Source organism: Drosophila montana, unplaced genomic scaffold, assembly GCF_035044405.1.
Source record: "Drosophila montana isolate Dmon_TW-CO22-7 unplaced genomic scaffold, ASM3504440v1 contig_1505_1, whole genome shotgun sequence".
In the NCBI taxonomy this organism is placed as follows: Eukaryota; Metazoa; Arthropoda; class Insecta; order Diptera; family Drosophilidae; genus Drosophila; species Drosophila montana.
In genome coordinates, this window is record NW_026996452.1 from 2116210 (window position 1) to 2252347 (window position 136138).

At 39.7% G+C, this 136138-nt stretch overlaps 23 protein-coding genes and 2 long non-coding RNA genes across 37 annotated transcripts; 10 read left to right on the forward strand and 15 right to left on the reverse strand.

The window, feature by feature from the left end:
- Positions 1-8332: 8332 nt before the first annotated feature.
- pch2 (pachytene checkpoint 2 protein) lies at positions 8333-10117 on the reverse strand. Its single transcript, XM_064689779.1, has 3 exons — positions 9961-10117; positions 9532-9904; positions 8333-9474 (listed from the first exon to the last, which is right to left on the reverse strand). Exons 1-3 carry the CDS (start codon positions 10020-10022, stop codon positions 8626-8628), a joined length of 1284 nt encoding a protein of 427 aa, XP_064545849.1. The 5' UTR covers positions 10023-10117; the 3' UTR covers positions 8333-8625.
- Positions 10118-10166: 49 nt separating this feature from the next.
- On the reverse strand, positions 10167-10841 carry mRpS18A (mitochondrial ribosomal protein S18A). Its single transcript, XM_064689875.1, has 2 exons — positions 10665-10841; positions 10167-10581 (listed from the first exon to the last, which is right to left on the reverse strand). Exons 1-2 carry the CDS (start codon positions 10759-10761, stop codon positions 10211-10213), a joined length of 468 nt encoding a protein of 155 aa, XP_064545945.1. The 5' UTR covers positions 10762-10841; the 3' UTR covers positions 10167-10210.
- On the forward strand, positions 10823-11547 carry LOC135433710 (protein KRTCAP2 homolog). Its single transcript, XM_064689898.1, has 3 exons — positions 10823-10935; positions 11000-11300; positions 11358-11547. The coding sequence occupies exons 1-3, from the start codon at positions 10932-10934 to the stop codon at positions 11473-11475; spliced, it is 423 nt and encodes a 140-aa protein (XP_064545968.1). The 5' UTR covers positions 10823-10931; the 3' UTR covers positions 11476-11547.
- LOC135433653 (uncharacterized) lies at positions 11497-12798 on the reverse strand. Of its 2 annotated transcripts, none has more exons than XR_010437125.1 (4): positions 12486-12798; positions 12035-12427; positions 11712-11977; positions 11497-11651 (listed from the first exon to the last, which is right to left on the reverse strand). XR_010437125.1 is itself a non-coding variant. In XM_064689816.1 (4 exons), the coding sequence occupies exons 1-4, from the start codon at positions 12615-12617 to the stop codon at positions 11541-11543; spliced, it is 912 nt and encodes a 303-aa protein (XP_064545886.1). In that variant the 5' UTR covers positions 12618-12785; the 3' UTR covers positions 11497-11540. The 2 variants fall into 2 exon arrangements, 1 of the variants encoding a protein (XP_064545886.1); XM_064689816.1 differs by having other exon boundaries at positions 11712-11987; positions 12486-12785.
- kra (basic leucine zipper and W2 domain-containing protein kra) lies at positions 12742-18056 on the forward strand. Of its 3 annotated transcripts, none has more exons than XM_064689790.1 (9): positions 12742-12830; positions 14562-14633; positions 14701-14877; positions 14941-15041; positions 15474-15612; positions 15879-16044; positions 16276-16519; positions 16588-16930; positions 17653-18056. In XM_064689790.1, exons 2-9 carry the CDS (start codon positions 14573-14575, stop codon positions 17688-17690), a joined length of 1269 nt encoding a protein of 422 aa, XP_064545860.1. In that variant the 5' UTR covers positions 12742-12830; positions 14562-14572; the 3' UTR covers positions 17691-18056. The 3 variants fall into 3 exon arrangements, with proteins under 3 accessions (XP_064545860.1, XP_064545868.1, XP_064545876.1); XM_064689798.1 differs by lacking the exon at positions 12742-12830 and adding an exon at positions 13447-13585; XM_064689806.1 differs by lacking the exon at positions 12742-12830 and adding an exon at positions 13670-13879.
- A 2164-nt stretch (positions 18057-20220) lies between these two features.
- Positions 20221-22187, reverse strand: Vha26 (V-type proton ATPase subunit Vha26). Of its 2 annotated transcripts, none has more exons than XM_064689846.1 (5): positions 22084-22187; positions 21864-21974; positions 20917-21129; positions 20515-20841; positions 20221-20451 (listed from the first exon to the last, which is right to left on the reverse strand). In XM_064689846.1, exons 2-5 carry the CDS (start codon positions 21894-21896, stop codon positions 20344-20346), a joined length of 681 nt encoding a protein of 226 aa, XP_064545916.1. In that variant the 5' UTR covers positions 21897-21974; positions 22084-22187; the 3' UTR covers positions 20221-20343. The 2 variants fall into 2 exon arrangements, with proteins under 2 accessions (XP_064545916.1, XP_064545921.1); XM_064689851.1 differs by having other exon boundaries at positions 22035-22168.
- An 87-nt stretch (positions 22188-22274) lies between these two features.
- noi (splicing factor 3a subunit 3 noi) lies at positions 22275-23982 on the forward strand. 2 transcript variants are annotated; one of them, XM_064689763.1, is made up of 2 exons: positions 22275-22331; positions 22406-23982. In XM_064689763.1, the coding sequence occupies exon 2, from the start codon at positions 22410-22412 to the stop codon at positions 23919-23921; it is 1512 nt and encodes a 503-aa protein (XP_064545833.1). In that variant the 5' UTR covers positions 22275-22331; positions 22406-22409; the 3' UTR covers positions 23922-23982. The 2 variants fall into 2 exon arrangements, with proteins under 2 accessions (XP_064545833.1, XP_064545838.1); XM_064689768.1 differs by having other exon boundaries at positions 22317-22335.
- On the reverse strand, positions 23913-24622 carry PolZ2 (DNA polymerase zeta subunit 2). The gene has a single exon (XM_064689864.1). It carries the CDS (start codon positions 24573-24575, stop codon positions 23979-23981), a length of 597 nt encoding a protein of 198 aa, XP_064545934.1. The 5' UTR covers positions 24576-24622; the 3' UTR covers positions 23913-23978.
- Positions 24623-24932: 310 nt separating this feature from the next.
- Positions 24933-25874, reverse strand: LOC135433701 (small ribosomal subunit protein uS15). Its single transcript, XM_064689886.1, has 3 exons — positions 25716-25874; positions 25371-25498; positions 24933-25307 (listed from the first exon to the last, which is right to left on the reverse strand). Exons 1-3 carry the CDS (start codon positions 25736-25738, stop codon positions 25003-25005), a joined length of 456 nt encoding a protein of 151 aa, XP_064545956.1. The 5' UTR covers positions 25739-25874; the 3' UTR covers positions 24933-25002.
- Positions 25875-26210: 336 nt separating this feature from the next.
- Cap-H2 (Chromosome associated protein H2) lies at positions 26211-32361 on the forward strand. 4 transcript variants are annotated; one of them, XM_064689750.1, is made up of 11 exons: positions 26211-26326; positions 26395-26567; positions 26696-26895; positions 27277-27485; positions 27564-27757; positions 28173-29188; positions 29366-29676; positions 29745-29901; positions 29966-30453; positions 30824-31021; positions 31081-31544. In XM_064689750.1, exons 3-11 carry the CDS (start codon positions 26874-26876, stop codon positions 31444-31446), a joined length of 2961 nt encoding a protein of 986 aa, XP_064545820.1. In that variant the 5' UTR covers positions 26211-26326; positions 26395-26567; positions 26696-26873; the 3' UTR covers positions 31447-31544. The 4 variants fall into 4 exon arrangements, with proteins under 4 accessions (XP_064545820.1, XP_064545811.1, XP_064545795.1 ...); XM_064689741.1 differs by lacking the exons at positions 26211-26326; positions 26395-26567; positions 26696-26895 and adding exons at positions 27056-27172; positions 31654-32361 and having other exon boundaries at positions 31081-31326; XM_064689725.1 differs by lacking the exons at positions 26211-26326; positions 26395-26567; positions 26696-26895 and adding an exon at positions 27056-27172.
- A 119-nt stretch (positions 32362-32480) lies between these two features.
- On the reverse strand, positions 32481-33601 carry TfIIFbeta (transcription factor TFIIFbeta). The gene is made up of 2 exons (XM_064689833.1): positions 32960-33601; positions 32481-32904 (listed from the first exon to the last, which is right to left on the reverse strand). The coding sequence occupies exons 1-2, from the start codon at positions 33518-33520 to the stop codon at positions 32605-32607; spliced, it is 861 nt and encodes a 286-aa protein (XP_064545903.1). The 5' UTR covers positions 33521-33601; the 3' UTR covers positions 32481-32604.
- A 303-nt stretch (positions 33602-33904) lies between these two features.
- Positions 33905-36372, forward strand: Alg9 (alpha-1,2-mannosyltransferase Alg9). Its single transcript, XM_064689910.1, has 4 exons — positions 33905-34139; positions 34202-34576; positions 34635-35112; positions 35171-36372. Exons 1-4 carry the CDS (start codon positions 33994-33996, stop codon positions 36041-36043), a joined length of 1872 nt encoding a protein of 623 aa, XP_064545980.1. The 5' UTR covers positions 33905-33993; the 3' UTR covers positions 36044-36372.
- Positions 36373-36860: 488 nt separating this feature from the next.
- Cad96Cb (protocadherin Fat 4-like Cad96Ca) lies at positions 36861-44945 on the reverse strand. Of its 2 annotated transcripts, none has more exons than XM_064695307.1 (5): positions 44470-44945; positions 40930-41231; positions 38229-39275; positions 37443-38163; positions 36861-37380 (listed from the first exon to the last, which is right to left on the reverse strand). In XM_064695307.1, exons 1-5 carry the CDS (start codon positions 44528-44530, stop codon positions 37097-37099), a joined length of 2415 nt encoding a protein of 804 aa, XP_064551377.1. In that variant the 5' UTR covers positions 44531-44945; the 3' UTR covers positions 36861-37096. The 2 variants fall into 2 exon arrangements, with proteins under 2 accessions (XP_064551377.1, XP_064551368.1); XM_064695298.1 differs by lacking the exon at positions 44470-44945 and adding an exon at positions 41462-41813 and having other exon boundaries at positions 36862-37368.
- Positions 44946-47286: 2341 nt separating this feature from the next.
- Positions 47287-49020, reverse strand: Sil1 (Sil1 nucleotide exchange factor). Its single transcript, XM_064694473.1, has 2 exons — positions 48801-49020; positions 47287-48744 (listed from the first exon to the last, which is right to left on the reverse strand). Exons 1-2 carry the CDS (start codon positions 48931-48933, stop codon positions 47603-47605), a joined length of 1275 nt encoding a protein of 424 aa, XP_064550543.1. The 5' UTR covers positions 48934-49020; the 3' UTR covers positions 47287-47602.
- A 2305-nt stretch (positions 49021-51325) lies between these two features.
- On the reverse strand, positions 51326-52315 carry LOC135435539 (uncharacterized). The gene is made up of 2 exons (XR_010437378.1): positions 52138-52315; positions 51326-51954 (listed from the first exon to the last, which is right to left on the reverse strand). It is a non-coding gene; the product is annotated as an uncharacterized LOC135435539 (long non-coding RNA).
- On the forward strand, positions 51449-52715 carry Jhbp7 (Juvenile hormone binding protein 7). The gene is made up of 4 exons (XM_064692637.1): positions 51449-51620; positions 51688-51925; positions 52000-52245; positions 52309-52715. The coding sequence occupies exons 1-4, from the start codon at positions 51548-51550 to the stop codon at positions 52508-52510; spliced, it is 759 nt and encodes a 252-aa protein (XP_064548707.1). The 5' UTR covers positions 51449-51547; the 3' UTR covers positions 52511-52715.
- A 1929-nt stretch (positions 52716-54644) lies between these two features.
- to (takeout) lies at positions 54645-59878 on the forward strand. Its single transcript, XM_064689033.1, has 7 exons — positions 54645-54802; positions 54860-55097; positions 55167-55306; positions 55369-55668; positions 59020-59257; positions 59319-59458; positions 59522-59878. The coding sequence occupies exons 1-7, from the start codon at positions 54739-54741 to the stop codon at positions 59821-59823; spliced, it is 1422 nt and encodes a 473-aa protein (XP_064545103.1). The 5' UTR covers positions 54645-54738; the 3' UTR covers positions 59824-59878.
- A 2536-nt stretch (positions 59879-62414) lies between these two features.
- LOC135435333 (protein takeout) lies at positions 62415-63546 on the forward strand. The gene is made up of 4 exons (XM_064692342.1): positions 62415-62568; positions 62628-62865; positions 62944-63083; positions 63144-63546. The coding sequence occupies exons 1-4, from the start codon at positions 62487-62489 to the stop codon at positions 63449-63451; spliced, it is 768 nt and encodes a 255-aa protein (XP_064548412.1). The 5' UTR covers positions 62415-62486; the 3' UTR covers positions 63452-63546.
- A 245-nt stretch (positions 63547-63791) lies between these two features.
- bam (bag of marbles) lies at positions 63792-65605 on the reverse strand. Its single transcript, XM_064691790.1, has 3 exons — positions 64998-65605; positions 64567-64937; positions 63792-64510 (listed from the first exon to the last, which is right to left on the reverse strand). Exons 1-3 carry the CDS (start codon positions 65417-65419, stop codon positions 63999-64001), a joined length of 1305 nt encoding a protein of 434 aa, XP_064547860.1. The 5' UTR covers positions 65420-65605; the 3' UTR covers positions 63792-63998.
- A 319-nt stretch (positions 65606-65924) lies between these two features.
- Positions 65925-103889, reverse strand: LOC135434070 (uncharacterized). 2 transcript variants are annotated; one of them, XM_064690444.1, is made up of 10 exons: positions 103575-103889; positions 76085-76642; positions 72904-73020; positions 72403-72838; positions 72084-72332; positions 71757-72016; positions 71536-71680; positions 70609-70758; positions 70368-70539; positions 65925-70311 (listed from the first exon to the last, which is right to left on the reverse strand). In XM_064690444.1, exons 2-10 carry the CDS (start codon positions 76627-76629, stop codon positions 67763-67765), a joined length of 4623 nt encoding a protein of 1540 aa, XP_064546514.1. In that variant the 5' UTR covers positions 76630-76642; positions 103575-103889; the 3' UTR covers positions 65925-67762. The 2 variants fall into 2 exon arrangements, with proteins under 2 accessions (XP_064546514.1, XP_064546505.1); XM_064690435.1 differs by having other exon boundaries at positions 70368-70545; positions 103575-103887.
- Positions 103890-104186: 297 nt separating this feature from the next.
- LOC135434749 (mucin-2) lies at positions 104187-106163 on the reverse strand. The gene is made up of 6 exons (XM_064691430.1): positions 105894-106163; positions 105771-105840; positions 105582-105713; positions 105416-105523; positions 104525-105358; positions 104187-104460 (listed from the first exon to the last, which is right to left on the reverse strand). The coding sequence occupies exons 1-6, from the start codon at positions 106002-106004 to the stop codon at positions 104267-104269; spliced, it is 1449 nt and encodes a 482-aa protein (XP_064547500.1). The 5' UTR covers positions 106005-106163; the 3' UTR covers positions 104187-104266.
- Positions 106164-106787: 624 nt separating this feature from the next.
- LOC135433087 (mucin-2) lies at positions 106788-108102 on the forward strand (the record flags this gene model as incomplete). The annotated part of the gene is made up of 2 exons (XM_064689046.1): positions 106788-107748; positions 107825-108102. Coding segments are annotated over 2 exons (1137 nt in total), but the record flags the coding sequence as incomplete, so codon positions are not given.
- Positions 108103-109093: 991 nt separating this feature from the next.
- Positions 109094-110767, forward strand: LOC135436970 (uncharacterized). The gene is made up of 2 exons (XM_064694755.1): positions 109094-109205; positions 109297-110767. The coding sequence occupies exons 1-2, from the start codon at positions 109200-109202 to the stop codon at positions 110617-110619; spliced, it is 1329 nt and encodes a 442-aa protein (XP_064550825.1). The 5' UTR covers positions 109094-109199; the 3' UTR covers positions 110620-110767.
- Positions 110768-111849: 1082 nt separating this feature from the next.
- On the reverse strand, positions 111850-117733 carry GlyS (glycogen [starch] synthase). 2 transcript variants are annotated; one of them, XM_064690425.1, is made up of 5 exons: positions 117650-117733; positions 114310-115283; positions 113385-114252; positions 113190-113325; positions 111850-112672 (listed from the first exon to the last, which is right to left on the reverse strand). In XM_064690425.1, the coding sequence occupies exons 2-5, from the start codon at positions 115281-115283 to the stop codon at positions 112581-112583; spliced, it is 2070 nt and encodes a 689-aa protein (XP_064546495.1). In that variant the 5' UTR covers positions 117650-117733; the 3' UTR covers positions 111850-112580. The 2 variants fall into 2 exon arrangements, with proteins under 2 accessions (XP_064546495.1, XP_064546486.1); XM_064690416.1 differs by lacking the exon at positions 117650-117733 and adding an exon at positions 115365-115521.
- Positions 117734-118585: 852 nt separating this feature from the next.
- Positions 118586-119343, reverse strand: LOC135436195 (uncharacterized). Of its 2 annotated transcripts, none has more exons than XR_010437494.1 (3): positions 119225-119343; positions 118897-119145; positions 118586-118834 (listed from the first exon to the last, which is right to left on the reverse strand). It is a non-coding gene; the product is annotated as an uncharacterized LOC135436195 (long non-coding RNA). The 2 variants fall into 2 exon arrangements; XR_010437495.1 differs by having other exon boundaries at positions 118897-119033; positions 119225-119337.
- Between the last annotated feature and the right edge of the window lie 16795 nt (positions 119344-136138).

The window sequence follows — 136138 nt, forward strand, 5'->3', positions numbered from 1 at the left end:
TGTCTAGGAATCAGGGATCTATAAATTTATGTGCGGCGAAATTGTGCCTGATCGGTTCTATCTTTAAACAGTTAAACTTTGTGCGAAAAAAAAAACTCTCAACACTTTACCTGCGATTACACTTATATCAAAAGCATGGAGTCTCTAGCTTCAAGAGTTTCCAGAATAGAGGAAATTGCACACACGTTGACATTAAAAAAAAGTGGATCTGCTTTCTGTCAAAAGAAGTTGCATTTCCTCTATACTTCTTAAAGAAGTCGTAATAGCAAAGTGCGTTAAAATGTGAGACAAACACGATTAACAATTTTACTATTAAATTGTAAATGATTTTTGATGTTGATAAAATAATTTACAGAGTGTTTACTTTATAATTTGCATATTATTAGTTTTTTTTATTATGAAAACAACTTCAATTAAATTTATATGAAAATTTACAATACTTCTGAGTCTACTTTTAAGTCTAATATAAAATTAACAAAGTTAGGGTGACTATATAAATCGATCTGGGAGATCGATGGGGTGAGGCCTCCGCAATCTCCTCCGCGTTCGGACTCCTCAAATTTTACGCCTCTTTAGATGGCGTCTAGCCAGATAGTTTGCAGCCTATATGGTTTTTCATATAATATTAAGGAAGTAAGTAAATGTCACGTTTCTTGTCCACTGTACGGTGGCAGATGAAACCCATGAAACAGCGTACAGCTGGCATTAGACGTGGCTAAGTAACCACAAAGGCTATGATTAATTATCGCCCTTTCGTTTGCACAAAACGCGCGTGAAATGCAAGACAAATCTTTGACGTTGGTCTTAAATTAGCGGAGCGGTCAGCGCATCAACTGTACAGTCCTTTTATTAAAAATGTGCCGCCATTCTAATTAAAGTTGTAAGTGCAACACGAACAGAGAGAGACAGGGACAGGGACGCGATTGGCATTTAGGCGCGGCGCCTGAACTTATGCAACACTTAAAATTAATTGCAAAATTGGCTGGCAAATTGCATTTTTATGACTGTAAAATTGAAAAGCTGACATAACACTCACTCACATTGAGCAGTCTAACAGAAGTTGGAAAGAGTGCGCACAAGAAAAAGTATAGCCCCTGAACGTGGCTAATTACATTTCTACGGCTGTCTGAGTTGAGCCTGGACGGGCGTGGCTAAAGCCCAGTCAGATGGATGGCAAAATTGAAGAATTTTTTCAATTAAAATTAGCAAAAAGGCGGCAGCAAAAAGAATGCGCAACTCCTCGCACATCCAAATGGCAATCACAGCCCTCGACGGACAACTTGAATAGTGGGCGTGGCTGGCTGTTAGGCCGACCTAATCTAATTAGAAATACGCGCGTCACGAACTTGACTTGAACGACTCCCCAATGTGCAACATGGCGTATGGCCAAATAGTTTCGACTAATTTCATTTGTATTTGCCGCTTTCATTTGCAAAAGTTGTAAAAACTTCAGCCGCCCACCAAACCCAACCCCAATCCCAATCACAGTCGGCTGTCCGATAGGGGCCAAACCACAGGCGTATTTCCATTCGATGCCAAGCCGCAGGTGTGTCTTTTAGCTGGACTTTCGTCTTAAGCCTTTAACAGCATATTGTGGTGCGTTGCAAGTAGGTTAAAGCGGCTCTTACGTGACATAAAAGACTCCCATGCGAATAATGCAATTACTAAGCAATATATATATAGCTATATCAATTGCATACAGTTAGCTAATTTTTTTCTTAAAATAATATTTTTGATTTTAAGATATTATCACGAAATATGTTATATGGTAAGATAGACAATAAAGAGCTTAGTAAATATATATTGCCTTGTTTGTCTATTCCTATACAGTCTATCATTTTATTAATATATTTTTAAAGATTTCTTTTAACTGCAAGCAATACATAAAAGAATTTCGAGTTAAGCCGGATATATAATGTAGGTGCTTGAGAAAAACCTTTTTTATTTTAAACTTACATAGGTTTTAAAAATGTTGATAAGTATGTTAACCTGATCAGACCCACTTTTGATCTAGTTTCTACGTTTTTAATCTATACCTTTAGTTGGCAAAGATCTGTCTTTATGGCAAGCATTATATGTGACAGACTATCATATCATATAAATGTCAAGGAAAGGTTGCAAATCAATTATTGATACAAATGCTTAAAGGGTAATTAAAGTAATTAGTTAAAGTAATTAACCAGTTGCCAGAACGACTGACCCACTCGATTGCCAACGACTATCATAAAAATTCACTACTTAACTCTTTATATATCTAGTTTAAATTTATTTACTTTATTAATTAGAAAATTGTGTATTCTAATTAGGATTTTAGCAATTTATTTTTATAATGTCTGTACAATGTATTGAATAATTAGGAAGACACTTGTTTTTGTCGACCATGTAATAAATAAATGAAATTGTATTATATTTTCAACACTTTATCAATCTTCTATCGTCGGCGGATTACCCATTAAAAAAAGCTAGCATACAGCAAATCTGTGCAAAATACCTATTCAAATATTTTCAAACAATTTTTAAAATTAATATCTAACAAATCAACTCTGTATTGTACAATTTTAAATATATATTTTTAGGTACCATTCCATACCAGAAAAGTACGTGAAGCGCAATCCACATTTAATTCCACGAGACACAGAAAAGCAACAATGGCAACGAAGAAAAAAAAATCAAACTTCAATGATATTTATGTATGGAGACATATTGGGCGAATAAATTAATTCGGAATACAAAGTTTAAATATGTATGGCCAAAGTTTTGCTGCCCCAAATCAGTAAGCAGTGCAATTCGATGCTTCCAAGGATATATTGACTTATAAAAACGTCAATATCCAAGCAACTGGCAATGGGACGCATTGTGCGCCAAGAAAATTGCGATTGCAGCCAGAGTTTTTTTTTCGCAGCATCGTGTCGCTCGTTGAGAAATTGTATTTCATTTCATCAAATGAAGAGAAATCGTACATTTTTATAAGGTCAGCTCAGTGAACGTATGTGGATTGCTGGCAGCCTAGTGGGCCAATGCATTGTCGAGTCGAGTCGAGTCCTTGGCGCCGCTTTAGCTGCACGTCACTTTGTCGCACACTTATTGAATTTGACATGCGAGTGTGTACAGTGTACATACCTACATATATATACATATATACTGGTGTGTTGGGTTTTTTTTTTTTTGGAATGAGAAAAGGGAACGGATTACAACCAATGCCAATTTTGAAGCATTTTTCATATGACTTAAGCTTGTCGCTTGACCTCCGACTAGGACGACTTCCGGGCGGAGTAACCCTCAATCCCTCTAAGGCCAACATTCGCAATGACTGCATTTGTCAATTCTCACTTAGTTCATTTGAGTAAACACATTTGCTGCATTTCATATTTCCAGTCACGTTCTTAGCATAAATAACCAACACACACACACACACGCACACACGCGGTAGATGACTGCATACATAACATATTGTTGTGCATATTTCTTAGACTTGAATAAGTCAGCTTAAATTGTAAAGTCGTATTACAGTGCACTATAAGTTTTGCCTAAGCTTATTTTAGCTTAAACATAAAAGCTGCTTTATTATTTCACAAATATAAGCAATACGACAATTTCCTGTTTATTCGATTTCTCTTTTTCATCTTTACCTACATTTTTCTGGTGCAAAATAAGAAATCAACTTATCTCCCTTGTAACAACAATCAAACACTAATGCCATATTTTTTTAAGTTTGAAAATAATTACAGGGCATCAAACATCTAGATAAATAATAAATATTGACAGAACGTGCTCATTCTTTTAAAATTTATTAACCGCATTGTACATACATTCATGTACCTTTATTGAAGAGGACTTTTCTTAATACTCAAACAACTAAACACAAATAAAGCAAAATCATAGAAAACTTTCAATTTAAATACATATAAAAACAAAGATATAATACTGTATTTTCTTTTCATATTGTAAATGTCACTTTAATCCTTATTTACATTAATTCTTATTTTGATCTTACTTTATGTGTACAGTTTACATATTTATTCAAGTTTACTTCCCTTTTTGACAATGTCCAGTGTGGGCAGTGTACAAATGCCATTCAAAAAATTCAATTTTTGAATATTGCCTTACTCTGCGATTCTCATGAATTCAAGTAACAAGTTGCAACTCCTACTCTCCCCTTAATTTAGTCTCTTGCACACTATATCTTTCTTTATCTCTCTCTGTCTCTGTCTTTCTATTTGTCTCTCAATTCCTCTGTCTCCGTCTTCCTCTTTGTGTGTCTCTCTCTCATTTCATTCCTACTCTTATGAAAAAAAATTAAATCAATCAATCAGTCAGAACAAACAGTTTTATATATACAGATAAATAGAAAACAAGCAAACACTTATTTAAGTGTCCAAGCGTAAATTTATCTGTAAATTTGTCGAACATTTTCAGGTACTTAAAATTGTTTGCTGGAACTTTTTCAGCATTTTCACAAAGATATACAATTGTTCAAAAAAGATTTGTTTTTATCTCTTTGCTCGGCCTGCGGGGCAAAGCAAACAAAAGAAATTAAATTTGAATTTTACTGAAATCGATTTATTTACAGAAACTTCGCACGCTTTTTGTCGTGGTTTCTCTATAATGTTGTTGTTATTTATTTAGTCAGATAAATACCCAAAAATATTTTCATCAAATATATGCTGTTGTGCCACAGGCTTCGGCCATGATATAAAAACTAAACAATTTAAGGCCTCTCCGCAAGAAATTTATAATAACCGCGAAATAAACAAAATCCGCGAACGCTACCGCAGGAATTTAAATTAAACGAAAATCGAGCCAAAGGCGTTTCGCAGCGTAAAGCCAAAATTAAAAGTTTTACAGCATAAGCTTAAATTTAACAAAGCGTATTTTAGTAAATCATTTTTGTTTGGGGAACAGGAATACTATGTCTATGTTTTTTTTTATGTGAAAATTTAAATTAAGAAAGGTAATTCTATTTAAAAATGGGTACAAATAAACCGCATAAGCCTTAAATTTATACTTTACATGCATTAATTTTAACTATTTTTTTTAATATTCTATGTTATAAAATCAATATTTTGCAATATTTGTTTTTCCGCACAAATTTATTTTGCGTTATTTAATTAGGAATAAGAAAAAAGTAAACCTTTGCCACATCCTGTTTGATGTGGGATCTTATGAGAAATCGTTGGATTGTTATTTTTACATTTAGCCTGTTGTCAATCTCAGTTTCCTTTCACAAATTTATTTTACCATCAGCTAATTTTTTACCTTTACTTTTACCTAGTGTCAAAACACAGTATTCCCTCACATTTTGATATTAAACAATACTTAAATGTGTTCACATATTGTTTAAATACTTAAATTAAAAAGATCTTCGAAACTTTACTCAAATCTAAGCAATTTCGAAAGAACTTTTTTTTTGTTGACTCACATTTAAAATCTTTAGATACTTCATTAGTTCCAGTTATTTCTTGGCTTTCATTTTCAGCAAATATATTGTCGTTGTGGTCTTTTTCGGATTGGTACATTTTGGCACGGTAGAATTAGAAATCCAAACAATAAACATGAAACAATAACATTACAGAATTGTTCCTAGAAGCACACACACGCATACGTACACACACACACGCACACACTTTAAATAGTTCGGCAACAACAACAATTTCTGAGAGAATAACAATGCGAGCATGTACTAGTTCCATATTGCTGGAATGCAATCGCAAAACGCTGCTTACAGGCTTCGCCAACAAGCACAAATACACATGAGCCACAGCTCAAACATACATACACAGTCACGCAGACACACTCACACTCACACTCACTCACACAGACACAGACACAGACACAGAACAAAACATAAATAAACGTAAGCATCAATAGTTGTTGTACAATTTTCAACTGTTTTGCATCGGAGCGTACGGCACATTTATTTTGCAATTTATCCAAGGGATTCTGTCCGGCTTTCATATTGCCCATACGCACCGTGCGCCCGGCTACTCTAGACGGACACGCTGCTATTTACAAATACTTTACGCTACTCAAAAAATCGAGTGCACACAATCATAAACAATCAAATAAATAACAATACTCGTTGCATCAAGCCCTCTAACACAATACATACGTATGTGAATAAGGACAATTCAACAGCCATACGTCAATAAGGAAAAAGGTTTAGGGATGCATATAACAGGTACTACTTTAATCTATTTTGCATCTTTAGTGTTACAATTTATTTATGTGTGCAAATATGTGTATATATATACAGAGGTGTGTATGTATGTTCTTTTACACCCAACGCTGGGTAGATTTTGCCCTACTCTGCGATTCTCATGAATTCAAGTAAGACTTCATGCTTTCTTGCGTTGATTAATTGCCAACCTAATAAGCTGCATCTCGGCTTATACCCTCGTGATCTCAGACACTAAAAAAAATCTGCTTGAATTCCACTATAAGCTAATTATTTAATAATTAATAATTAAGCATTAAGATATACACATATGTATAATAAACTAGTTGATTTGCACAATTGCGGGTGAAATTTCTAAAAATGATTAAATACGTATGCATTTAACTCTTAAAATAGTTTTAAAAATAAGTTTGAAGCTAATCGAACAAAACTTAAAACTTTGACCTATGTATCTATTCCCCATTTTCCACAGATCAGGCTTAGGATTTGCGAAAAGTGTGAAATATGTTATAAATAAATTTTCATAAGGATCCTTGAAATTGAATTTGATCCACCAATTACTGCACCTCCATTTCCACCAAGGAGGCATACATTTTCAGAAAAGTGTGAAACTCCTCTCGAATGTAGATCGAATGGTAAGCAAAAAAGTTTTTTACATTCTCTGTTTGCGATTTTGGTTGGATTTTCCCAAAATCCCGTCTCCCATAAAATGACTGCAGTAAAAATGTAAGCTTCATCTTACAGCTTGGGCTGTTCGTTTATCGCCAATTAGGACAGATAGTTGCAAGGAAATTGCTTGTTTTTTTTTTTTAATATAAACAAAAGCTATAATGGTCGGAAATTATTTTATAAGTAATTTCCAAGTGCACAACTCTTAGCTCAAAGAAATCGAATTGTTTTTCTGCTCTGTGCACTTGATCGACATATTATGTAGAAGGCTTTGAAAATGTTATATGTTTTATATCTATATATAGATATTATACAACTTATAAGAAAACATTAAAATTTACCAAATTAAGTGTTGTATTAAAACTGTTTACAAAATGAACGTACAAGAATCAATTAGCAGATTAGACAGCGACGAGGCATTGGATATATATAATGAAGACGCAGCTAAGCTACCTCCAGAGGTGGCGCCACAGCTGAAGCTGTCCCTCAGTGAGAATATCCGGCGTGAGGTGGCCGCCCTCTTGACGGCACCCAACTTTATGCGCGAAATGGCCCAAGAGTTAATGTTACTAAGTGCGCCCGCAAAACCAAGCTCAGAAACCGAATACGTAAAGCTCGACGATCTCAAGGAGATTGTTGGGAAGCTCATGGCCCGCAACGTTGTTGGCCAGAGTTTGGCGACGCTGGAGGAAAACAGCAAACAGTTTGGTACGATGATACGCCACGTGGAGGAGCAGTTGCTGCAGCTCAACAAGCGCGTGGACCAGCTGACACGTGATTTGCTGGAGATCACTTTATGCGAGGAACCTCAACAACCCAACAAAAATGTGAAATGCGAGGAATCGGAAGCAACGGACAAAAATGTGAAATTGTCCGAGTCGTCGCCAATTCGATTAAGCGGCGGCGCTATAACACCGTCGGCCTACTTTTGTGACGAAGAACCAGATATGGTTAATTACAGCCACCTGGAGGAAATGTTTGCCAAACCAGAAAAGTTGCGCATCTATAATGATCTCATCTGCAAATACCACAAACAGTTAAATAAAGCTTCATCCAGCGAGACGTCCGCGCATTCTAGCAGCGTTTCCAAAAGTATCGCACTTGTGACACCACACACCAAATCGAAAGCAGACCAAATGTGGGATTCACCTTCGCCATTCGAGTCCAGGGTAGACTGTGCGCAGCTCCGGAACGATGTTGAGCGACATGCAGCGGAACGACGTCAGTTTGAAACCAATATGCTGATGTACCGCAAGTCGCAGTTCAGTCTTCAGCTGAACAGTCGCATTGATAAGTTCTCCTTCACGCTGTGGAATCGAGTCAATCCAGCCAAGGACTGCAAACAGCCGCAGAAATTTGAGTAACATACAACGCCAGCATTGTAGGATTAGTCCAGCTAGACAAACACAATCCGATTGGCGCATCCATTTAAATCAATATGACATCCACCTAAATAAATAATACATTAAGAAAACAAAATGCCGACAGTCATTTTTGACAGGTAATTTTATTAACCCTTGGAGTAATGATGAGTTATGGGGATATGCATAGTGAGAAAGAATTTTCGCATGCATTTCACATATTCAAGGGAAACAGAAAGAAGTGTGTATGTAAAACTGGGAAAAATTAAAAATCTGTATGGTGTGCAAATGAAAAGGGTTTGCAAAAGTATATCCTGAGGATGAACACATCGAGTCATCGTACAGCATTGTTTTTAGTAAAAGCATCACATTTAATGGATACGGGACTTATAGGGAGTCAATTGCTTAACCAATTTCTCGTCATGCCATTTCATTCACATTTGTATCTATCTTTAAGTGTCGTTGTTCAGCTAGTAACTGCTCCAAGGCTAGTAGCATTGCGTCCAGGAAATCCGATAGGGTTATCTTTTGGTTAAGCTCAAAGAGATCTCGGCTCGTGTGATGAGCGTGAGCCAGCAGCGGCAACTTGCGCAGCGTGCGCCCACTTAGACCAACACTACGTTCGGCCAGATTAGTCAGCAGATCCTCAGAGTCCTCTTGATTGCCTTCCAAGTCCTCTGTTCTCACAATGCCCCTCGCCATCAATTCGGCCAGCATTGACTTGTAAATGGAGCCTATGGCTGCTATAGCCGGCAAGCCAATAAACTGACGTATATCTGCGCGATCCAAAAAGGCCAAATCAATGCATTGCGCCAAGTTCGAAGTTGCCAAAATGAGCACATTTGGACAGGCCTTTATATCATCCAGCTGGGTAAGCACCGCATTAACCACTCGCATGGCATCTCGCGGCTCATTGCTGCTCATAGCACTTCGTTGATACGCCAGGGATTCCACCTCGTCAATAAGCACGCAGACCAAATTGTTTTTGTCCGCCACAAGCTCACCGATTTTGCCAAAGAGACGCGCGACCAATTTGCCACTCTCCGAGAACCACTTTGAAAACAGACTGTGGCTGTTGATCTCCACGAGATGGGTGTAGGCGAAACTGCTTTGTGTCCTTATGGCCAGCTTCTGAGCGAGCGCCTTGCACAGACTAGTCTTGCCAGTGCCAGGTGGACCATGCAGTAGCAACAAGCGGTTGCAAGCAATTACATTAGTGTCCACACTATGTTGCGAGAAACTCAAAGCTGACAATGCGAATTTAAGCAGCTGCAAAATGCATAATAACTACATGCATATACTATATATACATTTGGTAAAACATACCTTTTCCTTCAGTCCTTCCTCGTAAATCAAATTATCCCAGAGGCCAACAAACTCAGTGGCAGGTAGCAGGACATGATTAGCAGCTATCACACTGTCCAGGCTATCGGAATTGCCATCGCCTTCACCGTCAAATAGCCCACCAGCTGATCGCACCTCGGGACGATGCGTCGTGTAGAAATGATAGCAAAATTTCAATCTATTATGATCCGGCTTTACGGTTCCATTTTCGCCGTTGTCTTTCTCCAGCAGAATACTCTCAACAGATTGAAGTTTGGTGTCCGGAGCGAATGCAACATTCCAGCGCAACGTTTTTAATGATTTTAAATATGCGTCAAGTTGTGGCTCGATTGCCGCTCGAAGCGTCTGCATCCGCCTGTGAGCAAAAATCATTTCAGCCAACCTTATATTATTGCAAAACTGTTTACTCACTGCTCGCTGCGCAGCACACGCACTTCCACGTGCACCGTATTGTTATTGCTTAAAAAATTCATTTGTGTTTAGAAACGCGCCGAATTAAATGAAAATTTTAAAGAATGCCAATGACAATGTGACCGAACACTTTTGTTGGCAAAATATTTGGCAGACGATAATAATCGATACCTATGCTAAAACGCCGGTTCATAAACTTCAACATATAAAATGGAAAACATTTACATTTATTATTGTGTTATAACTAGCTTTAGTATTTAATCGTCGACTCCAAAAAATACTTGTTAAACTTGCGCCATCCAAATCTTTTCTTTGGGTCCTTTTTGCTCCAAGACGGCGCAAGGTTCGGCATTAGGCCAGCCTTTTGAGCCATGGTAACGAGTGTGCCCATCTTCTTTTGCTGCCGATGACACAATCCTGTTATACGTCTAGGCAACATGCAGCCATCAGAACGGACGTATTGCGATAAAATTAGCACGTCCGTGTGCTTAATGTCCAAACCCAACGTGCACTCTGGGCAAAAGGTGCTGGAACAGGCCGGTTTCAGCATATTTTCTGAACGTTGTGATACCACATTTACGCCCTCAAAGACCAGTGCATTGTTTTCCAGTTTCTCATGTACTTAAAATACGACAATATTTGTTTTCAATACAAACTCAGCAAGGTTATGAAACATCCCGTTGTGTGCCAGGCATTGTACTTACTTTCTTTTATAAACAATGGTGTGCTTGTTGCAATTCTACGTGACTGCCAGAACGTTCCTCGAAACGTGCTGGTGGCTGCTTTTAACAAAGTTGCCATGTTTTCATTAATAATTTAATTGTTAAACGCAATTTCTGCTATTTACAATGGTCCCTCTCTGACTTATCTTCGATAGATATCGATATTTGTAAACTTTCACCATATATATATGCAGCTATCGATAGCTTTTCGCTTGTAGTGCAGATAGCGATTGAATCTCTAGCTTAAAAATGTGTAAGTTTTTATTTTCGCGAAATAATGCGGTAGATGTAATTGTAATAATAAATATAATTTGCAGCCGCCTCAATCACAACCAAAAGCACTCTGATCTCTACAATTATCTCTGGCATACTGAGCTTGGTTATTTTTGCAACGCTGCGTTTCTATGCCCAATGGTTTAATGATTCCCAACTAAACATTTTGTTTGGCGGCTATCTGTTTTCTTGGTTGTTTATATTAAGCCTCACATGTTTATCAAATGCTGAAATGCTAATATTCGGGCCTGATTTTCAGGCCAAACTTGTGCCAGAGATTTTATTGTGTTTATCGTTAACAGCGGCTGCTGCGGGCGTTGTTCATCGCGTCTGTGCAACAACCAGGTAAGTGAATGCCGACGCCTACGCAGAAATCGAAATAAACTATTGTTTTTCTTTTAGTATTCTATTCTCCCTGGTGGGATTGTATTTTCTTAATCGAATCTCTTCTAACTATTACAACAGTGTAGTGGTGCCCGTCGATGTGCCTTTGCGGAAAAGCGGAAAAAAGTATAAGTAATTTTGGCTTAAAGCATAAATGTGTGTGTTATATGTAACATGATAAATATATGTATATTGTACAACCTAAAAACTTATTCTTTTGTCATGCACCACTTCGTTTCCAGGCTCTGAAGCTATTTCATTTCCAGCTTCCGGTAAAAGGTTCAGTATGTTAAAGTCAATGAAGCGTACCAACTGCGAAAATGGATATTTAGCTTAAAGTATTATTATTGAAATTTAGGCAAGGCCTTATACCATCAAGCCTGCTTTGCATTTGTCTGTCTTGTGCTTCTCTTCCAGCTTGTTTCTGAGGATCTTGAACCAATCCGAAATTTCAGTCCCAGTCTCTGCTTGGGGCAACTCAAAGCCCCGGTATCCGGCTTGCTTCAATGCCGCGTTGTTACTGTTAAGCGCAGCTGTTGCCAATATTAATGCAAAGCTCTTCACCAATGTGTATATTTTTTTGAGTGACCATTCGTCTAATATTGTCTCCGCCTTTAGGGTTTTAATCATTTGCCAGACTTCTGAAATCTTTCAAACAAAAGTAAACACGAATATTCGCTTTTTGCTTGACTTACATTTCGATATATATGCATGACAACTGGTCCCGAATTCGCCAACTCGGCTATAAAAGCGCGCAAAAGGCCCAGTGATATCATTTTTCCCGTTTCACTTGCTGTGATTATATGCGGTATTGCCCATAATAAATAAAGCATATAATCATACTCAGTATGGTTCTCAGCAAGGCTTGCAGCGAATTTTAAGTTATCAATTAATTCACGAGTAGCATAGTCAATCATTGTTGGCTTTAACATGTCTGAATAATTGAAACAATCGTTCAAGAGTTCGAGGCGCTGGTTTTGTATTTCAGGATCCCCTAGTATAAGCAACATAATGGCAGCGGAATATAACGATGTTATTTCCTCAAGGCTCAAATCTTTTTTAAGTGCCTTTAAAAAGTCTCCACAAATCTGAATTGGAGGAATAGAGCTAAAAACAATATTTACATACAAATCAAATCTACTGCACCTTTTGCACATCTTCCTGTGTCTTGAACGTATTTTTATGCCCGTTATAATCATAGTACTGTTCAAGGGGTCGTAATTTAAATAGTACTTGGTGCAACTGCATATATTTAAAATTCTTAAAATTCGAATCCATATTTATCACTATATTGTGATAGCAGCAAATAATATATCAGCTGTGTATCGGCGTCTTTGATTTTAGCGATAGTATCGAACACTGATGATATCGATAAAATATAACCATCGTTGATATTGCCGCTATCGCAGCACTGCATTAGTGTTTTTCGCACGCTCGTACACGGACTAACAGCTCAATTTCTTCAGCAAAACAGCTTTTTTTGTTTTAATCGTAAGTACATAATACAATTTAGTGAAAATATTTCAAAGTATAATTTAGTATATTACTACGCATGTTAGTTATGTGTGATTTCTGATCAATTGCGCAATTCTATGAAAGATTGCGCGCAATAAGGCCTCAAGTCTTAGTCATTTATGTATGCTTGTGTGTATTAGTGCATGCATACATACTTGCGTATTGTCTGTACATATAATTTTTAAGAAAGGTTATGATGTACATGCATTATGTGTATGTGGGCTTATTTGTAAAAACGGAACCCCATATTGAAGCTACAGTGATTCATAATCGTTGCAAATAATCAATTGCTTTTATAACATACTATACACAACATACTGTATAACGACTGTACACTCATAATTAAATAAGTGCCACGAAATACGCGTTCACAATTTTCTAATGGCGGAAGAGAAAGCATTCATTGTGAATGAGTCGTTGAATTTTCAACGGCATTCGCAAAAGAGCTGGTTCATTATTGCATTGGCAAAGCCCAGACAAATAGAACCTCGAAATTGATGTGCACACAGACGAAATACATGGACAGACATGTATATATGTACATGTGTGTGAGCTGTTTGAATGCCAATGTATTGCTACAAAATGGCGCCGACCACATGTCGTCGTGTCGTTATCGTCGGCATTCAACGAAATGTGTGTGTCATTTGCTTTCTGAATTTCGTTTAACAAAGTGGTGTGCGCAGAAGAGGCGCTCGAACGTCAAAAACACATTAACAGCAAAGAATACGCATGTATGTATATAGTAGCCGATTGTGATATTTAATAAAAATAGAATTTTTGACATACACTGAATTTAAAAGCAACAAAATTGTTAAAGTTAATATTTAAACAGAAAACACAATCGGCAGAAATTTCTGCAGGTTTTTCTCTCTTCCTCTCTCAACTTTTGAGTGTCTCTGTGTGTGCGTGCGTGTCAATTTTGCAGTTAAAATTAAAGTAGACGAAAATTTGGGAAAAACAAAGCACTAAGGAAACTCATTACGTCCATTTTGATTTCACTGAGCTTATTGTCCAGCTAGTCCAAGGTAAAAATTCTTAGAGGCTTTGCGAGAATTTTCAAAACTAACGGCCTGTTAAACTCACACATGCATGCACCTATGTGTATGCACATCTAACCTCCTAGAAACACGCTCGCGCGTTCACATTTAAGTACGATACAATAAGGAACGAACGCTGAAGCAAAATCATTGGCAAATTTAAATCCGTTAAGTGAAAGTGTAAGTTTAATTTCTTGCAATTAAAACTGGCTAAAAATTAAGTTCGACAACAAAGCCTTTGTGTATATACATACATACGTATTAAGTATACATTGACCTCGTTTGCAAGCGCGCTCCCAGTAACAAAGTCAACGTGCTTATGTACATATTTTCAAAAATTTCACTTTATTCTGATGTTTCTTTGCTCGCTTCTTCTTTAGGCGAGCTCTCACAGTTCGCCTTTCATTGGCCGTTCAGCATTATCAAACTGTAAGAGATTATACGCATGTATATATGTATGTGTGTTTGCGTATGTGAGGCACACACGATCAAGTAATTTTTTTTAGGTTAGATAGCATTGGCACACGATTTGATTCAACGTGTTAGCGTTTTCACACATACAGAACCTAGTAACCTTGTATATCACGTCATATATATATATTTACTGTAAAAAAGAAAATACAAATTTACTAAAAAAAAAAAATTGATTGTCTCTACTTCATTTCTGCAGCAATTTATTGTATGAGTCAAAAAACTGAAAGACCAGTGCTATCGGGTCAACGCATCAAGACCAGAAAAAGAGGTAAGCCTTTAGCTAAAATTAATAGTGTTCAAATATTTCTGAACATATTACCGTTGTTTCGGATTAGATGAAAGAGAAAAATATGACCCAACGGGATTCCGTGATGCGGTCATTGCTGGTCTCGAAAAAACTGAAGGCGACCTGGAACAAATCTCTAAGTTTCTAGACAGCGCGGGCAACAAGCTCGATTATCGTCGTTACGGTGAAGTGCTGTTTGATATATTGATTGCGGGTGGTCTATTAGGTGAGTGGAAATATCTATTTAAAATACCGCCTCAGCTAATATTTAAATGAAATAACATCTTAGTGCCTGGCGGTTCTATATCTCAGGATGGCGAAAAGCCACGCACAAGTTTTTGCATTTTCGATGCACCCGAGGATATGGAGTCAATGCGCAACCATGAGCAGGTTAGTAAATCGTTGACACAATGCTGCGTGCATATTATTAGAACCGGTTATTGGTCGATGCAGATAATCGGTGTCATTATATGCCAAATGAAACGCCTCATTTTACTTGTCTTTATTTTGTATAGAAATAATTACAACAATCTAAAGATTTCTAATGTTGCGACAAACCAGTCGAGTCATGTTTATACACATCTGTGTATTATTGTAAACCTTAGCCGCATATTATTAGAACTGGTTATTAATTACTTGTATTATAATCGGTGTCAAAATTATGCAAAATGAAACGCCACATTTTACTTGTCTTTAATTTTTCGCAAAACTCGATTCTTAAAGATTTCTAATGTTGCGACAATATAAATTTTTAATTACATTATCGAATATGCCCAAATTTAATTATGCCTCATAACTAATGTAAAAATTAAATGTTTACAGGTGTTTGTTAAACTCATTAGACGGTACAAGTACCTTGAGAAAATGTTCGAAGAGGAAATGGGTAAAGTTTTGTTATTCGTAAAGGGCTTTACGCCAAGTGAACGCATTAAGCTTGCGCGCATGACTGCGCTCTGGTTAGGTAAGCATATTTAATTAATTTAATTACATATCAATAAATATATTGAAGTCATCTGTTATATTATATGAGTTGTGAGCAAACGATCATACACTCGTACTACAGTTGGCTAATATTAAATTTATAGTCTTGGTATACTGACTCTTGCATGTAAAAATATAAGCCTAATGCAAAAGCCACGAGCCCAAGCACATTTTTGGCCATGTCTCAAAAACTTTGCTGGGTTTTTGAATACCGTTCTAAAAGGGGGTTTTCATTGTAATTTGCAGTTAATGGCTCTGTGCCGCCAAATGTATTGCTGGTACTAAACAATGAGCATCTGATTAAGGATGGCATTGCACTCGAGTTTTTATTGGAGCTGTTTTTGACGTTCAAGCAAGAGAAGGGCATTGCATATCTTATTCAGGCGCTTAAAAAGGGTGGACTGGAAAGCAAGTAAGTTGCAACACATTTTTGTAAATTTTTGGAATGTTTTCAGGAAGATCTACATGCATATCTTGTTAATCTTTAATTAACATTCCTAGAGTAATCACTTACACGGAATTTAATGCATGTCGCAAATAAACTAGCTTTATTTGGGTGCCCATTTCATTTCGTACATTTGCACACCGTAACGAATTTTACGTGCAACATGTAGAACTATAACGAATGTAATTTTTGTTGCAGACTTATGGACTTTTTCCCACTAAACAAACGTACTGAGGAATATTTTAAACAAGTTTTTCTTGACAAAGAACTCAATGAGATCATCAAATTGCATAAGGCTCAGGCCAGCCAAGAGGCCAAACGTGAACTGCAGCAGACCCTCATCGATGATATTAACGATGAGAAGGCACATAATGAAATAACTGCAGACATCAAAGAGTTTGCACTACGTACCAACATTCCTGATCATGAGATAATTGTTATTGTAAGTGGTTGGGTTTCTATGCATGCTTAACTGTTTTTCTTATATTCCATTTAAACTTGATTTATTAGATTTGGTCCACAATCATGTCGTTGGGAGAATGGAACAAAAAGGAGGAGCTTGTCACCGATCAAGCGGTGCGTCATCTAAAGACATACTGCACCCTCTTGCAGGCGTTTGCCTCAACAGATCGTTCAGAATTGGCATTGATATTAAAAGTGCAGGAGTTCTGTTACGAAAATATGAATTTCATGAAAGCGTTCCAAAAGATCATCTTGTTGTTCTACAAGACCGAGGTATTGTCCGAGGAGATCATCTTGCGCTGGTACAAGGACGGACACTCTAACAAGGGCAAAATGCATTTCCTTGAACAAATGCGCAAATTCGCCGAATGGCTCCAATCTGCCGAGGAAGGTTAGTATATAAGAAACGATGTTATTGTGAAGACCATTAATTATAAGGCTGGCAATTTTTGAGAATGGAATTGCCTTTTTCTTTGGCAATTTCAGTGTACAAATTTGCAAGAGCATTTGGGTTTTTTGCTTGCCTCGTTGTTTAAAAACTATAGAACAACGCAGGCCAATGAAAACCTGGACATCCGATGAAATAATGCTGCATGTTTTCTAATCAACTTTTTAAGTCGTACAAAGTCTTAAAAAGCTCATGTAAAATATGCAAGAGCAAAAGAATGATTGGGTGTCCATATAACTAAACATAGTTACATTTGGCCAATAATCGTTCGGACAAGCATTCAAACTTGGTTCTTTTCCAGTTATAAGGCTGGCAATTTTTGAGAATGGAATTGCCTTTTTCTTTGGCAATTTCAGTGTACAAATTTGCAAGAGCATTTGGGTTTTTTGCTTGCCTCGTTGTTTAAAAACTATAGAACAACGCAGGCCAATGAAAACCTGGACATCCGATGAAATAATGCTGCATGTTTTCTTATCAACTTTTTAAGTTTCACAAAATCTTAAAAAGCTCATGTAAAATATGCAAGAGCAAAAGAATGATTGGGTGTCCATATAACTAAACATAGTTACATTTGGCCAATAATCGTTCGGACAAATTGAACTTGTTATTCATTTGGGAATAGTAAACTAATATACATATATATATTGCCTACTTTTTACTTTTAGAATCTGAATCGGAGGATGAGCAAAAGTTAGGCGACTAACAAATATATTAGGCGCAGTCCATTATCTCGGCATTAAAGCAACTGCAACTATACGGAGTCGCCATCATCATCATATATATGCATATGTATATATATATATATTTCGCATTACCAACAGCCAACCGAACTACACTCCCCTTTGGAAATTTCCTAGATGTTAACAAGACCCATGGACTTTGCAACGTAAAGAGAGAGGAGAGAGCCAAGCCGCAAAATTCGAAATTTACTGTACACAATTTAATAGTTTTTCTAAACTACTTTCTACATTTCAAAATGTGCACTTAAAATTGTTAAATTTATTCATTATGAGCAATACTTCAGTGAATTTCAAAACAAACAAAAAATGAAAAAGATACAAACACAAAACTTGAAAAATTGTTTATAAATATGTATGCAAACAAAAAAAAAAGCCCGGAAAAATCTTGTTATAATTAAGTTGCATCTGAAAACAAAAACAAACACATTCAATATAATTCTCTTATTTAAAAGTCAGCAAATGATTTTAAGTAATAACTGGTCACGACTTTTAGGAAAAATAGTAAATGCAAATTATGCAGTTAGACATCGACACACAATTTATGTATATTTGAATGATTAACAAAGACAAGCTTAATCGGCCATCTTAAAACAGATGAAAAACATACAAACATGTCTTGGGAAACCACATCTCAAATGAAAATGGGGCAAAATTAATTGAAAAGGCGATTGCATGGATGAAAAAAATATACATATATTAATATATACAATTAAAGTAAACAAATTTAAAACAATAAATCGTATTTTATTTCACTCATGGCTGAAAAAACAGAAGCGTTCCAATAAACTTAATATGGGATTGATCGAATAACTGAACAAATTATTGCGACGAGTAGAAACTCCTCCCAGAGCAGTTTTAACAAATTTTACATTCTTGGACGTTTTAAATAATCTTGAAATGCAAATTTGTCTCAAATTTTGGAAAAACCCTTATTTCACTGTACCATATTATAAAAACTTTCATGACCAAGGTTAAAAATTGCACTATACTTATACACGGCTCGAAATTTTTATTTGACAACTAACCATTTTAAGTCAAATCTGACTACTATATCATGTTTTCAGTGAAATAACCGATTGGAGATTGAGTTTATTCTAAACTACGGCAAGTTCTTAACTCTCTAATATTGTTATCTACTTTGGATAAGATTATACCCCAAGGATGGCTGTTTGTTTATTTTGTTATATACAAAGCCCTATATACACATAAAAGAGCCGTAACCCATCCAATCTTAGGTTCGGATAATTTTTACTTCGCGGGTAAGACTCCAATTGGTTTTTGTTTTAAGGATTTCTACGGCCTACATGTGTTAGCGGCTTTTTAAATGCAGTCGAATTATAGAAAGTGCGAAATTTGTTGATTGTTTTTTGTTTTTGGAAATACTGTTTTTATTCAACATAAATTTTGTTTAAGTTTAAAAGTAAGTTTGTTGCATTTGTATTTCATTTTAATCGATGTTATATAATAATGCATATGCTATTGATTTTATTGTATGCTAAATTTGTAGTTATTTTTCGTGAACACGCAAACATTAAAATACAATTATTCTGTGTGTACTTGTTTAGAGACAGATATGAACGTGCGTCTATAAAGCAATTGTGCGGCAGCAGCGGCAGCCATATAAATTGCGACTTATAATTTCCATTTTTTTTTTTTCAATTTTACTTTTAAGTATATATATATTATATGTATTATATGATTTGGAATTGGAAGCAGGTAAAATATGGGGGCTTTTATATGTTTTAACAAATTTAGCTACTTGGCCACTTGGCAATACTTCGTTAACTGCGCGTGCGTTAGGGTAACTGTGTATTCGTATTTAACTTGTTCAACAACAGACATTCGATGATTATTTATGGCCTATAAAATGTGCCAGTTGCAAGGACGCCGGCGCACATTGTCCTCGAGCCAGCGAAATGCGTCTGAATGTATTTCGGTGGCAAGCGGACAATAATGCTGAGTGTGCACGCGTGCGGCCTGCAAGTGGCACATACATTGATAATTATCAATTATAATAATATTCAATGATAATTGAAAATTGTTGCCGCTGTGACGCACATTGCAATTGAATAACATGGCTAAAGAAAATGGGATAACAATAATGAACAAACAGTAATTAAATAAAAATGTACAACAAAATTTACAGACAAGGGCAAAACAAAAAGAATTTTACAAAAATTATATAGGCGTAGTTGAATCGCCAGAACAAAAAACGGATCGCAAAGTATTGAGGAATGTTATTATAATTAGCTTATATTGTTAACGCCGGTTAGTTCATAGAAAACAAACTTTAACAAACTCTTTTACGGATTTGAATGCACTTAGAACTTTGTTTATCTGTTGAAATATACTCGAATATATCATAATTGGCAAATATGTAAGTACTTTTAACACATAATTGTTGCCTACATATTTGACCAACGTTTTTTGTTTTTCTCAGTTTGACTATAAAAAGACAACGGCAATAATAATAATAATAATTAATAGACACAATTTTGTTAAATGAGTTCAAGAGTATGAGTTTTCTTCTTCCATTATTAAGTGGTTGTTTTTTTCTTGTTGTTGTTGTTGTTATAAGCTTGAACTGTTTTGTTTTTTTTTCACTTAAAGAAAATTTTAATCGGTGAATTTGCGATTAACATTGCGGCCGAACAGGGCGTTACGGATTTCTGGCACAAGTTGCTGTGAAATCAATTCTAATCTGGACTCCAGGGTATTTGGCACCTGCAAAGTGAACATTGGGTTATTAATAAAATTGCTGGAGCATTAAATTTTTTAGGAACGCACCTTGATGCGTCCATTCAAAGCCAACAGCTCAACACCACCACAGGTATTGGCTGACAGATACTCTTTCTCATCTATATGAAACTCAACATCCTGTTTCATTGCGGCTTTGTACTGCTCAATAGCTGAGGGGAGTACTGCCCTGACGAGGGGCACATCGACTTGACGGCAGCGTAGGGTTACTTTAGGTTCCATAACCTGATACAGGCCTTGAACAATTAGTTTGTCTAGAACGGTCTTGTATTCGGATTCGTTCTGGGTGACTTCGCCGAGACGTTTGCGTGCATCATCCAGCACACTGCCAACATGATCCTCGCGCACTTTAAGCACCTGTAAGTGTCAAGAAAAACCAGTCGAATTTTTTTTTTTTTGAAAAGTACAACTAGTTTGCATAAAAAAACCGACCTTCAGGCGAGCCTGATTGAGCATATTTGAGGATTGAATTTTCTTCTGCAGCTCAACTTGCTTTTCCTTTTTCTCATAGTACTCCATAATCTTGAGACGCTGTTGTTGGACGAGACGTCCCTTCTCAATATTGAACTCTTCTTCGGCTTTGGCATCGATCTCCTCGGCTTTTTCATTGGCCTCCTGCTCAATGAATGCCATCATATGTTTGATCTGTAAAGGAAAAGTATTAAATTAGCTTTGATAATACAAATCTATTAAAGTGTAGATAAAACAGTGGGTGATGGATAGAACAGACCTAAAGCCAATCACATGATTAGGCACCTATATATCACATTTGTGTAGCTCAAACATTTGCTGCTCAGCTACTTCATTACCAGCTGTCGCCCGGCGCTCCGTTACGTTGGCCAAAAGTAAATATTCATTTATTTTATATATTTCATTTTCAGAAAAAAAAAACTATCCAATGGCATTGATAAGGCACGGCAAGTTCATTTACAGCGCAGTCGTGTGACAGTGTTCGCACTAATGTATTGGCTGCGCTAGTCGTCTCCCTTTAACACATTGCTCAAGTGTAGTGCGTGTCACATGACCAATAAGCATTTTGGTTTTTTGCCTAAAACTTTGAACAATATTTTTTTCCACCAACAACAGATTCAAAACGCATTTTTAATTTACTCAAAAACTTATATAGTCGCTGTCTTATATGCACATAATACACTTTGTGTCAACCCAGATTAAATATTTTAATGTATAGTGACTGAAAAAGTTGCACGCAAAATTCACATGACTACGGCGAGAATCCCATGACTTCGTCATCTTTCTCGTTGCCCGAATCCGTGGCTTTGAAATTATTGTTCAATTAGAAAAACATTTCTGTTTAACATGTTTAACTTAACTAAATACTTTCATAATAGATTGTTTTTCGTTATACACATGTTATTTACCTGTTTTTGTACATCAGCATCGCTCAAAGCCATCTTGACTGATTTTTCTCACTTGCCACAAAATCGAAATAGAAATTCAATAGTTCCGAAGGAATTCACGTACTACCGTGCCTGTAATGGTTTTAACTTTATAATAAATTTCTTAATTATACAACACGAAAGGAAAATTACAAAATAAAACTCCATATAACACGAGACAAAAACGGAATTGAAAATTTACTTGCAGTGTGTGTGCCTTCTGCCCGTCGTCTGAAATTTTCACTACCTCCAATCGATCATATGATTTTACTTCGTGATGCGCAGTGTTGTTAAATGCCGAAAAGCGAATCAAACTTAAGGCGATAGTATCGAGTAAGGCTGCAAAATAGTCTTGATATTCTAATCGATGTTTGCTAGTAAGTACTATCGATGATCGTTCGTATTCGAAGCTACCATCACTATTATCGATACTGACAGTACAGCTCTAATGTACGTATGTACACACGCTATTTTGTGAAAATTTGTTTTTCGTTCGCAAATAAACAATTCTTTTAAATAATCAGCATAATGGAGACGCTACTGGAGCAGCAGCGTCGGTATCACGAAGAGCGCGAGCGTCTAGTCAAACTTATGGTCGATGAGCATGCAACCAAGAAGCCCGGCGAAAAAGAGCGCATTCACAGTGAGCACCGGCTAAAGTACTTAATGGAACTGCACCTCCACGCCACCACACAGCTGCGCGATCTGTACGAAGACAAGGACAATGAGCGAAAGGCTGAAATTGCGGCGCTATCTGGACCAAATGAGTTCAATGAATTCTATGCCCGTTTGAAGCAGATTAAACAGTTCTACAAATCTCATCCGGCCGAAGTCAGTGTTCCGCTTTCCGTTGAATTTGAAGAAATGATAAAGGTCTACAGTAATCCCGATGAAATGGGCGCTCTGGTTGAGTTCACCGACGAGGAGGGTGGCGGCCGCTACTTGGATTTGAACGAGTGTTATGAGCTTTACTTAAATTTGCGCGGCGTTGAAAAATTGGACTACATTTCGTACCTCATGTCCTTCGACCATGTCTTTGACATACCACGTGAGCGTAAAAATCGCGAGTACCGCAAGTATATTGAGACGCTTAACAATTATCTACACAGCTTTATTCTGCGCATTCAACCGCTGCTCGACCTTGAGGGCGAGCTGGTTAAGGTTGAGCTCGATTTCCAGCGCCAATGGCTGCAAGGCGCATTCCCTGGCTGGTCATTGAAGGAGACCGAATCGGCGCTCGCAAATACGGGCGCGCATTTAGATTTATCAGCTTTCTCAAGCTGGGAGGAGCTGGCCTCTTTGGGCTTGGATCGTCTCAAGTCCGGGTTGGTCGCCTTGGGCCTGAAGTGTGGCGGCACTTTGGAGGAGCGGGCGCAACGTCTGTTCACCACGAAAGGCAAGAGTACCTTGGACCCGGCTCTAATGGCCAAGAAACCAACAACAAAAAGCGCCAATGCACAGACGCGCGAGAATGAACGAAATAAGGAAATCGCGCAGTTGGAGGCGCTGCTCTATAAATACGCCGAGCTGCTCTCCGAACAACGTGCGGCAACCAAGGAGAATGTCCAGCGTAAACAGGCACGAACTGGGGGCGAGCGCGATGACAGCGACATTGAAGCTAGCGAGTCAGATAACGACGATGATCCGGATGCGGATGATGTTCCGTTCAATCCCAAGAATTTGCCATTGGGCTGGGACGGCAAACCCATACCCTACTGGCTGTACAAGCTGCATGGATTGAATATCAGCTATAACTGCGAAATTTGCGGCAACTTCACCTATAAGGGTCCCAAGGCGTTTCAGCGTCACTTTGCCGAGTGGCGACACGCGCACGGAATGAGATGCCTGGGCATACCGAATACGGCGCATTTTGCGAATGTGACACAGATCGAAGATGCGATCACGTTGTGGGAGAAACTCAAGTCACAAAAGCAGAGCGAACGCTGGGTAGCCGACCAGGAAGAGGAGTTCGAGGACTCCCTGGGCAATGTGGTCAATCGCAAGACATTCGAGGATTTGAAACGACAAGGATTGCTCTAAAAAGTAGTTTTTATATGTCTCATGTAAAATGTAATGCTTAATATACAATTTTTAAACCTAACTACATATATGCGCATCCATTTTCAAGCCCACCTTGTCAACTGTTGCCAGGGGTAGCAGGGAAAATTTACGCGGCTCCAACTGCTGCGGATTGCCACTTGCTTGCAGCCAGGGAAACTCCTGGTATTGTGCATCATGGCTGAGCTGTGTAAAGGCCGTTTGTGTTGTATGAATATGCACCTTAAATTTTGCATTTTGACCTAGTTTCGGTAAATGTTTTACGCGGTCCGCCAGTTTGTAAAGAGCAGCGCTTAGTTGTTGTTCGTACTCTATTAAATATTGATCCTGCGGGTGATCGGATTGAACCGGTTGCATTTCCAACAAGTAGCTTTCCATGTGCTCCGGATCATTTCCATATATAATTACTTCTAGCTTCAATTGTTGCGCGGGATTCTGCAGCAATTGCTGCACAGTTCTTAGCACATTAGCTAGGTAAGAATTTAAAGTCGGAAATGCGACTATAAAGACAGGCGTGTTGTAAACGCGACGTTTCTTAAAGATTTGTGCAGGATAAACACCACGAACGTATAGTATATGATTTAAAATTACTTCAATTGCTTCCACATGTATTGCTGCAATATCATCTGACTCCATTATAATTTAAATCAAGTAAAATATTTCATTATCTGTTGTAAACATGCGCAGCTATGTATTAAAATATACCAAAAATAAAACGGTAAGTCCGGTCACACTTTTCTTTTCGAATTTTGAAACGAATTATGTTGATTGTTGACTTAATTCTTAAACGGATCGATTTAGTTACAAATAAATTGTGGACATTTATAATTTCTTTACTTTTACCAAGATAGTCAATACTATCAGTCAAAGGCGAGGACAAATTAAAATCCGCCTCATTCAAATATCTCAAAAAAAAATACACCTGCAGAACGTAAATTCAGCATAAAATTGCAGAACTCAAATATAAACATGATTTTATAATGCTCAAAACCGTTTAAAAAGTAAACAAAACTCGTTTGTTTTGGTGTTTATTTAGTTTGCGTAAAAGAATTGCGTAGCCAATTTAAGCAACCAGAGCGGATGCTGTGCTGGATTCGTATTTCCAGTTCGGTGGCAGTACGCTCTTTGTTTTGTAGTAGCGCGCCAGGCGGTGAATTCTGGACTCAACCAGAATCAAACGGAACTTGCCATCCTTATCCTTGCGACTGCGCTCCAAATGCTTACGGATGGCCACTGCCTTCTTGATCATGTGGTACAAATCCTCGGGAATGTCGGGCTTGAGACCAACCGACTTCATAATGCGCAGAATTTTGTTGCCATTAACAAAGCGTACTTGGGCCACTCCATGAGAATCACGCAAAATGATACCTGAAATTGTTGACGAGAGTTCAATTAACCTAACCTCAAACCGTAAACACAAACAATAAATACCAATTTTGGAGGGTGTCAGGCCCTTCTTGCCAAGTTTCTTGATCTGCTCCTTGACATCCTCGGCGTTAAGTTTCAGCCATGATGGCACTGTGCGTCTGTACGGTAGAGCGGACTGGGAAATACCCTTGCTGTAAATAAAAAGTATCGTTTGAGTCGCTTGCAAGGGACAATAGGAGCGGCAAGTGTTTTCGTTTGCAACATGTGCTTGCCTTCATGGCCTTTTTTTCTTTGGTACATTTTTCGCGTTAGGAGTGTACAACAAATATTGCAAAGGCTTACGTGCATTACGCAGGCACATTTTACAAGAACTCTTGCTCATTACAACAATCGAAATGTGTATTTTACCCTGGAGCGTGCATACGACCCATGTTGAGCGCTTAGTTTTTGATACCGAAAAGAAAGTGGAGACTTGTCAAATGCCAAGTTGAGTAAAAATTCTACACACAATGATACATTGCCAGAGTTGATTTAATTCTGTAGTCGTCTCCAAATCCAAAACACCTATCGATAACTAGTTAAAAACGTTACTGGCATAAAATGTCAGGACAGTTTGAATTTGCTTTATTTTTTAGAGCGCTTGTTGTCAATAACTACGCTAAAGTAAATTGGAACAACTAATAACTGAAAATAATTAATGCGTTTCGGTCTTACGGTGCGCATAATATAATTGGGTAAATTTGGTGTTCTCGGATACGCTTTCCGATCATTCGGCGCGTTTTATGGACAACTTGCATATTGGCCACTTTCAAAACAGAAGAGAATTTGGCCTGCATGTGTATGAGCACTTTCCCTTTCTGGTCGTTTAATAAATCACTTTAACCCTCTGCGTCTGCAAATAATTTCAGGCAAGCAAAAAGTCTTTATATCATAACACGTTGCATTTTAAAAGCGGCAAACAACTTAAGAGAATCGGAACTACAAAACACGAAACACAATGTTTCGCTATGTATTTACTAGTATGTACAGAATGCTAACAGCGGTTTCTGATTTTGGTTTTGAATTTGAATAATGATTTTTTTTAAAGCGATAAATTTATATTTCTTAATCAAGTGTGACCAGCTCGGCACGAAAATACTATCGTTATGGCCTATCGTGTACTTCACTAGTTCATTCCATTTTTGTGCGGCTTCAGATACATACCACTTCAGCCCTGTGAGAAAATTTCTGCGCCTAAAATTGAGAGAGCAAAACAAAATCGTAAGTACATAAATGCATACAGAGCTAATTGGGAAGAAAACACGGTTCGCGCCATTTAAAAATTCCCAAATAATAAATAAAAGTTGTATTCCACATGTGTTAATATTAGCTTCCGTGTTTAACTGCAGGTAAACAATTTTGGTGCCACCATTTTTGTTGCTCAGACGCTTGGCGTGCCCCATGTCAATGTGTATTATTTGTATGAATGTATGTACTCCTCAAAACATGCACACAGTTTCGCGAAGTATATACAAACTGTGATTGTTTGTTTAAAGATTCACGTTACGTCGTTAAAGAAACAGTAAAATGGATGCAGATACAGAAGAAGGTAAGTGTTCCCTAGAAATTTACATTGGTGGCGCCATCTACGCATTACATACATATGTATGTACATACATTGGTGTAGGCTTCACAGATATTTATCTGCTCGTGTATAGTCGCATGTGTGTATGTATAGGTGCGAGTGTGCCTATACACGTGTTGTTGTTAGTGCGTTATGTATGATGATCGCTTTGAGTCTGCTCAGTTGGTCAGTTGCTTCTTTGCTCTCGCCATGGACAGCTCTCATCGCCGGTGGCCAAGCGGGGACGGGCACACATTTTACGGTGATTAAGTCAGCGCTATTTTAATTTGAACACAGCTCGCTTAAAAAATAAACGAAATGTGCTTCGCTCCAAACACTAAACAAAAAATTGATGTATGATTACAGAATGGGCCAGTAGCAGCAGCAACAGATCCAGTTCCAGTGATGTAATAAAAAACCTACTGGAAATCGCCAACAGCAGGCCGGGCACCAATGTGGCCAAGGCAATCGTTGCGTACCATGAGTTTCCTGGCTTCTCAACGCTGCTTCTGCTCCTGGAGGAGGTATCGAAAAATACAGATTTTTCAACCGATCTGCGCTTGTCGCTTTCCTATGTAAGTGATACCCAAAATGTCCTTTAAAATTAACTAAAATTATTTGTTCTTTTTATTATGGACTCTCGCTTCCTTTAGTACATGGATGAATTTTTGCGGCAAGTATCCGGTGCGAGTGTGCCGCGACGCTCGGTTATTGCCGCCGCCGGCAGCGTGCTTCAATACTGCAGCAAAATCTATGGTGACAGGGTGGAGCTCATGTACCAGGTTGTGGAGCATCAGATCGAGGCGCTGCTCATAGCTGATCCCAAAAAGGATGAGACCAGCAATCGGTGAGTAAAACTCCAGTCGCACCGCGGCTGCCATGTGGTTAGTCATTCAGTTAGAATAACAAGCTCTGTCGCCATGCTGTCTGCTTCAATTTCTTATCATGTGGTCGCTTATCGGCTCATCTGTCATTCTCTTCACATTCGCCGGTTCCACTTCCTTTTGCACAGTCGGCTGAGCCATCCACATGCTCCAATGCTTTAGATAAAATGAATATGATAAAATATATATTATTTATATATATTTTATTATTTATTTTAAAGACTAAGAAAACGATATTTAAAAGTGTGAGTCAGAAAAATCTGTTTCTTAATGTTTTACATAGAAATATTTAAATTTTAGAAAGTATGAAATAATGTTTATTATCCTGAAGCCGATCATTAAAATAATATAAAAACTTTCTTACGCTTTTTTTTTTAGAAAAAAAGATGCTAGCAAGCCGGAGGAGCCGCGTAAGCGTCGCATTAAGAAACTCACCCAAAAGGAATTCGATCCGTTTTCGTATAACATGGAACCAAAAAAGTTCAAAATAATGTCCGATGAGAAACGCTTCAGTCGCGTTGGATTCGAAACGAATAAAAACAGAAATCGTACAATTGAACACATGTATCAGGATCATACGCCGTCCCATCTTTGGACGCATGCGTCTATCGTGGATCCAGCGAATCCCTACGAGCAGGATGAGAAAAAGAACTATAAGGTGTTTACATACCATCCGGAGCCCAGATACAATACGCTTCTGCCAGACATTCAATTTGATCGTCTGAATTTGATCAAGGAATACGTGCATTCAAATCAAGTGGATGTATCCGAAACTCTAAATAAGAACATGAGTAATAAGGAATATTTAGACGAGTACATAGCGCTAGAGAACCAAATGCTTGCCTCTCGCTATGGGGAAAAAACAGTGCTGAAACGCACCCTGACTGTCGAAGAGGATGAACAGGCCAAGCGTCTGCGCCTGGAACTGCAGAAACGATTGCTGGAATTCACTGATGAGAGCTCAAAACGTAGAAGGCTAACTGAGGAGATGGACGATAATCGTGATAGGAATCTGCAGACTGACGAAAGTGGAGCTCAGCGATCGCAAACCTCTATGGACTCAGTACTAGGAGAATCGCTGAGAACTTTGACGCTGACAGATACATCAGAAGTACAACTTAATGGAAGCCAGATAGAAGCACCGCCCTTAAGCAGCACGTTGGAAATGAATGACGCTAGCTGCTTGGACAGCACGCGTTTGGATCTCCAGCAGTTAGAATCTGTAAAGGAAGAGTCGCAACAGGAGTCTCAGACGCAGCAGGATTCACAACAGAAGTCCCAACTGGAATCGCAATTGGAACTCTCCACTGGCAAGGGTGATGATAGCAATGAGCAATCGTTGCAAATTGATTCAGGCATTGGCATGGATGATGTGTGCGATACGCTGCCGACAGGTAAACTAAAATGCACTCTGTTTATGTAGACTCGTGTTGCACCAACAGATCAGGCTAAGATTTTTGTTAATCCTTTCTTTGTAGACAGATTTGACTCACATTCTTTGTTTACTTTTTATTTTATTTACGTATGTATTTCGTTTGCTGTGCTGCTGCCTGCATCCAAATATTGTGCAGCTCAATCTTTTGATGATGAGGGTGTTGTTCTTACAGATCTTATAGACGAGCAGCGTCTGCAGTCGCTATCGCCCAAGGTAATGGTACGGGACATACTTCCCGGTGTGCCCGACAAAGCCAACCTGAGCGTGCGCGTTGACGCCGAAATGCTGGCCCTGAGCGGCATCAATGAAACGCTCGAGGAGATTGTTAATGTGCCACGTGAAGTGCACTATTCAATCGAGCGGAATTTGCTGCAGCTACCAGAAAAGAGGCTACGCAAAGGTTCTCTCTTCAAGCTACCCAAAGAATTTGATTTATTTAAAAAAGCGGTAAGCATACCCGCCGACAAGTACTTTCCTTTAAACAAAAATGTAAATACCCTTTAATTATGTTATAGCGCACACCAGCCAAGCGACAGGCTGAACCCAAGGCGCCCGGTGCTCCCAGAGCCTTGCCTGGCGCATCGCCTGTTGCTTCGCCTACGCATTCCGTATCGTCGCTTGACAAATTTCCGGCATTGCCATTGGATCAAATGGAATTTGATTCGGAGCTAAGTATGTGAAAATAATAGAATACAGTTAATGCAGCTGCCTAACTTATGATTTTTTTATTTCACAGATTTTCGCGGTTTCAGGCGTCCTACTTATGATTCAGGTATTGATCAGGAAGAGATTAGATTGGCCAACTCGCCAGCAGATGACGGCATTATCGTTGACGTGGGCTCCGAAGAACCATCGGATTTGAATGCAGTAGAAAATCCGCCGCTGTCAGATGTAATTCAAGAAGCTAGAGCTTCTGGGCAAACAGAGAAGGACTTGACATTGCCTGAAATTTCATTGGGCGCTACAGAATTAAATGAAACGCAACCAAATGATGTACAACATACACAAGCAGATGGCATAAGAGCCCAGGATATCACCGAAGAGGACATAAGAGTCCCCGATACCACAGCAGAGAACACAACACGACTAGAGAGTGAATTGAATGCAACGCCTATGGATTTGGCCACAAACGACATAGAGTTGGACCCAGACTGGGATGCAGAGGAAAGCGATTCGAGTGTTCAAGACAACTGTAATAGCATAGATGCAGAAACTGATGCCAAGGTAAGAAATGTGGTTTTTAACCCGTTTTGATGGTAGAAACAAGTTAAGAGTAAGATTAGATCGAGAAACTTCGTTGAGTATGCCATTTGAGGCACTAGTGGATACGGTTAAAAAGCATATTCCAACAACTGCAAGGCGTAAGCCAAAAGTCGATATTGTATAGCTAAAACACGTCATGCAACTAGAAGTTAGTCGGGAAATTATTAGGCCGAGTGATCCTAGCCACGTCGAATACTTTCTCTATACACTACGTACATCTAATGTGTTCAAAATTAGGGGTTTTCGTTTAGCACTAGAGTCGTAGAGTGCCAAACACGGCGACATTTATATCGTTTATATTAAAATTGTAATTATTTTTTGTGCTTTGCAGATTATTGACTGGCATCGTCGACTGGCACCCACATTAGAAGCGGCGCATGCGCGTCAAAACTTTAGCATACAGCACCTAAATGACGAGATTATAGCCAAATGCCAAGAAAATGAGAGAGGAGAGGCAACACTAGCCGATGTTGTAGAGGATAAGGATCCAACCAAACTATGTTGCTATATGCTCTCCTCACTACTGCTGGTAAGTGCATCAATGATATTCCAGCAATGTGTACAACTTAATATTACTTTGCCTTGCAGACAAACCAGAGAAACGTGGAGCTTCAAATCGATAAGCATGATAAGAGCAAGCCAATTGATATGAATCGGTTTAAGATGAAATTGATTAGCACCGAAAGGAAACAAGTGAATCCCGAGGATGACATTGGCAATATGAACAGTTCCAATCGGCGGAGCAACCAAACAGCACCACAAGAAACAACGCAATCTGCTAAAGCCACGCATCGCAAGGTGCAGGAGCAACGTCACACACTTGATGCAATTAATGTAAAAACAGTGCGCCTTATAAAACCTGTGCCCAAGGCAAGCGCACGGCCAGAGGATGCTGACTCTGGCATATCATCGCTGCCGGCATCCTTAATGTCTGTGTGGCCGGCTGACATGTAGCGGAGGCCGTAGCAGTTGTTGGTGCCTAGTGCTAAATGTGTGCCTCTGTCTTTAGTTTTATGTAAATAGATGGTTAAGTCGCAGGGTTGACGTTCGTATATATGTGTGTACAATTCGATTCTCGTCCAGTAACCTTAGATTGTATATATTTTTGTGTGTGTGTTATGCGAATTTAAAATTTAATCTAATGAGAATTATTCCTTGCAGCCGATCATATTGCACCGGGGGCTGCCCTTTTCACAGGCTTACGTCAAAATTAAGAGGCTGCGCTGGCCGCGCAACTGACAAATGCATTAATGCACAATCCTTTTTTTTTTGTTTTTTTTTTTTTTGACAATGTACAAATTCTAGTTTTAAGAGAGCTTTTAACATGAGATGCAATTTTTAGTTTTATTCAACTTTATGCTGCCAGTTTTTAGTTCTTTATGTTATGTAGTGTAAGCCAAAATTGAACCAGTATTATTTAAGCTCGATTTCCTTACGTTTGAACAAGTTTTTCAAATTTCATTTTTCTTATCATTTTCAATTCTTTTGTCATTTTTTTTTCTTTTCTTTCTAATATTCTTTACATTTTATTTTCATTTTAAATTTATTTTTCACTTTTTTTGCATTTATCTTTTGTTTTCTATTTTTTTTTTTATAGTTTTTCAAAAATTTCTTCATTTATGATTTTTATTTTGCCATTTATTCATTTTTCTCAAATTAAAAACTCTTTCAGAAACGCAAGTCGTTAAAATAATAATGAAATCAAGATCACCCAGAGACACATATTGTGGAAATCGTATAGAGCTGATAGTACTACAAAAATCAAGTACCTGATCTCCTAGTGTGTAAAAATTTTTTTTCCAACTTTTAAAGACGGTTTATCTATTTACATATATATTACATACATATGAATGTGCAAAACAAAGATAATTTTTTTTTTTAGTTATCTAAGAAAGCATCTAAATGCAATGAAAAAGTCAAAGAAACTAAAAAATAGTTGTTGAAAATTACTGGAAAATCGGGTAATGAATATTTTAATATTTCGAGAATTGTGATAAAATTGTGCAGAAAATCTGCTGGATTTACTTTTTGCTTAGATGAGAGTAAGTGATTACATTGGAAAATTGTACATACATATGTGTATATACAGGTAATAAAATCAAGATCCTACGACTATTCAGTATCGCTGCCGTCCGATTTGGCCTTTTCCTCGTCCTTTTGTTCGTCAGTCTTGTAGTGGCGATATTCTTTCTTGAGTTCCCACATGTTTTTGTGCGGATTTTTCATGTTGTAGTCGCAGACATCCTTAAGTATCTCCTTCAGGTAGCTAATTGGCTGATTGGTTATTTTGACCAGATCCTTAATATTATAGTACTGATGCTTTTCAAAGGCATGGAAAAGCATATCCATCACAGCATTCTTGTCGTCGCGTGCTTTCTTGCCTTCCGCCTTCTTACGTTCCCGATACTCAATCTAAAAATATGAGAAATTTTAAACAAACACCAAAAACAAGCGCAGTTAATCTTACATTATGTGCATGATCCTTCACTGGCTTGTAGTTCTGTACGATCTTGTCGATCGGCTGCACTCGACGTTGTGGCTCCGATGCCTTGCGTATAGACTCGAGCTTCAACTTCATGTAACAAGTGTCGGCAATGGGACGGCATTCGAGCTTTTGGACGATGCGACCTTCCATGTACAGCTTTTCACTATCTGGCGTCGCTGAAGCGGCACCTGTCCCATTTTCCTTACCGTTGCTGGCGACGGCCGCCGCCTCTGTGGGTGCCATGTGGGAGAAAACGCCAAGTGTCTGTTTCGTCACCTGTGACACGTCAAGCACATGCTCTGTGGGTATCTTCTCATCCGGATCCAGTGCGAGCACAGCAGGCGTCAGTGAAAGTGAGACCTGCGCCTTCTGGCCAGGCGTCTTGCTGATACGCAGCTTACCAACATCCATATTTGATGGCGCCTTTTCCCATTTCTGTGCAATGTATTTGGGTACTTTGACTAACCAAACGCCACGTCCGGCATTGGATAGATCCAAGTCCTTGTCGATGATTTGCACTTTGTCCTTGTCATCCTTAGACATGTTTTTGTTTAAAATTTATTAATGCAACCGCACGTAAAATATGCAATTGCAAAATGTAAATTGCACAGCTGAGGCGACAGAGCTGCCACCATGGTACAAAATTAAAACGCCAGCATGATTGCACAATATGACAAGGTTGCGCAGAGAAACTCGCGACTGCAACTGCGTTGAATGCGTGACGTCATATGTTACATTTCTAGGGGTTGCTAGAAAAAATTATATATTTGCTTGTCATCTTTTGGTATTAATGGCATAAGCTAGCGAAGGTCAACTAGTGAACTTAAATGTTTTCTTTTTTATTGCTTATCAGATCTAATCATTATGTCCATCTCTTAATTTAATTTCATAAAAAATGCATGGCTGCCAACTCGATTTATTATACAGCACTGCATCAGCTGTTGCAAGTTTCACACGCTGGCTTATTACTGCGGTAAATTGTGTGGAAAAAAACTTTAAAAACATCGGACTAGAAAATGGCACCGCCTGCAGCACGGGCGCGTTACAATGCCAATAAGGCTGACAACCAGATACTCACCAAGAAACCACCGAAACGATTAAATGGCAACAAAGACATTGCCGGCGACATCGTAGCCGGCAACAAAAAAGAGAAGAAGAAGAAGTACGTACACTGTCGCATAATAAAATACCAATAACATTAACTATGCATATTTTTTTTTTTAGCAAACAATCGACGTCCGCTGCGAACTCCGCGGAAAAGACACAGTCTAGCCCCAATCCCATTATGCCCAGCGTCCACACTGCCTTCAAGACATTCGTGAGCGCGCGCCTTTGCAGCGCCATTTGGGCGTACATTTCTGACTGTGATGAGACTTTCAACTACTGGGAACCGTTGCATTACATAATTAATGGACATGGTTTGCAGACCTGGGAGTATAGTCCGCAATTTGGGTTACGCTCCTATACATATCTACTCCTGCAAGGTGTGCCCGGTTGGATCTATCAAAAGCTGTTTAATCCGAGTCCCATTCTCATCTTCTACATGGTACGATGCATGTTGGGCTTTGGCTGTGCGGTCATGGAGCGCTTCATGTACAAGTGAGTACACCTGGTCAACTTTAAGCGATCGTAATTCGATAGCTGGCTTGTCTTGCAGATCCATATGCCAGGAGTTTGGCATACATGTTGGACGTCTGTGGCTTATTTTCCAGCTGTTTAGCGTGGGCATGTTTGTATCCAGCACCGCACTGTTGCCCTCCTCGTTCTCCATGTATTTTGGCTGCTCTGCTTTGGCCGCCTGGTGGCAGCAACGCTATAGTTTGGCCATCTTTTTTACGGCCATTTCGGCGCTGCTGGGCTGGCCATTTGCGGCGTTAATTGGTGTACCGCTGGTGTTGGAGCTGCTGCTACGCCAGCGCGACTGGCGTACTTTTGTACAGTGGACGTTGATATCCGGCGCAACCATTGCACTGCCCATGATTGCCATTGATACAAGTTACTTTGGCAAACTGACTTTTGCGCCGCTCAACATTGTCTGGTATAATGTGTTCACTAGCCACGGGCCCAATATCTTTGGCACCGAACCTCTGAGCTACTACATCGTCAATGGTTTCCTGAATTTTAATATTATTTGGGTATGTTACTGGGTATACTAAAACTATGGACCATTCCTAATTGTTATCATATTTTTAGCTGTTGGCCCTGCAACTGCCCATAATGCTGGTCATGGACTATCTAATTGTTCCCGCCAAATTCAAGTCGACGCTTAATTTTCCGCGCTATATATCACTGGCGCCCCTCTATCTTTGGTTGTTGGTGTTCTTTGCACAGCCGCATAAGGAGGAGCGCTTTCTGTTTCCGGTATATCCGCTGATCTCATTGTGCGGCGCCATTACAGTAGACGTTTATCAGCGCATCTATTTCCGCATCAAGTCGCTTATCTTTAAAATCAAGTCGGGAATTCACTATTTGGATCACAGCATGTTCATTGCCATTATCGTAATGGTGACCAGCACTTTGCTGGGCCTTTCGCGCGTCTTTGCGCTTTATCGCAACTATCATGCGCCAATGGATCTGATGCTGGAGCTCAACCAGTTTAAGACAACGCCACAATATCGTGCAGATGAAATTTATAATGTATGCGTTGGCAAGGACTGGTATCGGTATCCGGGCAGCTTCTTTTTCCCAGCTCGCAATTTCCGTTTGCGTTTCCTCAAATCCGAATTCCAAGGCATGTTGCCTGCCTACTATGTGAACGGCCCGAATGCCACCAAGGTGGTCAATCCGTATTTTAATGACCAGAATTTGGAGAACGAGCACATGTACTTCGATTACGACCAGTGTCATTTTCTAATGGACTTTGATGAGGGCAAATATACAACACTGGAGCCGAGCTATTCCAGACGCACAAAGGACTGGTCCATTATGAAGACTCTGCCCTTCCTCATACCGGAAAAATCACACAAAGTGCTACGCGCCTTCTATGTGCCATTCGTCACCGACAATCACATAAAATACGGCGATTTCAATCTACTTAAGCGCAAAAAGTCGCGCAATGGTAGCTAGAAGCAGGAGTAACACGAGGCCAACCCATGACCATGCAATCCAAAGCAATTTTTAAATGCAGCTGTAATTAAAGAAATTAATATTTAATTTATAAAACCCAAATAAGTATTGGTTGTGTTCCTTTCTGTTTCCTGTTTTGTATTTGATGCAAGTGAAAAAGTCTTTTAAAATTACCTGATTTTAGTTTGTAAGTTCATCACCGAATTGTTTAACTAAATTTGCCCATTATTCGTTTTTCTATTTTAATCAAGCCAAAGCTGTAAACATTATGCTGAATCGAACTAGAGTTTAAGATCAACGAAAATAAAAGCAATGAGATTTTTAAGGTATGGATTAATACATGCAATTAAGAAGTTGTTCAGGTGCTGTGAGGTTGTGTTGGGATTTTATAGTCAGTTGCGACGATGATAAAACCGCAACTATTTTAAATATCAATTCGATTACTCTAAGATTAAATGAAAGCAATAATGTATAACTTTATTATAATATAATATACAGATATGTTAATACGATTGGCCTGATTCCAAGCATATTTCAGCGTTTGTTCCTAAACAATGGTAACTCAGAAAAAATCGAACTTGTTAGCCATCTCAGACACCTATAGACATTTCTGCAAAAGATTCGAATACGAGGAAAAGTTCAGCGTCCAAGAACAAAGGGCTAGAGCTTCCAGACATTCTTTTCTTCGCAGCGTAGAATAAGCTCGGGCTTCACCAAAGTAAAGCCCAAAGGCGATATCAAGCCTAATCTTAAATCTGTTAACAAAACCACCATTCACCTTTTACAATGAATAACTCTGCCCAGTTACCGATTAGTTCAATAGAGTTTATTCTTAAGCTTGTCGTTAAAGTATCGTAAAAAGTGGGAAGCAAAATTGTACAGTGGAATTCGCTTGCTTAGACTACAAGTGCTGGATGTTTACAATGCTATATTTGGTCTACTACATTTACATTGGGCCTAGAACCTAAACGCGACTTAGACTTAGACCTAGTGAATTAATATTAAGCTGCTAGGCCAGCAATATTTACAAGTTGAGAACAGCGTTGAGCTGTCCTAGAAGTAGACTGTCAAATTGTTTTCGGATGAGCCCATCGTATCGGAGGCGGCCATAAGGTTGGAACCAACTCCGGCTGCACTGCCATTGGCCGTCGTTGAGATGGTTGTCACGCCGCCTGCAACAGCAGCCAACGTCTTGCGATTATTGTTCTCCGGCGTCGTCTGCTGTTGCTGCTGCTGCAGCTGTTGGCCCTGCTGCGAGAGGGAGTCGTGCTCGATTTCGTCCTCCTCGTAGAGCTGTCCGTTGGCAGAGGCGCGCGATACGATGCCTGGTAAGAAGACTATTTATAGTGAATGCCCTGGGCTTCTGGGGATAACGGGGTGATAATTAGACACAACTTACTGCGCACCGTTGCCGCGTAGCTTTCCCGTTGTCGCTCCCGCTCCCGTTCGCGCTCCCGCTCCAACAAGTTGCTGGCACTACTGAGCGCCATGCTGCTGCTGGCGCCGCTGGCCACATGATGCAGCCCGTTGTTGATTGGATTTGCCATTGTGATGCTGTTGCTGGGATGCTTCATATGCAGCACGGAGACACCACCGCTGGTGACGCTGGCGCCATTGCCGTTGCCCGCCAGCTTTTCGTGCGTCACTAGATTCGCCGAGGAGACGCTACTGTGCGCTTGGCTATGCACACGATTGCGTCCCAGGCTCAGGCCGCCCGGGCTGCGCTTGCGCTGCTTCTTAGAGCGCACAATATAGCAACTGAGTGCCATGATGATCAACAGAAACAGGCCGACAATCATTCCAAACATGCCCAGCATGCTGTTGTTCCAGGCCGAGTGGGCGAGAGTAAGTCCCTCCATGGTAACGCTCACAGGCACCGAGGTGCTTCTCGGCGGTACACCCGAATCCGTGGCAATGGCAATCAGATGGACCGTGGACTCGTTGAGACTTTGCAGCTGCTCCGGGCGCATATAAATGTTGCCCGTCGCATCGATCTCGAAGAGACCCGCATGCTGCCCACGAAGCGATAGCTCCAGTTTGTCATTGCGATCTCCGTCTGCCGCCTCCACCTTGCCAATTAGTACGCCCTCAAAGGAGTCTGTGCGTGACTGCAGCGACTGCTGGAATCGAAAATTGAAATTGAATGTTAAATTGTTAAAGTGCATCACTTAGATCTCTAACTTACGCTTTTGGGCACCATGAACTCGTAGTGTGTCTCCCGGAAGCGCGGTTCCCAGTCGTTGACATCAATCACTTCCAGTGTGACATCAGCGGAGGTGCTGTTGGTCAGGCCATCGCTGGCTATGACCTGGAACTCATGTTTGGTCATCTTTTCATAGTCCAGTGGCTTGGCCAGCACCAGTTCACCCAGGGAGCCGACGCTAAAGAACTGCGAATTGATTGGATCGGCAATGGTGTACTTCAGATGTTTCCCAGGTTTGTTGGTGGGCAGTGCCAGGATGCGATTACCCACGGCCGTGTCCTCGCGTATGCGCATCACAAAACGCTTCTGGACAAAGGCGAGTGTGCTCAGATCGCTGTGTGTGCCGGGCCGGGTTAGCTGCACTGTGGTCAAAGCGTACCGATCCGGATTGTCTATCTGGGTGGCCTTCACCACCAGAGTGGCGCCGTGCGTAAGATCTGCATAGCCAATGGGCGCGAGCAGCGTGATGATGCCGTTGTGCGGATGTACGCGAAAGTATTTCGCGTCCTGCGATTGCACAATGTTGTACTGAATGGGCGCACAGATGCCCTCGTCCTGATCGATGGCTTTCAGTGGTTCGGGGCGCATGCGCAGCTCGCCGGCGCGACCATCGGCGGGCAGCTCAGCGCTATAGGATTCACGCAGAAACTTCGGATTCTGATCATCCGCATCGGTGATGACCACGCGCAGCAGTGTATCCGAATGTCGTGGTGGTGTGCCCTGATCCTGGGCACGCAACTTAACTGTGAAATTTTGCAGCTGCTCATAGTCTAGTGCCTTTTTCAGCACCAGTGTGCCCTCGAGAGGATTGAGAAACTGCACCAGCTCCGCATATGGACCGGGCAGAACCTGATACTCCACCGTAGAGAACGGTCCCGGCTGATCGGCATCCTCGGCACGGGCGCCCTGCAGTATGCGTGTGCCCGGCACCGTCACCTCGGATAGGGTCAGCGTGTAGGGTGTGCCAATCCATTGTGGTGCATTATCATTGACGTCCGTGACACGAACATTGACGGGAACAACGAAGCTCTGCAACAAAGAACAAAGCCAGCGATTTGATTGAGAGCTGGGGCCGAGGCAAAGATAAACACCTTCAGAGGCAAACAATAGGCAAGTGCTGGTCAGTGACCCCCAAGGCGAGTTCAAAGCGCCAACAGCTAAGGACCAAGGATTCCGGTGCTCCCCTTTACATTGCCCGCCCATAAAACACTGCATATATTTGCATGTTTAGAGCTCTCGAAGCAACCCCCAAAGAACTCCGGAAGTACTAATGGCTAATTTATGGCCACTGCCTGGGCCCAGACGTCGTCCTCGCCCGTCGTCCGACGTCCTCGTCAGCACGAAGTGCAAGTAAAAGTTAAGTTGGTTTCTGTTTTGTTGATTCTCAAAATTGAAATAGGCGTCGTTGTCTAAAAAGTTTTCAATTGTTTATAGAGTACAAGAAATAGCCGCAACTTTTGTATATACCTACCCAACGCCAGCACCCCCCCCCCCCCCCCCCCCATGGTTCCCGTAATATGGCTATATGCGAGTGTGAACATTCCGAATTGTGTTTACCCAATTTCATTTAACAACCTCACTTGTACTTGTACTTCGAGATTACGCCCCTTCTGCGGCGTCTCACAGCACACGCACACCCAACGTCCAGAGGGGGGAAAAAGTGGAGGAGCCGGCTTCGATATAGGTTAATTGGTTGGCCATTACGAATTGGTCGAGTGCACCGCACGAACGAAAGTTCTGCAGGTGCTGAATGCGGCTAAGAAGTTGATTCCAAGAACAGCCGGAGAGCACCCGAAGCCAACCTTTGGTTGGGGCTAATTAAAATGGTCACTAGGTTTGATTGAACGAAACCTTTCGTAAATTTTTTTGGATCTAACGAAGCATTGGCTGTGGGACACCCTCTTATCCTAAAAATAAATAATCTATACCTAAGATCGAAAAATTTCCTTGATTTAAATATTACTTGTTATGTTTATGTTTTAATAAACGATTTGAGCATGGTTATTTTGATTTCATGGATATGTAAAATAGTATCTTCCAAATATATAATAATCGTTCAAAGTTCGGGGTATACAATCTACGTATGTTTCCTAATGTTGGGCATGGGGAGCAGGTCAAGAGCTTATTTCATATTTTTCTATATCCAGTACATAAATGTTCCTGTAAGTACGTATATATCCGTACGTTCCCTTATACCAAACGAAGCCTAAATTTTATTAACATTTTTGATAACTTCCCCCGCTGCGCAGCAAACAAAATTTAATTTAAGCCTAAATTTTATTAACATTTTTGATAACTTCCCCCGCTGCGCAGCAAACAAAATATAACGTAATTCTCGATATCGCCTTACTATGCGATTCTCATGAATTCAAGTAAGACTTGCGGCTTTTAAATGTGTGTGTGTGTTAACAATCTAATAAACTTTATCTTTGCCTATACTATTTTTCTTTTGCATTCTCTCCATTTCTTTATCTATTTTTCATTTTATTTCTGTTATTATTGCTTCTGCTCTTAGTAGCCGTCGAATAGATACAATTAATATGTTGGGATATTTACAATAAAACAATTTAAAACATGTAGATTTAAGGTGTCAAATGCATTAAGATCTGGGAAATTCTAACCAGAAGAGTATGATTTTTCAAGTCTATACGTATCTTGAGTAACTGTTGCTGATCCAACTTACCGGATCCGTTGAGCGTCTTCGTATACATATGACATTAACATAGATCGACGAGGGTCCTTTCAGACCCTCCTTGTCCAGCTCTACGGATAAAGCCAAATCTTTGGTGCCCGCCACAATCTCCACGGGAGCATTCTTCTCTCTTAGCGACAGATTGATGTCACCAGTGTCGGCGTTGGGATCGCCATTTATGCGCAATTTACCAATTATGGAGCCCACCGCCAGATCTTCAGTAGCTAGGAAACTCTCCGCCGAACCACCTCCCTCCAGATAACATCTGGAGTCGAGTATCGCTCCTTTTGCGGCTGCAACGAAAATAAAAATAGAACAAAGTGAAAATGTGCAATTCGCATTCTACTCTCTCCCTTTCAGCTTTGCTCCATTTTCTTGTTCGCAAGCAATTTGCGAGCCTAAAGTAAATTGTAACAAAATCGCATCAGACCAGATCCAGTGTGTTACACTGTCCAGCGGCGGACATGTTTGTTCGTACTTTCGATGCGCTCTACTAAGCTTCCGTTTATCTCTCACTCTTTACCAAACGGTTCGCTGCAATTTGGATGTGGCGGCTGTCTGCCAAATCCGAGCGATGTTGGCAGGCATGTTTTTGGTTTGTTTTGAAGACCGCCACCTGCCAGTCCGAGTAGATATACGACTACAAATGTGTAGATTTTGAGCTGACCGCCCGGCAACTGCATGAATCATGGACTGAGGATGCGCTTGCTTTGCCGCTGTCTCTGTCTTTGCCTTTGCATTTCCGGTCAAGCTCCAGTCTTTAATTGTGTTACTGTGCATTGAGTTCATTCAGCAAATTCCATATTTATTTGCTTTCATATAAATTGCTTTTGTCCAAGTCTTTTTTAGTCTATATGCAGTTTAATCGTGGGCTCGTGTCTTAATTAGGTAAATCGCGTGGCAACGCCAGTTCAATAAGTTGGCGGCGCCACTTAAGAAATTCTGTATATGCAAAAATAACTGTCAATTGTTTTAGTTGCGTTTGTAAACAAACAATGTTCGGCGTTGCCATATGATATGCATTGGCATGCAAAAACTAAACAGTTAGATGGCCTGCAGAAAATTTGTTGCGTATGGCAAACTATTAAAAGTGTTAATTGATTTAAGCTTGTGGAAACTGTTTTGAGTTTATTAAAATGCATGTGAGTTTAAAATTTGATCTTTAACTAACAATACTAGTATATAATTCATATTATATGTACATTCCATATTTCATATCAACTCTTTTTGGTTAATTTGTATGTTTGTACATTTACGAAACGGTATGTATGCATGTATGTATGTTCGAGAACATGACATAACACCTTTTCGTAATTACAACTTACGAAAATTAATTAAAAGAAAAATACCAGAGCTGTGCAGTTGTTTCTCATAAAGTGTTCCGGTTATTTGGAACGGGCCCCCCGTTCCTTAAAAACTAGTTCCTCCGCCTTGGTAAATACAGATGTGTTATGTTTTTGAACAAAAACGTTCTGGTTAATGGTTTCAAGAGCAAAATGCTAAGGTTCAGCATGTGACCCTGGCGAGAATTTCTCTTTATATACGTATGTATGTATGTACAAAAGCTGTGGACACATCTGAGTGGTGGCGGATGATATACTGACAGCTGTGGTGAAATCTTCTAGCTCGTTTTTGTCTCATGTCAGTTTCAAGATCTTTATTGTAGGTTAATTGTTATGGCATTGGGCAATGCATACGATAATATCGTATGTAGACTTTCTTTGACAATAAAATATTTTGTTAATCAGTTTAATTGTCAGTTGAAGTTAAATTTTCAGATTTATTTTAAATAAGTTGAGGTTTAAAGATATCATGATAAATCACGTTTGCCCAATTCACTTCCCTAAGAAAATGGAAAGTGCAGCTTATAGATTTCGCCTTTATAGGCAATACGTGTGCCTATTTTCAATCTTATTTAATATCATTATCATGAAATGTGTAGAGAAAGTCTTTAAGTTCTCCGCCAATCCCCCAATTAAGATAAGACCATTAAACTGATACAATATAGGATAGAACCATTTGTAAAAAAGGAATTGGATTTTGTTTTAGCTTTAGATAAACTACAGATATTTTAGTTTTTAATTAGTACCTCGTAAGAGTTGCATAACTGCAAGTTGGACCCATTAATTAGTTATACATTTTGCATTAAGCAAAACTAATTGGAGTCGCCACAAAAACATCAGTAACTCCACCATAGGGTTCAAATATCTGAAGCGTAAATCCGCGAAAGCAGTTGGATGATATAAAATCGAGACTAAACACATGAGCATTTTCATTGCCCGAAAAGTCATTACATAAACTTCAAGAGCTTGTTTGTTTTTTTTCGCAAACAGTAACTAAACGAAAGTGACTACAAAATAAATAAAACAAACAAATTTGGACAAGTATGTATGTATGTGAAAAGCCGCCTACAACAAATATTATGAATACATTTGCGCATAAAGCAACCGAAAGAGAGAGAGAGAGAGAGAGAGAGAGATAGAAGAGTTTTAGTACTAGAGAAAGAGACACACTTGGTTAGATGGGCAGGGAAAAGTTTCAAAGTTAAAAGAAAAAAAAAACAAAATAACAAAGTTCAAAAAACAAATTTGTTGTATGCAATCGGTTTTGTTTTGGTTTTCCTTGATGAATTTTCGTTCAGCTTGATGATTTTGATGAAAAATGAAATGTTTCGCTCGACGTATATTCGAAACTGACTTTTTGGATTTGAATGTAACTCGTGGTGTTGTTGTGGCTGAAATTGCCGTAATCGTAATCTTGTAGCTGTCTCTGATTGTCGACGCAACTCTTTAAGCTCTCTATAAGTTCTATGCGGTTAAACAACATAAGCATCTTTGGCATACGCAAATTTCGCAATCAATTTGTGGCACAGGTCAAGCCGACGAACCGGCAAAGACAAAGACTGTGACAATGCCATTAAAGAATTTGTAGACTGGCCGAGATTCTTCCGAGTTCTTCGCAATCGGTGATGTATGACAATGTAATGAACCGAAATTAATGCACTGAATAGAACTGAAAAAAAAAAACTGGAACAGTTGGTAAATAACTTTAAGAACTACCTAATGCCCGCTCCAGTGGCCGAATTGTGTTCGAGGAGGAGGAGGAGCGCTGCTCCAGAAAAGGCAAACGCTATTTGCATAGTCGTAGACCCCCCATTGAAGAGCTCTGTTTACGTTTCGTTTATCCGTAAGTCACGTAAATAGTTTTATTCGTCATAAATCGTTGGACCAGAACGCCGTTGACGTGTTTTCAGAGTCTTTAGTTTTTCTTGTGTAGCTTTTCTCTGCTGTACATTTATAGAGTCTGCACGACGTCATTTTCCATTTGGAATTTCACTATTTTTCAGTTTGTTAGTTTTTTACTTATAAGGTTACATGCGGCTAATTGCTTTGTTTGTACGGAAAACAAGAGTAACGCACAAATTCCAGCAATCAACAACAGAAATGTCAAAAAAAAACTAAAAAGAATTTGCTGCTTATTTTGAAAATGAGACCACTTAAAATATGATTTCTTTACAAGTTGTCAACTTACCACAAGCGATCCAAGAAATTCCATAAATTGCAAAGTATAAGGAATAAAGTTTTATCCACATTTTGTGCGCCGGTCTCGTACTGAACTTTCAAATCGAATTTTATATATATTTGAATATCTTAAAGCACCATAACCGAAACTTCTTGGATCATACGGGTCTTTCCTTAAATTTGCTCAGCTTATAATTGAGCATAATTCAGGCAATTTCGAGGGGCTTTATATTATATATATATACATATATGTTTGATTATAGTTATGTTTATGAACTTCACACTTTTACTGCTTTCTGCTATTTATATGCATGTAATACTTGTTGTTATTTGCCTTTTTTGTTCACATTGTTTATTTGCTTTGTTGTTGTTTATGTTCTTTTTTCACACGAGTTCTTTTTCAGTCCCTTGACTGCTTTATAATTCCATATCACCGATGTGCCATAAACGTTTTACATGTGGAATTTATGCGCAGTTCGTTTTTGTTTCCGCACCTGCGATGATTACCAAGGTACTATATATATAAATTGGGTCTGTAAGGTGATATGACCCACAAAGTGTGGGAGGGTTACGCTAAACGTTTGTCAGTCTGCCGGATAGATAGAGTTGGAGAGAGAGAAACGTCTAGATTATTACAAGATTATTAGCCAGACAAAACATTTTAGCACAGAAACCAAAGCAACTGGAACATTAGCCGACCTCCCAACCGCCCAACAGCCCAACAGCCCAACAGTTCTTCTTGGCTTGTGCCACAAATGTCGCACACATGTCAACCGTGTTGTTCTTGGTTTTTGATGGTGTTTCTCTTGGTTGGTTGCCACCACATTGGCTTTGTTGTTTGCAGTCGCAATTGGCGGCATTTTACCTAACAGTCACTTATTGTCTGGCATTTGTTGCTGTTTCCTTGGTTCCGGCATGCTCGCATATTTCTGCGGCATGTACGAAACATTTTTGCCGCCACTCGGCACCCAACTGGAGGCGCTTCCTTATGCCACCTGACCGTTGTGTGCCGGCTGGTATCTCAGCCAGATTTATGGCATGCCAGGAGGACGCCACCAAAACTGTGGCTGGAAATAACTCGCTAGCCGTTGGCCGTTGGCAGTTTAGGCGAAAATGAAAACGCTTTTGACCGGAAGTCGCGGAAGCGCACGTTAAGAGTCATTCACCTGTGTAAAAACCTATTTGCATTTTCCAATATATGCAGCGGGACCCTGGCCAAAAACATGATTTCAGGTGGTGTCCAAAGGAATGCATTGAATTTAGCATAGGAATTAGTTGTGGCAGGCGAGCGTGAAAGAGTTTGGAAACTTTATTTTGACAACACGATTAAAAATCAAGCACAAAAGTTGACAAAGAATTTAAAGCACTTTTTGTATATCTATTTGGCCACTGTTGAGTCGAAGGACTGGAAGGATTTCTAAGTTCTCTACAAGCAACTGGTCTGTCATCTTTAGAAGAAATTTGAAATTTACTCATCATTTTTATGTAGAATGTTGAAAATATGTAAAAAAATATGAATTTACTCGCAATTATTTCGAAAGATGCATTTGTATTTTAAATTGCTTTAACTCAAGAGTTATTATAATTGTTTTATTTCACACTCATTATTATGATTTGCATTCCTGCTTCAATTATTGTATACACTTTTTTATATATTTTGTATTTAGATACAAATAAGGCTTTATATACAGAGTTATTCGCTGCGTTGCGTTTCGCGTTTTTGATACTCGTACTACACATGCGGCCACATCACGCTCCGAACACAAACTGATTTTCCATAATGTTGCCAAAGCAGGGAATGCCCCCTAACAACCGGGCAGAGGCAACATACAACAGCAACAGCAACAGCCTGTAATGCCGGTGCGTTTGCCTCAGTTGCTCAGTTGTTGTTGGCCAAATACCCTATACTATGAGGAGTACATACATATGTATATGATGAGCGTCAGTTGCGTCTGACGACTCTCTGGGTCTGGGTTGTATGTTGTATTGTTGCATTGTTGCTGTTGCTTTTACTCGATTTAGCTGTTGTTGCTAGTGTGTTGAAAATGTTTCCACATCACTCGTCAAGCGTTTCCATTTGAGCTCTTCATAAAAAACTAAAAAAAAACGTAACGAAAAAAACAACAACAACAACAAGAAATGTTGGCTGGCAGTGGTTGAAAGCAGATACTATGACTACCATGGCGACTACGCGCACGCGCCCATGCTCAAATGCCCAAATGCCCAAATGCCCAAATTGCGACGCTCAATGGGCCAGTCTGTATGGAGCTGGGAGTTGGGATTGCTGGCTTATAGAGGGCACGAGCTCGCACTTCTTTTCGCTGTCTGTTAGCTTCTTTGGTGCTCGACTAACCCTTAGTTTCGGATTCACCTGTATCTTCCGTTGTCAAATAAACCGCTGCGTTACGCTTGACTGAGCCGGCACTTGGAACCCCTCTGACCAGGGAGAGGGCTTTGCGACTGGCTCTCTGTTGACATTGCAATATCTCGCCTTGGCAACCAAGGCGTCCTGGCCATTCCCGAGCCGGTGTGTTGCTCCTTTATGTGCATGTGCCATGACTCAGTGACATTGCATTTGCATTTGCATGCCGTTAATTGCCGTAATTCGAACTGGACGACGCCGACGGGTTCTCCACACATAATTGCGTTGGCTGCGAGCTCCCCTTTAGGCAGTTATTTATTTTTTTTTATGTCCAAAGGAACGTTTTCCTGTACAGTTTCGTGTTGGCTTTACATAGTTTTAAGTGGTTTTTGGGCCATGCTTTCATTCGATTGTTCTCAACGGTTTTTGCTTTCCTCGAGCAGAGTGACAGGCAACACTTGTGACTTACTTTATGGCTAGCGGGTCGATTATGCTTGCTTTATTGAGCTTTAAATAAGTATTTCTGGAATTTTTAACATGTCAAAGGTTTTAAGGGTTGTGCAAGACACTTTACACTTACATGAGTGGACTGTTTGTGCTTAGTAGATCACATCTATACATATTTATTTAAAGTGCTTTTAATTTAAGAATAATTTTTGGCACTTGCACATTAAAGGATTTTGGCTTAAATTGGTACTCAATTCAACTTATGTATTAGAATCAGTTCAATACTTTAAAATCTTTACTTAACTATTAATTTAGCTAAATTTCATATGCTTCTCTAGAGCTCTGTGTGGCTGTGCTTGTTGTATAAACGCTCACAGAGCCGCGAAAGAGCCAGCGATACTTCCAACCGATACTCATCCTGGCTGTGTGCGAATCTGTTGCGCATGGTGAGCAGTGCATGTCGCAGAGCCGCACTTTGTGACCAGAGTGGTTGGCACAGACTGTCGGTGTTCTCTAGCGCATCTGTAAATTGTTCCACGACCTCCGGTTGGTCCAGCAACTGCACATAATCCGTGCTGAGCACTGCCTCTAGGGTGGCACAATAACCGTGTGATGGTAGCCAGGACTCGAACTCTATAAGCACATATTGCGCCAAAGTTGAGACGGCATCCGACGACTCTTTGCTAGCATCGATCACATATCGCTTTTCTAGCACCAAGTCGCTTATCAATGTAACCACTTTGGCCTTATTGCGTAGTTCTATCTCTGTGCTGCGCAGGACACCAATCAGTGCCTGTGTGCCCGAGGTGGACAGAATGCGCTGCTGAGCCAATGGAAACTTGCGCAATAGCGCACCAAACGCATGCATAGCCGAAGAGATTTCAGAACTACTGGTCGAAGTCATTAGTATTTGTGCCAGATGTGAACCGAAATTGCGCTCAAAGACCTTAATTTGCGCCTTCGGATTGTTGCCGGCTAGGGCGCCCAAAACACGCATTGCAGAAACGCGCAGATCTGTGTTGGTATCGTTCACCACAATCGGCAGGAGGACATCGTCCAGCCCACCACTATCAATAAAAACGAGCGCATTGTCAATCTGATGCAGCAGATACTCAAGATTCTCCAAAGTATTCAGCTTGGCCTTCAGCTCCGACTCTAGGGGCGCTTTGCTAAAATTCCGATATTGTTCTATCATCTGCACGATCAGCTCGCCGTCAGTGCGAAAATTCTTTTGGAAATCCTTATAGGTTTTGCGCAGCTCCGCATAGCTGCGATGTTCCTTCACCTTGCGCACCGACTCCTCAATAATGTCCGCCTTGTACTCCAGCGACAGCGGTTCATTTGCCGATCCTGCTTCGTCGTCGCCGGATTGGCTCTGAATCGCAGTACTACGTTCGCTTTCATCCAGTAACTTGGCTTCCTTAAGGCCTGTCTGCAGATTAATGCGCACGTGTAGTCCCTTCGGTATGGCCTGCCCTGAAAGGTTATTGCCATTAATGGTAGTCCAACTGATTGGTACACGTAATAAAAACCTTCGGCTATCACCTGCCATTCATCTGTGGCAATGAATTCGGCGGTTTTGTTTACAACCTCTGATGATGACACTTGCAGGCAACCGAGCGCCAATACAGCAGCTATCGTTGTGTATACAGTGGAAATGTGCATTTCTGCTGCTTCTAATATATATACCTTATTCCTGATTATAATCTCGACTAACTATTCTGCGGTTATTCCGGCTTTCGTAAAACGTCGACATGCTGACAGTGTTGTATAGTGAGATGTCTGAAGCTGATGTATCGATGGCAGTGTTATCGATGTGCCAGCGTGACTTCTTTTTAACAATCTGGCTACGCTATGGCTGCCTTCAAGTATTTTTCTTAACAGTCTTGCCAATCCATGTTTGATTTCCGTTATAATTCAAATCGTTTGATTTGCATACAAACCAGGCATTTAGATTCACACTTTATTTGTGTATATAGTATATCAATTAATTACCATGTCATAGTCATGACAACTAATTAGAAAAACACATTTTTACAATTATTGCTTAGCGTCAGTTTTTATTTGTTCCCAATGTGCTTAAACTGGTTTTCTTTGGTACTATAAAAGTAAATCATTCATTCTGTAAGTACGTCACTAGCATATAGTATTAATATTAATAGCTTCTCTCATACTATAAAGTTATGCAAATGTATGCATATGTCGAGCGCCAATATCAATAAAATACGCGCGACTTTACATAAATGATTTGACAAATTTTTGTTTTGTTTTCATGTCTATTAATTGTAATCGACGATCCCATCAAATTGAAACTACGAAAGCGTCTCGGAATTTATTCCCCAAACAAAACAAATGCCAAAAAACTGGAAAAATATATGTGTATTTATATTTATTCAAATTCGTATGCATATGAAGTCATATGGCTGTGGCGCCAATTGGAGGTGTAAATAAACAAATTGCAGGCCATGTTCTCATACTCTCAACTGGCTACAGGTGTACAATATGCTAAATACCGATGACGAATGGTCGAAGACTTCAGCAATATTTGCCAAACGTGTGCGGGGACTTTATGTTTAAACGTCGCAGGCCAATAGTTTGAAAGTGAGGCCATAAAATTCACAAGTTGTGCGACAACTTTTTATTTTTTTTCGTGCTTGCTAAATTTGCCAAACCAGTCTGTCACCCACTATCGTTAATGATTATATTTATATCTAATTGCTGCTGACGGTGGGGAGTGCGGTCTTCGAAATAGATCTGCTCTTTGATGATGATGATGATGATGATCACTCGAAACGGAAATTCCTCGACTTGTCTGCAATTTGGCCATTGTTAAAATAGCTAATCACCTTGAGCTGTTACGAGCACACGTTTTGTTAGTTTTCTGCATGTTTAGATTTAGCAAATGATTAGCTGATAAATAGCTAATAGAGTCTTAAGCTGGTTCCATCTAATGACTTCTTGAAACTAGAATGCTCTGCATGATCTCAGCTTAATTAACTCTAGAAAAAAAGCATTTAACATGCATGCCAAAGCATTTAACACTTGCCAAATTTCGGCTGAAACCCCAGGTGAGCCTCTCACCGTATCCCTTGTCCGAAATGCATCGCTGATGTCAACGCAAATACTTAAAATAAACACACATATATGCATATACTTATATAGTATGTGATTTATTTGTGTTTTGCCATTGTCGTTCTTTGGAACAATGCAAATGACAGACAATAATATTGACATTTATAGATCTTCATGTACTTATATATAACAATTGGTATATTGTTATTCTATATCATGTTTATCAAACATGTCAAATCTTTATAAGGTAGCTGTAATTGTAAACTATTTAATTGCAAATTAATTGTTGCAGAATAAAATTTGAATAAACAGCGCACGTTACTTTGCTTTATTTAGAGTTTTTAAAAATGATAAATAATGTATAGTTTTTTATTAAATTTAATTTGCCTTTGAATTTCGTACATTTAATATTTCCTGAGAGTCTTGTCTAAAGAGGATAATAAAAATGTATAAAATAAGTTAAATCGATTTAATAAATAATTATTAAAATAATTTACTTATACTTAGCTTCAATATGGATGTTATAATTTACATTGAACAATCGAATATAATTGATAGAAATGTTTTTGTGAAAAATATAAAAACATTTGAAGCAAGTGTTGATTGATGAGAATTTCTTGTTCCTTCTCTTGTTAAAGCAGGGTATTAGCAGTTCGTCGTTAACAACTAAAGCCTTTAAAGACATTTAAAACTAGACAGCGAAACGGGCATTAAAATGTACAAAATCACTTTTGATTTTGTCGCTGTTTTGTTTGTTCTTATGACACTGCGGGACCTGTTAATAATATTAATTATTAATATTCTTGTCATCGTTGATATTGTTGTTGTTGTTGTTGTTGTTGTAGTTGTCGCCGCCAGCGCGTCGAACTGCGAATTCTCTATGATGACGATGAGAAGCCCGAAACCAAAAGCCACAACGACAAAAACAACAACAACAACAAGAATGAGAAAAACAAATAAAAAAGCGAGGCGAAGCGAGACAAGCTAAGAATGAATAAACTATTTAATGTATTGGCTGAATCTGACCGGTGGCCGCTTCAGAGCGAGCTCTGAAAAAAAGTCTATAAATGGCTGCGTTTGTCCAGAGCCAATTTACAGTTTAGCATTGAACTTGGTCGGGAGTTCGCGGAAAGCAGCGCGCCCGCGTCTTAGCCGCCAAATAATTTATTTCTGAGATTTGTAAGCGTCCGTTTCGCATAGTAAAAAAATGATGCTCCTGTCGCTGTGCTCCGTTTTGCTGCTCGGCCTGGCACTTGGTGCCAGTGGCGCCTCCAATTTCCGTGAGTCCCGCACGAGTGCGCCAGTGCGTCGAATAAGTTTTGATTTCGCTTTGGCATTTTAATTTAGCTGCTGAGCTGCCCCGCTGTCATTATGGCGACACCGACTGCATCATCAATGTATCGCACAGGCTGATCCGTCAATATGCGCGCACGGGCTATGCGCCCGCGGCCTTTCCGCAGGTGGAGCCGTTCCTGGTCAAGCGCTTTGACATCTCGGATGGACGCGCCGGCTCGCTGAGCCTGAAGCTCAACTTCCGCGATGTCAACGTGGAGGGATTGTCCGGCGTTAAGTTCGACAGGGCCGTGTAAGTAGCCGAGCATGTCATTTTTGTAGCTATATATAATTGTTCTGATTATATATTATTTTAAAAAAACGTAGCGGATTTGGCACAAATCCGGCCAGCAGCAAGTTTGAAATGTACGGCTCCTTCCCCAAGATTGTGCTGCGTGGCAAGTACCTTGCCGATGGACGCATTCTAATCCTGCCCATACGCGGCGATGGCGATGCTGATATTACCCTGCACAATCCCAAGTTTTCGGTCAAGTTCAAGCCGGCCACACAGTCGCGCAACGGACGCACCTACCTGAGCGTGGACAAGCTCAAGGTGCTCGTCGAGCCACAGAAGTAAGTTGAGAGCAGCTCAAAGGTTATACGTGATTAAATTGAAAATTGTGTGATCCTTGCCAGAATGAACATAAAGCTGACCAATCTCTTCAATGGCGACCAAGCGTTGGGCAACAATCTGAACCAGTTCCTGAACGAGAACTGGTCCGAAGTCTGGAGCGAGCTGCAGCCCTCGGTGCATGTGGCCATATCAGATATTATGAAAAACATTCTGGCCACACTGTTCAAGCGTTTCGCCTACGAGGATCTGTTTTTGGAGGACTAAAGCGTCGCAGTGCGCCGCGAATGTGACAGACCCTAAATATAGACGTAGATCTAAGTCTTTAGCTATTAACGTGTACGTGTACGAGTATTTTTCTTCACAAACATATTATCCGATGGACTGTTTGCTGCTCAGGCAACACTTAAATACTTAAGTCAAGATTTTAGCTTAACAATTAATTAATAAACAAACTCAATAATTGACATTAGCAACATTGTCTGGGGTCAAAGGGCTAAGAATTAGTTGTTCAAATGATTAATATGTATATTTAGCCGACTATTATATTTAGCATTCAACTCGGAGACTGGAGGACCTGCTCAACCAGAAGCAAATCGAGTTCATCTTTGATCTTTGACATTCTTCCATTCGTCTTCCCCTTATTTCTCACACAAAGCGAATTTTCTCTGTTATTTGGCATGCATATACACAATTTTATATAGTGCGGAGCATTTTTACCTGTTTGGTTTTTGTTTTGACCAAACATTTCCGCAAAGCTGTCGCATAAATTTGGCCAAAGATTTGGGAGCCAATTCACGTGATTGGCCACATTTGCATACAAAAATACGACGACAACATTTCAATTTAAATCTCAACCCAGTTGACGTCAAGTTTTCACAATTTTGTTTTTTATTTATTTATTTATATTTTTTTTTGCGTGCAATCTCGCTGAGCTGCACTTGTAGGCAATCCGTCGGCTGGCTATAAATATAGATGCGTATAAATAAAAGATACAAAACACAAAAACCGCGGCCAAGTTCAAGTGCAGGCAACGGTAAACGGCCAAAGTTGGGGCAACTGATAGCCGGTTAACCTTGGGCCCATACGCAAAATCTTCCATGTAAGCCGCCCGAGTCAGTCAACTGTTCGACGGATACTTATTATATGTATGCATGTAAGTGTGCAAGTGTGTACTAGAATCAAGTTGAGCAGCTTTTCTTATTGTCGTTTACGACAATGTTGTTTGGGATCAGGAGGCTGGTTCGAGCTCAAAGGTTAACTGAACAATCGAGTGGACTATATATTTAGCTCTGCCTTAGTCTATGTAGAATTTAAAAAGAAATAAGCTTTTTTTGATGATCACTTCCATTGCCGAAGGGGCAACTGCCCCCCACAAAAAGTTGCCTCGTCATGCTGTGAGGCTACTTAATGCGAAACTCGTTTAAGTTTTATGTCGGGATGATATAGACACAAAATGGGAAGTGTTTGTACATGTTGTACATAAAAAAGTGAGTTAAGTTCTTGTTTTACAATTTTCAAGTACTTTGATCTATTCATCTGGCTGGACTTTTGCAAGCACAATTAAGAGATCTACACCTTAATGTTTACTGCTAAGTATGACAAAGTTTTTACCAAGCGTATCTTCAATTCAGGCATATAAACAGTTGGAAAATAAGTCGCAAATATTTGTATATTATCTTAAAAGTAATAAGGAAATATATTTCACGAACCTCCGATGTTGACTGCCATTTGCTGACTAATATTGGGGCGATGTTAGAGGAACTCCTTAAATGATTGACAAGCCTCGTGCTTTAAATGCATCAATTATATTCAATTAAATAATTAAGGCATTAGTTTACAGTATGTAATAGTACACTGAACGATTTTTATTTATTTTTTAAACATTATTATTATTTTTATTTAAAATTTAACTTGCAGTTAAGACAAATATTTAATTTCTTGCATTCGATATTTTCTCTTTCTTTTTACAGTGCGTTAAGAATCGTGTTAATGGAAATTTACGTTTTTAAATGACTTCTAATTTTAGCTTAAAATATAAGCAAAGTAATACCAAAGCCAAAAAATAAAATAATTATAATAGTTACTGAAACTTCGGGGGAATTCTTTTTGACTCGAGCTCTTCTCGAAGTGTGTTTTTGATTAAAAATGAGCCCATTAAAATGCTGATACTACCATGGCTGTCAATAGGACTTAATGTTAGTAAATTAATCTTTAGATCGCCCTTAACAGCTCCAAATACGAATACTATATAATCACTATATAGTATGTGATTTGAACAGGTTATATTTGTTTACGGGATTGGAATAACTGGAGAAACTCGAGATGCTTTATGCATGTCATATTATAATATGTTGTGTAATATATTTCGGTTAATGTGCTACAATTGACTTAGGAACTGTGCTAGTATAAAAGCTAAGAAACACCCGAGAAATCATTTAGTTGCTGCTTTGAGTTCATTTGAATAAGTTAACAAATTTGATTGCATTGTGAAAATGTCGCGAATTTTTTTAAACGTCATCGTACTTTGTTCAGTTCTCGCTGTGCAGGCCGAGTTCCGTAAGCAAGGATCATTTATTCCCAAATGATTCCTTATTAATTTTACCAAATCCATAGCCAATGATCCGAAGCCTTGTAAATATGCCGATTCCGGTTGCATCGTCAAGATGATCAACTATTTGATCAGGGAAAAGGCAATGCAGGGCGATCGTGAGTTTAATTTGGTGAAACTTGATCCTCTGCCAGTGGCCAAGATGAACATAAAACAGGGCGCGGAAAGTCCAGTCAACATTGATTTAACGTTTAAGGATAACCAACTTCGCGGTATAAGCACAATGAAGTTCCGTAAAGTCAAGTAAGCCGAGAACGCAATTATAGAACTTATGAAATCCAAGTAAACAGCAACGCATTATTTCCAACGCAGAGGTTTCGGTAAGGATATTGCCAAAAAACACGAAATTCTGTTGAATGCGGGCAAACTATCCCTGGTAGGACCCTACAACATCAAGGGCAAGGTCCTGATACTACCCATTAGCGGTACTGGTGAGAGCAACATGACTTTGGGTGAGTTTCATTAGATAAGAAATACAACAGACAAATAAAATAATAATTAATGCTCTCATTAGTCAACTGTGATGTTGTGCTAGGCTTTACGGGCAAACCGTTTGAGAAGAATGGCGAGACCTACATGGAGGCGTCCAATCTGAAAATTACAACCAAGCCCGAGCGCATGCATTACTACTTCACCAATCTGTTCAATGGCGATAAGGCCCTGGGCGATAATATGAACGCGTTCCTCAACGATAACTGGGAAGCCATCTTTTTGGAGGTGAAGCAGTCGATGGAATCGGCATTCGCGGATATATTTCAAACAATTATTACGGATGTCTTCTCAAAGTATCCCTACGCTAAGTTCTTTGCGGAATGAATGCCATTTTAGCACCTAAGTTTGTTGTTCAGTTTTTTTTGTGTATATAGTTAAAGAGAATTATAATATAACAATAAATCCTGTCGTTGATTTAATTGCAACGATCCGCTAACATTGAATTACTCGGCGACAATTGTTGACCTAGATGTGAAATATAATTGACAACCTTAGATTCATTCATGGCAAAGATGAAAATAAATATTTAAACAAATTGCAGGTAAACAACTCAGGAATTAATTAGTTGCAATTATCATTTATCGCCTTTTGAATTATGGCTATTGAGTTAACTGAACGATTCACTAATTGAGCTGTAGTTCCACCCTGGGATAGTCTATATATCCAGTTATTTTCAGTGCTGCCAGCTTTTGAGAGCCAAAAATAGCTAGTTTCAGCTGGAGAATCGGAAGCTCAATTCTTAAGAAGCTTTAAAAGTATTGAGATCTCATTGTTTTCGAGATTGGCTAACTTTTTACTCTTGAATTATTTAGTTAAATATATTTTTAATGCTGCTCAATCTAGTTTTAACCGTTTAAAAGTATGCCAAAATAATCGATTCGTATATATCTAGAGTTAGCTAAAAGTGATGTCGTTTTGCCTGTAACATATTGGAGAAAAGCCGACATATTTTCCTAAATCAGCATTAATCAATCAAGATCGAGTAAAAAGCTAAATTGGCAACACAGTTTTATTTATGACTTAATCGCCAGTCTGTCAACGAAAATAATTGGCAAAGGTTATTTAAAATGAATGTCGAGTATTCTCAACTTGAGATATTTGAAATTCATGCATATTATATGAAGCGAAATTAATCTTCGTACTTGCAATGCTCATGAATTATAATAATTTGCATTAGAAACTAAATAATATTATGGAAATATCAAGATCAGGGCAAAGCGTGAGTCATTCAGATATCGTGGAAAGTCAAGCATTTTTTTAATATATATTTATGAATCCAGGAAAGTGGATCACGCTCAATAGTATTGCATAATTCTATCATTTTATTTATATTCTTACCGACTTTGTAAATTCCTGTTGCCTATTTCTGTGGTGCCTGATTAAAAGGTCGAAAATATTAAATGCCGCCCGAAATAATGCTGTGAATTTAAAAATTGAGGCTTCTCAAAAAAGCTTTGATAAACAAGTAAGTAAGACAAAATTCGAATAATCAGGAATATTTTATATAGTCGGCTCGCGAATTACTTTCATACAATTTGATTCTGAAACCAAGAAAATAAAAATATAAATTTGGTGGCCTAATTCTTTGATAAACCAGGACAATGCTGATTCGATACTTTGACTATGACTGTAAAAGGAATTAAACAATAAAGAGTGCCCTAGCCGGGAGGGTCCGACTACCAAATATCCTGGCATAAATATGTCATTTCAACATGTGTAATTACGAATGGTCAAGATTATACTAGATCTAAAATTGATTTCTTTAGATTTGTTGGAGAATGGGAAAGGTATCCAAAAAGTTAAATATTCTGGATCTCTCTCTCTCTCTCTCTCTCTCTATATATATATATATATATATATATATATATACTAAACGAGAGTCTACTTAGCAAAGTAAGTGTCTCCGAGATATTCTAAAAAAAAACAACAGGATTTTGATATCGATTCTTATCGATTTTATGAGAACAGGGCAAGTTATCGATCATTTGAGATCGGCGCGCACAAATATATGGACGGAGAGACGGGCAGCCAGAAAGACGGACATGTCCAGATGGATCGGCTATAAATGCTGAGTTAGAATCTATATAATTTATATATATACTCCTTGATCTGTTCACAAAACCAATTTAGCCTTTTTACCCGTCTTCAAGGTTCGTTAATTATGAATAAATATTCTCGTTTAATAAAACAATAAATTACACTCACAGTATTACGAAATGTTAAACTATTAAATGCAAAATTGATCAGAAATATTGAAATGTTAATCCTAATGTGATATATACGAATATCTCTTTGCGCCGATTGCACTCTTTCCAGAACCTCCGATATCGACTGCTGCTTGCCAACTGAAATTAGTGTGATGCTAGAGAAACTCCTTCGATAATTATTGAATTGGTAACTGGGTGCTGTAAACACATCAATTAGATTCAATTAAAGAATTATCGCGCTAGACGAGAGTAGTTTTCATTCGACTCGCCTAGACCATAATTGGTCTCCTGTTTTTCTGGAACCCATAACAACGATAGAGGAAGCATTTAGTTCCTACCCAAGGCACGGAGGCAGTCTATCTAAAGCGGATCCCTGAAACTTTTGCGAAATCCCATTCTTGTGGGAAACTTTTTTGTTTACCATCCGATCGTCCTCAAACTTTTTATCAAAGATCTTCTTGTACAAATTAACTTGAGGAACTATTTCACACTTTTTTGTTAAATCCATTCTTCCTTGTTGGAAATTCGGGGCAAAAGGTTTAGTGGGTAAATATTCGGGTTCAAATGAATTTCAAAGGTTCTTTTTGAAAAATCATTTAATACGTGTTTTAAATTTTTTCGCAGAGTACAAGCTTATTCGGTGCAAAATGCGATCGAATGATTTTTTGGGTGAAGTTTTGTCCGATCGACCTTAAACTTATTTTTAAAGCCCTACTTAAGAAATTAATAATTACGTTTTTTCGGCTTCAAACTCATTTTCAAAGATCTTTGTGAAAGTTTATTTGATAAGTTATTTTTTTTGCAAAATTGAGTCCAACATTCGATTCCTTATACACGATGGACTTGAAACTTATTTTTAAATATCTATGTAGAATTTAATTTAATTATTATAATTTAAAAATGCAGTTCGGGTTAGTATCAGTAGATTTAAATTTTATTCCGCCAAGAATTGTAAAGTTTTATATAAAATGTAAAGCATAAAACTTGGCACGGGCAAGGCCGGGAAATATGCGATAGATTATAAGAAAAATAGTTGAAATAAAATGATGCCATTAAATTAGTGCAACTACTTTTTACCAGACTGTCAATAAAATTAAGTGCTAGTAAAATAATCCAAAGACCAAATACGAGTACTATATGCGGTTATATAATATATGATTAAAACAGGTTCTATTTGTTTACGGTGTAAGTTATTCATAATGCTCAAAGCATCTAATTTTGTTAATGTGCCACAATTGACTTAGTTACAGTCCAACTAGTATAAAAGCTAAGAAACACTCGAGCAATAACTTAGTTGTTTCCGTACATTCATTTGAATACGTCTTTAAGTTGTGTATTATATTGTGAAAATGTCGCAAGTTGTTTTAATTGTCGTACTTTGTACAGTTCTCGCTGTGAGAGCCGATTTCCGTAAGCAGGGCTCATTAAATCCTAAATGATCTCTTGTTAATTTTACCAATCTATAGCTGATGATCCAAAGCCTTGTAAATATTCTGATGCCAAGTGCATCGTGAAGTTGGTCAACGAGCTGATCAGCAAGAAGGCAACGAAAGGCGCTCCTGATTTCAATCTGATGAAACTCGATCCTCTGCCAGTGCCCACGACGAATGTGAAACAGGGCGAGGACAGTCCAGTCAACATTGATTTAACGTTCAAGGATAACAAAGTCCACGGTATAAGCACAATGAAGATCCGTGAAGTCAAGTAAGAATGAGATGAAATCATAAATATCACTTGCTAGCGCACATTATTATTTCAAATGCAGAGGTTTCGGCAAGGATATGACTCATAAGCACGAGCTGCTTTTAAATGCGGGTAAAGTATCCCTGGTGGGACCCTACACAATCAAGGGCAAGGTCCTTATACTGCCCATCAACGGCGATGGCTTGAGCAACATGACATTGGGTGAGTTTCATTAGAAAAGAAAGACAACAGACAAATACTTATAATAATTAATGCTCTCATTAGTCAACTGTGATATTGCGCTGAGCTTTACGGGCAAACCGTTTGAGAAGAATGGCGAGACCTACATGAAGATAGCCAATCTGAGACTTACGGCCAAGCCCGAGCGTTTGTATTACCACTTCAGTAATCTGTACAATGGCGATAAGGCCCTGGGCGATAATATGAACGCGTTCCTCAACGATAACTGGGAAGCCATCTTTTTGGAGGTGCGACAGTCGATGGAATCGGCATTCGCGGAAATATTTCGAACAATTATCACGAGCGTCTTCTCAAAGTATCCCTACGCTAAGTTCTTTGAGGAATGAATGCCATTTAAGTACCTAAGTTTGTTGTTCTCTTTTATTAAATCGATCAAATCTAGCCAGCGAAATTTTGAATAGATAAATGTAAAAATAAATCATAATTACTAGAATAATTACAGATATCTATTACTATTTAATTACTCCGCGACAATTGTTGACCTAGCTGTGATATATACTTGACAATCTTAGATTCATTCATTGGAAAGAGGAAAATAAATATTATTTCATCGAATTGCAGATAAGTAACTCAGGAATTAATTAATAACAATTATCTGCGTCTGGTGAGTTATCGCCGCATCATTATTATTACAGGTTATGTCTTGAGCTTTAATCGAACAAATACTGTTAAATATCTTTTATATCTGTTAAGTTATTATATAAATAAATTAGATACATTTTAGCTGATACACAGTTCATAGCTTCAAGATAATGATAATTTAACTTCTTGCATGTGCGTGTCAGAAAGCCAAACATATTTTTAAAATAAAATGCGAATTGGCAGCACTGATAAAAAGTGTTGCCAACTGCCGCTGCAAGAAATTAGTTGGCAAGGTGGTCCGTTAGGATTCGAAAGGCGGACGGCTGTTGGAAAGGTCAAATTTTTGTTTTTATCAATTATTTTGCGTTTACACTTGAAATAGCTAAAAAAAAAAAATGATCAATTTTCATGCAGTGCTTGAACTCTGGATTATCCATCCAAGTAACCCGAAGCTTCTATACATTTATTTATTTATTAACCAATGGTAGCTTTCAGGTTATCTTAAATTAAATAATATTATCTTAAACAGAAAATAAACACCAAATATGAAAGTAACCCGAAGCTTATGCCTATATTAAATAATTTATTTTACTGGCTACCGAATATTTTTTCGACATAACTTAAATAAAATCACTTTGGATTTAGCTAGAAAACAGCTGAAATTACAGCACTGCTCATTAAACTTAGATATATAGGAAAAAACTAATATTATCGCTAATTCATTTGATTGATTCATTAATTCACTGATTCTATAGCCGACAATACCTAACCTTGTAAAATATAAACTAAATAAACCAATTAAGATATCGTGAGCAGTAATCGCTTGAAAGTATTGCATAGTATTCACATATAATTTATTTTATTATTTCCGTTGCCTATTTCTGTGGCGTCTGATTTAAATATCGGGAAATTAAATGCAGCCCAAAATGATGCTGTACACTTTTCAAATAAAGTTTCATTAGAAAAGCAGCAATTATTGCGGAAGAAGATAAATTAAATTTGAAGTGGATTTATTTATATAGCATTAGTTACTGAAGTTTGTGCCTCGGATATTTCTTCCTTCCTTCTTCTTCAAATGTGGACAATAATTCAATCCACTTCAAGCTAACTTCCACATATATACATAATGCACTTTTAAACAGTTGAAATTTGCAAAAGCTGAAAAGCTGCTTAAATTTGAGGAAAACGATAAGGCCGGAAAACTTCTGTCAGTCCCTATAAATGAGAGGTAACAAATCAAACTTGGTGTAACTAGATTGAATAGTCTCTGGAACAAGAAAAATAATCAATCGACTTGGCTAATTACTTACTCATCCAGATTATAAAGTCGACTCGGGAATACCTTGTTGCCGTACATTTTGATTCTGGAACCTAGCATAACCCCAGTATACGAGAAAGCTTTGTCAGCTGGAAACAAGGAATTCAGTAATAAAATCACGACAATTTACAAGCTGCATTTAATTGAGATCACTTAAATAGGTTAAAAGGCGAAGGGAGTTCCCAACTTTAGTCCGAGAAGCTTGCCGAAGAGTAAATACACTTCAAGCTAGTTAATTTTGCTCCTAAGCCCAGACACTTCATATTCTAATTTGACAGAAAGATTTAAATAGTCGTTTCTATGGTGCTTTAACTCTTTGGTAAACCAGTTCAAAGCGGATTCGAGCCTTTGATTAAAATCATAAAAAGGCAATAAAAAATATTAGTCAAATGTGGCAAATATTCTCGTTAATTCAAGCAAGTGCAATAGACCAGAAACAAAGTAACACTTTGTTGCGGATTAACAACAATTTCAGTTCAAAGGGCATATTGAAAACTTTATGAAAATTATTTTTCCATTTCACACGGCTAGTTTTACCAAGTAGCTCCAAAAAAAAAGATACCCTGTAGTAGTTTTGGGAAATCTAAATCTACTACACATTCTCAAATCAGCAAAATATTTGTGAAGCTGTGTTTTTATTTTAAGGATTTTTAGTTTAATATTTTTTCTTGAATATTTACAATTTTTGAGGAACTTAATTTAAAATATTTAATACAGCAATTTAAATATGTGTTGTATCATGAGCTTATTCAGAAAAGGGAAAGAAAAAATGGAGTTGCATGGCCTGGTCGACATGCAACTATATCGAACCGCTCGTACTTTTGCTATAGGGTATAAGAAAGTGTATTCCCATAATTTGCCTAAGTGCAGGAGCACGGAAAGTCAATGCCAAAACGAGACGAAAATTAGTTTTGTGTTTAACAACGTTGGAATAATAAGCTCGGATCAAATTTAAATATCGCAGTATAATAAATGTTTTAAAGCGTGTTCTCGAGAAACAAACCCTATAAAAGTGGACTCATCTGGAGCTAAGCTGATCAGTTAACTTTTCGAAGGCGGCTAAGCAAGCATATTAAAAATTACCTTAAAATGGAATATCATAAATTAGTCATTTCGCTATTGGTGTTAAGCTCTATGAATAAATACTCGCATGGATACGACCCCGATCTTCGTATGTCATAGCTAATGAATAGATTTTGCCACAATAATGTATTTGTTCTGGGCTTCCAGCCGCTGACATTCAAAAATGCACAATTGCGGATGAGAAGTGCCTATTAGATGGCATGAACTATGTGATCAGGAACTATGCCGCGACAGGCAGCAAAGGGCTAGGTCTGGTCCGACTGGATCCGCTACGTATCAAAAAGTTGAGCCTTGGCAAGAATCCAAATAGCCCGGTCAGCATTGATCTCAGCTTTTCCAACGCAGATTTGATCGGTCTCAGCGAAGCGCAAGTCCAGCGGGTATCGTAAGTTGAATATAATTATATATAGATGTCTATTAATTTTCAGCTGAATTTATAAATAATTTATACCCATACTCTTAGCGCCTTCACCAAAGATCTGAGTCGTCCCATTGTTTTCGATATGGCTTCCCCGAGAATAACGCTTAGGGGTCCATATAGCGTAGAGGGCAGGGTATTGATATTGCCCGTAGTCGGAAAAGGCAATGCCCAAATTGTCCTCGGTATGTACATCATTTCATAATTATCTAAATAATATTTGATACTAACTATGGAAATCGTAGAAAATTGTCAGGTGCATGCTGTCGTGAAATTGTCAACCGTGTCCAAGGGTCCTCACCAGACATATGCGGAGGTCACCGAAGTTAAGATGAGGTTGGAGCCGTCGCGTGTTATCTACAAACTTGACGGGCTATTTAATGGCCAGAAGGAACTAAGCGAAAACTTGCATGTGCTCATTAACGAAAACTGGCGTGAGGTATTCAATGAACTTAAGTCAGATATAGCCGGCGCTATGGGTCTGATCTTCAAAGCTGTTCTGAATAAAACCATTGGTAAACTGCCGCTCGAGCAGCTCTTCTCAGATCTTTAAGTTTAGCCAGTAGTCTGCATTTCGTTGTTAAGCTTAATTAAATTTATTTTTATAAAACAATAAAATGAACAAGTTTTGTTCCTATCAAAACTGGATTGACTGACCTATAGTTGCTTTTAAAATGGTATAAAAGATTACAAAGATGTAGTTGAATAGATTATTAAATCTAATTACATTTTTTTCTTGTTTTGCGGACAAAAATTAACAAGGTTCATACGACTTTTTAAAATCAAAATAAAATCTTAATGCATAACAATTATACAGCTTCTGTATATATGTTCAAAATGAAACATTATGTATAATTATTTCTTATTAAAATAACAAGCTTTCTTCAATGCAAGATTTTTTCGTTTGGTTAATAATACATTTACATTTTCCCATGTGTTGTAGATAGTTTTCAATGATAATTATAAATAATGATGCAATCCGTTAAGCTTATAAAATGTCTATCAATTTTTTGTATTTTCTTTATATGTTAGACCTTAACTGTCACTTTTGTGAGTTTTGATTAATTAATTTTAATATTTAGTCTCAATTCCTCAAAGCTCTAACCTCGGTTACACTTTGGAACATGGGAGCGATGACTGACTCTTGGCGGGGATGAAGGCGCCACTTCGAGAATATCGCCACCAAAGACTAAATGCTCCAAACTATCTACAGCCTCATAGGCAGAGACAGGTGGGATTTGTGGCAGCTTGCTGATATTCTTGGGAGGCTCGCACAGGGCAATGATCTCTGGTGGAAAGTAGTTTTCGGGCGACTGCAGCAGTGCTGTTAGAAAGTCCTCGTTTTCTTTGGCGCAGCTGACAACGTTCTCCAGCTGATAGTGTTTAGCTATTAGCTTTTCCTCGAAGCTAAATTCACGTGGCTGACTTGCCTGAAACTCAGCAGCAGCCAATGCCAAAGCTCTCTTATTCGTCTCCTCGAGACGTGCTGTCATGGACGCAGAATAGCGATGCTCGATATCCATTTCCCAATTAAAAACGTATACGTGAATATGAGCCGATTTGATACGTTCACGCAGATTAAGCAGCAGCATTTCCAGCAGAACAGCATTGTCTACAATATAAGAACTTAATCCATATCCCAATCTTCATGTCTAAGGAGGAACTTACCATTAGCCAAACGGCTGATAAACTGAAAATTGCGTTGACGCAAATCCACATTTGTGAACTGCTTGAGAGCCTGTTGCCCATCCGAGGCGCTATTGAGTAGCCCATCGCATTCAGTATATTTGGTGTAGTCGAAGTGGCGATTGGTCTCCAGGATGCGACGCTGGCGTGCAATAAAGCGCTCCAGTTTGGTGCACAGCACCTGTACTTGATGGCGTATATTGCAGCCTTTGGGCATTGATTGCTTTGTGGGCAAGTCGAAAACATAATCGGATGGCATCGAGTTTAGCTGATGACTTGGCAATTCTGAATTAATGTGCTCATGCATCGACTTAAATAAATCCATCAGACGCAGCATAAGATTACGTTCGGTGCTGTTAAGATGAATATATTAATTCCGTTGTTATTGGGAATTATGCTATTGCAGCACTCACCAATTGCCCAACAGCTCAACAGATTGCTCGATGGCCAGCGCGCCACACTCATCCTGATGCCACAAGTTCTCCTTCTGCGGTTGCCTTTTATTTTGGCGCGCAACAAAATGACCTTGAACATTCGATTTGGACTTGTTTTTGACGGCGCCGTCGTTCGAGCAGAGCAGACGCTTGGGCAGACCCAACGACTGAATGCATCCAAATCCATGAAACTCAAATTGTGGCGCATTCGAATCTAATGTCAATTCGTTTACCCTGTGATTGAGTTCTTGCAGCACGCTTCCAGCGCCGCTTCTCTTGCCGTTCGTTAACTGTACGGGACGCGACTCTTTGTCATCGACCAATGAGCACAGTTCCGAATTTAATAGCTGCAAGTTATTGTATAGCTGTTGATCTTCAGCGTCTGCCACGTTTAAATTCATATTTAATAGCTTTAATTAGTTTAGCGCCAAAAAATCACAACGGTTTTCACTTCGCTGGCGAAAAAACTACGCGGGCGCCAAGCTGTCTGCACTGCGAGTTTTACTTATATACTGAACGTAACGTTGTGTGCAACAGAATTAAAATCCGCGCGAAAGTTCCGCCTGCCGCCGAGCTGTCTCGTCTGTTGGTCTAGCGATGATCGATTACCTATCGATATCTATTAATAAGTATTCGTATTGCCAGAATAACAGCGCCTGTCCGTTAACCTTGACTTGGCAACACTTTAAATGTAAAAATATCAAGTACTCTGTTAAGACTAATTGACAGACACACAGAGCTGCCTGATCGATTGCAGACTTTTTTAAATGCATCCATTCGCCCCGTTTAACAGCACGGTTTCTTTGGCAACAATATTTGAATAAAACTGTTCCCAGTTTTCATGCCACATATGTATTTTAGTTTCCCGATGCGTTCTAGTAATAGAGGTATTGTGCCTTTGGTATGTTTATTGAATTTATTTTAAATATTTTACTTTTGCATGATATACATAAACAGTTATATGTTTTACATTGTACATTTTTCAATATATGTATGTATATACTTAATATGTATTATTACTTGTAGTTATATTTGTATATGTGTACGTATTTCTTATTCAAACGGTTATGTTTATTATATGTTTAACAAAATTTAAAACAAAATAGAAACAAAACCATTTTAGTTTGAATAATCACTACTAAATTGTTTTTTATATTCTTCTATTTGATTAATAATTATTATTGCTTTAATAATAAACAATAGACGATTATATATTAGTTAAAGCTACAACTTAGTGCGCATTCTTGTACTTCAATTAAAGACACTACAACAAAGATGACATAAACAATAACAAAAATGTATTATGATGTATTATTAACAAAGAATTGTTGTAAAAAAATTGGTTTGAACAAATACAAAGAATAGGATTTTCACTAATTCATTTTCTTTTATATCACAAGTTAAAATTTTGATTATTGTTTGGTCGATTTTTTTTTTGTTTGTTAGACATATGTATATATAATATGTATGTATATGAAATGTTTGTAAATTGTATGTATTTATTAATGTATGTATTACATACATAAGAAAATATGTTAATGCCGTAATTTAAAAATTAACATATTTTGTATAGTTTTATTTTTTTTAAATATTTTTTTTTAAATATACATATATAAATTGGTCTACACTCAAGTCATGATGTTTACTTAAATTGGTTTATCGTTAATAACAATTAGAGAGACACATACATTGTTAAAAAGTTTGAGTTTTTGGAAAATGATTATTATTTGTTAGAGATAACATAGAAATTCGAGTTAGTTGCATGCAGTTAGATGTGAAGTTTAAATATTTAACTTTATATATTAATTATTATATATGTTAAGATCGTGTTCAGATGTAGACTATATGACATACAAAGTTTTCCCAGCTTCAAGCATATTAAAAGAAAACTTTCAAATTGAGCATTTCACAGAAAAAGTAATTATCGCATCTCTTGGTAAACTTATAAATAAGATTATCAAAAGCTAAAAGTTGTTAATTTACAAAATAAAATATGACACCTGCTAAGTAGCTGATAGGATTCAATCAAGAAAACTTAGATTCTTGCTAAATGGCTGACTTTGGTTATATATATTTTAAATATATATGTATTTGTATATCTGAAGGATCTGAACACGATATATAGATTTGGTTATGTTCGAGTTTCCGCTAGAGCTGTTTACGTATCAATTGCTAGCCTAAGTTCAGACCAACGACTCTCTGACGTTGCTGTTTACCTGTAAAATAGTTGCAGACACTTGCATAAGTATGTTTATGGGGTATTTAGCTATTTATGAATTAGTTAGATAGTTGTGCCAAACACAATATAAACTTTAATATGAGTAACGCCATACAACAAAAATTGAGAACAAAAACCAAATCAGTATTATTGCGCTCCTCAACAGAAAGAGCGAAAAAGCTAAAAGTAGAAGGTACTCTCCGCTTCGGCTTTATAAGGGCAGTATAGTCATATCGACCAGCTTTGCTGAAGGCAGGCTGGCGACTAACTTCGTTGCTCGTGTCGTTCGGCAATCATTCGTCTGGCTTTTGGAGAGCGAACAGCCAGTCGGCTGCCGTGTCGTGTGAAGTGGGAAAAGCCAGATGAGAAGCCAGGCTAGGAATTTTGCGTCGCATTCAAATGTATGGGCGCGTTACTTTCATCTTAGTGTTTATATTGTCTTTGGCTGTGTATATATACGGGCAAACGATATGCTGTGGTTGTGTTCATGCTCATGCTGTTGGTTGGGATCGTGCGTTGTTTGCATCTAGGGCGAAAAGACGCGCAGGCTGCGCAGCAGCGTGGCCAGCACATTGGCCAGGCATTCGGCTTGCAGCGCCAGCTGGCCAGCGCCAATGGGTCCGATCTGTACGCTGACCAGCTCGCGGAAACTGCTTGCCACATCGTGCACCTTGAGCACAATGTTGCGGGTCTGCAGTGGCGCCGATGTGTGCCGTGTCATGTCCTGTGCCAGCTCCGTGATACGCCGGATGGCCGTCAGGCAGGACGTCAGGTGATCGGGCAGCGTTATCAGCGTCATATCGGACATGGAGGCGACCAGAAATTTGCTGGCCGTGACCAGGGCCAGTGTCTGTTCCGTTAGCTCGTTGCGGGCACGCTGGAATTTATCCTCATCGATGCTGGTGCCGCCGCCGGCAGACTGTGCGGCCGAGCATTGGGCGGCCACCTGATCCAGTTTGATGAGCAGGCCGGCCATGGCCACATCGGTTTTGGCCAGCAGCGCCTCGCCGTCGATGAGGTGGCCGTTCTTGATGAACAGCTTCTCGCCATGCAGCTGCTGGGGCTTCTTTGGCAGCGCCGGCTGGCCGCCGTTGGAATGCGCATTGGGTAGGCGGGCTGTGGCCGGTATTGGCGGAGTTGTTGTTGTTGTGCTGGCGGGTATGGGCGTGCCATTTACGGGACGTGGGCGACTGGCAATGGGCGGCAGCGGGGGTTTCTTGGGCGCACTCACCGCTGATGTGGCTGCTATTGCATTTGGAATCGCTGTCTGCGGCGTAGCCGGCTCCGAGCTGGTTGTGCAACTGCTGCGTGGCGGAAGCTGTGGGGGGCACAGCTCACGCAATGGCACACTTACCGGTCCAACGATGCGCACCTGCTTTTTGGGTGAGTAGCGCTGCAGCAGCTCGGCGCTTTTCGGGGGACGCGCCGGCGGCGGAGTCATTTGCTCCGTGGTGGGTGTGCGTGGTGGTGGCTGCACTGGCTGCAACGGCTCCTCGGGCGGGGTTGCGTCCTCCTTCTTGGATGTGGGACAGCAGCTGAATTTGCTCTTGCGCTCCACGGTGGGATACTCAATGACGTGCGGTGTCGGCTCCTTGTGGTTGCTGTTGTTGCCATTGGCCACAGACTGGAAAAAATCACGTTTGGCTTGCACCGAGTTGCTGTACAGGCATTCCGCCTCGGGCTGCGTCTCTAGATTTGGTGGCGGCGGTATTATAAACGACATTATCTCCTCGGGCGTCAGCTCTTTGGCGGGCGTGGCTTTTTGTGTGGGCGGCGCCACCAGCATCTGCTGCAGAAAGCTATCCAGCTCCTCGGCCCTGCCCTCAAAGCCTTTGGGCGGCGCCGCATTCAGCAGCGATAGCGAGTCCAGCTCGTCGGGCGTCTGGGGCGGCGGAATGGCACGCAAATCAATTAAATCCGTATCCGTCTCAATGAACGTATCCTCACGCACCTCGAAGCCGTAGATCTCGGACAGCTGGCGAGCGGCCACATCTGTGTCCGCGGCGGGCACATTGCTTATCTCCTTCAGCTGTTGCAGATACTCGCGCAAATTGTAGTCCTTTGTCTCGGCGCCAAAGTGACTGCCGTCGGGACTGTGCAGCCCGAAGCTGCTGCGCTGCGCCAGCTGCTGCTTGATGCCCGCCTGGAGCAGCTGCTGTGGCCGCCGGGTCGTTGGCGATTGCGCTGGCGAGGCCACCGACTCGGAATCGCTCTCGCTCTGCGACAAATCCGTGCCCAGCGCTTGCAGATCGCTGAGCAACTGACTGAAGCCGTTCAGTTTGCGCTGTGGCCGTGGACTGGAGGTGCTGCACAGGCTGGGCTTGCGCTTGGGTGTGGCGGGCGTGGGCGGTGCCGATGCTGACACCGGCTCCGGAATGGCATTCAGTCCCTGCGTAATGCCGGTCAGCTCATGGCTAATCGTCTCCGCCAGCAGGGTCAGCGAGTCGCTGTGCTTCAGCGAGGGCGTGCCAACGCCGCCCGTTTGGTTGACGTTTGTCTCCTCCGTGGAGGAGACTTTGCTGCTGTTTAGGCTGTCGCAGTCACTGTCAAACTCCAGCATGGCCACGCCATGGCCCAGCTGCTGTTGCTGCTGCTGCGGTCTGGGCATTTGCTGCAGTTCCTGTTCTTGCTCGTTCAGATACTGCTCGGAGCATTGGACGAGCTGCTGTAGCTCCTGCACGCGCCGCAGCACCTGCTCGTTCTTGGCCTCGACGGCAAGCAGGCTGCGTCCCTCGCTGCAATAGTTGCTGCCGCTGCTGTCGCTCAGGCCCGAGTCCTTGGCCGCCTCCTCCAGCAGCTCGGTGGCCATTACGCTGTGCAGATCCAAGTCCGTTGCATAGGGCAGCGCCTGCGGCTGGGCGGACAACTGCTGTGCGGCCGGTTGCTGTGACAGCACCGCCTGATGCGGCATGGGATGATATGGCGGCGTCACCAGAAAGTTAACGCTATGCGCACGGGTATGGAAGGGCAACAGATAGCTCCAGCTAGCGGGCAGCACGGTGTGCTGTGACAAGAAGGCGGGTGCATTGTCCTCCTCGTGCGGTTCACGCTCGCGCAGCACATTCAGCATGTTTCCTGCAAGAAAATCCACATTGAGCTGCCATCCGGTTTGGTCCAATGCGTTATCTTACCTGTGAGCAGGCGATAGTAGCCGCTCAGCACCAGACTAAATTCGCAGGCATCGCGATCCTCCATTATAAACTTGACAGCGCGATCGCCCAGCATGTAAATGGATACGCTGCAGGTGATGTCGTCCTCGCGATGCACCACCACGTGCGTAAAGTCCTCTATGGCCGATATGGGCTGTGGCTGTGGCAAAAACAAAAGGCTAGGTTAACAATTGGCGACATTGTTGATGGAGCGTCGACTGACCACCGAATTCCTGGCACTGGATATTTGACTTAGGCCGAAGCGTGGACTCACGAGCAGAACGCGTTCCATGCCCTCTCTTTGGTTTGTGCTGAAACATTTGGCGCCGTAGCTTGGTAAACTAGCGATTATATCTAGATAATGGAGTTTCGCCTGCAAGGAAACAAAGTATTTTTTTAAGTTTTTATTTAGTTTCAATAATGGCTAGTATCATATAAAAGATTTACTATCATTCTGTTAATGGCATCCATAAGACATTAATTTATATTTCGCTTCCTATTGAATATGGCTTAGTGGGTGGAGAAACTATTTTAAAAATTATGTATTCATAATATATAATGAGTAAGCGATAGACCAGGGATTAATTTCTACTTATTTTTTCTCCTAAAGTCATTACAAATGGGTTAAAAAGGTATAATGTATGTGTGCCAATGTATGTATGGCAGAAGGAAGCATCTCCGACGCCATAAAGCACATATATTCTTGATCAACATCAATAGCCGAGTCGATCTAGCTATTTCCGTCCGTCTGTCCGTCCGCAAACCAATTTATATTGCCCACCAATTAAGGCCACAGTTTGAATGCAGTTGACTTTTTGAGAATATACAAATATTCTAAAGTACAATAAGATCTACTGTTGAAAATTTCATACAGATCGGTTAAGAAATACAGAAGATATTAAAGTTAATATTACATTGGCAGCCTACGTGTCAGCGGCAGCTACCGCAAACACACGCGCGTCTTTATTGAATTCTATCAACAGCATTGCAAGTGTTGGTATGACTGTTGAGTGGAGGCGGTTGCACGTAGTGCAGAATGTTACGGGTTCGAGTCCTATCAAAGGAACTGCTTTTTTAGTATTTTTTTTTTATTACTTTCTGATTTTCATAGCATTGAGTTACGTTAACAAATTGTTTTGGATCTGCTTACCTGCAGCTGGGTTAGAACCTTGCTGGAGGAGCCCGTCATCTCCGCATTGAGCTTCAAGAAGTGAGAAATGAGCCGGCGCAGCTCCTTACGTTTCATGCCCTCGAACAGACTGACGGGCACAAAGCGTTCCAGACCGAACTCACGCCTAGAAAGGAGACCGAAAAGTGGTTATGGAATACAAACTAAAGGGGAACTCTGTGAAAAGTTGACTGGGTACTCACTCGACCAGCTTGACGGTTAGCTTGGCGGGCGCAAAGTTGTTGGCCAGCGCATGCTGATGCATGTGCAGGGCGGCCAGACGTAGTGCCAGCTCTGGCTGAAGCTCCGGTGCAAAGCGCTCCTGGTTGACATCGTTGCAGCACTGCATGTACAGATAGTCCAGAGCCTGCAGATCTCTCTGTGCCAGCTCTGCGGCCGAAATGGGCACAAAAGTTATGCGAAACAGGCAGCGCAGCTTGTGAGCGCCCGGCCGTGCAGCAATCTGCAAAATCGAAAAAAAAAAAAAATCATTAGCACGTGGCATATGAAAGTGGGCTGATTGGACTTACGCGTGCCAGCGACTCCTGCGGATCGAGTAGCGTGAGCTTGTTGCGCTTTAGACTCTTGACATGCTCCAGCACCAGGCTGAAGAGTTCGCCGCAGCACAGGCAGAGCTTGTCCAGCAGCGAGCTGACCACGTCCTGCACGGTTGTGGTGGCATCATACTTGAATGACTTCGTCTGGCCGTTCTCCAGAAACACCTTGAGCACATTCGCCATGGGCGGCACACAAATGTCGCCCAGCGAGAAAGCCGATGGCTGTTGTGAGTGGGAGGCAGGAAAAGCAATTAAATATAAGCCGTGCCAGCCTACCGACTGCTGCACCTACCGGAAACAGTGGCGCTCCATTGACGCACACGCTCTCCGCGAAACGCACACGACTGGGACGCGTGCGAAGCTTGGCCCGCTTGCCGGCTGAGAGCAGCGTGGACTTGCGACCGGGCAGCACACAGTGGGCCATGGGCTGGCAGACGAGCAGCGAGACCTGCGCCTCACAGGCGCGGACCAATTGTATGACATGATCGCGTGGCGCATCCTTGACATCCTCACCATTCACAGCCAGTATCTGATCGCCTGGCTGCAGCTTGCCAATGCTGGGTCCGCCCTCGGTAACAAAGCGCACAATCACCGGCCGTTCGCTGCCAGCCACAAATCCAAAGCCGAGACTGGCACTGCGCTGCAGCTGCACATGGCGCGGCTCTGGCGGATGCTCATCCCAACGTATGCACTCGGGCGCCTCATAGGTAGTCGTCTTGTTCAGATGGCTATTGGATGGGTATTGGATATTAAACTGGACAGCTCGATTTAGGTTGGGGTGTGTTCTACTCACTTGATATAGTAGGAACGACCCTTGGAATCTATGGCTCGCTCCCAACCATAGGAGAGCTCCTCATGCTTGCTCCAATCCTCGCAGGCGGGCAGCCAACCAGATGATTGCGTCAAATGGCTGTAAGCGAATTAAGAATATTAAGAGTTAAGATTTCCTTAATGGATTTAAAAAGGGGCAGAGCTGATTGATTCCGATACAAGAGCTTAACACAAGGCTGCAAGTCGGATCTCGGAATCCCATTTATTTATTTTTTAAGTTTTAGGCAAAACCTTGTATAAAGAATAGCCGAACCGAAACCCGATCTAAACCATATTTATTTTGGTTAGGAATATAAAACTTCTAAGGAAGACCCAGCCACAAACCTTAAATAGCTTGGGAGCCAATCAATGGGATTTATCTAAGCATATTTTGGCCAGGTATCGCGTAATTTGTTGATATTCGAAAATGAATAATTAATTACAGTGGAACGGAACAGGTAAGAGCCTCTAGTCGGGAGTTGCCGACTAGCTAGCTGCCACCAACACGTGGGCAGCCGTTTTCTTTAATAACTTCTGTGTTTCCTAACCGATTTTGATGAAATTTTCAACACGAAATCTTAATATGCCCTAGAATATTCGTATATTCTCAAAAGAACAATTGCAATATAATTGTGGCTTAAATTGGTGGGCAATATAAATTTGTTTATTTATTATACTTGATTTCTAACTATGCTGTGGTGGCGGGGAGGTGGCTCTAGCTCTAGCTCTAAAAACCTAACAGGATTTCGATATCGATTTGTATCGATTATTTGGAAACGGGGCAAGGTATAGATTATCGGAAACAAACTCGTATTGCGCGGGAGCAAATACGTTCAAAATTTCAAGTCTTTAGCCTTTATAGGTTCTGAGATCCGGACGGACAGACGACAGACAGACGGACATGGCTAGATCAACTCGGAGATGCTTCCTTCTGCCTGTTACATACATTTGCACAAATACATTATACCCATTTATCCATTTTTAATGGATTCAGCGTTTAATAAGAGCAAGGTGTTGGCACAATCCACAATTGGTTTTGTAGCTCAGGCTTAATACAGCCTTCAAGTGCGTTTAATATCTTGTGCGACTATCCGAATCTGCTTACACTTGACCTTGAACTTGTCGACAATCCCCCAAGCTCTGCATCCCATCGGGATGTGGCCCATTTTATGTACAGTCTGAGAAAATGCATTTCAATTGAGATTAATCAACACTAATTGGGTTATGTGCTTGGTTATGCAACAAAGTGCAGCCATATTGGGGCCAAACCAGGACAGTACCGGCCCAGCCCCAATCCGTGACCCAACCAAGCCCAAGTCAAGCCACCTTGGTGGCTTCCGTTGCTGTCTCTCTTCATTACCTAGCTGCACACAATTGCGATAATTAGTTTTGCACTTTGCTCGAGAGCCGGGAGCCGAGAGCTGGCAGCATGTGGTGCGCTTGGGTAACCCAGTGCCGGTGGAACCGTAGTCAAGCCCAACCAATGCTCATTCGTTCAGGCCAGGCAGACAGCTGTCCCCCAATTGCCCATATTGCCCGCTTAGCGTCGCCCTCACGCTCACGCTCACCCTGCCACGCCCCGAGCTCTTATGGCATTTTGTACGCTTTCAGTTTGATGTGCAACAAAGTGTAAAATTATTTAATAGAATTTCGTGCATAATCAATTTATGTGCAGCAGCCAGGCATTCATAGAGGCAGTCAGCCAGTCCGATAGTCCGACCGTCCGACCGTCAGCCCGTCCGCCCTGACCCGACCCGGCCCGGCCCGACCCTTTTGAAAAGGACACACTCGGCTGAAACAAAGGCCATGGTGTTTAACTTAATAATGCTCTGTGAACAATGCGAGTGCACATTTCAAGGTTTCCATATAAAATTCTATATGTGTAAATAATATTATAATACATATAGTAAATGAAATTGTTGCAGTTAAATTTCAATTTTCTGTCACCTTCAACTGAGTTATTTAAGAGATAATTAAGGTTTATAAATTAAAATAATATTAAATATAATATTCATATAATAATTACACAATATTTAACACAGGAGCCAAGCAGAAATAGCAGCTCTCTAAATATATATTAAACATTCTAGACTCATGCTGACTATATATGTAGATGCTTTTTATAGTTAGAGTTCTCCAAATATTGTTTAAATCAATTTAAAAGAACTGCAAAGTCAACGTCTTGAATAACTATTATAAGTTTCGAAATCTTAAAAGTCGGCAAGTGGAACAGTTTGGCTATAGATGTATTTTTTATATTTAGTCTTCGTAAATTCCTTCCCGAATATTAATTTGGCGTCAAGTATTATTTACTTCATTTAAGTTTACTTTATGAAACTTTTGTTTACTCTATAGGATAAGTTTACTTTAGTGCGGTAAGCATTTTGCATTAAATTTATGATGCCCTCGAATCGAGTATTAAAAGGCCAAAAGCCTACGCTAATTAAGTTCAAATACCAATGAAAACATAATTAACCCAAATATGCATTACGTATACGTATACATGCATAAATATCCTCGGGCTGTTTGCACTTAAACAATAATCTATAAATAACAAAAATTCTTTTTAAGGTATTGTATATTATTTTCAGCTAATTAATAATAAATATTTTGCGTTTTTTCCAAAAAATTTAATCAGTCAATAGGTCAGCCAACAAGACGAGTAAATAATTAAAATACACTTCAGTTAAAATATAATTATTTAAAGGAGCTGCAGGCCAAAGAAAAAAAGTCTGTGGTTCGGGTTTCGCTTTGAACTTTTGGTTCAAATCTGGGATAATCAAATATTTTTGAAATTTTAATGTGAAACAACTTCATTTTTATGCATAGTTGCCCGTTCTACTGAAAATATTGCAAGTCGCAGATATTTTTATAAAAAGTTATACAGACTAAATTTGTACTCTACTCAAAATTGGCATCTTCTAACTTTGGTAAGAAAAATCCAAGCCAAGCCATTAATGCTTTGGGCAGAGTCTTCCTCCAAAGATTTTAAGCTGACCACATTTTTTTATATTTCGCTTCGGCTTCGGCTTTAAGGTTCGGATCGTAGTAAGAAACAAATCGGAAGTCGGGTTCAAAGCGGTTCGATTTAAAACTGGTTTGCAGCCTTGTTTTTATTATATCTAAATGCATTAACATATACATATATATATATATTTACTTACTTGCAGTAATAGAGTCTGCCATCCTTGCCCACATGGACTGTCCAGCCAGCTTTGAGTTTCTCCTGGACAGCGTCCAGGTTTCGATCAATTTCGCCCCAATTTCCGATGGGCACGCCGCTCGCATGACTCGTACCCAGAATTGGGGCATAGATGCTGCCAGTCCCAAAACCCGAGTTGACAGCACAGTTCGCAGTTGCAGTTGTTGTTGTTGTTGTTGTTGTTGCGATTGCCGTAGTCGTTGTTGTTGTTGCTGTTGTTGTCGGTGAGGACGTTGACGTTGTTGTTGTCGCCTGTGTTCCGGTACCCGACAGACTTCCGGCCGTTTCTTGTGCTACTGTGACAGAGAAGGCGGCCGAAGAGTTGGAGCGGAGCGTCGCGTAGGCGTTGGCGCCGCCATTTAACATTGGCAGCGTCGTCGTCAGCTGGGGCGATGATGTTCTTGTCAGTAGCAGAGGCTTGGCCCCGCCCACGCTGGCCGTTGTTGTGTTGACATTTTGCAATGGATACACATCACTGTTCGAACGCCCCGAAGGCAGTAACATCATTGAAACACATTCGCTACAGAGGGTTAGAGAGAGAGAGAGGGAGAGAGAGAGATGCAGAAAGGAAGTTGAGTTGAGTCGTTGTCAGGCCATATTCACATATTGTACTCTCTTGTAAAAGCTGGCCACAAATCACATTGCACGACGTCGACCCACTTTTGCCAAACAGGCTCGTCTGGATATGCCGTGCCAGGCCAGGCCAGGCCAGGCCACGTCTGGCCGTGCCTGGATGGCCCCTAAGTCAACATATCAGCTGCATCTGCATTGGCATTGCCTTTTGCGTCAATGTTGCAGTTGCAAAACAGGTCTCGGCGCCACTCAAATCCCAGACTGAGATCACAAGCTGCCACATCGTGGGCTAGGTTCAGGTTCAGCAAAGCTGCTCGGGCCAAGTTGAACTGCTTGTTTGTAATGTTATGACACAATTTCGGATTTTGCCGGAGATGATTGCACAAGTCTGAGCAGGATGGAGGCGAAACTAGTTCAACAAAAGTCCATGAAATTAATCAGAGTAAGTAGCATAGCAGATCAAACTGGCAACTGGCTGCTATGTTTACAGTTAGCTTAAAATAAACTAGTTTAAAAGTTGAACGCATTTCAATTCATATGTGAATTGGCGCAGTAGATCAAGGACAACAAGCTGGATACCATTAGCAAAATTTGATTCTCTCAGATATATAATCTGCGAACATACTTAACCAAACCTATGCAAAATATAACTGATTGTGTGCGAAAGTTAAAGCTGACTGAGTGCTGCCAATTTTGAAAGCGATTCAGGGCTCAAAAACTTTTTTAGTTCCATTAAGTTATTTAGTTTACTTTAAAATCAAAGCTGATTGAGTGCTGACAATTTTCAAAGATTTGCAAAACCAGCTGCAGTATTCATGAATGCATTTAGTTATTTAACAAAATACATCAAAACATTGGTTTTAAAGCTGATTAATGCTGCCAATTTTCAAAGATATTCAGGGTTGAAAAGCGTTCTTAGTTATCTAACTAAAAGCAGTTCATATTTTTAGACATCAATATATACGCAAAAAGAGTTCTAGTTTTCACAAGAATTTTGTAATTTTTTCCCAAAAGCAAGTAAGACTGTTAGTCTACTTTAAAATCAAAGCTGATTTTTAAAGAGTTTCAGGGTTGAAAAGCGTTCTTAGTTATCTAACTAAAAGCAGTTAAGACATTTAGACAGCTACATATACGCAAAAAGAGTTCTAGTGTTCACAAGAATTTTGTAATTTTTTCCCAAAAGCAGGTAACCAAATGCATGCAGTCAGTTAGTCTGCTTAAAAATCAAAGCTGATTGAGTGCTGCCAATTTTCAAAGATGTGCAAAACGAGCTGCAGTATTAATGAACGTTTTTCGATTCGGGTTGCAAAGCGTTCTTGGTTATCTAACCAAAAGCAGTAAAGTCAATTAGTCAGCTATAAAATTAAATCTTATTGGGTACTGCCAATTTTAAAAGATACGCAAAAAGAGTTCTAGTGCTCACAAGCATTTTGTATTTTTTTTTTCTCAAAAGCAGGCAAGTCACTAAGTCTACTTAAAAATTAAAGCTTATTGTGGTGCTGTCAAATTTGAAAAAGTACGCAAAAAGAGCTTTAATTTTTTTCACAAAAAACAGTTAAATGACATTCAGCCTAAGACAAGAGTTAAGCTCGAGACTAAATCTGCTTTAATGCTGTCAGCTTTGCAGAATATACAACATAAGTTTCAGTGTTGCAAAACGCTTTTGGGTAATTGACCGTAAGCTCTTCAGAGAATTAATTGGGGAATTATTATATGTTGGTTAGCTGGCCAGGCTAAATTGGTTTAGTTTAACACAACTTTTTTATTTGCTCGAATTCTAACTGTTAAAATTATACACAACAAACTTCAGTGTTGCAAAGCGGCTTAAGGCCACTTATCAAAATACAAAGCGTCGAGCATCATTTGGTTAATCAGCTTTGATAACTTGCCTTTGTTTAGACAACTAACTAACAAGGATTTAATACGCCTTATACCTTGTGTTCTCAACTGTAAATAAATCCTGAAAGGTAACCAAGCACATAGCAGAGAATTACGAACTGAAATCTTAACAAAAATAGCAATGTTTAACTTTTGAAAGGGCTTCTTGATTTAAAGCCATAATCTGTTGTTGGACTAACACAATTTTATTCGTAATTTCAAATGGATTTCGCATTTTGCTGATATTTTCCAATCCCGACCAGCCAGCAATTGGTCCAGAAAACTACTGAGTGCATTCTTTGCGTTTGTGGCCTGCACAGATACGAGAGGAGTATATGCGCCAGATTTGTAAATGGCAACGCCCGATAGTGCGGATGGATGTGGATTGTGGATGAGTCCAAACAAAGAGGCGAAGAGTGACGGCACCGAGTCCAAACAACAGCAACAAGAGCAAAATGAATGTGTCTGTTTTGCCTGTTTGCTTGCGCAATTTCCTTCTGGCTGGCAGAATCGCAGTCGGATCTGGAGCTGGAGCTGAAGCTGCAGTTGGAGTGGCAAAGATGTAGCATCAATAAACGAGATACGACAGAGTGCGACAAGAGGCACAGCGCAAACAGGGGGATATCCATTAGGCAGCGGAAAGGAGCAGCGGCTCGAGAGGATGACGATGATGATGACGATGATGGCGATGACAAGGCAGGAGGCGCCGCTAAGTAACGGCTTGGCAAACAACGGGCAACGGGCAACTGGCAACGACATGGTCAAGTTCCCTCATCTGCTGCGTCTATTCTTTTTTTTTTTTATTTATTTTTTCTTCATTTGCGGTGTAAAAGTTTAATAAACAACTTTACACACATGCACTTGCGACACGCACACAAACACAAAACTGGAGCATTTGAAATATGTTTTGAATTACATTTTTGCCTCGTTTTTTTTTTGAATCCGTCTTTGTTTGGAGTGGGACAAGACAAGTGCAAAAAAGTTGATAAAGTTCTTCTTTTAGGGTATGTGGCTCGAGCATATTTGCAATGTTTGTAAAATAATTTGGGTGGAGTTTACATTTCATTCGAATGGAATTCAGGAATTTGAAAAATGTTTATTGAATTGCTGCATTGAAAAAGTTATGAAAAAGGAGTCATAATAGAAGTTAAAAAATTAATATAAAAAGATAAGAATAATTAATTGGCATGTGCATTCAAATTTTTTACAAGGAGATTATATTTGTACATAAATAAAAAGCTTAATGATAAGGATAAATGACTAATTAGTTAAAGTCTTCTAGTTTCATGTCATGGGATTTTAAATTAATTAAAATTAATAATCTGGAATTTCAGCTTCCCGTTTTCTTATAGGTTTATATTTTTAGTTAACAAAAAATCGGAATTAAGCTAAAGAAAAGGAGATTCTACACTTCAATTTATCTGCATAATTATGCTCCAATAAAAGAAATTGCCTTAATATAGATATGAGTTTTTTAAATTAAAAAAAAAAGGAATAATGACTCATTCGGATATGTGTTACAGCGACCCCAAAAAGAAAACCTGGAGTGTGTACCAACATTTTTGCATTTGGCTATAGTGCTAGACCTCAGTGTAAGCGATACGAGAGCAAGATACATTTTGTCACGGAGCTCAGAGCGAAATGTTAGGGCCAAGACAAGGGGCAGGGAAAGCACTTCCAGCGAATGATTTGTGTCAACAGCAGCGGCAGCTGAAAAATGTGAGACTTTGCCGACTGATGGTTATAGACTGAGAGAAGAGAGAGAGAGAGAGAGAGAGAGAGAGAGAGAGAGAGAGAGAGAGAGGGGGAGTGAGAGAAGTGCGCTTCAGAGATCATCAGCAGCTGGCCAAGAATCAAGCAGCGTCTCACAAGACCCGGCTATGGACTGGCCCAGTGGCATGGACAATTGTAAAATGGCGTTGCGGAAATTGTGCGAGCAATGAAAAGAAATGAAAGAAATGAAAAGATGTCGTCGACACCTCATGATGAGGCGATAAAAAAAAAAGAGAACGAAATATAAAAATAAAGCGTCAAGCGCCGGCCGGCCGGCAAATGCTGTATTGAAAAGCACAAATTGTCCCAGTTTCAGCAACAGACAAAAGCCAACCTGTGAGTGGTCTGGGCCCCTCCTTCCTCCTCCCTCCTTCGCCCACCCTCCTTCCGCCTCCTCATGCCATTATCAAAGCTGGCAACTGATGGCAGCAAAAGAAATTAAACACAATTTGTGTCTCTGTTGCCTTTTTCTTAATTATTATGATTTGTACTTATTATTAAATACGAACAGCAATTTACCAAGCTGCCATTTGCCATTACAGTGCTCGGGTATTACTATGGATATGGAGGCATTATGGTACCTCGAGCTCAGCTCTGCTCGTTACTTTTGCTTTTACCAATTTCATTTCGTTCGCATTGTTAATTGAAAAGAAATTACAATGCCAGCAATCGCAAAATAATCAAATGAAAGTTATGTATCTACACTCAAGCGAACTCTGCAACGATGTATGTACATACATCAGCAGGCAGAAATGTGATATATTCTGATGGAAATATTTATAACTTTCGCTCTTGCATTTATGTACACTGACTGACTGATTGACTAACTGACTGACTTATTGACTGATTGATGATCAACGCACAGCCCAACCCGTAAGAGCTGGGAAGCTGAAATTTTCACAGTAGTTACCTTATGTGATGAAGGTGCACGTTAATACGGGGTTTCGGGAAATTCCACCCGCAAGTGTGGAAAAATCGCGGAAAATGTTTGTATGAAGCTTTTTTGTTTACCATCCGATCGGCCTCAAACTTATTTTCAAAGATCTTTGTTCAAATTCATTACAGATGTGTTTATTTTGGAAAATCCATCCCTCCTTGGTGGAAATGGGGGTCAAAGATTTGGTGGGTGACATTTCGCGCTCAAATTTATTTCTAAAGATCTATATGAAAATTCATTTGAGACGTGTTTCTTACTTTTCGCAGAATCCAAACTTATATCCAAACTATAATGAATACGTGTTTCAGCGATTTAGGAAATTCCACCCGAAACAGTGGAAAATTGGCGGAAAACGTTTGTATGCAAGTTGTTTGTTGTGGCACGGACAAGGCCGGGTTATACCCGCTAGTCTTTTATATTTCTTTTGATGTATACCTTACATATTTGTCAAAAAGCGCAATTTCTTACAAAAATTATTCTTAAAATAGATCTTTAAAGATAATCCAGCAAAGAATTGAAAAATGTATTATAATCAGATATGTGCAGAGCTGAGACAGTTCTTTATTGCGGTCAGCAGACTTTGTTATTCAGTCAGTTGTTCGTTCGTTAAGGGTACGAAATTGTGCATTCAAAATGCTCGACGTCTGTTATTTTGTTGTTGTCATGTCATTGTTGTCTGTCGCTCATTTTGATTACAATTTTGCTTAAAGTAAAAGTGAAAAATGTAGCCGTGCGTATTTACTTAGCATTCGGCCAGTCGACAGTCGCCCAAAATGAAAGCCAAATATTTCAGAGACATTCAAAGTTGTCGTCCAATTGCAGTAGCAGCCATTTAGCCAGATTTATAACGATAAATACTCGCACATAGACTACATAGCTATTCATTTATTCATTCATATTGCCGCCCGTAACTTCCATATAGCCATCATCGATATATCGTGCGGCTTTTGTAGCTCGTCTTGCGGTTGAACGTGATTTTAAAAATGTCACGAACACGACGAGCAATAAATGTAGAAATTTCCAAGCACTTGCCGCACAAGCGCGGAGTCCCAGGAATATCCATAATGAAACGCACTTCGCTCGAAGCGCTGATAACAAACTCATTCATTAAACTTGGATTTCTCGGTAAAAGTCAAAGCCAGCGGATAAAGAGTTTTGCTGACACCAGCAGAGCAGAAAATCAACGAGTAGAGAATGCACCCCTATTTAATTAGGGCTAAGGAAAAAATCTGTGAGTCGGGAGTGTTCGACTGAGGTATACCCTGACATAACAAGCACACATAAGATTATAATGTGCGAGTTCTAGTCGTATATCCACGAGCACCTCAACTATCTATAAGGTTTGTGCAATGCCTTCTAGGATCAGAAATATAAATTAATTGACAAATTTTTCTTAAATGATGAAATAGTTAGTAGCCTCAGGGAATCTTTGAACAATCCAACTAGTTTAAGTAACTAAGCAACTGAAATAACTTTTAAGAAACAAAATGATGTGAAGTGAGATAAAACTCAAAAGGTAGAACTAGTAAAATAAAAGAATCAACTTCAAGTGAGTGCAGTTGAAAAAGTTATAATTCAAAGGAAGCACTGCGCTTTATAAATTCAGTTTCCGGTAAGAAACGAGCCAATTTCTGTTGATAGAAAAAGAAGAAGTGTATTTCATAGAAGCAGGCACTTTTTCCTGTAGTCCTTGGCAACTTCCAGAACAATTTAATGTTACAACTTGATCTGGTCAGAGTTCCAGTCAGGCACATTAGCCGACACATTTGTTATACCAAAAAGCCCTCCACATACTACACAACACAATGCCACTTGTTTCGGGTTTCGTTTCAGCCAACTAGCTGGATATAACTTTTAATTGATATACGTGCACAACAGTAGCCACACAGAGGGGAAGTCACGCTGTCATCAGAATTCGAGCCAAACTTGACCTAGTAAAGACTTTTTAACAAGTTTGCAACAAACCTAATAACACATTCGCTCAAGACAGACCGCAAAATTCTGTTGATTGACTGCCGAAAGTAAGGGAAAGAGCGAGTTACCGATTGGGCAAGTGTAAGTGACACACGATGTCATGATGTATTGACAAAGCTTTTTAATAAACCTAACACAACTGTCACATGCAACAGCCCCCGAACGGGGCTTTCAGCGATGACGAAGCCGACATCGCCATCGCCATCTGACGTGACATGACGTTCCGCCGAGCCCTGCCCTTAGCTGTCATTCTGGCCGCGAGGGCCACCTGTGCAATGAAGTGCAATTTTCACGTACACAAGTCACAACTGACGACTTTTTGACTACTCTGATTGATTTCAGCGTACCCGAACCCATTCCCACTCCCATTCGCATTCCTATTCCCATTTCTTCAATGCACGTGCACAGCCAATGTGTGGAATCGTTTTTCTGGTGTCACGAAGTTTAAGCGGCTTATTGAGGCGACCTTTCTTTGGCTTGGGCGGCTTCTTTTCGGCTGTCTGTGGCTTTCGTGGCAAGTAAAGTGTTAACAAGCATTTCTTGTGGCAACAAGTTGTGGAAAGACTCGTTCCAGGCGTGGCTTTTGATGCCTTTAGACAGGATTTAGAAACTGTTAGTAGGGCAATTTTGATAGAAAATCTAGTTTGTGCATACATATATACATATGTTTGTCTGCAAGGACTCGGAAGCTGCATTGTTTACAGCTTGAACATATAGGTATACTTATATATGTGTGTGTATGTATATATGTGCAGTTGTATGTATGCATTTATGCTCTTTTATAAACGCACACAAAGTTTAATTTCCGCTGAAAGTTAAATAAACTCCATGTTTATATAGTGCCTTTCTATGCGATTCTCTTGGTTTTGACTAACTGGCTTTCATTCTTTGATCATATGTTAAGTTATTAACAAGTTGTGTTGGCCATCTAATAAACTGTATCTCTGATCCATATTACACTTTAATCTAAGTAGATGCACTCTTGTTTCTGTTTCACTCTTCCTCTTTCATTAATTTTATTTCCATTCACTTTTTCTAATCTAACTCTAACCATCTTTCTAATTCTTTCATTGTTTTGTTGGCAAAAAGTCTGTTTTGCCCCCGATTAATGACAATACAATGTGTACCTGTATTTTCGGGCAAGTTCATTTATAATTAAATAAGAATATATGTTAAAACTAATTAGACCTGCCCACGGGTTATCTGCTAGTTAATTAGATATTCAATTTATTTTACGATATGTTACAATAATTTATAATGCAAATACCACTGCCTTTGTAGCCTGCAATGACAACAGTTTGCCAAAAGGTTAATCGATTGGAACTATTTGGCAAAATATGCAGGTAAATTACACACAATAAGGAATCACTGCAAACAAAATATACAAACAAGATAATTAGGTACATTTTAGAATGCATTTCTGCCCAAAAACAATACCCAATATATAATTATGCAAACATATTGAACTTATAAGCCTTTTGGCTAGTAGTAAAGCCTCTTAAATATTGTATTGTATTGTAAATATTGTATTTTATGTTGGCACAACGTGGCGTATGCTTAACGCATGTTAAATGCTCAACCGAACGTGATAAATCGACCATTTTGTTAGTCAACATATTAATTTTACGCCAAAGGCAAAAGCTTTTTGCAATGCAAAGCAACTTAAAATTCGCATGTCGAATCAAATGTTTACTAAACAGGACGAAATAAATTAAACAACAGTGGACGGATCGAATTGGGGCTTCAACAACAAGTTAATAACTGTTTGCTCAAAACGGCACTTTAATGCTATACACAAATCCCTGAACGCAGTTAACAGTTGGCAATTTGCTTTTAAAGTGCGACATTTACCTTAAATGGCCGACTAGCACTTCAAGCAACAAAATGGCTCTCAAAATGGAAAGTAGAAACAGCCAAGAACAACAAGAATAGCGAACAGAGTACCAGGTAATTGTAGGATCCGAATATAAAAGATGCGCTGCAACATTAACAGCTGTTCACTTAACACATGCGACAGGCGGCAACGATGAGACTCACGACTTCGATTTGGACACAATGGAAAAAATAGACATTTTTTTTGTGGCAGACAATTAGTTTTGTCACAAAAGTGTTTAAATGTCATAGATATATTTGTAAGAATGTCTAAAAGACATTAAGCTGTTATGTTATGTAAACGCAATAAGTTAACATAAAATGTTATGTTTACAGCTGTTAAATAGAGCACTGTAATCAAAAATCAAGGGGAGGTAATTTGGTAATCAATTTTTTTAAATCTTTTATCTATATTATAGATCAACATAATTTTATTTCTCAGACAATCCTCAACTTTACTTTAAGTGTGAAGAATTTATTTCTAGGCCCAAAAAGTGTTAATTTACTCCATAGTTCACCACAGACACACACTCATACATAAGGAAACACATTTTTACGCGTTGCTGTCGCTTATGTCTATGAATGAACTCCTTGACACAATTAGGAAAACACACACACGCACAAAGTGAATGAAGGGGAGGCAACTTAAAAGCAACTTGTGAAACATTTCAATGCCAAAGCAGGTGACAACAATATTGTACGCGCCTCCTTGCACACCCACAGACACACACACACACACAGCCAGACGACAAAGACTGAGTTGAAGGCAGCTCAAAATAATGGACACAAATTGCAAAGTTGTTTAATGTGCGGACCGAGACCTCACAGCAATTTGTCGTCCTTTATTTTCGGGGATGCCGCTTGCAGAAAGTCGCCTGCGGCGTGCGGCATGTGGCATGCGGCAAGTTACTAATGCTGTTGGTGACTGGCGGCAGCAATTGGCTGTCTTGGCTGTAACTTAGCCAAACTGAGGCCAAGTTATTGATTTTGTCAATTTAACGGTTTTATGCTTTATTGGCCAAGTCAATTGTGCGCCACTTGCTTTGCCTTCAGCAACGGTTTCGCCTTTTCACTTAACCATAATGTCAGTTCGATTTGGCCCCACGCAAATCAGCCTTTTACAAACCGTGCCCGAAAAATTTCAGAATCACCAAATGGGCATATTAAGTTGCGGTCAAATCGATTTTAGACGCACATCAATTATTGGCAATCAGGGATTATATATATGTACATATGATGTTCATATTTCTATTCTATCCATTGGTAAACGTTATTAAAAAAGTTTCTACGATATGTACACAACGGAACTAATGTTTACAGGGTATAAAAAGGTCTGGCTGTCATCAAGCGAAAGATATTTCGGCATTCAAATTATAATTTTAAGAACTCCTAAATAAGGATTTTCTATTTCTGGTTCGATTTATGAAAAGAGTTGTTTTTACATATGTAAGAGCTGTTTAATAGTAATAGCCTGTTAGACACTCGGATAGTTCTTAAAAGTATTCAATATTATAACTTTTATATAAAGGTATTTCCAGAAAACAAAAATAAATAAGTATTCGATTTACTTATTGATATTTATTTATTTCTTGAATGGTCGACATAACCGAGTGTCTTTGTAATTAGAAAACACAATTTTCTAATAGCATCACTGACAGATGTAGGTGTTTTTTTACTAATTTAGATATACTGTAAAAAAACCTTGCTAATTTTTCTTCCATTAACAGGGTATTAAGAGTTCAGTCAGTCATGCTTTGTTTTTTGTATGCTACTCTGTTTTGTGAATTAGCGGCTTATGCTACACAGCAAGCAGAACCAATGATTCAAGGTGTGTTGTTGCTTGTGACTGAGTGTGTGTGGGAGTGTGTGTGTGTGTGGGTGTGTGTGTGGGTGTGTTTGTGCTTTAAGCAAGCAAGCAATTTACTGCATACATTGAGGGGCGTACCGGAGGCGATTTCCTTCAGTGGCTACAAGGGCTAAGCTGGGCGCCGGCGGGCATTGGGGGGGGGGGGGTGCGTTGCCAGTCAGGCGGCACTAACAATAAGCCGCAGCAAGTGGACAGCTTATGGTATCAATGCAGAAGCAGTTGACTTTTGCCCCTCCTACCAGGTTATCAGACCAATGTCATTGACGTTGCCAATGCCAATGCCGTCTCCGCCTCCCCCCCACAGGCACCCCCGCCCAGACCAAGTCCTGGCTAAGGAGAGCCCTGCGAAAATACTGAATACAGCTCACATAGTCAACTTCGTGGCATAACTTTGAACCTATTGCACAGTGCTCGCAGATTCCAATGCAGGCAAGCTGACAAATATTTTGAAAAAGTTTTTTAAGAATGCAGTAGTTGAGATGTGCATAAAAAGGAGACGAAGCGACGCTTTATCTGCGACACAGCAACAATCTATGGGCAAATGGAGTCGAGTGTGCGCTGATGCAGAAGCCTTTAAGTCAATTGCAAATCATATTTTTCTAGGTAAAGCATCAACAAATAAACAGGATTTCACTATCGATTTCTATCGATTAGATTGTCAAAATACCCTTGTACAAAAAAATAGCTAACGCTCTTACAGATATGTGAGCTATATGCTATTGCGTGAGCTATATGCTATGCTATCGACTCGGCTGTTGATACTGATCAAGAATATATATACTTTATGTGGTCGAAGATGTCTTATATTATATATAATTATAATACCCTCTGCAAGGGTATAAAAATATTAAATAGATAAAAACTGGTGTTTATTTGAAGAGAATTAGATAATTGCATTCAGAGGCCTAGGAAACCATGAATCAAAATTAAAACATCAACCAACGGACCCAGCGTAAGCCACCGAGAGATATACTTAACTTGATTAATCTTTACACAGAACGTCTAGAGTCAACTTTGGATTCCCAATGCACAATCACGTGTGGCTAAACAAATGCATAAACAGGAGCCTTCCTAGAAGTTTATGTAGGGATGAATTAAGGACTCAGCATGTGTAAATAGAGTTGGAATAATGTGACCATGGAGGGTCACGACGCTTGAGTGGAGGTGAACCAGTGCGAAGATAAATATAATGAACATATTGAGCGAAACAGGTTGGGAATGATGAGCAAAGTAGAGGAAGGTGGCAAGTGCAATGATTAAAGGTAAGTCGAAGCAAGTTTCTGCAAAATAACGAATATATATTCAGTTTAATAAATGTCATCTATATTAAATTCTAAATGATTTGTATCAGACTTTCAACGCTTAACAGAGTGGAAAAATACACAAAAATAAATAAACCGAAAAATATGAAATTCAAACGAATTGCACAAAAATGTTGCGCAAATATAATAACAAATATGACTTTCTGTAAATAAGTGATAAAAGCAATATTCCAAATAAATGAAATAAATTGACACAAAGCCGAACAATATTAAGGTAGATTTTCATGACTATTTTTTTTGTACGTCTTCATAAATAAGTGATAAAAGCAATATTCCAAATAAATGAAATAAATTGATTTAATAAAACACAAAAGCCGAACAAATTTAAAGTCGATTTTGTACCTCGGCATAAAATTATAATAATAACATTCTAACTAAATTATTTGAATCTCTTTCTTAATGGGATCTGGAATGTGAATTGTCGGGTGAAATTGCATTCAAGTCTAGGCAAGGACGACAAATAAACTTTTGCACACACGCACAATACCAATAAAAAGGCTTTAAGGTGTGAAAAGTGAGAAACGTGTAGCACCATCTCGTCGTGTAATACGAGCCACACACAACTACACACACACACACACAGAGTTCTCATCTTCATCAGGACGAAGCGTGTGAGATACCCTTAGGCAGTAAAGTCTGCCCTATTGACTCATTATCGGAGCACACGTTGTTCAGGTATCGTCAATGCCACTCGTTTGCCTGACAAAGCGCTGCCATGGCTATTAATACAAACACGCACACATAGATAATGGTCCTACACACACAGGACTCGCAGGACTTGGCAGCAGTAAACGCCCCCAAGGCGCACATTAATTACAACTTCCGGTTTGCTGGCAGCCGCGTCAGATAACACACACACACACACACACACACACACACAGGAAAAAAAACAACTGATTGACGGCTGAAACGAATGATTGAACGAATGAATGAATGACTGAATGAATGACGCTCGTCGAGTTTGACTTAAAAGTCACGTTCAGTTAGTCGCAAAAAGAAAAGTGCGCAGCTGCCAACTGGAAAAGCAGAGACAAACAGCACACACTTCCCATCCCCCTCCCCCCTGCCCCGATGGAATGGAAAATGGTAGCAGGCGCAATGCAATCAATAAGTGGGTGCTGCAGGACCTGGCCGGCCGGCGAGGGGCAGTGGGTGTGGGTGTGGATGTTGTGCACCTATTTGTTGGCTGTTTATGCCACGTATTCGATATGCTGTCTGAGGTAATTTTTTTTTGTTTACACGAAACGATTTGTTAACAAGTGCGAAGAGAAAAAACCATCTAGTTAAATTGGGAAATTAGTGTGATATATATGTTGGTGTGTGCGAGTGTGTGTGCGTGTGTGAGTGTATTTCAAAATACCACAAACAAAAGCAACAACACATCGAAGTGGATGTGTGTTGGTTCGGTTGCGGAACAGAAGGGATTATTGACTCGAGGCAAGTTTATTTTACGCCAAATGAGCTCGGCCACAAAATCGATCGATTTAAATCAAAATGCTCCAGCGATTCGCAGCCAAGTGGATTTCTGGCCCATGTGGCATATATGGAGTTGGGTCATTGGTGTCTCTGAGGCAGGTCGCGGTGCCGCATGAATGGGAAAGCGCGCACATGGCCAACAGACACGGCAGCAGCCAATCGGATTGGACTCAACGCTGGGCTGGGAAAACTGGGAACCCGTTGACGTTGACGTTGACGCTGTTGCTTCGCCTCTGGCTGTGTGTGTGTGTGTGTGTGTGTGTGTGTGTGTGCGCCGTATTTTTAGACCCTTCGACGTCTCAGCTATAAATATGATTTCTATTTTATTACACATTTTTCAATGTGATTTTCTACAACATTTTTTTACGCACTCGGACAGCAGCCGGCCATAAATTTGGCAGCCAACAGCCAAAATGTATAATTTTTTCAATAAATTCGCATTAAAATATATATACGTTTATGTTTATATATACATATATGTATACGTGTGTATACTAATAAATGTAGCAACACATCTGCCGCACATCACGTGCCAAACTTGTACGGCCATTTATGGCTTAAGCCATTGTCTGAGCCGGACAGCAAATCGTAGATAAAGTCGAAGAAAAATCGATGCTGGAATAAAAATCATAATGCTCAGCTATAATAAAGAATAACAAGCATTTGAGAGCAATCGTCAAAATAACAACGGCCAGCAAATTGAAAGATCGTAAAAAACATAAATGTAGCTGCGACTTTATGATTATGGCCAAGACTACTCGTAAAAAGGGCCAGAACGAGTCCTTAAATTGCTTTTATGAGGGTTCTTTACTCAGAGAAGTTAAGACAGAAGCTGAAAAGAATGAGATATATAAAGAAAATTATAGTTTTTCATAAATAAACATAAATGTTGCAAATCCTTGCATTTATGATCAAATAAATGAGCCCAAAAATAGCAAAGAAACATAATCCTTTGACTCCTTTTCTTCAACTTATTCCGATTTTCGGTTTTTTAACACTATTTCTAACTAGGTTTTGTGTATGCCTATTTCAAGCAAAAGGTGTCTTTTGACACCATAGCTAATACGAGACGAAAAAGTTTCTAAAATTGTTGTTTTTTTATTTAATCAATCAATTAATTATCAAAAAATAAATTTAGAAAAAAAATTATTCAACTTAGAAAATTATTTCAATCTTAAAATTGAAAAGGTGTCTTTTGCAACCTTTGGTAGAAATATTGTTAATTTCACATTCTCATAGTGTAGGCTATGAGAAGGGGAGGGGGATAGCTGAAGAGGCTGATGCGTCTGCAGGTATTTCATTTCATCATGGTATTCATTTCATGCATTTTCCCCTCCCGAAGTCGAAGCCAGGTTTGGACTGCCAAGCTATCTTAATATACGGTTTCCAAGGATACGGGCTTCGACTAATTGCATAATTTCAGTTGTTCAATGGATTCTGTGCAAACTGCTGCAAATCAACTGAGGAAGCATGCAACAATAACCCAAACCGAATGCTGTCGAAGTTTCCAATTACAGTCCAGCTTTGCTTTGTAGCATAATCGAAGGGAAAATTTTCCATTGGTATCAAATACTCGAATTCAAAATAGTCTTTCATTTTAGCAAATATCTTTATGCAGCATTTTGTTGCAAGCAGTTGGTTGTTAAAGCTGCACAATTTGGATTACTTTAACTTGAATGTTCTTTTGCTCAAGGATAATTATTTGTACGAAACAGAAGAGATTTTTCCGCTCTTTTATAAGTTTTCCTTTTCTGTTTATGTTTAACAATTTTTAAAATATTTTTTTCTTGTTGTTTATTTTAACATCTCTCCAGCTCAATTACCTGTGGCCAGCCCCAAGGAGCAGCGCAGCGTACTCTTGCCACGCCCCATTTAGCCATCTTGCTGTGACCTAGCACAATAGATTGTGACTTTGTTGCGCCTGCACAAATATTGATAAGAAACGAGACGAGAAAATTCGATCTTAAATATTGAATCTTACGAGTTTTATGCCAGTTAAATTTGTGTTTACACTCGGATTGGACTTGTTTACTGATCTTTATTGTTTCTGTCTGTGTGTGTTTGCGTGTTTGCTTTCTTTGGTGCACTAAATGGAATTCTCTTGAAATCGGATTTTGATCTTGATAGCACGCTTTGGCATTCTCTTTGGGACCGATCTCTTTTATGTTCGTTGGAGATCGTCGAAATGAGAGAGAACGAAGAGTTATTTTATGTGCTATATGTTATATCTTGGCGACGCGGCGCTGTCAACATTCCGTCAGTCCCTCATATTCCGGACATCGCAATGCCAACGCCCTCGCCTTCATCTTTGGCTGTTTGTGGGCGTGTTGGGTTTGGGTCTTAAGGGGTCTTCTCTAAGATGCTGGGCATTGTGGTCTGTGTGTTCAGTGTTGTTTTTACCATACGATTTCATGTTGGTCTTTTCTTTTTTTATGGCCAACAAAAACATTGCGCAAGGCCTCGAAATTGAAATTGAGTAGAACTCAAAATGAAATAAATATAGAAAATTTAGCCAAAAGATTATTGACTTAAAAGTAACATGAAATATTCAAGACATCTACCAAATGTAGCCAATATAATTATTAGAATGAGTCATTCACGCACTTCAAGAACAAGGTTCCGGGCGCGAATCGATGTTGGGTTGACCTAGCCAAGGGCATACGATAAAATATAAATCGATTATAGCTTTAGCCTGCATAATAAAGCTAAATGCTGTTAGATAAAAATATTCTATCTTGTGTTAAGATCGAATTAGAGGAATCACTCGACTTGCGTATTGTGCAGCTAAGATCAATACATTATATTGTGAATATCTTAAAGTACAAGATCAAAATTTGCGGGTATTTCGATTCTTCGTTCGAGCTCGGCCTTGGACCTGCTGTATTTATTTATTTGATTTGTTGTATTCATTTGTAATTGCCCGTTCTATAGAAAATATTGCAAAACTTAAATATTTTCATATAGAAATTGTGGGCAAAATTTGATTTGTTTAAAAAAGTAAAATGGCTAGAGACAAGGTACTTTATGCTTTCCCTGAAAATCTTTTAATTTTGGACCAGGAACAGTTTTGACAACCATCCGGTTCGATTCGGGGTTCCCTTAGGCTGTTTTTTTCTGTTTTGAGCAATTGGTTTGATTCAAGGTTCGGCTCATGGTAAAAAGTACATTTGAATTCCGATGTAAAGTCTTGCCCTAAAGTCTTCAGGCAATTCGACAATAACTTTTCTTTCCATTTAAAGATATAGAATCTCTTAGTTGTTAAATTTATCGAATAGCAGTTAGTTATTTACAATTATTCGTACTCTCTTATCACACGTATTTAATCCGTAAGTTTCCCACAGTTTCTATACCCAGGGGGCAGTCAGGTTCCATTCCGAAATCATTCTTACCCATGCCCCAGCCCACCCGGAATGCTATTGTTGCAATGCCATAAAAGTTGACCAAGTTGGCCAAAAAAAAAAAAAAAAAAATGTACATACAAATAAACTAATTTAGTTTTCTCAGCGGCTTTTATGGGCCGCGACCAGCAATGAAATAGTATGCAGGCTGTAAGGGCCTGTTGGCTGGGAATTTCTCACAGTGTAGAAGAGCGTTAAACGCATTGTAGTGTAGCATAAATTCACTTTATTAAATAAAACTACAGCAATGGCAATAATTCTTTGGCGCATTTGTAAGTGGTCTTCAGTTCCGCTCTTCAACGTCTGGTGGGCGTCTTGGCGTCACGGTGGGCGTCCCAAATAGCAGCTATTTTGGCCATCGCTGTGCTTTATATACATATCTATTGTGACGACCACGCGGCAGTCAGTCAGTCAGACAGTCTATCTGTCGGGCTTACTTAACAAAAATAATTATGTGGGATACACACAGCACACACAACGCGCAACTAAATTAAGCATATTTTAGCTATTTTTATATAGAAAAAATAATAATGCCATCGACGACGTCTGCTGCTTTTGCTGTTATGGCGGCTGCTGCTGCTGCTGCTGCTTCTTCTTGCTGTTTGTTAATGGCTTTGAAATGAGCAGGGGCCAGCGAGGAGCAGACCCCAGACATGACGAGGCCACAGCCAAAGATGAAACTCTTTCGCAAGGCAAACGCCAACGACAGCGACAACTTCCACCTGCATAAAAAAGCGCACGACGAGGCGTCGTCTCATCATCGCAGCACTCCCTTTTTTACCCACTAAATATATATCTATATATATGTATGCACCCTATATCGTGGTTGTTTAAGTACAGGGTATGTAAGAGGCAATTAGCAATCAGTAGAAATAAATATTAAGTAAACAAACAACATAAATTGAGTGTTAATTGTAGTAGACAAACAAGAGTGCAGGGTATTCAGAAGTCAGCTTAAAATGACCAAAAATAAATGTATATATATATATATTTGAAATTAGATACTGGATATCTGCTAGTCGAGCACAATCAGGTACAGATGCGTTCTCTTCTCTTTATTTTCTATAATTTATTTTTAAAATCATCCCCGCAACCGACTTGCAACTTACAAAGACGCGCGACGCATCGCGCCAAAAGCAACAACAACAAATTAGGGAAACTGAAAAAAAAAAAAACAAGTAAAAATTGACACCGGAAGTGGCTGCCTCATCTGCGTTGGATGTGTCTCCGGCGCGAGACAAATTACTTGATTTGCATACATACTCTCTCTGTCTCTCGCGCTCAGCTTAAGCCGAATCCGAATAGCCCAGAAAATGGAAAAACATCTCAGCATTGTCATTTTTTATGCTTGCTTTTTTCGTATGGAAATTTATCAAAAATTGTGCTTTTCATTTGAAGCGCGCGCAAATTTAACGCGCAGCCAAGCGCAACAAAATGACTGTCTGTGGGGGGGGGGGGGGGAGGAGCGGATAGGTTGGGGCTTGGGGGCAGAGCAGCGCCCAAAGCTACTGGGGCAACTGTCAGTCAGAGAGAGAGAGAAAGAGAGAGAGAGAGAGAGCGGCTTAGTCGGAGCTGCGTTTGCCCCATTCGTTTATTCATTAAGACCAAGCGCCAATTGATGGTTTTTTATTACGCGATTTTCTCTAGATTGCAGCCAACATAATCCCAATAAGACGCTGGCAGCTGGGTCTGCTGCGTTGCCAAGGCAGCGATTACCGCGACAACAACAACAACAACAACAGCAACAACAGCAACAACTACAACAATGACAACTAAAAGAAAAGCCAAACTGCTGCACAGTGTGACAAACTAACCAAGGAAAATGGTCTGTCGACATATTTATCAATAGCTTCGGACTCGGATATTTATGGGCCATCATTCACAGCTGGCACTCATTAAAAAATATATACATATATATGTATATGATCAAATTTTAACAATTTGATGGTTGATTGCGTAATGAAAAGCTGTTCAGGGCAAAGCTAAATGCGATTGAAAAATATGGTTCACTTTATGGACTCATTATTGATACAGGTGAAGTTGCAAGTGTTGCAAGTGAGCAGAGAAAAATTAAAAATTAATTTTAATTGAATATTGTCTGTACCCAGTATTTATTTGTTGTCATGATATGTGTAAGGCATAGAAGGAGATATAAAGCTATTTGTTTTTATAGAATATATTTAATAGTCCTTTCTAAGGAAACAAGTTCTTTAGTTTAAAAGGGCCATGACAATTTAGCTAGGATCGTTTTTCTGTTGCAGGCTCTATCATAAAGCTGTTGCTGACACGATTGGTTGAAATTCAAGTTAATTAAGTTGTCTCAACGATACCATAAACATTTACGAGTTCTATGCCCCCTGCACATAAGCCATATCTTATCAACATCTGACTACTATGTCATATAGCATATAGCATTAAACATAAAGCATATAGCAAGTGGCATATAAAGCATATATCACATAACATATGGCATAAGGCATATAGCATATATTATATTGCATGTAGCATATAGCACATAGTATAAAATATATATCATATAGCATACATTACATTGCATAAGGCATATATTATATTGCATATAGCATGTATCATATATCATATAGCATATAGCATATAGCATATAGCATATATCATATATCATATATTATATTGCATATAGCATGTAAGAATAAAGCATACAGAATCGCTCGGAAAATGAGTTTTTATATGGAAAAAATTGGTGTCTTTCAGAGAATAGAAGTTGTGTCTTTCAGGACATCTGCCCAAAACTTAGCAATTACAAAACTTAACAATTCTCCTCAGATATTGGTACAGCCATAAACCATATTTATACCAGGTGTATTAAATTTGGACGTATATATGTATATATATATATATAACCGTTTTTCCTTGCTTTATAATATACACAGAATGAACGCTTTAATTATTCAGAGATTGTGTCGAGTTTTGACGCTAGGATCGAAGTGCGATTTTAATCGTCAAGCCGTATTTTTCCAAGCAATAAAGAAAACAAAATTTATTATTTTATAATTATTTGGTCAAAAGAGTTCAAAAACGGAAAGGGAATATTTGATTGGGAAATACGAAATTCAAGGCTTTTACTTATTTCCAATGCAACTTAACATTTAAAAGCTTGATTTTTGTTGCGCGTGTAATCTAGATGTTTAAATAACTTAGATTAGAACATTTTTTTAAAATAAAGATCGCCCTATAAATGAGTATAGGTATGTATACATATATGTAGATAAGTGTGAACTGGCGCCGAACTAGATTGTGCAATTGCATCTTAACGGGCAATAAGGGCCTCTAAACACCCTTAAATACCCTTAAAGGTGCTTGCAAGACAATTATTGCGCTAAAGGTGCCTAAAAATAGTTTTCACTTAATTCAAATAAAGCAGTTTGAGCCAAAATAAAGCTCTGCACGTAGATAAGGGTCGTATATTACTTATTTTAGATTTCACATTCATCATCAGATATGTATGTCATAAAATCCTTTGAGGGTTGACAACTACAAATGTCTGTTTGATTCTGAGATTTTAATAAAATATAATACCTTGCATTGGTTATATCATCGAACCAATCAATTCTCTATCAGCTTATCAGCATGCTTCAATTGCACCTGTCTGGGCTTGTTCAGGTCAGAATCATTTTAATATTGAACTTCCCACACACACACACACACACACAAGTCAAACAAATTGACAACATCAAAGAAATGTGAAACAACAAGTTCAACAAAATGGACATGCAATGAAAATGAAAAAAAAACAAAACCAATCTACTCAAGCTGGCAGACAGATAAAGATACAGATACGAATAGCGTGCCGGCCATGGGCGGGGGAAAAGTTGGTTCGCAAAGTATCAGGGGTGAAAATGTGGGGAATTAAGTCAGCCGGTGACTGTGTAACAGTTAACTGAATTTGTCTGCCGTTTGTTGCACAAGCGAGCGAGTGGCCTATAGCCAGATGGAAAGTCTGGCTCAATCTACCGACTCAATCGCGGCGGGCTGCATGTTAAATGTTGACTCCAGCCACAGTGCAACTGCAACTAATTAGTTTTTGTGGCAGCAGCTGGTGCTGTAATCGCAGCGCAACAAACGACAATTTTCCCACTGAATTTTCACTTTTCTTTTTTCACTCTCTTTTGTTTTTTAATGCCGCAGCACGGAAATTATAGCAAAACAAGAGCGTTGCGGACAAACAAAAGAATTTATGAGTTCGAAAACTTTTCAACAGTCAAAGGGACGATCGGAATGGACCGCGGTGGGGAGAGAGGGGGGAGGTGGAGCCGTATTGTTAGAATTGTTTTATCGCCGCGTATCTTTTATGCGTCCCATTGGCATCGTTTGTGCCGAAATATTTAAAAGTCCATAATGAGCATAGTTGAGAGTCGTTATTAGGAATATTTAAACCAGCTGATAAACCAGTTGCTGCTGCTCTCTATGCGATTCTCAGAAATGCGCTCTGTGGCCTAGGCAAGGTCTCAATTGATTGTGTTTTGAATTAAGTAAACACTAGACTGCTCCAGTCGGGCGTGCTTGACTAGCAAATACCCTTTTCCTTCTACTGCCCCTGTCTCACACAATGTATGGAAAATGCATTTTTGATTAACTTCGGTGTTCGTATTCCGATCTTTATGAAATTTTCAGGGCTTAGAAATGACTTACAAAATTCGACAAATACCAAATTATAAGGCTCTATCTTGAAAAATGAGTTTAGTTTCGGAAAAACGTATCTCGAAATCGATGTTTGTCAATATTATGAAAATGGCAGAAGATTTCGAAAAACAGAAGAAAACTATGCATATGCAGAATATTTCAAATTTCAAGTCTCTAGACAGGGTCTCAGCGGGGCATGATAAAAAAATGGATATATACTTTTTGGTGTCGGAGATGCTTCTTTCTGCCAGTTACAAACGTTTGCATAAAAACAATATGCCCACTTTGAGTGTGTTTAGGGTTTAGGAAACGCTTTAATACACTTGCCAAGCCATTTATTGGACCGTATGTGAGTCGTATACTTAATTAATTTAATTGTTTTCTTAGCACTCGCTGGAAAATAACAGCAGCCAAGTTCCGTATAGAACATTCTATAGCATATTAAGAGCGTAGAAAGTTTGTCAAGTAATTACTTTGTAAATAACAAAGCTAAAAACTTTATAGAATAACTTTTAATGGACTCTTGGCTAGTTGAATTTATTGATAAAGCTTACTTTTGCTAACTTTTATAAATTTTAATGCAATTGGCTCTTTTTGTAAACAATTTTTTTACATTTCCAAAATATAAAAAAAACATATCGTTTTAATTAAACTGTCTGTTGCAGAAATTTTCCCAGAACTTTTGTTTGTTAAAATACACGAAAAAATCGACCTACGCATTCGGAGAATGGGTAGAAGGTTTTAGCGATAATTTTAAAAATATCATGCTTCGGGAAAGTCGTGGAATATATAAATTTCAGATAGAAAAACACAAATTTAATATGATATCTTGGCTACCTTAAAATATTGGCAATACCATCTTCGTATCTCGAAATGATATTATAATAATATCTAGCTTAATGGAAATGCTGCTTGTTTCCGTATAAAGGTATCCGAATAGGTGCCAAGTACCTTTTGTGTATAGGTTTTTGGTGCTGCTGCTACTTAAAATTTAAAATCGAATTCAAATACGAAATCAAATTCAAAATCATGGCCATGGCTCACATGCGATTTCTCGATTACGGCTTTCGGCCACACAACAAATACACACACACACACACACACACACACATGCCAATAACAATAACAACACCAAATACATAAAAATAAAAATAATAAAAAGAAAAAAAGTAAGATAAACAAGCTTGGTTGAATAAATGAATATTAAATGGCCAAACGACGGTGGAATAAAAAAAAAATACAGTTGAAGAAGAAGAAGCAAACAAGTAAGAACGTTGCAATGGAAATCGCCCGACTGTGCAATACTCTGTGTCCAGCATAATAAATGGGAAAGCGTCCTCCATTGCATAAAATATATGACTTTACGACAGTGGCTTTAAAACTGTATTTAATATCGGCATTTAGGATTGGTTTGTGTGTGTGGTTTGATGGCTGGAATATGCAGTCTAGGCTCTGCAACTGTCACTTTAAAACTGTATTAAATATCGGCATTAGCGATTGGTGTGTGTTTATTTCTGATTGGAATATCCAACCTGAGCTGTAGCAGTGGCTTCGTAACCAAGACTTTAAAACTGTATTAAATATCGGCATTAGCGATTGGTGTGTGTGCGTGTGGGTGTATTTTTGGCTGGCATATGCAACCTAAGCTGTAGCAGTGGCTTCGCAACTGTGGTTCCACAAGTAGTACGCATTTATATATGTATGTATATATATGTATGTATGTATGTAAGCAGTTTGTGTTGAGGAAATAGATCCGAGCAGCTTCTTGCACTGGAGCTGCAATGTTCGCTTTACTGACACATCAATTTTGAAAGTCCCGATTTTTATTCTCACTCTTTGAATAAACTATATCTTAATTTTAGGCTCCGCCAAGCCAATATACCACTTTCCGCTATAGTAACAGGGCATACAAATATAAATAAGCGTATGGCAAATCCAAGTGATATTCGATACGCAAATACCACAAAATGTTTGCATGTTTGTTTGTTTGCGCTATCAATTTGCATTGTGAATGTGCGAATGGGATTGAGAGTGCCAGTTTGAGTGCTGGGTGGCGGGGGGCGGAGGCGGGGGCGATAAGAGTGGTGGGTGCAGAGTACGCAAAAAGCCGCACACAAAACGCAAACCTAGAGCCAAAGCCAAAGCCAAAGCCAAAACCGAAACCAAAACCAAAACCAAAACTCGCAGCACATGCAACCAAATGCGACGCGGCGAACAGCGCTGAAAGCGCACAATTTGATTGACGGCGACGCTGCTGACGACGCTGACGACGACTCTGATGACGACGTCATCGTCAAAGCATTTCAAGCTTGAAACTTGGCCTAAGGTTTCTGCTGAGGCGACGGCTGCGTTGCCGCCCACGTACAGCCCAACAACAACAAAAAAAAAAACAAAAAAACAAAGAGATACTTTTACACTCAGGCCACGGGAGCGGAAGCAACAGCTTTCAAAGCCGAGAGTGTGAGAGCGGAGAGTGGAGACCCGCGGTGCTGCGGACCGCGAGATTGGCGTGAGAGCGACTGCGGCCGCGACGGCAATGGCGACGGCGACGGGCAGCGGATTGTCAAGCTTTTGCGGTTTTTAGTTACAGCCCGCCAACTTGTTTAGGCACAGTGGGTCGCAGTTTCATTTTCTTATATTCTTGCCGCAGTATGGCCAGCTAACAGTATAAATATACCAAGCGGATAATTATCTTTACAACTTTGTGGTGTGTTAAGTATATCTAGGTTGAAAGGAAGCTTATCAAATCAAAATTTATTAATATTTATGTAATCTTAAATATTATGGTAATCTATATTATACATCTTTGCAAGGTGGTTAGATTCCACTTCTTTACAAAACAGATGAGGTTCTTAGGAACATTTATCAAATTTGTTTTATTTAATGGGAGGTTAAATAAAGTGCTTAATTAATTTAATTAAAGTATTGTCTTTACTTAATCAAATTTCTTTACATACACTGTGTTTTTGTCCTTGAATCAGCTTGGCTTATTATTTAAAAGTATATACAATATGCATATTTAACATTTTCTCAATATTATTATTGTTTTTTATTTATTTTATAATTATTGTTAATCAATTGTGAACGACAAAAAGTGATCAAAAATAATAAAATAACACCAGATCACCAGATTCTACGAAAAGTACATCAAATATGGAAGCTGAAATTTTTATTGTAGTTACCGCATATCGTAAAAGTTCACGTTAACACACGCAAGTGTGGAAAAAATGCAGAAAAAAGTTGTATGAAACTTTTTCAACGCTCTTGGATGTAAAGTGGAGGTCAACGATTTTTTGATCGAAAGTTTGTTTAACACAAACTAATTAAATACGAATTTTATGAATACATTTGTCAGCGATTCTGAAAAACAACCCGCAACTGTGGTCAATTGCAGGAAAGCGTTTGTATAAAAGTTTTTTATTTACCATTCCATCGGCATCATTTGATGCGGGTTGTACACTTTTCGAAAAATCTACCCCTCTTGGGAAAAAATGCGGCTTAAATGTTTATTGAAAAATAGTTTATTTTCCGGCTTTAAGGTTCTCATCACAAGACTAAAATAGGAAGAAAATTAAAGAATTGGATCTCAAACTCATTTTCAAATATTAACAAAAAAATAACTAGATTTGAAATTGCCACGGTCGGGAAATAGTTGGAAAATTGATCTCTAAAATTTTAAGCAAGAAACTTGAACCGGAAAACAACGGTAAGAACCAGCTAGTTTTATATAAATCTTAAATCGTTTTACAACAGGCGTAATAACAGTTGCTAAGCACACACGTACTCGCACCACTGTGCAACATGCTTTTGTCATTTACATTGTGGCGAGCAATTACATGCGACAAGCCAAGCGGCTGTTGGTTTCTTATGGCCTTTTTTTTTGTAGGCGTGGCCCAGTTTTGTTGTTGTAGTTTGCCACATTTGGCAGACACAATTTATGTCAAGCCAACATCTTTGGCGCTGTGCGAAAACATGCGTAAAAGTAGCTGCGAACGGAACCCCCTGCCCACTCCCGGGCACTCCCCCCTTCTGTGTTGCTCCAATCCCAACTACAGTGGTGGCAAAGCATACATATGTATGTGCTTATGTATGTGTGGCTAATAGACGCAAAAATTAAAACGCCAGCAAACACAAGCAAACTTTGCTGGCAACAACAAGAAAGGGTGACAAAATGAGTGAGAGAGCCAGCTGTGTGTGTGTGTGTGTGTGCATGAGAGGAGTGGGCGCTGGCAGAGGCTGCATTTAACAGCGGCGTTGACAGCCGCGGCGACTATGAGAATGACGACGACGACGACGACGCTGGTATCTGTCAAACATGTCATACGCAAAATAGCTTAACTGTCATAAAAACAACAACAAGCGGCGGCGGCAGTCAGGAAGGCCGTAAAACGCTTTATTACAATCCTAACAACGGCAGCAGCAACAGCAACAACAACAACAACAACAGCAGCAGCAACTCTAACGGGGCACATGTGGCATATGTGCGGCCGCGTTTATGTCTAACAAGTGCAGGGCTTAAAGTACGGGGGTGTGGGGCACGAGGTTTGTTTAAATTCTTATTGAGAAATTCTCTTGTTTTTGCTGTTGCCTCGATTTATATTTTTATGCTTTATTTGTTTTATTTATTAACTTATTTCGCCGCTCTTGCTACTGCCCCTTTTAGCCCAGGCTCGCGCTCCCACTCTCTCTTTCTCTCTCTCTCTTTGGTTGTTGCTGCTGCTGCTTCTTCTAGCCAAAACGCCAACGCCTCGTAGGCGCACACACACACACTGAGAATAGTTTTTCTTTTTGCCGTGTCCGTGTCCCCCTGTCTCTATGTGTGCGTGCGTGTGGCATTTTAATAATAGCACTCACATACAATATGAAAGCTCCCGCTGGAGCAGCAAAAAAAAAAAGAAATATAGGCAAAACATAGAAAAAATGTTGCACTAAAAACTTCAACACCCGCATTCTGGCAAATACCAACATAGCAGAAAGCACAAAACTTCTATGCAGCTCCAATTCATCCACACCCACACACACATACAGCCACTCACCCAAAGAGCCCTTTGCTTATGGGATGTGCGGGGGAGGGGTTCTCGGCTGGGTTAGGATGCCGCAATAAAGCTCATGTTGTCTGCGGCAAAGGCAACAGTTATACATATATACACATATATACACATATATATATATACATATACATATACGTACGTATGCACGCTGATTGGTTGAGCGGTAGCAGGGGGAAGGTGGGCTTGGCTAGATGCAACCCTTTCCCCAAAACAGGAAGTTTGTAGTTTCTTTCAATTAGCACAAGAGCGAGTGAGAGTGAGCGAGAGAGAGGCAGAGAGATAGAAAGAGAGAGGGGGCGATAGAGATAGAGAGAGAGAGAAGGAAGGCAGGTCGAGAATTTATTTGCCGCATTTGTTCATCATAATATGGACATACATATATGTACACATGTGCATGTGCATACGTACATGCAATTAGATATTTTGTTGTATATTTGCGCAATTGCTATTTATATTTGTTGTTGTGACGGCATAAACAATGCTTACACAACGAAGGCGCGAACTTGGATTCGTTTATTAAATATTATTGCATTTGCGCTTGTTGCTGTCGTCGGAGCTGTCATTGTTGTTGTTTTTATGATTGCCGTGGCAAACACGCTAATAAAACATGCGACACAGGGCCACAACAAATCACACAGAGACGCACACATGCATGTTTTAATGGAAATATACCTCTTGCTGTTGGCACCTCCTAAGGGACGCGGGCGACGCCTCCACTTACTCCACCGAAAAACAACAACGATAAAAACGCCGACCGCCGAAAAGGCAACGTTGAGAGCGGCAACAAAGTGCAACTGCGGCTTGTGATTTGAACTCTTGCTACTTGCCGCCCACCGAGTCAGCGAGAACGACCGTTATTTTATTTTGTATTTTTTGTTTTTCTATTTGCACACACACGCACACACTCGTTACTTGATTTACAAACAAATTTGTGTTTAAGCACTTTGTACACAATACGCGCGCCGGAGCCAAACAAATGCAAGTCGACGCTTGCTCTCTCGTGCAACGACTGAATCCGAAATGAGTAAAAGCACCGTTGAAACGGGCAAAACGGCGCCAGCTGATTTTTAAAACAGTGCTGCCAAGCGATTGGTTATTTGAGTGAACACTGCAGACCAACAGCTGTGCTGCGGCCATATTTAGGTCGCTTCTCAACACTTAAAGAGACATTTGTTTCACCTAGGTGGCAACTATTTTGATACACAGCTAGGCGCGTAAATTAAAATTTATTTACACAATGGCAGTTGAAAATTGAAAAGTAAAAGTGACAAATTAAAATCATAATTAATATTGCAATCTGGAATAATATATATTATACGTGTGAGCACTCCAATATATAGTTTATACACTAAATCGCCGTAACATTAATGGCATTTCTTGGTACACCATTTCCAGACGCATCCGTCGTTTTTATTACACCCAAATCCGCCAGGATATAGTGCACAAAAGTCTTCAGAGTTTTTGAACTCACAGCTATTGTCCGGACAGAAGTAATTGTAGCAGGCGGCGGAGCAGTTCTCTCGCTGACCCTGGGCACATCCCGAGCAGTTAAGCATTTCTGCAAATGGATTCAATGTATCATGTATCTCAGCTGATTGGCTTCGATTATGAGGTCCACTTACCGCTCTCTTGGCAATCGGCATTCATGCAACCCGTCATGGGTGGATTCGGCGGCATCACCAGCATCGGCGGATCGTTCAGCTGCACAATTCGCGGTGGCTTCAGATAGATCACAGGGCTGGTGCAAATCCGTGAATCGCATAGCTTTTTACTGTGGTTGAAGCACACCCATTTTGGAGGATAGGGTCGGCAGATGCGTGGGCTCTTGACCGTGCAACAATCCGTCGCTGGCCGCAGGGGCACACTTGCTGGCGTTGAGGTGGAGGCAATTAATTTCGTTGGGGGCTTCGCTCTGTCATAGCTGTTATCCTCGTTCGGATCGTAGGGCCTAATGGTCTCGTACTCCACATGATTCACGTTCTCCGTCACCGTCTGATACTCATGCTTGTTCTTGATCACATTATCGATCTCGAGTATGGTCGTCAGATAGCCTGGCGGCTGGCAGCGTTTGCCGCGCCAAACTGTGCCCACGGGACAGGCCGGCAGAAGACAACGACCCGCATGGTATTCGCCCTGCGAGCAGATAATCTTGCGACACTGTGCCTCAAAGAATACCGAGTCGGGCGGACAGCGGGCTTGTTCAGCAGGCGGAGGCACGGGCGGAGGTTCAAAGGTGGGCTCCTCGGTGGTGATCGGCTCCTCGGTAGTGGTGGGCTCCTCGGTGGGTTCCTCGGTTGTGGTGGGTTCTTCTGTGGTGGTGGGTTCTTCTGTGGTGGTGGGCTCCTCTGTTGTTGTGGTCGTCGTGGTGGTCGTCGTCGTGGTTGTAGGAGTGGGTGCATATGGGCAAGGTTCCGGCTTTATCAAATAGCACTTGCCGTCCGTATGCATAAAGTATCCTTAACCAAATTGTTGTCATTTAAAAAGCTTTTAAATCGGATAAAAATTAAACTGACCTTGCGGACACAAGCTCGGGGCTGGGATCGGGGTGGCAGGTGTAGGTGCGTACGGACAAGGTTCCGGCTTTATCAAATAGCACTTGCCGTCCGTATGCATAAAGTATCCTTAACCAAATAGTTGTTATTTGTGTAAACTTTTAAATCGAATGCAAATAAAACTGACCTTGCGGACACAAGCTTGGGGCAGCTGGGCTCGGGGTTGTGGGTGTCGGGGTCGGGGTTGAGGGTGTGGATGCGTAGGGGCAAGGCTTCGGATTTAACGAATAGCACATGCCATCCGTGTGCATAAAGTAGCCTAGACCCAATTGTTGTTACTTAAAAAGCTTTCAAATCGAATTCCATTTCAACTCACCTTCCTGACACAAGCTCTTCCTATAGCACAGGCCATTGACGGACTCGTAACCTTGCGGACATGTCATCCACTATAAAGATTTCATTCATTATCTGTCGAATTGTGCAATCGAAGCCGTACTACCTCTCCATTAGTATCTTGATAACCTTGCACAGCACACGCGGATGAGCATATTACGCAGAATATCGACACTATCGCCCAGTCCGAAGTCAACATTATGTGGAGGGGTCCCATGCGGTCTCTGGCGATGCTCTATCAACTAAGCTCGAACGGCAACTAATCGAGTGCAGCTCACGAAATATGTTTTGTGGCGCTTCCAAACATAATTGCCCCGCTCTGATAACCTTTGCCGGAAAGCTGCACGCGTTAGGTGAAATGCGCTATTTTTCACGTTTGGCCAAGCCACAAAACTGTGCTCCCAGTTCATTTCTAATCGGCATGCCCGTCTATCAAGTGCTACTTCTGCCTTGCGCTCTGCTCGCTCTTCATCTTGCCAGTGTCAGTGCCAGTACCCAATGTGCCCAGAGCTCAGTAGCCGTGAACGCTCCGTGCGGGCAAGCTGCGATTTCCTGTAACGCGCCCTACGTTCCCCAGAATGGGGCTTGTGTGCTGCCTACTGCGACTCCGAGTGGATGCGGTGAGTGATTATTTAAATGTTTCGCACAATATATATATATATATATATATGTATATATGATCTATCATTATTCAGGTCCAGGTCAAGACTGCGCAAACGGAGTTGTGGTAAACGTTTTTCCGTCAGGATCAACTAACGCACAATCCATCAATTCACCTTGTCCAAATCAACCAGTTCAACCCCAGCCTGCTCCTTGTCCAAATCAACCTGTTCAGTCTCTGCCAGCACCTTGGCCTATCACTCCAGTTCAGCCCCAACCTTCCCCTTGTCCAAATCAGCCTGTAGCTCCCTATCCACCCGTTCTGCCCCAACCTTCCCCTTGTCCAAATCAGCCAGCGACCCCCTATCCTCCCGTTCAGCCCCAGCCTGCACCTTGTCCAAATCAGCCTGTAACTCCTTATCCTCCCGTTCAACCCCAACCTGCTCCGTGCCCAAATCAACCTGTGACTCCCTATCCTCCCGTTCAGCCCCAACCTTCACCTTGTCCAAATCAACCTGTGACTCCCTATCCACCCGTTCAACCCCAACCTGCTCCGTGCCCAAATCAACCTGTGACTCCCTATCCACCCACTCAGCCCCAACCTTTACCTTGTCCAAATCAACCTGTAACTCCTTATCCCCCAGTTCAACCTGAGACCACAAAAAGACCCTATAAGCCTCCTACTACTACTACCACTCGACCAAACACCACAACCAGAAAGACAACGACAACTAGAAAGACAACGACCACACCGCCGCCGCCGCCGCCTGCTCCTCTGCGTATCTGCCCGCGAGGCACAGTCCTTATAAATGACAACTGCCGTCTGGTATATTGCGGCTCGAAGGTCTACTCGAACGGGCGTTGTGTGAAGCCGCAGTGCCCCAAGGGCACTTACTGGACGGGCCAGAAGTGCGCACTGCCCGAGCCCATTGAGTTGAGTCCCATTCACCTACAGCGAACGATCATCAACGAGAACTCGAAGAATACGCCCGACTTGGTGCTAAATAATGTGCAGCATTTGACAGTCAATGCCTCGCTCACGCTACCAACAGATTACAGGGATTACGAGGAGGAATCCGAGGAGGAGGAGGAAGTGGAGGAGCCAACACCTCCGCCATCAACGCCAACCAAATGCTGCACTGTGATTGCGCCGCGCACCTGCCGCTGTCCGGCGGACAGCGATCGCTGGCAATGCTACAATCCGAGGCAGCAACAATGCGGCGACATCTGTAGCGCCCCCAAGGTAGCGATAAGGCCAGCAGGTGTGAGCACCTGGAACGACAACCATGCCCAGATGCTCACCATGCCGCCCAACTGGAACGCGGGCTGTCAAGTGCAGGGCAACTGCGCGCAAGCCGCAGGTGACTGGAATTGACTTTAAGATTCGGATCTCAAAGGATTTCTTATGGTTTTCTCTTTTGCCATTATTTCCTCTAGAGAGGTATGACTGCAGCGGCTGTGCTTCGGGCGAGATGTCCTCCTGTTCCCCCTACTGCTACGACTACCGCTGCAACAGCCCCAACTGTGCCTACTACGATCAAGAACAATTTTGCGATTCGCCACAATTTGCCGACTCCGTGGGCTGCCGTCGTCAGGATGGCTGGCGTCGATAGGCCAATATATAGGTCAATAGGTGTTTTATATGTAAAAATGAAAATATGGTCTGTTTTTTCTTTTGTTCTGCAAATAAACAAAATAAAACCTGTATTTTTAAATATCGTCTTTCTATAGGATTCTCATGAATTCAAGTATGACTTGCAGGCTTATGTTTTGTTTATACCGATAAAAATCGATATCGAAATCCTGTTTTTTGAGCAAATCTCGTAAGGTATAGGAGCTAGAGGCACGACGCTTGACAGGTAGCTTCTAGAATAGTATATGTATCAAGTATCTTCCCTCATAGCTATAAATCAAATAAATAAACCAATTTATACTGCCCACAAATTTAAGCCACAATTTTAATGCAGTTGACTTCTTGAGAATATACAAATATTCGACAGCACAATAAGATCCACTGTTGAAAATTTCATCAAGATCGGGTAGAAAACACAAAAATTATTAAAGAAAAGACACGATTATTGGTGTGGCTGTTGAGTTGAGGTTGAAGTGGCCTGCCAAATTTTGATTGGAAATTGATAAACAAATATAAGTCTTGACGATGATGGATTTGAACCGATAACTTGCCGCTTGTCGGTCCGACGCACCATTGCAGCTGCCTTTTTAGCGAATTATCACCAATCAGTCAACAATCAGTCAGACAGGTTAAGCCATTTCGGACTTGGACACGGGTTATCACCTAGCTTTAATTCAGATGAGCATAAACAAATAAGATGCTTATGCGACACGTAGATTAAAATAAGTTAGAGCGTGCTCAAAACAAGAATGACATAGAGAAAAAAAAGAATGCGAAGAATCATAAAAAACAACTGAGTTTTGTGTGCACCTCATTCACCTGGAAACTAATCATCTTCCAATCAACGCTCTCTGACATTTTCATGAGGTTTAAATTAGAATTAAAAAATCATTCAATATATACGAGAAAATAAATATATGATGCACCTGTTAACCTGGTACTCTCTCCCTCTCTCGATCTCTCGCTCTCTTTCGCTCTCTCTCGCTCTCTCTCGCTCTCTCTCGCTCTCGCAAACCGATAGTTGGAGCATAATCAATTTTATGAGATAGCGCTATCTAATCAACGGGCTAATTATTATCACATGGTTATCGAAGGCACAGTTTTCGCTGCAGCAGAGCAAAAGAGTTTGCAACTAACAACGCGAAAGGAACGAAGCCAGTTACCTCAGACATTCCGAAAATGAAGGTAGGTGTCTTAAAAAACTTAATTATATATAATGCAATTTCATCGCAACTATGACGGAATGTCACTTGATTCTTACTTATATACCCTATAGGTTGTGGCTATCGCGTGTGTGCTTCTGCTGGCCATGGTATCGTGGGTCAGTGGCGAGGTCAACGATACCATTAAGGATAAGATCGTGCTGCATACGCCGCTGCAGAACTATGAGCAGCCATCGCTGCGCGACTACGAGGAGTGCCAGGTAAATCGGCAGAGCTGCATGGACACCTGTGCCGGGCGGGAGAAGTGCGAGTCGGAGTGCCCGCTCTGCCCGGAGCTGACGGATGAGCCGCTGCTGGTGCAGGGCGTCAACGATACCAGCTACGTGGCACCGGCACAGCCGGCCCTGAACACCACCAACATCATTCGGCTGACGAACGAGATTAACAATATTATCAAGAACAACATTCAGGGCCGCAACGAGGTGAATGTCAAGGTGCATCAGAATGTCTCCCAGGTGGGCGGCCGCTTCGGGCTTGGCTACAATGAGCTGGGCTCCTGCTGCTATGTGGTGCGCAGAGAGCGCGATTGCGAGCACAAGGAGCACTGCCGGGAGCACTCGCGTCATCGGGTCTGTGGCGAGCGCTGCCAGGCGCGGGTGATGCACGCGAAGCGTGTGGTCATCTGCGAGAAAGATCAGCCGGATGTGTGCCAGGAAACCGTCGAGTATGTTCCGGTTCACCGACGCAGGTCCAAGTCGCGAAAGCAAGCCCGCTCCCGCACTCGGACCCAATCGCAATCGCAATCGCAAGCTCCACGCTGTAATTACATGAACGCCTGGCCCTATGTCGCCTGTGGCCAGAATCCGAACAGCATTCGCTTGAAACGGAGCAGCTGCCAAAATTGCCTGCAAATGAACTACGGCTACATCTTGCAGAACGGTCTGCCGGCAGGCTGTTCCGGCTGCTTTCCAAATTACGCGGCCCCTATGATACCCTCGCCGCTTTTGTATGCGCCCTATCCGTATCCAAACTTTGGCTATAACTATCAGCCGCCGCCAGTGTACGACGATCCGGGACAGGGACAGGGACAGGGCCAGGAGCAGGAAGCGGAGCAGGAGGCGGAGCAGGAAGAAGAGCCGGAAAAGGACACTGCCCAGGACAAGAAGGTTGACAATGACATCGATACCGACAGCGGTTGGGTGCTGGAATCGGAGAAATGTGTGGGCGCCGATGGCCAATTGGAAGATTGCAAAGACGGCGACGATGGCAACGATGTGCCCAAACGTAAGCCTTCGCCTCCAGCTCACTTGGAGGAGAACTCAAAGGAGGACTATGACTACGATCCGGGCTACGATGTGCCCGCCCAGCGTCGACGACGCCGCCAAAGCAATGGCAAGTTCATCCGTTCCCTATACAGCCGCCACACTGACAAATGAGCAAGTGCCTCAGCAACGCAAGGATTTCCAGCCCACGAGTCCAAAACGCTTTTCAATTTTAAGAACTTAAAAAAGTAGAATAAAATACAAAAAAAGAGAACTCCCATTAAAAAAAATGCATACTTGTCGCTTACGTAATTATACAAAATTTGACCGGATGGCGATGTTTGCCCTATAAAATCAAAACCATATTCAAGGTTTTTTTTTTCGGTTGCAATGTATATAGGGAGATTACGTTTTGCAGGGGAAAAATATGTGAGTAAATTTCTAAGGCTGTGAATCAGGTTTTTTTCGTATAATTGGACTGATGCAGAATTGACTCACCTACTATTCCACTCATTTTACTGCCTTCATAGTTAATAGTCTAGATTTAATATATAGATAATCGGGCTTGACTATATCGAGTCAATCGCTTATCTGACTTTCTGATGATTTACTCAATTTTGTTGAGACGTGGAGTCATCAATAAAAGGGACATTTTCTTAACCTGAATGCGATTTATGAGAATACAAATACGCATAAAATACAGAATATAGTATATTCCCCGATTTAAGGCGTTATTTAAAAACAAAATTATAGAAATCGATAATTATAGATTATGTGCAGATGGTACGTAAAAGGATTCATCTGGTCATGATCATATAGTATTTCCCATGGGAAATTTGTGCTTAACATTTTAGATACATATAACATTTTCATATGTTTAGAGTCACGCGCAACAAAAAAACAGAGGTTGGAATCGGTTGCCGCTGATCTTGTGGTGGGAATCTTAAAGCCGAAAAATTAACTTTCAAATACATTTCCAATTTTATGCCAAATTTGCACAGTTTTAGGGGAAATTTTCAGAATCGCTGGAACACATATTGATTTAGTTTTTAATGGAGTGCTTTGAAAATAAGTTTGTGGCTCATGGGACGAAACTTAAAACTTCGTCTTATAGCCTTTCACCTGAATTCTTTATCCAAGAGAGATTTCCCGAAAAACAACTCAAATGAAATTGAAACGAAGATTTTTGAAAATGATCGGATGGTAAGCAAAAAAGTTTAATACAACCGTTTTCCACTATTTTCCCAAACTTACCGGTGGAATTGTCCAAAACCCCGTTTAGCGTGCACCTCCATGACATAAGATATTTCCAGTGAACATTTCAGCTTCCTTCCTCTCACAGTTAGTCGGTCAATCAATCAGTCAGTCAGACAGTCAGTCAGTCAGGACAAACAGATTTACATATAGAGATTGTAACATAGACTTGCTCAACTTTATTATAAACTCTTTACTCGGTTTTTATACTTTGCAATTGCCGTTTATAGAACAATATATCCAATGGTTGGTTAATCAATATGAGGCAGTATTTTATATGAGGTTACATAATTGAAGGGGACTAGCCTTAAGGGCTTACCAAAACTTTTCATTTCGTAGTTCAGTATATCATTTGTCATATATATACATATATATTTAATCTAACTTCAACATAGTGCGTATATTTTTTCTATTTGCCCGATAATCAATATATGTTTATGCTTTGCATTTTGCAGTGTTTTGAGTGGGACAAAACTTTAACAACAAACAAATTGCGAATACGCCTTCTAGTAATTATATAATTTGGGTAAATTTAATAAGGTCAATTAGTGGCCGATTGTTGTAAATAATAATTTAATTAGTTTGAATAACATTCGTTTTGTAGTTGGGACTTTGATCTGCTTATAGACTAAACAACATTAAATAGAATTTTCGCATTTGGCAAAAAATACTCAAATTGTTCTAACTGTTGCGTATGAGCGTAGAAATTGGTTTAAGAAAACAGTTGTTTGCATATTAGGTAGATAGTTTCTCTTTGTGGGCGTGGCCGTCTGTTCAACGGTGCGCCCTTTGAACGTGTGAAACAAAATTACTAAACTTATGGTAATATTGCGCTGTATGAATTGTTCGTAAAGCCAGTGCTGACATCAGGTTGGTTTGGTTTACTTAATGCCCAGTTCCTTCAGCTCAGTTTCCTCATCAACAGAGTCCTCATCATCGGAGCCATGCAGCGATGGCGCTGGCGTGGTGTGACCTATAAAAATGATAGGAAAGAAATTAGATTTATTTTCGACTAATCTATATATTTATATATATATATATATATATATATATATATATATATGTATATCTGCAGCTAGCTAGCTATTATTGCATTGCGTATCTTGTGATTCATAATCGCAGCTATTAACAGTAGTTGAGTGCGATTTGACATTCAGAAGTCATTGAAATAGATTATGTCATTTAAAGATTACATATCAGCCGGACTACCTCTATGGATATTTATATTATATTATTAAATATTATATATATATATATATATATATATAGAATATTTAATAATATATATAATATATACATATGCTCAGAGGTGTGATTATGATCCACAAGTTTCGATTAATATTAATGATTTATAATTAGCTAGCTGCTTTATTTGATAGTTACAATGATATTTAAAAGGCAACTACACATATACATAAATGCTATAACATATAAAAGCTATTTGACGGTTCTTTTTTATTAATCCATTTAAATGTGTAACTAGAACTTACGCGAAGATGTGGGACTGGGCGGTTCGCTTTGTGGGCGTGAGAACATCAAATTGCTGCGTGAACCGTACGCGGAGCTCTCATCCACATAATCTGGATAGACGGCCTGCAAGGCCTTCACCCTAGCCTGTCTGTAGTACTGAGAAAGAAGAGATATAAATATTATTGCGATTTAAGGCGTGCTTCAGCTACACTTACAATGCCCAGCGTACGCCAGTCAAGCAGATCGCTGAGGCGCTCCGTGCGATTGCGCTGGATGATGCGCTGGCGGCGATTCAGACGTGAGAACTCCATCATAAAGCTGGACAACTGCTGTACGCTGTTCTCCAAGCCAATATAGCGACGATCGACAATGTAGATGCCATAGGATTTGGGATCGCTGATGTGTTCCTGCATGAAACAACCAAAGCCGGACAGATTTGTGGTCACACTTGGTATGCCCATGACGGTACACTCGGCGGGCGTATAGCCCCAGGGCTCGTAGTAAGATGGGAACACGCCCAAATGGCAGCCGCGCACAAACTCCTCGTAATCGATGCCGAACAGTGGATTCGTCGATGTCAAAAACTCCGGATGAAAGACCATTTTGACGCGATCGTTAACCGAATTGAATAAATGACAGCGCCTGATTGAAGACAGAACCGGATCGTTCCAATCATCGGCCACGTTGTGCGTGGTAACCGGCGGCATTGAATCACGTTGCATGGCATACATGCAACGCTTTATCTTCACCAGATCATCCTTCTGCAACAGCTCATCGGGGCTGGGTATGTGACCCTTAACGCATGTATCGAACATGCGCTTGCCCACCGCTTGCTGCACATTGTTGATGGTGTCGCGCAGCTGCTTGATGACCGCATGGCCACGCAGCGAATCCACATTGAAGTTGTTGGTCTTGGTGGGAAAGATGAGGAAGGCCACCACAGTGGTGTCGGGACGCTCGTGCTTCAGCATCGCATTCAATCGAGCCAGCGCCTCGATGAATATATCAGCGCCCTTATTGCCAAACTCATAACGGCCAGCAATGAAGAAGTACAGCGTCTTATCCAAATCAAAGTCCATGTGGCTGCAAGTTGGGAATCGGTTAAAGTGGGTTTGAGAAATGTGTAAAACTGACACTCACCCATAGAAATGGCCGCGCACAAACTCATTGATCTTCTCCTTGGCAACGGCATGCAAATTCTGGAACTCATGAATGGCCGAAAACTTTTTGACATTCAGGCCATTGGGCGTAATGATGTCCGGCTTACGTTTGAGCAGATGCTCCGCCTCGTAGCCGGTGATTTCCGAGACAGTGGTGAAGACATGCGCCAAATGCGTGGCGCCACGCTCCATGCAATAGCGATGATAGATTTGACGCTTGCCGGCCTCCTCATCCACGGCAAACTTATCGAGATTGTTGTAGAAATCGGTGTTGCCAGCGCACAGGTAGCGACCCAGGAGAGTGGCATGCGTGGTGAACACGGTAGCGATCTCAATGAGTCGTGTGCGCAACACAATGAGACCCACGCCGGCCTGCCACTCATGAAAGTGGGCCACAATGCGCGGTGGATTTAGATCATTGTTCTCGGAGAAGGCGATGGCACAGTTGCGGAACTCCTCGAGGAACTCGGCAATCATGAAGCCTAGTATAATGGCATCATTTGTCTCTATATCTAAATGGGGCACGCCAATGTTACACTTCTCCCACATCTCGGACTTGAACTGATCCAATTTCCAGGCGGCGGAGCCAATGTCAAACAGTATCAACTGCGGATTGCCATCGACGAGCCAGCGGCCGGTGTGAATTTTGTAGCCTCTCGAGCGTAACGTGTTGACCGCATCCAGCAGCGGATTGCCACGTGGAAATTCAATTTCCTCCATTTCGGTGCGTGCACAATGCTCCATGTAGGGACCCATCATGCACAGCTGCTCGCCCATCTCCTCCGTGGATACATAGGCCTTGGAGCGTATCACCGTATAAATGCCGCCAACCTTGTTGGCCACTTCCCAGGCGACCTCAAAGTTCCAGCGATTCTCGCGCGACGCATTATCGCCGCGATCGAAGTAATCTTTCAGGTCCGTGCCGGACTCCACCCGAGAAAATCGACGATTCATCTGTGGTTGAAAAACAAAGAAAAGTGTTAAATATAATTAAAATAAAAAAAAAACAAACAAAAGAAAAACATTGAAGCCAACCCGCAAGGCCATAGACGAAGAATCTTGATCTTCAAAGCGATAGGACATTTGGCGCCGCAACATTGTAAAGCTCCGACGGCGTTGCTGCCAGTGGACAAGTGGAGACTGGTCAACCGGACAACCAACCGGACCGGGCAATCGAAGCAAACTGATTGATAATCGGCTGCCGGCTGACCCAAGCAAGATACGAGCGTTAAGCTGTAAATTGTAAGCTGGTGCTACCGAAGCGTCATCGCGTCAAGCGCCGGCTGCTCGTGTTGCATCATCATCAACATCAACATCAACATCAACAACCCGGCACCTAGCTAATAGCTGGAGGTGCGCCCCAGCTCTGAACTGATAGTTGACAATTGACAACATCAAACGCAGTTCCTCCTCGCCCTCCCATGGCCCTGACACTTGCGTCGTTGTCGTCGTCGTCGTCGGGTTGCGTTCGTCGTCGTCCATAATTTGGGGTCTGCTATATTTAGTTGAGTTGGAAATGAGCAAAGCAAATCGCTCACGATGCCAATTTCTTAATATATATATATATATATACGTATGTATTCATCTTCTACTGTGCAAAGTACACAAATACACAAATGCAATCCCCCAATAAATTCGTGAAAACTGTTTACTACGGAATAATGAAAATTATGTAAGCTCGCGCGGGAAAATATTGCAAATATTTATAATATTAAAAAAAAAGTTAAAAAGATCGGCAAATATCACAAGAAATGCATTCATAAGGAATTTATTTTAATAAATAAAATTATTAATTAAAATTACAAACAGAATATTATTCTGGTTGCACGCCGGATCCTTATTTTACTACCGGCTAATTATGGCAAACATTTCTATGCTCTATGATTTGAATGTTGGTTTTGTCGTCGAGGTATAACATGTTTTCCAATAAATTATTAATTTATATACCAGCTAGCAAATTGTGGGTTAATTTCGAAAAAGAGCTCTATCAACTTTCGTCAATCTTACGTAAAGTCCGCATAGCTACTGTTGACTTAATTTCCAACAAGTGTTAGCACTAATAACTATAACTATTTAGTTAGTTGGACTATTAACGTAGTTCTTTACGTATCACGAGTTATGCACAACAGCTGCAGCGCCTTATAGCTATTTATCTTCGGTATTACCCGTCTTTGCCCGGCCCAGGTTTTAATAGACGCTCGTGATAAGATTTAATTCCGATTTTTTCAAATGAATTTTACAATTTTCGGCTCATTTTACTCCCGTGGCGTGAACTTCAAAAATCATTCTTTGTAGACCTTTTATATGCAAACATTTCTTGAATAGCTGTGGTATCATGGGCACATCAAAAAGGTTGCACTTTATTAGTATCATACATTAAGGCACTCGAAAATAGTTGCACAAAAAAAAAATAGTACGTGACAATGGGCAATTAGCACCATGTTGCCGTTCGAAAGTAAAAGTAAAGAAGAGGAGTCTTCATTTTCGGCAAAGATTTGACAATGAAAATTCAATTTCAATTGGTCGTCGTTTGGCACATGGTCAATTAATTTTCTTACGCTTTTATTCAATTAATTTGTATTTCAGCTGATGAGCGTGAGCTGCGGCGAGGCGTCTCTTGCACGCGCGACCAAATGTTCTAGTGTGTGTTTGTGTTCATATATATGTATATACATATATGCGTATACACATGCATACATATATTTCCGAACTTAGGCTGTGCTGGTGTCTTGGCCTGTGACTGGCGGCTGCAAGAAACTCCAACAAAAACAACACAACAACAACAACGACAACGCAGTGCTACAGACACGACGTCTGTGCTGTGTGTGTGGCAGGCAATGTCTTTTTTTCTTCATTGCCGAGCGCAGGCACTGGTAGCGTAAAAGTCAAATAAAGGTCAGTGGCTGCGTCGCTGTCGCCGCTGTGCGGGCAGAGCATTAAATATTTTCACCATTGTTGGTAGTTTCTTGGGCGTTTAACTCGCTCAACAAGTATAACTTGATAATTTTGTTGTTGCTGGCGCGAGCACAAAGGAATGTTTCTAAATGACCGGTGCATTGATAATAGCAGCAGCGAAACGGCTTATCAGCGATTTGTTTATGTTTCACGTTTATCAATTTTTGCACTAGTGAAATAAATATGATTTCGCATTGGCGCCTGCGGCCGCCGGCGTCGGCATTGGCGCCAAGTGCAATATGCTGATAGCGATAACGAATTTTATTTGCCATGTGTTTTTGTCTGTCGATGTGTGTGTTTACACACATAATGCCACACGCGCAGCTGTTAATTTATAATTTTTTTTTTACGCAAAACTCATTCACCTTGCAGCCGACGTCGTTGTAAGCAGGTACAAACAAAACAAACAACTGGCGGGCAGTGTTGTTCAGTCACTTAGATTATCGAACACAGTGGCAACGCTTCGATAACAATATCAGCATGTGTGCTAAAAATTAAAAAGTGAAAAATATACAGAATTATTATAGGACTTGATGATTACCTCCTATTAACATTGTCTATATTTAGGAAAAATAACATCCCCAATCTTAATTATTCTCAAATGTTTTTTATTGCATCAAATTTTGACTTGCAGAGCTGCCACCTAATGGCTAAGAAAATCTTGTAGCAGTGAGCTTTATACATAGACTAAATTGCGCGCACGTTTTAAAAACACTTAATGCGGACTCATTGAACATTGAAATAAGAATATGACTATATTTTAGCATGTCACCATTTAGTCGTTGCTCATTTGTATTGATCGCGCCACATTTTAACTCGCAGTTTTGCATAAAAACTCACATTTCAAAAGTGTCCAGCGTCATGGCCTTGCGTTATAAATAATAAAGAATATTTATGGGGCCCGTTTGCCTAGCCTCAAATAAAGACCAGGGCATACACGCAAACACAAAAGACAAAAGATAAAAGGAAAAACGTACCACTTGATATTCAACTTGACTGCCTAATAAACTGGGCATGAGGAATATTTCGTAATTAGGTCAGCTAGTTTTGCATTAATAGTTGATAACATATTTGAAAATATTCATCATTTTTTGCATAATTGAATTATGCTACCAACCGATTCAATCAATTTGCCAACTCTGTGTGCGAAACAATTTGTCATCTGTGGCGGTTGAAATGACAGAAACTTGGAATCGCGCCCAGTCATCATTACAGGGCATCATTCACTTTGTCATCCTGCCAACCTGCGACCAAATCGAGTCCCGACCGGCCTCCCCCCAGCCTCACGAACAACAATTGACATTCTGCGCGCGACACAAGGTCAAATGGCATTTATGTTTTATTATTTTTTCACGCCCGCCAGGGTATGCACAGTGTCAACTTCTTCTTTTCCACGCTCTTCCATGTCTGCTGTTAATATATGTGAGCGCTTGTGTGTATGTGCGTGTATGTGAGTGTGTGTCCTTGCCAAGGCAATTGATAACAGACTCAACTAAGCTCAGACCGCTTAAGGTCTGCCGCTGACGTCTGCTGCTCTATTTGCGAATCAACTAGAAATGCGAATCAACTAGGAATGCAGTTGAAAATTTAGTTTTCTTCAATTTCCGCTTACCCGATTGCACTGGAATTTTTCCGATTACCCAAAGTGTTGCAGCTGCCTTGAAATGTTCGTGGTTATTGTTGAACATCTAGACCCTCTCCACACACACACACACGTACACACACGCACACATCGAATACAGCTTGTGGCTGTCAAAAATGTGAATGCAGCTGTTGAGAAATTTTTTTTGAGAATTTGCAGCTGGTCAGACAAGGGCAAACATAGCCAAAAAGCAATCTTTGACCGCAATTCAGTTGAAAGCTGCGCATGTAAGTAGGCAATGCATTTGATGTGCTGCAAATCAATTTCGCCACAAATTCGCCATTTTTATAGTCCTTACCTAACAGGCAGACGAAAGCATCTCTGAGCCCATCAAGTATATCTATTCTTGATCGGGACGTAGAGTTATCGACTATCAATATTGATTTTGTGACATAGTTTTCTAAGCTTAACTCGATTATTTTTACATTTTGTTTGCTTTATTTCAATTTTAACTTTACTTTAATTACACTTTTGAGAATATTTGAAATATTACTTATTCTACTGTTAAGCTTAACTCGAAGATTATAAGAGCTGGATATTACAAACTGGGTACAAAGATTCTTGTATACTATACACAGATAACGTATATTTTATTTTTTCAATAGTTGAACCCATTTCCGACTAAAATTTATTATTTTTAACTGTAAATACTGGAAGCTATATTTAAAAATATATATTGTATTTCACATAGTGTGTGGCTGGCGGAAGCAGAAGCACATATGTATGTGCTATGTAAACAAAGGGTATCAACTGGTCGGGCATTTTATTCTGGTCGATTATTGCACTTATGTTGAAATTGTTAAAGTTAATTTGCAATTTTCGATTTTTTTTCATAGTCTAAGCCAAAATGTATCTGCAGGTAAACCAAATATGCTTATTTATAGCTTTAGAGGCTCCATTCATATTTCAGGCTTATATAAACGATGGGCTATTTCCACAACTGGGTCAGTTCGAGCGGCGAATGCCTTTGCCACGCCATTAAGAGCTTCATTAAAAACTTTGGCATAATTCATTAGTGCCCCAGCGGCACGTGAACTTGAAGCCGGTGGCAAAGTCAAGTGCTGGCACGGTGACTAATTCCATTCACAGCCAGCCAAATATTGCACGACAATAAAGATAATAACCCAATGTGGTGGCAACAACAACAACAACAACAACAACAACAAAACATAAGAAACAGCAAAGATTTTGACAGCTGGCTCAAAGGTCGACTATGAAATATCCTGGAATGAGAGCGAATCTAAGAAAATAAAGAGTTTTATGAGCTGAGCCGCCAATTATTACAATTTATAAAAAATATTTTTAGCTTGTACCGAGTGAGAGTTATCAGATGTTAAAGAAACAATGTTTTTATCTATAATTAAAAAAAATTAATTGTCAATTTTCCTATGTGAAATTCATCAAACGAAGGAAACTTAACGTATTTACATATATTTAACTATAAGTTATAAAAGGAACAATTCGGAGGTGATAGGAAATTATATTAGAAGTTTGAACATTAGGAACATTGCATAGGAAATTGTTAGAAAGCGTTTAAATGAAACTTATTTGTTATAGAAAATAATCGACTTCAAGCTTAATTCAAAAGCTGCACACGAAATTAAAACTTTTGAATGTGCATTTGGGAACAAATATTCGGCATGTACACGAAATGTTCGAAAAAAGTATCTTAAAATAAAGTTGACAATAATTATTTATTGATATAATTAAAAATGAATAAATCAACAATTTTCGTTCATTATAATCTATTTGACATTACCGTATATTAAGTGTTCTATATTATCAATTTATACAAATATTTTTACCTGCCACAAACGAATAAATTATAAATAAAACTAAATTATTATGTTTGTCATTTTATTCAATTAATTTGTATTACATAGAAACCCTAAATACTCTATAATCGTAGCAGAAAACAGGGTATGCAAACAGAAAACGTGAACACTGTGCCCCAAAAGAGGCGCCAAGCTGCGAGGCGTTGAAGGAGGACGTTGTCATTATGAATTGTTGCCTACTTATCGGCGCATGCGTCAACTGTGCTCGTGCTGCTGACTGGACCGGGATTGGGATTGAGACCGTGTGGCACATGCAACATGCTGAACCTTGTCGTTGGTTGTTGATGCTCTGCCTCCATTTCGGTAGCAAAATGCTGCCCGCCTTCAGCAGCAGCAGCAGCAGCAGCAGCAGCAGCAGCTGACGATGATTTCGAATTTCGAAAAACGTTATCAACAAACAGGCGAACGATGTGCCTGCGTGTGCGTGTGTGTGTGTGTCTGTGTGCGTGTGTATGTGGTGATGCTTGTGGTTGTGTGAGTGCGCACTTGCTGCTTCTGCTGCTGCTGCTGCTGCCAAAGCCGCTGCCTTTGGCAGATATAAACCCATCAGTTGGCGGCTGTTGCACGTCGCGTGCGGTTTCGTTTTGGCTCGTGGGCGGCTGTTGCTGCCACATCCTTTTGCTCTTTTGCTCGTTTGCGTGTCGCCAATATTCAAAGTGCGCTTCGTTAGTTTTTGAATAACTAGAAAGAAAAAACAACTATATGCACTAACCTAACCGTGGTCCTGCCAAGTGGCGGAGTTGTCATTTACCAGTCGCAGTTCGCGACGCGCGGTCGTTCTCGCGGGATTTTCCAACTGTAACTGGCTTCTAATCAAATTGGCAGAAATTTATTTCAGTTCTAAGATACAAATATTTCAAAAACTATATAAATAATAAATTTAAATTAAATATACTTCATTTCAATTCACCTTAAATAAATAATAAGTAAATACGCTATGAAATAAATTTCAATTAACCTCTCAAAATTAATTAAAAAATATAATAATTAAAAAAAAAAAACAGTAAGCTATAACAAAAATTATTTATTAAAGTAAAATATACGAAATTCATATACTAAAATGAACTTTCCAAATTAATTAACATGCTAATTCGTTAAAAAAAAAACGTATTTCTAGTTAAAAGACAAACAATTTAAATGATCTTTTGAAAATGTTCAACTAAAACTATCTAAATTCTCAAACTAACTAACAACATTTTTAAAGCAATACGGATTATTTTTTGGATTGCTTAAACAAAGCAAAAAACTCTAAATATTAATCAAAATAAAAACAAGATATACCTAATGCTAAAAATATTTAACGAAAAATAAAAAATACATTTGATATAATTTTCATGTAAAGAAAGTTTTAAGATATCTGAGGAAGCAGTTTAAAGTGATTAACTAAGGTTTCAATTTATTTCTATACATTTGATTAGTAAGCAGTTATTATTCTATAGATTTTTAGATGTAATATTTTTTATTTTATAAATACTTTTATATATTATATGAACGCACGCATTCGCCTCTTATCATTTCTGTGTATCCACTTTAAATTGGATTACGAAATTGGTTGATTTAATTAAATTCTGCATGATTATGTTGTAAGCTGCGGAGAGGCTCCGCTAGTTAGAGACATCAAAAAACCGCAATTATAATACGATTAAAATAATTAATTAAAGGCGCGCTAGAAACGTCACGAACAGATATAATAATGAAAAAAAAAAGAGACAAAAATGCATGAAAATAATGAAAATATCTCAGCAGCCGACGGTGGCTCATTTGAATTCATTACGAACTGGCAGAAGGAGCTCGTTGGCTCCTTTTTGGGGGCGGCTGTCGCATCAATTTTTCAGGCAATTTAATTGAAGAGCGCTCAAGAATTTCAGATTTAAGCCGGCAGTAAGTACGGCATTAAACACCAAATAAAAACCAGCACAATTTCTTTATATGATTTGCGCACACGGCAACGAACCATTTTCGGCTGCTGAGATTTTTTTTTATATTTTTTATTTGTTGTTGTTGTTGGGCCGAGTAATTCGGGCAAAATTATAACGAATAACACGTGCGAATAAGCGAATAAAAACCAAAACCAAAACGAAATAAAATCAAATAAAATTATATTTGCGCACACATATTGTTTATGGCGAATCCCCCCGAATTCCGCAGCAGTCTTACGGATAATGGAAATCAAAGTACATAAAAATCAAATTAAATGCCATTAAAATAAAACCAAATAAACATAAAATACAATTATATGCATCTTCATGTGACCCGTGCGAGTAGCTGCGTCCGTTAACCAAATTCAGAAGCGCGCCCCATTAAATATTAAAAGTTCTCACGGCAGCTACCTCCCGGAACCGCCGTGCTCCTCCGTGCTCCTGCCGGGTGGCTTTCCTTTTTGGTGAGTATGTTGCACGCATATCTCTGCATATACATTTTTTATAGTTGGGAAGCATTTGGGTTCGCTCGTACTTAACGAATGTACAGAGCCACATGGCATAAGTCCAACACGCTTCTTCAGTATTCAGGGTATAAAAGGTAAAAACTAGACAAAAAAAAAAGATTATTTGCTGTGAGAAGTTACGACAAATAAAGGCGAATATTTAAGCATCAAATAATAAGTATTTTTTAAGATAACTTTATGCGTTTAATGGACTTTCGTTGCCTTTCCTACTCAATTAAATTGTATTCGATTTTGTACATTTTGGCACCTTGGAGCATTTTCCTGGCATATTTATTATTTACAGATCCTATTTGGTTGGCAACCGAATTTATATTAGATTTAAATTCAATGCTTAAGAAATTCACAAGAACCCTTTCGTCCTTTGGCACGCCCATCCACATTCCTGGCAAGGCGCAAGCAAAAATGTATACGCAAAATGTAGAAAACTTTCAACGCTTTTTTTTTTATTTTATTATTTGTTTCTCATTTCTTTCGTTTTTTTTTTTTGTGCTTTTCCCATTTTGTGGTGTTATTTGTTTTGTTTTGTTACTGCGGCATTTACGAAATTCCAATGCTTCAACGCCTTCAGCGCAAGGAGCAATAAAAATGGAAAGGACACCCATGCCAGATCCTCATTTGCATAGCACACACTGTGCAAGAAGTGTGTAAACTGTTTGAATTATTATATGCCAAATGCTCTCTTTAAGGCACAGAAATCTGTACGCGCACAAATGGTGGGGCTTATGTTCGGGCTGATTGCGGCTTTCATGCGGCATTATTTTATGTCCTGCATAAAACTATTTATGAAAATGCCGCACACTTGTTTTCTGGGCTCACATGCGACTGGCGACTGCACTTGGACAGCTCCGCCCAGGAACGCTTTTATGGCTGATAGATGGCCCGCTCTGCCCAAAGCGGTCCAAGACTGTGTTTTATGTGCCGACCCATGCAAAACTTCAGGCAAGTGGTTTATTTTGGCGCAAAGCAACAACAAACAAGTAAGAGGTTCTAGTCGGTAGCTCCCGACTAGGGGACACCCTGAACCCTCTTCTTCCGACAGGCGATAGGTATAAAATGAAAGATACTTGATATATATATACTATTCTAGAAGCTACATGTCAAGTTTGGTGACTCTAGCTCTTATTATTTACCAAAATAGCATTTTTCTCGATTACTTGGAAACGGGGCAAGTTATCGAATATCGGAAACAAACTCGATCTGCGCGGGCACTGGGAGGACCTAAAGCTAAAATTTCTAGCTCTCTAGCTCTTATAGGTTCTGAGATCCTTGCGTTCATACATACGGACAGACGGACGGACGAACGGACGGACATACAGACGGACATGTCTAGATCGACTCGGCTGTTGATGCTGATCCAGAATATATATACTTTATGTGGTCGGAGATGCTTCCTTCTGCCTGTTACATACATTTGCACAAAAACATTATACCCTTTTTACACATTTTTAATGGGTTCAGGGTATAGAAAGAATGGAAAAGGCAAAGGGCATCGGTGACATTCAAAATTAATCAATGGATGCTCAGATAAATCGCAGTTCCGGTCATTGCTCAGCTAACGATGGATGCGACAGTTGTTGAGCAAAATCAGACAATGCTGCGTATTAGCAATTTTTTATTAAAAAACTGAAATTTATATTTATGCCTGCTGAGAAACAAATCATTTGATTTGAATTCGCTCTTGAGCAATTACTTTGGCCTACACTCAAAGTTGCCGATTAAATTATGTTAGCGATTTCCGCTTGGCATTACTTTAGAAGTTATCCTCATCCAACCACGACAGAGGGGATGCAACAGAGCCTCCCGACAGCCTTTGTGACAATGTATTAAGGATTAAGCCTGAGGATTAAGCCTGAGGACCCTACCAGGCTGGGCGAAACAACACTTGAGCTATCTGTTTATTCAGACAAATTTACGTTCTTTTTAATACAATATAAACAAATTTACTTAAAAAAAAAGAAGTTATCTGTATATAATACATTTTGGAATTACATGCATATATAGTTTCCATATATATAGTTTCCCATTGTTTTGATTGAAATTAAAAGACATTATAATAATAATTATCGTATAGTTTTCCAAGTAATGCCAGTTCGTTTCAATGCGCTTTATTCTACATTCCCGCCGTTGATCATCGCTACAGAACGACAAAACTCCGCCGTACAAAAATCGACATATCTTAATTAATTCCGCGCGAAGATATGTCGTTTATAGAACAGAACGATTGAATTATATAGGCGAAATTATGTCGTTACCCCGGATGGATTTTGGATGGACTATTTAAAACGTGTTAAAACAATTTTCACTAAAATCTTTCAATCGTATTGCATGTTACGAAATTTTCATAAAGATATTTGGAAATGAATTTGAAGCCGAAACTTCACTAACCGAATCTCCGATGCCCATTTCCACCAGGAAATGTATGAAATAAATTTCAAATGAATTTTCTAACAGATTTTTGCTACTGAGCCTTCAGCTGAAAATTCGCTCATTCAACCTTTGATTTTGTTCTTTGATGAGTCTTATAGACTGTCCACAATTTTGAACAGTATTTGCTCAAAAGAATTGTGTAAATAGGTTTTTCGAAAGTTTTCAGCCTATTATTTGATTTGAAGAGCTTTAATAAAGTTATCCAATGAACTTTATAGCCAGAGTTCACTGTATATATACGCATAAATGTGAAGCTAAAGCTGACAATTTTCTAGCCAATTTCGCACGGCTGTTGCAAATTTGGCCCGTGATAGTTGAAAGTGTCAAAAACGAAATTGGAAAATTGTCGCCAAAGTGAAAAACATTCAAATAAGAAATTGCCAATAGGCAGCAAAAAAAAAAAGGAAAAGTTGCCACCTGTTGCCAAGAGCTGAGGCGCCGCAAGGTGAGGTCAAAGGGCCATGTCAGCTGCTTAACGGTTCGTCGGGCAATCAAGTGCCACACAGACACGCATGCCAATGAAACCAGAGGCGAGGCCGGTAAAACTGTTGGCCCTTGTGTCAATGTCTGGAACTACTGCGGAAAGCGAGACAAAAAAACAATTTGATGGAGTCAGCTTGTAGGTTGAATTTTCCCCACAAACTTTTGCATGAAAACTTCAAGTGTATGCGGGTCGTATGTGTGTGTGTGTGTGTGCACATGGCTGTTAAATTTAATGCCGCCTACAAGCAATTTGCATGCATGTGGCTTATCATTATAATCTACACGAGGGCTAAAAAAAGGGGGGCTGACAGTGCTGTTTTGATAACCCACCCATGGTCTCATTGAGAGTGAGGCTCTCACGTGCCCGGATGCCGCTGAGAGGCAGCATCATTATAAAAGTCGAACTAATGCTGCCGTCGGTACATGCTCATATTACGTGTTATTATTATTTTATTTTATATTAAGCTAGCGGGTATAACCCGGTCTTGGCCGTGGCACGTCTGAAATAAATGCTCACAAAAAGCTTTGAAAACGATTTTGAAACAACTTTCATGCAAACGTTTTCCGCCAATTTACCACTGTTGCGGGTGGAATTTGCCAAATCGCCGAAACACGTATTCATTAAACTCTTATATAGAGCTTTGAAAATAAGTTTGAAGCAAATCGGACACAACTTAAAACTTTATCAAAAAATCTTTGATTCGCACTTTCCACCGAAGATTGGAAGTCGCGAAAAGTGAGAAGCACGCCTCAAATGAATTTTCATATAGATCTTTGGAAATGAATTTGAGGGCGAAACGTCACCCACCAAATCTTTTCAAAAAGTGCGAAACACCCCTCAAATCAATTTGAACAAAGGTTATTGAGGCCGATCGGATGGAAAACAATAAAGTTTCATACAAACGTTTTTCGCGATTTTTCCACACTTGCGGGTGGAATTGCCAGAAATCCCGTCTTCACGTGCATCTACAGCACATAAGGTAACTACAGTTGATCACCAATCAGTCAGTCAGTCAGTCAATCAGTCAGTCAGTCAGCCGGGACAAACAGTTTTATATATAGAGATAGTAATGGCAGTCAAAAAAAAAGAAAGAACTACTCACTGGCACGGAACTAAATATACCATTCGATGTTGATTTCTATTTATTTTTAGACAACTATTATAATTATATTGATACGGCTACTAAGATAATTATCGCTGACTGCATCCGTGACCCCCATGATAAGCGATCGAAATACTAGCCATAGAAAGTTCAGCCATCTGGTTCACTCACCCCATGTCTGGCCCGCATGCCGTTGCAATAATTGTGTTCAATTATCTAGTCGCCTGTTATACTCGTTCCCCTTGGGGTTGATTGGTTACGCTGTTAAGCTAGGCCAATAATATTAACTCTAAGCTAATAGAAAGCTTTTAGTGTTAATGTGGGCTTCTGATTCACAATCAGTTACAGTCGCTGGCCAGTGTTAGCATTCAGCTTACAATTGTTTAATATTAGTGCTGTAAAACGATCAAATTTATCGATTGTGCTCTCCGTACCGTTAATTTTTGCCAGTATTAAACGTTTTTGTCTGTTCAGCTCGTGTTTTAAATGAGTAAAGTAAATAATAGATTACGATTTAAATATAATTATCAAAAATATTTGGCTGCGGGGGCATAAGATGCACTAGATTTTTATTCGATAAAGAGGAAATTGTATTGATATCGATCAACTCTTATAAGTTAAAGCTCTCCAGTGTGTCCACACTATGTTGTATACTTTCTTATTTGAATACAAAGCAAATGTACTTTTATTCTCAGGTAAGGTATATAAAAGTCGTGCATTCTCAGCACCGTTTTTTTTTTTCACGGATTTCGTTTTGTGTTTGTTATCCACTTGCCGTTTGGTTTGTTGTTTGTTTGCTCGACTCTCGATTTGTTTTGCTTGACTGTTCGTTCCACTCCCCAATCCGCCCACATTCCGTCGTTTATTAAGTTAATCACTCGTTGGTTGTCTTTGTTGCTGCCGTTTGCTGTTGTTGTTGTTGCTGTTGTTGTTGCTGATAAGGAATATTACACTGCGCTGTGATTATCATCAATTATTGACAGTTGATTAAAGTTTCGCTCAGCTGCGCTTTGCCTGTCCCTGAAATTGCGACAGTCTGCGGCACAAATATTATATTGAGGCAGTAACAGCACGTCCTTCTGGTAATTGAGCAAGCGTTTCGACTGGGCCAGAGCCCGGCTCTCGCCTTACAAAATTGTGTATTTTATAATGGAGGATTTTAATATAAGAGAGATGTTCAATACATCAAGATAAAGTTTTATAATATTTTTCAGTGTCCTTTATTGAAAGTGCTTGCTATTTTAAATAAATAAAAAGCATATTGACATATTTATATAAAACATAGAAAGCCCAGCCAAAGATTAGCCAATTGAAGTAAATTGAATCTTTGTTAGCTGCATTTCTTAAGCTAATTTTTTCCTTGGCTTACATATTATATAGCCTTGCGAATTAAATAAAAATTTTTCACATTGTAAACAATACAAAACCGAATTAGTGTCTCCTTAAAATATAGTATTAACTTACACAATATAAACTACACAATATCAAATCAAATATTACAAAAATGATTCTTTAAAGAGGCTTACAGAACAATATATGTTACGAATTTTTCCACAAAAAATTTTTGAAGATCATTTAAAAACCAAATGAAATTTTCCTGTCACGGGGTTGTTTATTCAAGACTATTCCAAAAACTATGCCGCACTTTTTTAGAAGAAATACTTTGAAATTCATATCAATAAGCCTTATGGACAGTAAAAAAATATTGAAAAAATTGTTCATGTTTTCAATGTCAGCCAGATGCTTATAATTTAAACAAATTTAGATTAAACTTATTTTAATACTTATCGATAGAGTTTTTGTAGTAAAAATACATTATACCCCTTTACCCATTTTCAATCGGTTCAGGGTATACAAATTTAAATTAAACTTATTTAAAGTATTATAGATAGAAGATTTCTCATTGATTTGTCTTTGTTGAGCCTAATTTCTGGGTATATAGACAAAATTGCTCGAGAAACTGTTTTAGCATCAACAACTAAATAATGCTAGTCACATATTCCCCCACACAGGCACACACGCACACAACTTGTGTGTGTATGAGTGTGTTGTGCATGTGTGCCAATCAGAAACTTGAACTCCCGTGCCTCGCACAGGCATTAGCCAAATTTTATGCTCATCCGCAGGCTAACTTATGCAGTTATTTGACTGTGGATCAAACTGAATTAATTATTCAAATGTCCTCGTATATAAATCAAAGGCATTTGCTGAAGTTTACGCCACAATTTGCGCCGCCTTCAAAATTTTCGGGCGCGTAATTATAGAACATAAAACAACAGACTGTGCACAAAGTTGACCTTATAGGGCTAATAATAGATTATAAGCTGACTTTGAATGGGGCCACAAATTTTATTTGTAATGTGTCCAAAACTTGTATCTGTTGCTTAGCCAAACGCTCTCAACACTTGTTTCTGCTCATGTCCTTCTATTCCAGCTGACCGCCTCATTTGCATTCCTATGTCTGTCAGTGATATCTCGTGCTGTCTCTCGCCCTGCTGTTTGTGGTGGGCGTGGCTGGCATCAAGCTGCCCCTCTCAGCGCCGCGTGTAGTCGAGCAGATATAAATTTAATGCTCACCCGGCGAGTGTTTCCGGCTAACCGACTTATCGACTGTCGGACTGTCTGACTGTCTGACTGCCTGACTGTCGGCCTGTCTGACTGTGCTTGCAGTTGGCGGCCGTGTGATAAAAGTCTGAATTATTAAATAAGCATAAATCACGAGGCGAATACAAGCCAGTAAACCGCCCTTTCACACATTCCGCAAAGCACGTGTCTGCATGCGCGGTCGATAAATGATAAATGGGCAATAAATGGGCCAAAATAAACTTGTCCAAATAACTATTTTACAGAATCTAAACTATTTTAAAAAGTTGTATATATTTTGCATAAATTACTAAACAGATTGATTTGAATGCAGCATAACTAGAGAGGGGAATGTTAATCTTAAGAAATTGCAAAATAAATACTCAAGACAATAAAGTTGCTTAAAATTATAAATAATAATGATTGAGCCACCAATTTTCTATTTTGAAACATTTTATTTATCTTAAAAAAAATTTAAATTTATTGAAAGCATTAATTGTTTAAATAATTATGCTCTATTTATTGAATGATATCAGATTAAAATATATTGTTTTTTTATTCTGTAAATATTTTACTGTTAGAAAATCTATATTATTTTGTATTATTGATTATGGAACAATAAATACTCAAGACAATAAAGTTCATATATACAAAATGTGAGCATATAATATTTACTTACAATTATAAATAATAATATTTGAGCCATCTTTTAATACATTTAATTTATTTAAAAAACATTTTAAAGCAATAATCGTTCAAATAAATATGCTCAATTTGTTGATTTTTATCAGATTAAAATATAGTTAACATTTTACTTTTCTAAAATCTATATTTTTTTGTAGAAAATATTTTGCAACATATCACATTCAAATGGAATGATTAATAACTATTGGGTTTTCCAAAACAAGGCACACAAGGTCCTTGGTGGAAATGGTTTAGCCAACGCCTTTGGCGCTTTTCGAGTTCATATCATGAACATTTCATAGGCTCTGCCTTTGAGCTGGAATTTTCGGAAGCTGTCACTATGTAATTGAGTGTGTGTGTGTGTGTGTGTGTGTGTGAATATGCCTGGCAGCAGTCGCTTGTACTTGTGTGGCTTGTTGTTTTTGGGCAAGTCTATTAGGTGGTTGGCCCAGTCCAATCGATATCATATTTCGCATGCTAACGCATGCAAGTCGGCCATTTGCATAATCAGCTAGCGTATAATTAAAAGGCAATCGAGGAGAGGAAGCTGCTTAGGCTTTCGGATCGGCAACAGCTTCAGATTACCAAGGTGCTAAGGCAAAACTTTCTGCACGCTAGGCAAACATTTTCACCTGGTTGCCAAGTTGTGCGTTGCCGTTTCTCAGCCATTTTCCTGTTGACGTTATACTCCTCCTATAATCCTCGCCGACAGCACACCTGTTACTCGCTCATATCCTTGCAGGCGCGGGCCAACTTCGAGACGAAAGCCAATCACTCGCACGTAATCAAATTGCCAAGGCTGTTGGCACAGGCCTAATCGAAAACGGAAATGAAGGCGCACAGCATATGAGTTGAGTTTTAGTCTGTCAAGGACCTGTGTTGTTTGAGCAAACTGTATGCCATTCTTCCCGGGGATTAGAAGTTATTTTTTGAGATACATTGTTTCCTAATCAGAAGAACTTGTTGATTCAGAGCATAAACTGAAGAGTCAAAGAATGTCGCCGGGCCTAAATTCAGCTAACTTATATCTAAGCTCTTACTTAGCTCATCATAATGGTTTTATTTTTCTTTTGGTTACATATTTGTTTCTCTATTAGCTCAGTAAATTAGCAAACCAAAAGTTTGCGTCCCATCTTGGCAAAAACTTTAATTGGCAGTCTAAGCAAGTGACAAAACAGCGGTTGGCAGCGCAAGCAAAGAGTTAGGACCAAGTTTTTCCTCAGGCCAGCAGCACTTTTGGGCTCGTGAATGGCAGCGCAAGGAAAGAGTTAGGACCAAGTTTTTCCTCAGGCCAGCAGCACTTTGGGCTCGTGAATGGCTCTTAAAAGTTGCTAAAAATACGGCGACAAGCCTTGACAATGTAAACAATTTTCAAAGCTGTGCAAACAAAGTGATAATAAATTCAATATTAAAGGCTATATATATAATATATTGAGCGTACGCAGCGTTTGCCAAAAAGTACGTATACGCCGCGTGGCTCACAGTGCTTAGGTAAATGTTAAATATATATATAATATATAACGCATACGCAGCGTGCGCCCAATATTACTTTAACACAGAAGTTAAACAAAGCAAATATAAAAAGAATGTGATGAGAGCGTAAACTAAATAACTGCAGGTCTGACTGTTCAACTGTCTGTCAGTCCGACTGTCAAAACTCATATGCATTTGCCTCACGTGTCTGCGCGCCTTTTATGGCCAATGTGCGTAGGGGGAGGGCGGCTGTCTGCTCGACTTTTTGGCACGTTTAACGTTCATTAATTTGCAGCGTGTAGGTTTTTAATGAAGATGCGTGCCTGCTCGGGCTCGCACACACACACACACACACACACACACACACACACACACACACATACTCTTTATTTGAGCTAAGTTGGCCATAATTAATGCTAAGCCGAAAAGTTAACCCAGCGCTTGTTAAATTTATCATCATCAGCGTTGACACTAAAGCAGCTTCGGTCTTAAAAATGTAGCTCCATATGCTAATTAGTTAGATAATTTCAATTATGACTTTAAATTTGCCTTTCGCTTGAACTCTGAAGCAATTTAATCTGAAAGCATATTTTAATTTAATTTCAATCCCTCTGTAGCTGTCGATTCTTAACATATATTCACTTAAAGTGCTGTCAAGTGCCTTCGGTTTTTTTTTATTTATTTACTTCAACATTCAAGTGAAATCTGGCCGGCAGCTCCGTCCGGGACAAAGATAATAAACCCAAAAGCCCGAGTAAGCCCGACCCAAAATAACAAAAAGTGCATCAAGGGCATTTAAGCGGCTTGACTTGATTTAAATTTTTCATTTGCTGAGCTTGGTCCGTTTGGTCCAAATAAAATGTTTAACACACACACACACACACACACTCACACGCATTAGGAGGAGAGACACAAACTAATGCAAACTAATCACCGTTGACAGTAAAAGGAAATAAAAGACAAGGCGCAAAGGGACACAGCGAACTGGACACAGCACATTGAGCAATAAGTAAGCATAGAAGCTCGTAAAAGGGTCTGCCTTATGTGACAGGCACACACATACACACACTCACAAACACACACACACATTTTATGGCAGCTGCGTGTTTAGTTTTTGCCTTGCTTTGGTTTTAATTCAAGTTGATGTGGCCAAGTGCAAATAAAAGAAACAGATTTATAAACAGAAGCGTTGCGAGTTTATTTTCGCATCTCTCTCAGATTTGCTAAGTGAAATATTTGCGCACAGTCACACATAGAAAATAACAGCACAGCCAAACAAAACAATTGCAACAATGGACAGGAAACCCACCAGAGCCACATGTGACTGAAGCTTTTGTCAAAATTTAACCGTGCGGTTTTCACAATTCTGTTTTCACTAAATTCCCAGGCATTTTCAAAATAACACAACCCACAAAAAAAAGAGACATTACAGAGGGGTCTAGTCGACATGGTAATACCCTGCATCCGAGTCTAAATTAGCCTGCTTTTTATTTCTCATCCCGAAAGTTAATATATGTATATTTACACACTTTTGTAAAGTAAAAAAAAAACATTTAAAGACGAACATTTAACAAAAGTATTGTTTAATTTTGTCCTAATTCCTAGGTGAAATATTTCACTAATTTTTTTTGTACATTTTACTCACCTTACATTATTATAGAATATGCGGGTTGCCAAAATTCAGATTCGGTTTCCATCAGAGTTCAATGGGAATATGCTCCCAAATTTTGTATACCCTTTCTACATTTTAATACGTACAGAGTAGACAAATGTAGCCACAAAATGCTAAACAAATGTGACAAGGCGACTATGACAAGCGTTTTAGTTTAGGCCAAACTAAAATTTAGGCAAATTGCAGCACATAAATTAGCTGCGAGCAGCTGCTGAAACTCGGCAGGATTTAAATCTTGTGGTCGCCTGTTTAATGAAGATACGCCGCTTAAAGAGATTATTGCCTTGGCCTAATCTTAGTTCGAATGCCTGTAGAATGTGAAGAAATTAAAGAAAATCTGACCTTGCTTTAAGACTGCAAACGGGCAAAGAAATCTAGATACAATGTGGGAAAACTCAGCTGGCATATTCCAATAGAGTCCATTTTAATTAAAGCTTATTAAAAGTAATATTTATTTGCAAAAACATTACGAACAACAATCGCATTAGCGAACAAACATTTCAGGCTATGGGCTTACAGTCTGGTTCATTGTCTAACATCTCAAGTTTCAGCTTTCAAAATTTTATAAATCAAACGAAAATTAGAGCCCGGGTCAAACCATGCCTCCCAGGCAACAAAAAAACAAAAAAGGGATAACAATGTAACATATGTTATGCTTCAAAGCCGCAAAATAAAAATGAAAAACAATAAATGAAATAAGAGAACGCTAACAACAAACAAAATAATATCGAGTGCCCAGGGCGACATATTTAAAAATGACAGCACAGCAACTTCAAGAAGAAGAGATAGGGACAAGAAGATACCCTGCAAAATGGCCTACGGCTAAGATGAGTTTACATTGCTGGTAGGGCTCTAATAGTCCCAAATATCCACTCTTTAGTTAACTCGCCTGTTCAATATGATAACGTACATATGCATAACATTATGATACCCTCAAGTATAGGGTATACGAAAAACAAACATGCCCAAAGCTGCTGTCTGTCATAGTGTGTGAGAAACAGACGACAACGGAAACTGGCAAAAATAGATGCTGGAAGCTGCTTATAATATTTATGGCGTTCATTTTAATGCCAACTGTCAGCGTGAAAGTAAATCGCCTCAGCACATATGAAGATGTGTTTTTGTATGCCACACAGAGGCAGAGGCAGAGGCAGAGTCAGAAGCAGAAACGGAAAGCGGCTTATGCTTTGCTGCGACATTACGCATACGCCGTGTGCGCCGGCCAGAATTTGTTGCCTGAGCCATGCATACTTAATTTATCATAAAAATAAAGTGCACATTCATGAGTCGAGTCCGTGATGAAAGCAGGTGACATTTCAAAGGACTGACCCGTTAACTAACTAAATTATTGTGCTTATTAACTAACTAAGCGTTTAAGTTGGGCAGCTGCATTGCTGCAAGCTGCTGCTAATAAAACAGGTTTACATTTCTGGAATTATGTGATATCAAATAAAAAGCTTTAAGCGACACATTTTTATGCTGGGCTTGAAAAAATGTTTATTTCTTTCAAAAATTGAAATCTCTTCAAAGCATATCACATTCCCGTTCTGTCTGTAAAACAAATATATAACTAAAACTTGGTTTCATCTCTTGTCAAACAAATTCTCAAAGGAACCAAATAAATAAACTGTGTTCTGTGTTCCTTCAAATGAAGTCTCAATGCTCAACTAAAATCTGAAAATGTATTTTAAAATAAATATAAAGCAAAATAAATAAAAGCACAAGCCCAATTGAATTTTAAATTGAAATTGCTGGCCAGAATGATATTTGGCCTTCGCTGTTAAGCAAGCCAAATGAAAGCAAATAGCATAAGCTGCAAGTTTAAAGACCGATCCACCCGCCCCCCCATTTAAGCAAACTTTAGCTGGCGAATACTTATATTGTCTGACACATCTCGCAGCTGGCAATTTTATTAGATTTTCGTGGAATTTTCGTTTTAATTGCATTCAAGCGATAATTTCAACTTGTGTGCTTTCCTATTTATTTATGCCAGTAGTTTTGTTACTGCTGGAAAATAATTAAAATTATTACTATTACACATCTGATATCATTAGAGTTGGGCAAAACTTTCTTTAAGTAAAAAAGTATTTAAAAGAACCGCCCTTCTTTGCGATTCTCATGAATTAAAGTAAGAATTACAGGCTTTAATGCTTTATTCCTCTTTCTTTTTCCTACGCTTAGTCTTACCAGCTCTCGTATATTCAAAGGATTGTTTACTTCGTGCATGTGTATGCGAATTTTCGGGTAAGTACATATCTATATATACATATATTTTTTTTTGTATATTTATAAGAACATATACGTTAAGTCAGTTCAGCCTATCTCCCAGTACATGTATAAACAAACATATGTTTCGGGAAACTTTCGATTTGAGTACAGGGAATCACTAGTCGAGCCATTTTTGTTTGTTTTACTTTTCGGTTTTTTTGTGGTTTCCTTAACAGAGGCTGTGGTATTATTCTGTTGCATTCCTCGGAATTGTGCTCAAGTTTTTAACTCTTTGCAA

Bases quoted from the DNA above. Each gene is read 5' to 3' on its own strand.
- pch2 (XM_064689779.1), bottom strand. From the start codon at position 10,022: ATGAATTTTTTAAGCAATAACAATACGGTGCACGTGGAAGTGCGTGTG. The intron at 9,905-9,960 runs GTGAGTAAACAG...TTTTGCTCACAG, and splicing joins CGTGTGCTGCGCAGCGAGCA to GCGGATGCAGACGCTTCGAG. The intron at 9,475-9,531 runs GTATGTTTTACC...TGCATTTTGCAG, and splicing joins AGGAAGGACTGAAGGAAAAG to CTGCTTAAATTCGCATTGTC.
- mRpS18A (XM_064689875.1), bottom strand. From the start codon at position 10,761: ATGGCAACTTTGTTAAAAGCAGCCACCAGCACGTTTCGAGGAACGTTC. The intron at 10,582-10,664 runs GTAAGTACAATG...TCGTATTTTAAG, and splicing joins ACCATTGTTTATAAAAGAAA to TACATGAGAAACTGGAAAAC.
- LOC135433710 (XM_064689898.1), top strand. The intron at 11,301-11,357 runs GTAAGTGAATGC...TTTTTCTTTTAG, and splicing joins CGCGTCTGTGCAACAACCAG to TATTCTATTCTCCCTGGTGG.
- LOC135433653 (XM_064689816.1), bottom strand. From the start codon at position 12,617: ATGGATTCGAATTTTAAGAATTTTAAATATATGCAGTTGCACCAAGTA. The intron at 11,988-12,034 runs GTAAGTCAAGCA...TTTGTTTGAAAG, and splicing joins TCATGCATATATATCGAAAT to ATTTCAGAAGTCTGGCAAAT. The intron at 11,652-11,711 runs GTATAAGGCCTT...CCATTTTCGCAG, and splicing joins AATGCAAAGCAGGCTTGATG to TTGGTACGCTTCATTGACTT.
- kra (XM_064689790.1), top strand. From the start codon at position 14,573: ATGAGTCAAAAAACTGAAAGACCAGTGCTATCGGGTCAACGCATCAAG. The intron at 14,878-14,940 runs GTGAGTGGAAAT...ATAACATCTTAG, and splicing joins GATTGCGGGTGGTCTATTAG to TGCCTGGCGGTTCTATATCT. The intron at 15,042-15,473 runs GTTAGTAAATCG...AAATGTTTACAG, and splicing joins CAATGCGCAACCATGAGCAG to GTGTTTGTTAAACTCATTAG.
- Vha26 (XM_064689846.1), bottom strand. From the start codon at position 21,896: ATGGCTTTGAGCGATGCTGATGTACAAAAACAG. The intron at 21,130-21,863 runs GTAAATAACATG...TTTCCTTTACAG, and splicing joins ATGCTGATGTACAAAAACAG to ATCAAACATATGATGGCATT. The intron at 20,842-20,916 runs GTCGGTTTTTTT...TGACACTTACAG, and splicing joins TCAATCAGGCTCGCCTGAAG to GTGCTTAAAGTGCGCGAGGA.
- noi (XM_064689763.1), top strand. From the start codon at position 22,410: ATGGAGACGCTACTGGAGCAGCAGCGTCGGTATCACGAAGAGCGCGAG.
- PolZ2 (XM_064689864.1), bottom strand. From the start codon at position 24,575: ATGGAGTCAGATGATATTGCAGCAATACATGTGGAAGCAATTGAAGTA.
- LOC135433701 (XM_064689886.1), bottom strand. From the start codon at position 25,738: ATGGGTCGTATGCACGCTCCAGG. The intron at 25,499-25,715 runs GTAAAATACACA...TTTTATTTACAG, and splicing joins GGTCGTATGCACGCTCCAGG to CAAGGGTATTTCCCAGTCCG. The intron at 25,308-25,370 runs GTATTTATTGTT...CAACAATTTCAG, and splicing joins CCTGACACCCTCCAAAATTG to GTATCATTTTGCGTGATTCT.
- Cap-H2 (XM_064689725.1), top strand. From the start codon at position 27,064: ATGTATGATGATCGCTTTGAGTCTGCTCAGTTGGTCAGTTGCTTCTTT. The intron at 27,173-27,276 runs GTGATTAAGTCA...GTATGATTACAG, and splicing joins GGACGGGCACACATTTTACG to AATGGGCCAGTAGCAGCAGC. The intron at 31,022-31,080 runs GTAAGTGCATCA...TTTGCCTTGCAG, and splicing joins TGCTCTCCTCACTACTGCTG to ACAAACCAGAGAAACGTGGA.
- TfIIFbeta (XM_064689833.1), bottom strand. From the start codon at position 33,520: ATGTCTAAGGATGACAAGGACAAAGTGCAAATCATCGACAAGGACTTG. The intron at 32,905-32,959 runs GTAAGATTAACT...TCATATTTTTAG, and splicing joins TGAAGGATCATGCACATAAT to ATTGAGTATCGGGAACGTAA.
- Alg9 (XM_064689910.1), top strand. From the start codon at position 33,994: ATGGCACCGCCTGCAGCACGGGCGCGTTACAATGCCAATAAGGCTGAC. The intron at 34,140-34,201 runs GTACGTACACTG...TTTTTTTTTTAG, and splicing joins AAAAAAGAGAAGAAGAAGAA to CAAACAATCGACGTCCGCTG. The intron at 35,113-35,170 runs GTATGTTACTGG...TCATATTTTTAG, and splicing joins TGAATTTTAATATTATTTGG to CTGTTGGCCCTGCAACTGCC.
- Cad96Cb (XM_064695298.1), bottom strand. From the start codon at position 41,621: ATGCAGTTGCCGGGCGGTCAGCTCAAAATCTACACATTTGTAGTCGTA. The intron at 41,232-41,461 runs GTAAAGAGTGAG...TTTTCGTTGCAG, and splicing joins AAATTGCAGCGAACCGTTTG to CCGCAAAAGGAGCGATACTC. The intron at 38,164-38,228 runs GTAAGTTAGAGA...TTTCGATTCCAG, and splicing joins AGTTCATGGTGCCCAAAAGC to CAGTCGCTGCAGTCACGCAC.
- Sil1 (XM_064694473.1), bottom strand. From the start codon at position 48,933: ATGCACATTTCCACTGTATACACAACGATAGCTGCTGTATTGGCGCTC. The intron at 48,745-48,800 runs GTTTTTATTACG...ATAACCTTTCAG, and splicing joins ATGGCAGGTGATAGCCGAAG to GGCAGGCCATACCGAAGGGA.
- Jhbp7 (XM_064692637.1), top strand. From the start codon at position 51,548: ATGATGCTCCTGTCGCTGTGCTCCGTTTTGCTGCTCGGCCTGGCACTT. The intron at 51,926-51,999 runs GTAAGTAGCCGA...AAAAAAACGTAG, and splicing joins GTTAAGTTCGACAGGGCCGT to CGGATTTGGCACAAATCCGG. The intron at 52,246-52,308 runs GTAAGTTGAGAG...GATCCTTGCCAG, and splicing joins GTGCTCGTCGAGCCACAGAA to AATGAACATAAAGCTGACCA.
- to (XM_064689033.1), top strand. From the start codon at position 54,739: ATGTCGCGAATTTTTTTAAACGTCATCGTACTTTGTTCAGTTCTCGCT. The intron at 59,258-59,318 runs GTAAGAATGAGA...TTTCAAATGCAG, and splicing joins ATGAAGATCCGTGAAGTCAA to AGGTTTCGGCAAGGATATGA. The intron at 59,459-59,521 runs GTGAGTTTCATT...TGCTCTCATTAG, and splicing joins CTTGAGCAACATGACATTGG to TCAACTGTGATATTGCGCTG.
- LOC135435333 (XM_064692342.1), top strand. From the start codon at position 62,487: ATGGAATATCATAAATTAGTCATTTCGCTATTGGTGTTAAGCTCTATG. The intron at 62,569-62,627 runs GTATGTCATAGC...CTGGGCTTCCAG, and splicing joins TGGATACGACCCCGATCTTC to CCGCTGACATTCAAAAATGC. The intron at 62,866-62,943 runs GTAAGTTGAATA...CCATACTCTTAG, and splicing joins GCGCAAGTCCAGCGGGTATC to CGCCTTCACCAAAGATCTGA.
- bam (XM_064691790.1), bottom strand. From the start codon at position 65,419: ATGAATTTAAACGTGGCAGACGCTGAAGATCAACAGCTATACAATAAC. The intron at 64,938-64,997 runs GTGAGTGCTGCA...TCATCTTAACAG, and splicing joins GTTGAGCTGTTGGGCAATTG to CACCGAACGTAATCTTATGC. The intron at 64,511-64,566 runs GTAAGTTCCTCC...CTTATATTGTAG, and splicing joins TATCAGCCGTTTGGCTAATG to ACAATGCTGTTCTGCTGGAA.
- LOC135434070 (XM_064690435.1), bottom strand. From the start codon at position 76,629: ATGATGTTACTGCCTTCGGGGCGTTCGAACAGTGATGTGTATCCATTG. The intron at 72,839-72,903 runs GTGAGTAGAACA...CCCATCCAATAG, and splicing joins GGTCGTTCCTACTATATCAA to CCATCTGAACAAGACGACTA. The intron at 70,546-70,608 runs GTCAGTCGACGC...TTTTTGCCACAG, and splicing joins CCAGTGCCAGGAATTCGGTG to CCACAGCCCATATCGGCCAT.
- LOC135434749 (XM_064691430.1), bottom strand. From the start codon at position 106,004: ATGGGACCCCTCCACATAATGTTGACTTCGGACTGGGCGATAGTGTCG. The intron at 105,714-105,770 runs GTGAGTTGAAAT...AATTGGGTCTAG, and splicing joins GAAGAGCTTGTGTCAGGAAG to GCTACTTTATGCACACGGAT. The intron at 105,524-105,581 runs GTCAGTTTTATT...TATTTGGTTAAG, and splicing joins CCCAAGCTTGTGTCCGCAAG to GATACTTTATGCATACGGAC.
- GlyS (XM_064690416.1), bottom strand. From the start codon at position 115,427: ATGTTGCGGCGCCAAATGTCCTATCGCTTTGAAGATCAAGATTCTTCG. The intron at 115,284-115,364 runs GTTGGCTTCAAT...TTTCAACCACAG, and splicing joins CTTCGTCTATGGCCTTGCGG to ATGAATCGTCGATTTTCTCG. The intron at 112,673-113,189 runs GTAAGTTCTAGT...TCATTTTTATAG, and splicing joins GCCCAGTCCCACATCTTCGC to GTCACACCACGCCAGCGCCA.